This window comes from Desmodus rotundus, chromosome 10 (genome assembly GCF_022682495.2).
Source record: "Desmodus rotundus isolate HL8 chromosome 10, HLdesRot8A.1, whole genome shotgun sequence".
In the NCBI taxonomy this organism is placed as follows: Eukaryota; Metazoa; Chordata; class Mammalia; order Chiroptera; family Phyllostomidae; genus Desmodus; species Desmodus rotundus.
In genome coordinates this window covers 54,001,849-54,146,027 of record NC_071396.1, presented here as the reverse complement: position 1 = coordinate 54,146,027, position 144,179 = coordinate 54,001,849, and the positions used below count along the sequence as shown (strand labels likewise).

The 144,179-nt window shown below is 41.2% G+C and overlaps 1 protein-coding gene across 2 annotated transcripts; it reads right to left on the bottom strand.

Annotated features, from left to right (window-relative positions):
* Positions 1-31,787: 31,787 nt before the first annotated feature.
* On the bottom strand, positions 31,788-133,422 carry LOC123478169 (suppressor of cytokine signaling 2). 2 transcript variants are annotated; one of them, XM_071219502.1, is made up of 3 exons: positions 131,980-133,422; positions 116,619-116,681; positions 31,788-34,639 (listed from the first exon to the last, which is right to left on the bottom strand). In XM_071219502.1, the coding sequence occupies exon 1, from the start codon at positions 133,038-133,040 to the stop codon at positions 132,498-132,500; it is 543 nt and encodes a 180-aa protein (XP_071075603.1). In that variant the 5' UTR covers positions 133,041-133,422; the 3' UTR covers positions 31,788-34,639; positions 116,619-116,681; positions 131,980-132,497. The 2 variants fall into 2 exon arrangements, with proteins under 2 accessions (XP_071075603.1, XP_071075602.1); XM_071219501.1 differs by lacking the exon at positions 31,788-34,639 and adding an exon at positions 37,818-38,682.
* Between the last annotated feature and the right edge of the window lie 10,757 nt (positions 133,423-144,179).

Here is a 144,179-nt window from a genome sequence, read left to right as displayed (position 1 = left end):
ATATGTTAAGTGAAAGCAGCCAGAAAAAAAAAAGTGCACACTCTATTACTCCATTGATATAAACATCTGAAAAAGTGCAGGCTATGTAGTGGCAGAAAGAAAGGCCATGCTTACCTTGGGATGAGATGGAGGCAGGAAGATTTGGAGAGAGGGATCATGGTGGATCACAAGGCACTTTGGGGGATGATGGAAATATTCATTTCCTGGATTGTGGTAATAGTCTCATGGTTGTACACATATGTCAAATTTTACCCTTTAAATACAGTTTGCTTTATGTTGATTACAGCTCAGCAAAGCTATTTAAAAAATTCTGCTGCCTGACTGAGGCCTGCTCTGCCTTCAGTGAAAGGCAGATTAGTTCAGGTTAGAAAGGTGTTAAAGGCACCGCAGCAAAGGCTTTCACCTTGGTGCACAAAAGGAGATTGGCAGAGAGTTGAAAAGGGAATGACTTTGCCCTTCTGCAAGTCAGTGTTATTAAACACGCTGACCATGAGGCACTTTAAACCATCTCCCATCCCACCAGGTGGGACACAGAGCCATCCCACACTTTGGGAAACACTGAACCAGGAGAAACCTTGTAAGAGTGTTACCAGGCAATTATATTTAATAAATTTTGAATTGATACTGGAAATCTACAGCCTTGCTTAATCTTGGAGCAGCAATAACTCAACCAAGCCTACTTAAGTGAGCAACACAGGATACCCTTCCAGATTTTTCCTATGCCATTCTGAGTGATTACAGTGTCTTAGAGTTTCTTCATACCCCTGAAATTCTGCAGACTTTAACAGCCCTTTGGAATTCTGGTCTCTTCTGAACAGGGCAATGTCTGGTTTCAAGATACATTACAGTAAACAGTAAAATGTGAAAATAAGAGTTTCCAAAAGAAGTGGAGGATGAGTGAGATAGCCAAGAGAAAGGAATTACTGTGACCAGTGTTCTATCAAAATCATAAAGGCCAAGTCTTCTCCTTATCTGTTGCTGCCTTCAGATCAACTCATGGTGCAAAATCACATCATGAAGGCAATCAGTGGGCTTTGTTCCAGCCTCAGGAGCAAGTGGTCTCGCTGAGCACAGAAAGCCAGCACTCTTCAAAGGATGACTTGAAAGTGAGAATCATAACTCACTTGGGTGACCAAAGGTCAACATAAATAAGGAAATTAGCCGAGGCTCAGAAGATGCAAAATGAAGTACCACAGAAGGTTTATTGGAGCTGTGGCACTGGATTTGCTTGCCCTGGAAAGAGAGAAAATTGCAATTGTGATTGTATTGGTTTTCTATTACTGTTGTTACAATTTGCTACAAACTTAGTGGCTTAAGATAACATATATTTATTATCTTACAATTTTTAAGATCATAAGTCTAGCATGGGTTTCACTGCACTAAAATCTTGGTGTCAGCAAGGTTGCATTCCTTTCTGGAGGCTCTGGGAAAAGCCTCTATTTCCATGTCTTCTCTGGCTTCTGGATGCTGCCTGCATTCCTTGGTTCATGGCCTCCTTCTCCATCTTTGAATCTAGCAATGGTGAATTGAGTTCTCCTCACATGGCATCACTCTGACCTTCTCTTCTGTCATCACATCTCCCTTTGCCCCTCTCTTCTGCCACCTCCTTCCACTTTCAAGGATCTTTGTGATTATTTTGGGCCCACCCAGATAATCCAGAAAGACATTCCCATCTCAAAGCTCTTAACTTAATCACAAATGCAGAGTCCCCTTTGCCATGTAAGATAACATATTTCACAGGATCCTGAGCTAAGGCAGTGAACATCTTTGAGGGCTTTTATTCTGTGTGTAATAATCATTGAATCATTGGTATATGTGAAACCATTGTCTGTATGGGGAAAAGAACAACCCTATGACTTTTCAACAGGATTCTTGGGGCAGGAGGAGCAAGCAGGCCCTTTTACCGTGTCCTCTAGAAAGGGCAAGAACATCAGGCAAGTGGGAGAGGACTTCTGATGTGGAGAGGACAGATTTTCATTACAAAACCATAAAGAAAATGAGGGCTGGAACTTAGCAATAAGAAAGGAAGGCAGAAAAGTTATCCATAGTGTGCATGCTTTTTCAAAATTGTCTCCATGATTTGTAGATGAAGACAGCAAGGTTGAGCACCACCTTTTACTTGATTTAAGGATGGACTCAGGCCAGGTTTGTTCACAGATTTGTGTTGAAAACTCACCCTTTCCACAGTATCTCCACTTCCCCTAACTCATCAGTGAAATATCACAGGCACCTTATTCCTTACTTAACATTTAGGCTTTAGGTCTATGAAAATGCGTGGCCCTCTGGATGAGATGGAGCTTTGAGCTGTCATCATTGTAGAGGAAGAAGGTCTTCTCGCTCCCTGTTTGATTTCCACCAGCCTCAGACTCCAGGGAGGAGGGGTTACAGATCTCAGATTCCAGAACACCACTTGGGCCACATTTACCCCAAGCAGAGTCAACGTGATTTCAAAAGCCACACACTCAATGAACAGCCTTCCTCCTTCTATGCAGAACTTGTAATCTGAGCCAGACTCCCTTTACAGCCTTACTTCCTCAAATAAGCCTGACCACACCTTCACATTAAGTTCTTCTGCCAGGAGTCCAGTAGGAATGTAGTAAGATCCACAGATCAGGGCCAAATGTTTCATCTCAGCTTTACCAGGTAGCCATGCCCCCACCTGCAGTTTCTCATGTGCAACTCAACCCTTTCCCACCTCCTCCAAGAAACTATTCTAGGGGCCAACTCAACACACATGTGTGCGCACATGCAAGCACACACGCACACCACTAAATCCCTCTCCATGCTAAGTAGCTGTGAAACTGCACAAGAGGCAAGTTATTTAACCTTTCTGTGGTTTGGTTTCCTCACCTATAACACTAAGAGACTGTGATATGTATCTTATGGGACTGACACAAGGAATAAATCAGTTTCTACCTGAAAGATGATTAGAACAGTCTCTGACACATAGCAAGCACTCCATAAATTTGGATTTTTAAAAATATAGTAGGGACCCTTCCTTTTCTGCTTCCTCAACTCCCTTCTCTGTCATGCTGCTGACACATTTTGCTTGTCATTATTTTGGTCATTATCTGTTCAAGCACCGTTGTCTTCTACAAGGCTGTGCTTCCCTGGAAGGCAGGAACTGTGCCATGTCTATTCTTGTATCTCTAGCATCGAGAGCAGTGCCTGACACACAGGCTCACAATGAATATTGAATGAATAAGTAAGTCACTAGAGGAGAAATTTAATATCTGAACAGGCCACATATCCTTTTTGCTATAAGGGGGGAAAAAGAGTGAGATGAAGTATACCAGATTGTTAAGACTGCTTATTCCTGGTGGGTGAGATGATATGTAATGTGTTCTTTCTACTTTCCTGGTTCTCCTATAATGAGGGCAGAGCTGGTACACAGCAGTGCATACAAAGGACTGAGCCTGCTCTAACCAGAGAAGTTCAGGAATTGTATTAATGAAGATGATACTAGTTGCCCTAACAGGTGAACTTGGAAATTGGAATGTGTTAACATGATTGCAATTTATGTCTTGCTCACATGTCGAGGGGCATGTGTGTTTGTGTGTACTCCATGCAGTCACTCAGGGACCCAGCTCCATGGAGGCTCCACCATCAACACAAGGTTGCCAGTTCACCCTGGTGTGTGGACTGGATGGTGGACTGAGGAAAAGGGGGTGCATGGAGGTTCAAAAGGGAGGCTGCACATGGTGGTCCTCACTTCTGCCCACATTGCTCTGGTCCAAATTCAGTAACATTGACAGCCAGCATGGCTGGGAAGTGTATTCTAGCTGTATGTCCCAATGGAAAGGAAATTGGTTTGGGGAATAGGCAGAGAGCGAGTTAGTTTTCCTCCCCTGCATTCCCTCCAAACAGCCTGTTGACTCAACCTCCTTACTCACCTCCTGAATGGCCTCCCTTTCTCAAGTCTCTCTCACTTTTAATTTATCTTCTGCACTGCTGCCAAAGTGACTTTTCTAAAATAAATACTGGACATGTCACTTGCCTTACTTAGCTTCCTATCATCTACTAAATAAAGTTCAAAGCTCTGTAAGATAAATCTAGCAGCACATAAACTCAAGTGCCCAGGTAATATTTCTGTCTATGACTGAATTTAATATCAGTTCTGAGCTCCCATCCTGCCAGGCAGTAAAAGTTTAACCTTCACTCGGAGTTTCCTCTCCTTTATCTGTGGGTAGGGTCTAAGTTCTGGTCTCACAATAACAAAACCTTGAGGGGGCATAAGGTCCTCAGTGGTCAGCTTGCCGGGCCTTTCTGAAAGACACCGAAAGCCTCTCCTGCACTTAGAACACTCCAGGAAACCACATCTTGAGAATCTTATTCAAATAATCAATGAAAGAAAGACAACCAAGGCCAGCAGTACTGAAAACAAACAAAACTACTAAAAATGAGTTCTGAAAATGTGATGGCTCTCGGGGATTAGGGGAGGACATGGGGCAACCATTGAAAAAATAATTCATGACAGAAGTGGAAATCTCTTCTGTGCATACCTTCACAAAGTAATTAGAAAGCAACTTAAGATAAACAGCCTAATATAGTAGCCAGCTAGCTAGTATATAGTGCAAATGAATGGCAGCATGTGTTTTAATGCTTTTTATTGGTATATTAATTTATCTCTAAGTGCCATTTTTACATATTTAAACAATTCCACTCAAACCAAGTAAAACTGCACTGTAATTGTTATTGGCATGTAAAACAATTCCAACAAATGATATAGGGATATATCTGCATTAATGAATTATAGCCAGGTGTGTGAAGGAGGAAAAACAGAGAAGTGACAAAATATTACATCTGGAAGGAAGGGTCCATAGAAACAATGGTTCATCCAAGATCACACAGCCAAGTGACAAGCTAGGGCCTAGATCCAGACCCCTCACCTACCTTGGCTGGAACAAGGTAGAAGGTCAAGGAAACTGGCACACTTCACTCAGAACTTCAGCCTTGAGAGCTGCTAGGGAAATAAATGCCAACACATAAAGCAGTCAGAAAGTCAGCAGCTGAATGATACCTTGTATTCTGAGTACCTTTCCCTTCTTCTACCCAGAGTCAGAACTTACTTCTAGGGCTCTATCTCCCAAAGCTGATGTCATTTCCTGTGTACACCTACAGACCCAGGCCCATCATGCACACTCCCCTCCTCTGCCCCTCAGTTTGCCTTTGGGAACAGCCCCCACTCAGTGCATGCCATCGTGGGGGAGGGTCCTCTGCAGTGTCTGCTGTCCTTGGTTGAAAGCATTCGTATGATCCATAGGCCAATCAGATTCTCTCTCCTGGAGATTCAGATCTGGCTCAGTGTAACACAAAGATGTAAAAACAGTTGGACCCCAATTCATCCAGTGATGACGCCCTGGAGAGATTGCCCATTAGTGCCTGCCCCCGGGATGTCCAGTGCTTCCCTAGTTCCCATCTGAGAATTGCTTACATATCTTTTCCTTCCATTTGATGTGCCATCTAAGATCCTTCCAATAATCTCCTTTCATTGCCTAAGTGTATTAGAATTGGTCACCTGCAATCAAATTACCAGAATTGATGAAACATACACTAGGCAGTCCTATAGATCAACCTCCACTTACCTATTTAACCTACTGTTTATTAACCTATTGGATTAACTAGTGCCTCAGCATGCTGATCATTAATACCTAGTCTTCCAGACTTGAGTACATCAGCGCCTCGCTATACTTTGAGTTCTATACTTACCAGTATCATGTTTGTGCCCAAACCTGTTCATGCCAAATATACATACTGCAATTTCATAACATATTTAACTTTTAACTAAATCAATGAAAATGCAAAGGTATTTATCCTTTTGAAAAATAAATTCTTTGAAGTTATTTTTTTGAATCCTCACCTCACAATATGTTTATTGGTCTTAGAGAGACAGAGACAGAGAGAGAGGGAGAAAGAGAGAAAGAGAAAGAAGCATTGATGTGAGACAGAAACATCGATTGGCTGCCTCCCATACATGCCCCAACCAGGGGTCGAGCTGCAACCTAGTCACGTGCCCTGACTGGGGACTGAACCCACAACCTTTTTGGTATATGGAAAGATGCTCCAACCAACTGAGCCACCTGGCCAAGGCAAATTCTTTGCAGTCTTGATAAAAGTAAGCAAATAAATGCTATCATAAATTATGTGTGAATGAGAGGGTAATCACAAAGTGGTACAAAATTAGAAAACTTGGGAAGGATTTTTAAAATCACATTGCTTCTCAAAGGATTTTAAGTCCTAGCTTCCCTTCAAGCAAATCAAAACTGGAAATCACAGAGTTCCTAATGGGTAGCTCCAATCAGCAGTCTCGAAATCAAAGAATAAGTTTGGCCCTAGGATAAATTGGGCAATAAATGAACATTTATATTAAACATGTGTTGAGTTAAAATACTTAATGTATATATTGTTCATTATGATTTCTTTAACTATATTTTTCAGTTCAATTATATAATCAAATTCAATAGGAGGTCTTTGTATATAGAAAACCAAAGGCAAACTCTTACTTTACACATATCTACTCAAGCGTTAGTTCTCAGTGGTACTGGCCTGTCTTGAATTCAGGAACCCTTCCCATAATCCTTTGCCTCTCAAATGATTAGAGTTGCAAAATACCTGAGGGATCATCTAGTTTCCATCTTCTCTTTATTTAAGGGAAGTGACTCTGTGAGACTATGACCCAGGTCTCCTTAATGTATGAACTCATCCTGCAGCACAGAAATTTGGTCCAAAGAATTTTATCTATTTATTTATTTTTTTCTCAACACAGTTTTACTACAAAAAGGAGTTATTATAACAAGACAATGTGCCATAAATTCTCAGGTCATTTTAGAAATAGTATCCACTAAAAAAAGATATGAAGCTTATTATTCAGAAGTAAAGTAAATGGGAATGAATGACTCTGGGAATACTGAATAAATCATAGTTAACTCGTTTACAGGCATTTTAACAATGTGAACACTGTTGCCGGGCCATGCAATCCCTGGTTTGCTTTATCCTGGTCACACAGGTCCCCACACTCCCAACTCACTTTACCTAATTCAACCTTATGAATAAGGAAAGAAAGAGCTACATTTTTCAGTAATGACCAGACCAGCTAGGTCTTTTCCCTAATTATCTCAGAAATAAAGATATCCTTTTCACTAAAGTACATGTGAGCATGTCGAACAGGTGTAAAAAAAAAAGAAAGAAAAGAAAAAAATAGAGTTGCCTGGTCTACTCTTCACTGACTGATTTTTCTTTTAGAGTTGACTGGGTTTTTTGGCTAGAAGTAACCAAATGGACGATGGTTTGATGTTGGGTAGTCAAGGGCAAATACAGCTTATTACCACCTATCCTAGAAGCTATGTCAGCCTCAAGTAGGGTCAATATTCCCCTCCAATCTTCCCTTTTCTGCCCCCTCCTCTGAGGTTGTTTGCCATATTTAATTTTACTCCCTTCTCAAAGGTGAGACACTGCTGCTCAAAAACCAAAGACATGCCTGGGCCAGACTGCCGGAGTTGGGGTGGGAGGCTGTCGGCTGCTTTGCTGGGTTTTACTTCCTAGGGGTCTCCAACAATCTGGAACAGACAGGAGTTACAGAGTCAGCAACTGCAGAGGTGGACAAACCTAGCTGGGGGCTCTACATAACATTGGGAGTCCATGCCTCATTAAAGAACCAGCCCCTATCCCATTCCAGCCTCCTGGGGGAATGTGGGCCCCATCAGCCAGATCCGCTAACTTTTGAAGAGAGCTGGAAATCTAATTATTTCATGGAAAACTCCCTTGATTTTAAAAATAGTTAAAATTTTAAACACTGCTAAAGCATATGTGTGTATATACAGTCTTTATGCCAGCTATTATAGTCCATGGGCTGGCTACCAATGGGTGGCCCCTGGCTTCCCCGGCCTCCCTTGCTGGTAGGTGAGCTCCAGGCCAGCCAACTGCACATGAAAATGGTAATATTTGGGACTGGGGCCTAGAGCTTTGGAGAAAAAAGTGAAGCTTCAGTGTGCTTAGTTTTCGAGCACAGGTGGCAAACACTAGGTGCACAGGCTGAACCCAGCCCTCCACCTTGTTTTATCTGGCCCAGCACCTTGTTTCTACCCAACGGTTCAACATGAGCAGTTGGGACAAAAATCTCAGCATGATAAAAAGATGAGTTTTCCAGACTAATTTTCTTCTTCTCATTTGATGAATTTCCCTCACAGTCCTCTGGGATAGTCACATGGCAAAAATCCGTGGTTCCAGATGCCATGTCCTGGCCATCTTTCTTTCTTCTAATTATTTGTAGATAACCCTGTGATAACCTGCAAAACTTCCTTTGTGTGTGTAAGGATGAGTGGTGTAGGCAGAAGGTGAGGCTCAACATATAGTCTACAAAAATTTTCAAAGACCCCACTGTAATCCACTATTAAAGCTACAGTAAGGCTATTTAATGAAACTACTCTATTCATTTCCCACCTCTACTATTTCAGAGACCAACCATTCCTATAAATAATCAGAAGTAGGACTAATTGTTACAGAGAGGTCAATATACTTTACATTGTCTTTGCTTTAAAGATTCGTACATGTATTTAAAGAATGTCATATTTTGGCAATTAGTCTTCCTTATTATCTATTTACTTGGTTAATGTTTTTCATTGAAAATCATTTCAATGAGTGAAACTACATGTTAACTGAACCAACCAAGTAGTCTGATATTGATCATTAATAGTGTGAGAAGCCAGAGGTCTCTTGTGTAATTTATTGAGCACCTATCACGTGCAGCTCTGTATACTAATAAGAGTAAGAGAATAATTGATCCATTTCCTGTAGAAAGTACCCAGCAAACCTATTGTCAGGGAAAATCTTTGGGCTAGATCAGCTACATTTATAAAGTAAGTGCAGTCTCGTTTCTTCTGATCTTTGGACCTGTCTCCCTCATCGTGGAATGGACGGGTAAGGCAAGCTCTTCTCCCAAGCGCTTTCTCACCCTGGCTGTGTGAAGAAGGCTGGGCTCTGCACTCCAGTGCCTGGGTCTGAGTCCTTGCTCTCCCACTCACTCACTGAGTGGCCTTGGATCATCAGTTTTCTCACCTGTTAAATGGGAACAATAACATGACCAATCTCACTGTGACGGTAAGGATCAAATGAGATAACACATGTGCTTGGGACAGTGCTGGTTATGTAATAAGCACCCCCATAATGTTAACTAACAGTATTTCAACACTAAACTAAATATAGTTTCTTGAAAGGAAACCATCGGTGCACTGAGAAGCAGCCCTGGCTTTTGGTACCAGCTCTGCAGCTAACTCCAGCCCTGAGCAAGTCAATGCTACATCTAGTGAGGCCATGGGTTCTGCAGCTGTGAGGAGGAGGCTCAGCTGGCATTCTCAACCACCTTTAATTTGTAACTTCCCAGAGGAGAGATCTGAGTGCCTTTGGCAATGCTGAAGTATGTATTTCCATTTAGGTTAACTAACCCCACCCCTAGCATGTGGATTAAAATGAACACAGTGTCTAGAATGGAGCATTTTAAAGTCCATTGCAAACAATATAACACTTTTTGTATTTCTATAGAGAAAAAACATGTCCTTAGGCAGGAAAAGTGTGGGAGAAACACTTGTGACATTCTCTCCCTGCTTCCTTCCTCCTTCTGTTTCTCCTCCCTGGGCAGTTGAGTGAACTGGGGAGAAGGGACTAGGACTGGGCCTCAGCATTCTCTCAGTCAGGAGGCCTGCACTGTCCCCCTCTGCCCTGGTTGGGCCGGAAGGGGGTTTCATTCAGAGGAAAACATTATTGGCTGCAAATCCAAGCTATGTTCCAACTCAGCTTCATCAGTAAAAGCTGTCATCTGGATCCTGGGTTATCTCATTTCCAGTGACACACTTCACAATAAGGTCTGAACCTCAAGGGGAAAGTGGCTGTTTTTTATGTGGCCCCCAGAGTCTCAATAAATACCATGGGATCTATTTGAATTGCTTAGAAGAAACATGCTCAAGCCCATCATGGCCTGTGTACACTACAAAGCCGTTCCCCAGCCACGCCAGACCACAAGGATGCAGAGTGTTCAAGGACCTATAAACAGATTTTCCTGGTTAGAAGGTGGGAGCCTTCAGGCTCCAGCTGCCTGGCCACTGCTTTCCGAGCCAAACCTCCCTGGGTGACGACTTTTTCCTTGGAATGTGGCTGTCTCCACAGTTCCACACTGCCTCAGCTCAAAGGTTCTCTGTCCCAGCTCTGAAATCCTGAGGAACGATTCCTCTTGTTCTTATTTAAACATTCTAGGCCAGGATAACTTGCAGGATGAAAACGGGCTCTTAAGTCAGCTTGGCTTGGGCTGATTCACACAGTACAAGAATTTTCTATGCGCTCCTTTTCAGCCCTCCCTCTACAACACCAAGCAGGAAAATGTTCTCTTTCTTGACTTCCTACTGGCTGTTTGAACATCCCAAAATCTTCCAGCAGCTGAAGTGATTGCTCACATCGTTGCCAGAGTATTTATAACTGTGTCCTTCCACTTTTTTTTCTTAATGTTTATTGTTGACACTCATCCTTTCACTCATTCTGCTGGCCTTTGCAACTGAGTTGTGATAGATTTGAAATTTTCTCAGAAGGAAACTATCTTCAGCTGTCCAGGTAATAAAGGTAAAACCAGCATTTGTTTCCCTATAAGACAAACAAATGCCCGGCTTCCCCTTGTGTGTAATAACCACGGCTTATCATTAGTGCGATGCATTTACCTGGGTGAGGTGCTGGGTTGTGGAACTTTTGTTCCTTCTGATTCACGTGTCTGATGATAATGAAGACATATATCTCTGGAGTACCGTTGACAGGCTTTGCCAGGCATCCATTGATTCTACAGATCATTTCTTTTCCAGGTTGTAAAAGGAACTGATAAGCCGTTTCCTCTAATCACCAGGGCACTGCAGTCAGGCCTGGGATGGCTCTATCGATCCACTCTCTCTGCTTTCTGGCCTCACTCCAGCCCTAGGCAAGGCAGGAGTTTTCTTTGAAACAATTCAAAACACTCCAAGTAATTCTGGTGAGGTGCAAAGAAGTGCAGTTCTTCCCCGCAGATTTTAGTTTTTATAACACTTGGCCTCTTGCTTTTGCTATGGAAAAGGACAGTTAGTAGGTGTGGAAAGTCAGAGAAAAAGGTGTCTACCTCCAATGCCGTGTTTTAAAGTGGGGGGATCACAATCTACTTTGAGGGAATTACACTGTATGTTCCTGAGAATACCAGCAAAGTCTGCAGAGGGAACAAGTAGGAATACGGGCTGAGTACAGAAGTGTCTCGTTCGAGTTGTTTTATATTTAGATAGTATTCTAACATTTATCCCAAAATATTAAAAAAATAACAAATCACCAGAGATGAATCGCAATTCTAAAATAGTTTCTCCCGCTGAAACTGGATTGATACTGCCTTTGTAGGCTGTTGTGCACGGGTGCAGCTGAGCAGAGTGCTGCCCGAAGAGTCTTGTCTAGACCGAACCGACGTCTATCCGAGCAGCTTCCGAGGCACAGAGGGCAGAGGTGGCTCTAGCTCCTCCCTCACAGGCTCTCAAGGAATTCAGTTACAGGGGACCAGTGCTCTGGAGGGCAAATGTCTAGGATATTTTTAATGAAAAGAACAACTAATAGCTTGTGTCTGTTGCTTGTTCATTTGTTGCCTTTTGATTTATAACAAACAAACTTGTAGATACAGACAACAGTATTGACAAAACGAACACTATTTGGCAATAGTTATCCCAAGATCTTTCTTAAATTTAATCTTTATTTTATTTTTTCCATTACCATTTAGTCCCCTTATACCTCTCTCTCCCCAGCAATCACCACACTATAATCAAAAGGAAAAATGACCCAAGATCTTTTTTTATTTAAAGAAATAAACACACACCTCCTCTGTTCCTGTCCTCAGACATAATTCACCTCTCTCCAATCCCTGAAGTGACCCTCATTCTAATCCACGTCTTTAAGCTTTTCCTGTGAGCGCGTGTGTCTATAGATACCCATAAATGCTGTGTAGTATTACCACACTCACTATTTTTAATTTAAATGAATGATTTAAATCAAAATGTGATTTGCTTTTTTCCTCATTCTGTGGTGTTTTTAAGATCCACCCACACTGATACATGAAGACACCTCTTATTTGCTTTAGCTGTCACACAGCATTGCACCGTTATCAATATATCACAATTCATTAGTCCCCATTTTCTTAGAGATGCATATTTGAGTCATTTTCAATTTTTTGTTATTAAAAACAATGCAGCAAAGAACATTCTTTGGCATGTCTCCCTGTTGCACATGTATAAAAGCTTCACTAGGCTGCAAAGCCAGAAGTGGAATGGAGGGTCACAGGGCAGGGCATTTGCAACTGTACTTAGTATTACCCAATCCCTTTCCAGCATAATTGTACCAATTGGCACTCCTATCATCAGCAATCATGAGTTCTCTTTCCCCACCAGTCTTTGATATTAGCAAACTTCTTAAAATCTGCCAGTTTTATGGTTGTGAAACGTCATCTGGTTGTTTTAATTCCCTAAACCTAGTAAGGTCAAGCATCTCTTCATATACTGCATGGCCATGAGGATTTATTCTGCTATGAAATTTCTGTTTATATCTTGTACCTGTTAATCTGTACAGTTGTTGGTCTTTTTCTTATTGATTTGTAGGAGTTCCTTACACAGACTGCCTACTAATTCTTTTTTTTTTTAACATATGTTCTTCTAGAAGCTCCACTATGCCTTGACAATTCATGAAGAGTTGGAGATTCATATACTTGGTCCCTTTTTGAAGCATCAAAAGTTAATCTAAAGAATTTATTGGAGAGTGACATTAAGTAGGCTCTTGACCTGGGCATGGGGTGCTTAGGAATACCAATAGGTTACGGGGCAAAGCGAAGCACCTAGAGTTTTGACAGCAAGGCTTAGGGAGACAATTCTGTCACGATCTCAGGAGTGCATAATTATGTCTAATCAGAAGATTTTCTTATAAAATGATTAGAATGTTAGCACCGTGACCACTCCAAGCATTTCTAAGCCATGTTCTGACAATTGCTCAAGCTTTGTCAGGACATGCTGATAGTCTATTTTCAATACAGCAGGTGCCCAACTAATGCCCTTCTGTGTTGTGTTGTAGTATTGATGAGATGCTACAGGAACTTCACTCTTGTCTACATGGATTAACCTGTGACAAAATTGTTTTATATGTCATTTCACTTAAAGTTGTGGCACCTATTGACTATATTGAGTGAGGGTTTACTGAGTTGATGTTGGTAGCTTTTTCTTTAAGAGAAGAGAGGCTACCCATTGGCATGTAACAATGACTACCATAAATGATATTCCACCTGAAATTTGCTGCTGCACAATGAGAATGTTGGATTTTCTATGGTCTTTTTTTTTTTTTAAGACCAATGGTGGGAAGGCTTTTATTCTACTTAAAGTTGTAGGAAGGCAATTCAACAAAAATTAAATTTAAAAAATATTAAGAAAATAGACAGAACCCACCCACACTGCTCAATGGAGAAGGAGAGATTGGTGGCAAGGTGGGAATTCACCACTAGAAACTCCCCACCAGCCTGGATGGAAAGCTTTCCACGCAGCTTTATTTATTTATTTATTTATTTATTTATTTAGATTAAGCATAAGTGTGATGCTATTAGTGGAAAACCCAGAGTGGCTCTCATCTCCCTAATATAGTGGAACTCTTCCAAGACACTGGACCGCAGTAAAGAGACCAGACACAGACACATCAATGCAGGGGTGGAAGCTGGGCAAAACCACAAGATGGACATAGGGAGGGAGCTCCTGGTTCTACTTTCTCACCGAAATCTGCCCACAGCTCTAAGTCTTTCTCCATTCTCAAGGAGCTGGGGGAATCACTGAACTAATCATGGAAACTTATACCAGCTGACCCTCCACCTTCAACATTGCCACGAAGAGACTAACCTGGTTTAGGTATCGGATGAGGGTCCATACAGAGTCTGCCCACCTGCTTCAGGTTTACTAAGAGGACTAAATCAATCTCTCCATGTTTAAGGATGGATAGACAGCACAGAACCCATTAAAAATTCTGCAAAAGAAATGTAGATAACATTGAAATCAAGAAATAGAGAAAGAGCATCCATCTGAAAATAATACTGTATTAAAACCAAAATAAAGTTTAGATAACATCGGTGTTGTGCTCCACAATAAAGTTCCATGAAACAGCCTCTGAGACAAACAAGAAAGATTATAGTCTCAGACTAAAAAAATAAAGGGAACTAAGTAGAGAGTGAAAAATACAAAGAAAATTATTATTACTATATGTAAAATTTTAATTACATTGTAGTCAATAAGGAATAGAATTACTATTGTAGGAAACTGAATTACTGATGTAAAGGAAATGATTGAATCACTCTCCCAGATTGAAAAGACTAGTGAAAATGAGAGAAGCATGTGAAATTGAAATACAAGTTAGATACAATAGAAAAATACTTTCCTGAGCTAAAGGAAGGACCCTAGTTATAATTGAATTTCAAAAGTAAAGACAATTTCCTCCAGTCAGGCAGAGAGGATTAGGCTCTAGGGAGAAAAGGATTACTTATAACGGAAAAAAAATCTGTTTGCCCTTAGAGGTCTTTTGTACAACATTAAAAGTCAAATAATAAGTGAAATATTTAAATAATAAAATAAATTTAAATAACAATAAAACAAACCCACAAACTTATGAAGAAAAGTCTTCAGGACCAAAAAAGATGAATTAATACAAAAAGCCCAAGAATAAGTAAATTATTTAACAAAAGATTTTTAAGATTAATGCCATTTCAGTATAGAATTGCTCATGTAATTATCTTAAATATTATAAAACAGCATAAAAATTTAATAATTCTTAAAAAGAAAAATGTATAATACTAAAAAATACACAATAATAATGTTTTATGTCAAAAGCCCCAGAATATTTGAGGAATAGAAGAACGACATTGAGGTGGTTAGAGAAATGACTAGATTTTTAAAATTTACATGAGAGAATACAATACATAAGATTTCATTCATAATGTTGGCAACCACACTTATTTTTAAGGGTAACAAACAGGAAATTTTATTTTATTTCTATTTTTTTAATTAAAGTATAGTTACCATACAATATTGTTAGTTCACATTTACAACATAGTGACTCGACATTTCACCTCACTCCAGTCAAAACACTGTTTTCAAAAAGTCCACAAATAGCAGGTGCTGGCAAGGTTGTGGAGAAAAGGGAACCTGTGTGCACTGTGGGCAACTCAAACTGGTGCAGCCACTGTGGAGAACTGTATGGAGATTCCTCACAGAACTAAAAATAGAACCAGGAAAACTGAAATGAAGATGCATGCCATGCAAGTTCTGGGAAGGAAAGATGTTAAGATAAATGATGCTTTTTCCCTCCATCCTTATCATGGACCAGCCCCAAAGTCTGCAGTTACTGAGAGCATTAAGCCCCACTCCAAAGTAGTTTGTGGTTAACAACATCTCCAGGAGAGGATTTGCAACTAAGTAGCCATACTAGAATCATGCCATAGGGAGTCACTACCATTTGGTCTTGACAAGCAAATGCAATACAAGTAGGAAAATATTCCCAGTGCCCTTCCCTAAATTGAGATAGATTTAAGGCTCAGACATTTACTTGGCTTGTACTATGTTTTCAAAGAGTTTATATTCCTTCTGCAGTTAACCTGTCAAACTTCTGGCTTTGAATTTTATTTATTCAGGATTTCTGTGTTAATATAACTATCTCATTAGTGTCAAGGGCTGTAATTTCATTTAGGTCTTGAGAGTCATGATAAGTGAACTTTACACTGTCTTTCAAATAGATGTATCTCTGGTATAAGGAGACCACAATTTCATAAATAGAGAAAAAAATAAGTGAAAACCAAAGGAGTAGGTGTTTGGAAGGTTAACATTTGTATCACTGCTGAAGGTGTGACCTTGCTGGCAGTTTCAGATGAGACACTACAAAGACAGACTCTAAGGAGACATGGACAAACACCAGCACCATATATATACCTGTCTCGGGTCAGGGGCCTGGCGACCCCCAAGGCACTTCCTCCCCCATGACCTCCCCTGCTCAGGCTCCCTGCAGAGCAGCAGTCTACTTCTCACACGCGAAAACACAACCCCTCTCCCCACACAGAACACAAGATATCTTAGAAAGTTTGAAGGCGTAAGAAACTGAAAAGAGAAACTCATGTTTTTTAAGTCTATTTTGGGTTCATTTGATCCGGTCATGAATAACGAGAGAAGGCCACCTGATAATAGAGTAGCTGAAAATTGTAAGAAATGTATTTACAACAACTATACAAAGGGAATGGATTTTAATTTTAAATTAGTTTTTGATGTAATGGTTTGCTATTTCAAGAAGGAGCGTGTCTTTGACCTAAGAACTCGTTGATTGTACTAGCCGTTACTGCCTGAGTATGCCAAGCGCGTGTGACCATTCCTGGCCTTTTCTTCATTACAGCTCATAACTGCATGTCGTAGCAGCCATCAGGAAACACAGAGGCTTACTCAAGTTAATGAATAGCCATCCGTAACTTTATAACTATTGTATGAATCTGTTAATCATTAATATATTTGCTAATCATTATTTCTTATTATGGACATTAACCCAATTTAACAGGGATCTTGAGCGTCAAATTAGGGCCATTTTGCTTCTATTCTTTAGGTGGTGGGGAGAGTATAGAAGGAGGGAGTTAGAGGGTTGGAGCCAAGCCTGGCTGCTGGCACGCAGTTGAAGATAAGCACTGCTGAATGACGGGGAGTCCCGTTCGTCGAGTGGCTCCCATTTGCCAAGCGCTGCTAGTTGCTTTGCCTCGTTGTCAGATCTAATCCCCCCAGCACTTACATATATGTATCACACATGTGTAAAGGTTTGGAGGAATTATAGCTTGGCTGCATTGCTGAAATTTGAATTCACATTTGACTCTAAATCACAGCTCTTTCTACCAAACTTTTGATATCTAAACATAGGTATCATTAAAAATTGTTCACAAACTATGTGATATAGGTTTGGAAATTTCTAGCAAATTCAGTTCAATTCTGAGAACTGCTACAGTGATTTATAGTTCAGTCATTTGTTTAGAGTGAAATCATTTCTAGTGAAAAATAATGCAAGTTTATATTACATTAGAGTTGTCATCAATACTATTTTGAGAAAACTGCTAAAAGAATCATAGAAGCTAAGGATCTGGAGGGACTTCAAATTTTATCTAGCCTAATCGTAGTTGGAAATTTATGTCTGTTGCTCTATTTAAGATGCTGAACACTTAATACATCAAGCTGGAAATTTTCTAGGCATGCTCTTTGCTGAAGAAAGAGAAACCATGGGGAAAGTGAGTTGCTAGGAAATCAATGGCAAGTGAGGAAAACAAATTGAGAAACTGAGAAGTAAATTCAAGTACTTCACTTTCCTGTTATCCAGGCTTGAAGACCATTAGAAATAAATATTCAAATGGTGCTGGACTATAAGAGATTTGAGGTCCCTTTAGACCAAAAAGTTCTGTAATGATACTAAAGCCTTTGCAGAATGATGATGATGTTGTTATCAATGAAAAAACCCAGCCTGAAACCTCATGAAGCTGAGAGGGTGGGGAAGTGATGTTTAAAGACCTCACATTGGCTGTGTTAATTCAGCTAGGAAAGCAGGGGATCAGAAGCACCTAGGGTATATTTGAACCAATTGAATTTGGGTGACTAGTAGGCTGAATAGTGGCCTCCCAAATATGCCATGTCCTATTTCAGAACCTGTGAAAGTTACCTTATGTGGAAAAAGGGACTTTGCACGTATAAGTAAGGATCTTGAAACCGGCAGTTATCCTGGATTAACCTGGTGGGTACAAGGGGGGCACTGGAGGAATCGGAGTCAGAGGAGAAGGTGGTATCAGGAAGGAATCAGAGGTCGGAGTGATGAGCTTTGAAGATGGAGGAAGGGGTCACAAACCAAGGAGTACTCATGGCTGCTAGAAGCTGAAAAGGCAAGGAGCAGCTCCTCCTCTCAGAGCCTCCAGGCGCCCCAGACACCTTCGTGTTAGTCCAGTGAAGCTGATCTTGGACTTCCAGCCTCCGGAACTTTGAGAGAGTAAATTGGTGTTTGCTTGTATAGGTTTGTACCCTTCCTTTCGATCAATAACATACCATCATGACCCAGACCAAAAACATTATGTCACCTTTGGCAACTCCTCCTGGGATCCTCTCTTATCTAATTCATTAACAAGTACTTTCTGCTCCCACTGTTCTGTTCAAGTTAAGGTCCCAGAAACCTTACTGCAAAGGTATTGGTCTCCTAATGATTTTGAATTTCAGTCTCTAATGCTTGACTCTGTCTTCCCAGATAAATATTCTTAGAGAAATACCCTTTCTAATCATGCCATTCCACTGCTTTCCTTTGTCAGCAGCTGCAAGTAAAAACTCTTCACACTCTCCTCCCTCTTCCCACTGTATTTCCCCTTCCTCCCTCATTCCTCTATCCTTACTCTACCTTCCAGTCTAGAAAACTTGCTGGTCTCCAGCAAACCTTGTGTCCGTACCTGTATGTCTTTGCTCTGTATTTGTTCTCTGCTAGAAAATTCTCCTTTCTGAGTACCATCCCTGCATGCCAAAATATTGCCCGTGAAAGATAGGGTTAGAAGTTACTGTAGTTTCAAAGTATGTCCGCTGATTCTTTAATATGTCTTTCTGCAAGAGGGAGATCTAAGTCCTTTTCTCGTGAATGTGGGTTAGACAAAGTGACTTGCTTCAAATGAAGAGTATGGTGGAAGTGACACTGTGTGACTAGATCATAAAAAGCATTGCACTTCTCTCTCTCTCTCCCCCCCGCCCCTCTCTCTCCTCTCTCATTGCTTTCTCTAGGGAAGCTAGCTGCCATATTGTGAGGACACTCTATGAAGCAATTCTCTGGAGAGGCCTACAGGGCAAGGAACTTCGGCCTCCTACCATGATAGGGAGCCGTCATAAAGACGAACCTTCCAGTCCCGGCAGGCCTCCCACAGCAGTGGCCCCAGCAGACACCTTGTCTAAAACTGTATGAGAGGCCCTGAGCCAGAACCGTCCAGCCAAGCTGCTCCCGAGGTCCTAAACCACAGAGACTGTGACATAAGTGTTTGTTTTTAAAGCCACTAAGTGTTAGGATAATTTGTTATGAAGCAATGGATAATAATTACAGTAGTTGATTGTTTTCTAACATTTATTTCAACAAATAAATGTGTTGGATTCAAACCTTGGAACCAGGGATGCAGGAGTGAACTTACAAATCTGGTTTCTGCTCTTATGCTAATTACAGTTTGTCAAATAATTATCTAATTGCCATTATGTTCAGGTCCATAAAGTACAAGACAGCCGGGCTGTGACAGCATTAACGAATCTGCTCTAGCAGAGTGGAGGGGACTTCTAAACACTGCAGACCCAGCGTCCCCACGGGACAGTCCAGGCCTTTGAAGAGGACTGCGGGCAGCAGTAGAGCCTGAGGTTGGGAAGGAGGGCTGTAGATCCAGCTGCCTAGGTTTGAATATGGTCTCTGGCTCTTACTAATTTCATGACTTTGTGCAACTGTTTTACCTTTCAGACCCTCAGTTTTTCCATCTGAAAACAGTCATAATAATAGTGTATCCTCACAGGTTTCTGAATGGAATAAATGAGCTAATACACGTGCCTGGCACATTGTATATGCTCAGTTAAAATTAGCTATGTGTTTCTATTTTGAGTTTCTCTGTCTTGGTCTATTACTTTCTAAGTCAATGGAATCAGCCCATCACTTTTAAGTCCCGGCCCCACCTCTCCATGAAGGAGAAGCATGAGTCCTGCTTCATAACCCTGCGCCTTAAGCACTCACCTTCTCAAAACATAACTTTTGTGCTGAGAATTGACCTGGGACTGAGGGTTTTACAGTGATAGAAGCAGGAGGGTGCCTTTGAAGTCCTCAGAGAAACTCTGGCATCACATAAGATCAGGTACAAACCTATACAATCAAACACCACAAATGATTTGCGTCCAGACTTACACTATTAGTACAACCTCTTATCTAATACAACTCAGACATCTAATATGACAGGAGCCTTTCCTCAGTATCCAACTAAAGGCATTTTACTGTCAACGTTGCACTTGCCTCTAAATACTTGCAATATGCTTGTCATGAGGTGAAATGTAATAGGGGAAAAAGGAAAAGCAATTGGTTGCAAACACTTTGGACTTATACAAATAAACTAAGATTTTATAAAGATATATCCAGGCAAGATTAAATTCAGAAGAGCCTAGATGCACCATGCAAATAATATGATGGTAAACTGTGCATTTCTTAACCCATGAATCAAAAATGCTTGTGAAATATTCTGAACTATTAGTAGGTATATGTGGCTAAGCTACAAAATAGAATACACAACACTAGATGGTGAAAAAAATCAGCTGACATATCTTGGTGTTGTGTAGACCAAGCATTTGATTTCAGTTGAGCTTAACCCTTCTTTCCTATGCATCCCTCAGCTATGCCTACTGCACAATTCAAACGTCTTCATCAGAAAAGCATAAACTGAAGGAAAACAGAAGCTCAGCTAGTACTCGGTGCTGCTATGCAATTTCCAGATGAACCTTCATAACTTATATGACTGCAGCATGAACAACAGGCTTCTATAGGCACTTTTGGCACCAGAGAGAGTTGACAATACAGATGCTGAGGTCATTAGACACACCAAAGTGTTGGCTGCAATAAACCACACCACCAAACATGGTGTGCAAAAGGCACATGTTTTGTTAGCTCGCTCACTATATGGAGATGACATTCTCTTTAAGAAATGAGAGATTTCCTTTGACCAAGTCTATAAGGATGAAGTGGGACTAAAGGTTGTCAAGAATTCTTCTCATATTGCTGTGGCCATACTGCCTAGCTTTATGTGCACAGAACACTCAGAGAAGCCCTGAGATTAATTCCCAAATTAAAAATCGGTCTCAATGAATCCCAGTAAAATGCAAGACTTTAACCCATGCTCCCTGAGCTAACTGCAACATTTGGTGTGGACTTTTTAAATCCATGGTCATGTGGAAGTTGGTGGTCTGGTACCAAGTACACTGGACTCCGGCAAGGTGTTACTTTCCTTGTCTGATTCACCAGGCTTGTATTAGCTAAGACTTTTTTCCTCAAGGGAGAGTCTAGTGGGCTTCAATAAGAATGAAGGATTTATGTTGAGGATGTGGGTTTGACTGGCAACTCAGGTCAAGAGGCAGATATTTCTTAAAAGAACTAGAACCAGGAAGCCAGGTCCCATTCTCCTCCCAACCCAGCAGTGAGTGGTAGTGCTGGCCAATAGCAGCAGCTGGGTCCAGTATGCGGTTTTTCCAACATTTGGAGAGCCAGCATCACTTCACCCCCATCAGTGCAGCAGCCCAGCCCCAGCTGGCCAATGCCTACCCTCCTGGTCTAACACCAGCCCAGTGGAGGCTCTTGTCTGAGTTCAAAGAGGACTGAGCAGGTCTCCCTCCTCAGAAGTCTGAGTTTCAGCCCTGGGCCCCTCCTCCACGTTCCTAAATTTTAATAATTCCAACCTCTTCCTTTTGTTCTTCCAGCCATGGGGGTGATAGCTGCTTCCTACAGTTGCTACCTTCAAGTTCATTCTCTCTCTCCCACTCTCCCTCTCTCCCTCTCTCTCCCCCACCCCCAACATAGTTAACAACTTTATACCCACTTAACAATTTTTAAAATCATTTCTTTTCAAATAACTGGTGGGTTTTCTGCCTCCTCATTGGACCCTGACTAGTATTGGTGGGAATCATTGAACTACCTAATTTCTGCAGTCCTACTAGCTTTAAATTTTTCTAATATCAAAATGCACTTTGGTAAATCACAGATATGGTGAGAGTAGTTGACCATTCATGACAAATAAGCCCATGAATACAGGTTTCCTTTTGTTATTTCCTTTTACCCCTATAGTAATCCTATAAGGCACATAATGTAATTATTTCGGTTTTGTCAAGGAAGTACCTGAGTTGCAGGACATTGTATAACCTTTGCGAAGCAGAAGGCTAGTGAATGACAGAGCCGGGTATGCACGTCGGCCCTTCCCGTGGCTCCGTTCTGCCGTGTCACGGCAGTGCCCTCAGACTGTAAGCACAAACGCAGGGTTTAATTTAGCTTTCTATGTCGAATGTGGTCCCTGGTATAGAAGACCCACAAGGAATGTCTGTTGAATGGAAGTTCGAAACTTGAAGAAATTGGCTCATGTGATTTGAAAAAATCGAATGAGTCATAGAGAGAAGTCAAGTCCTAGAGCTGTTTGGGGCAGCCAGTGGAAACGGCTGGCAAGGCAGATGCAGGACTTGCCATCCAAACGGTGTGTCTGTGGGCCCAGGGAAGGGGAGTTCAGTGCAAGACGTTCTGTGTGCAGAGTCCACGTGAGTGCTCAGAGACTGCTGTCAACCGCGGACGGGTTATCTTAATCTAAATTAGGATAAAAGTCACTCCTGTGACTATACAGCTACAAGAGATCTCTGGTTCAAAAACAAAACTGTACCTGGTATTAAATCAAGGACACAAAACTTGCCTAATCAATCACATGTAATTTTTTGTCCTAAGATGTCCTCACACTTTAAAACTGTTGGTCTACTATTTTGAAAGGTTTTATTTCTTTATTTTTAGATAGAAGGGAAGGGAAGGAGAGAGAGAGAGAGAGAGAGAGAGAGAGAGAGAGAAACATCAATGTGTGGTTGCTTCTCATGCGCCCCCTGCTGGCAACCTGGCCCGCAACCCAGGCATGTGCCCTAACTGGGAATGGAGCCTGAGACCCTTTGGTTCCCAGGCCAGCACTCAGTCCACTGAGTCACACCAGCCAGGGTAGTTGGTCTACTTTTACATGGCCATACAGGGGATCCCAGTGGTTCTATCTTTATGGGGAAATAAACTCTTATTTTTGGAAAGAAATGGCAGACAGTTACCCTGACTGCAGCGACATTGGCCAGAACCCTTCTAATGAAGAATTACCTAGAAGTGTCACCCAGTTACAATGTACCATTTCCTCTTGAGAAAAATACAACAATCTTCCTATTTGGATGGCTTTACTCTTCCCACACTGGTATGTTGGTATGACAGTTAGAAATTTAAATACTTCAAATTCAAAACACCAGGATTCATTAATTTGTCCTGCTTTGCAGTGAAAATGTCCTATAATTTCAGGTGCACCAAAATGCTTATTGGCAAATAGAAAGATGAAGAATTTGTTCAAATAATTTTAGAACCTTCCATACTGAAGCACTTGGGAAATTATTTTGCCTTTCCTAATGTACCCATTTGTTTGTTATTAACAAATGTTGAAGCACTCAGCTGCTCACATGTTTTTTGCAGCTGTCTGCTAAAAAACCCTGAGAATGTTTCAGGGTTCAACTTAGTGTCAAACTGTTGGAAGTTTCCAAATTCAGTTCCTAGGCATAAAGGGCCACAATCTCTCAAGCCTTGTGTTGGGGATTATTTTTTTTTTGGGGGGGGGGATGATATTTCAATGCAAACAAGTCACTTTTTATTTTGTTTTGTTTTGTTTTGCATCACAAGATTATATTTTTCTATCCATTAAAATATGACTCTCTAAGAAGAATTGAATGGCCATGAAAATATGAATTCTTCAATTTGAATTACAACAAAAACTTTTCCTTATGAAAATATATGTTTCAATGAACTTACAAAAATTTAGATTGTAGTAAATATCCAAAATTTGTTCCAAATTTAATTAATCTGAAACCCTAAATAATCTCTCTAACAAGCTAGGCCTTGTTTTATTCATGGACATAGAGCAGGAAACATGCAATAATGAAACAAATTGTTATTTTGACAGCTGCCTCTCCAAATGCCACTTGGTAAAGTAATGGTTTTCCACAGAAGACTGAAAATTTGCATGCTGAAAATAAAAAATCAGCACATGAAAATTTATAAACATCTGAGAGCCCTCCAGCTGGCAAAATTGACTTTGGTTTACATAACACTTTAAAATTTTTTTTCAATTATGGTTTACATTCAACATTATTTTATATTAGTTTCAGCATAGTGGTTAGACAACCATATACTTTCAAAGTGTCCCCCTGAAGTTCCCAGTACCCATCAGACCATAGTTATTACAATATTATTGACTGTGTTCCCTGTCCTGTACTTTACATCCTTGTGACTATTTAAAACAACCAATCTGTACTTCTCAGTACCTTTACCTTTTCACCCAGTCTCCCAAACCCCTCAGCAACCATCAGTCTGTTCTCCATACTATGTGTCTATTTCTGTTTTCTTTGTTCATTTATATTGTTCTTTAGATTTCACATATAAGTGAAATCATATGGTATTTGTCTTTCTCTGTCTGACTTATTTCACTTAGCATAAGACCCTCTAGGTCCATCCATGTTGTTGCAAATGGTATTTCATTATTTTTTATGGCTGAGTAACATTCCACTGCATGTATGTACTACAGCTTTTTTATCTACTTGTCTATTGATGGGACTTGGGTTGCTTCCATAGCTTGGCAGTAAATAACACTGCCAGTAAATAACACTGTAAATAACACTGTAATGAACGTAGGAGTGCATATAGGGCATTCTTTTAAACTAATGCTTCAGTTTCTTCGGATATACTCATATACTCAGAAGTGGAATTGCTGGGTCATAAGGCAGTTTCATTTTTAATATTTTGAGAGACCTCCACGCTGTGGAGTTTTCCCCAGGGGCTGCACCAATCTGCATTCCCACCAATAGTACGTGACACTTTTTTAAGTAATCAAAAGAAATATGAATTTAAATATTATGATATGATCAAAAATCTTAAGTGCTCAATCTAATATTTAGAGCTTATTAGCTACCAAATAACACTCCTTTGAGTTTCAGTCAGTCCCAAACAGCATCTGTGACCTGTACCCCTAAAGTCCACAGAAATATAAAATCCACATATTATTTGTTTTACAACTGAATGTTTTAGTATTAGGCTATATTAATGAGCCCAGTTATTAAAATCATCCTAAACTGTCTGCTTAGAGAAAGAAATGCAATGTGTTAGCCAGTTCTTCCCTTTTCTGCCAATGACCTTGAACACTAGACTGTTATAAATTAGCACAGTCCCTGTCTGCAGCATGGAGTTATCTGCAGACCTCCCTAAAATAGCTACTTTATAGTAACTATCAAGTATGCTCATTCATAAAACACACGCACACACACTTTGAGGGAATTGTTGCCAATTCCAACAAATTAGAGATGGAAGCTATGAACTTGCTGAAGGCAAACAAGATAGTGTTTTCCTTTTGTTCTTGCCCTTAGCAACTAACTACAAGGGGACATTGTAAGATATCAAAAGTTAGATGCCAAAAATTTTTTAAACTATTAAATAATTTCTCTGTGAAGTATAATAAAGTACATTAGAATAGTATGTGTGTATATGTACAATGTAAGAATTTCAATATTAACAAGGGCTAGGAGAAATGATCACTTGGGAGCCTTACAATTCTAACATTCTCTGGTAATTCACTATCTTGCCATTATTTTTTCTGAACTTGTCAACTGGAAACTTGGCACAATTAGGTAAGCAAATCATTTCCCAGTAAGATGCTGGCTCCCTAAACCACTTGTTTAGGGAGAAAAAAAAACCAAATTGCCAGTTTCATAATTTGATGACCACTGGGTTTCCGTTTCACAAAGGGACAATTTGGCCCTTACATTAGGTCAAATGGCCACATGAATGTATCCCCCCCCCCAGCACACTCTCCCACACACACACATACCCACACGCTATATATAGACTTCCTCTACACTGCGGGCTAGTGTTTTATTGGATGACGTTAAGATGACTTTTAACCTGCTGCTGCTGCTTAAATGAAATGGTTTCAGTTTGGTTCTCATTAGTGGCTGGTTTAAAAAATAATTAACACAGAACAATGTAGAAGGAGAGATAGCTTTCAGTAACAATGCCAAAAAACCCCACAAAAAACCATTAATGCACTCCATTCTCTCAATTAAGAGCACAAGCCTCACATATGTGGATTATGCTTGTTCATCTTTGTCACTCCGTTTGACACAGGAATCTGCTCCAAAGTTTAATGCGTGCCTGAAATGGGTGAAGGAAGGAAAACGAACCGCTTACTGGGCACCCACTGTGAGCCAGGCCTTGCTGGTACTTTTGTATACAGTCTCAGTTAATGAACTGTCCAATAACCCCTTGCAATTGGGATTGTTATAACACAGCCCCCAATTTTGCTAACAAGGAAACTGAGACTCTGAAACTAAGTGCCTACTTGATATTCATCGTAAGTGGCCTGTCTCTGAGGGTTTTTTGTTTGTTTGTTTTGTTGTTAAGAAAAACTAAATCTGATTCCTGGGCCAGTGTTTGTTGGGAAAATACAAAATGGTGCTCAAACTAATAGGTAGGCAGTGGACATTTTGTAGCATCTTAGCAATTGGTAATTACTGCAATTGATAGTTATTGGAGTAATTATTTACTTAATATTTGCTTTCCTGTTTCCTTATAAGTTCCATGAGGAAGATATTTGTTCATCACTGTATTTCTAGTCCCTAGCACTTAATAGATGTTCAGGAAATATTTGTTGACTATTGAATGTGCTCTGTCTCTCCTGCCAGCTTTCTCCGAGACACCTTCTAAGGAGGTTTACACCTTAGTCGTCGGACAGAATGATCATTGATATTCCCATATACCTCCCTGGCAATTTTAATCCTGTGCCTAACCAATAGTCATTATATTTTAATAGCTAACTTTTAGCTAATTGCTTTCAAATCAATTAAGAGAGTTTTCCAAGTACAATAGTACAATAATATATTTAAATATTATTAAACCTATATGCCAAGTCTTTTAAGAGCTTTACATGTATCGTCTTTTTTAAAATTTTTAAAATATATTTTATTGATTATGTTATTACAGTTATCCCATTTCCTCCACCCCCCTTTATTCCCCTCCACCTTGTATCATCTTAATTAATTCTTACAGTGGATATTTTCATTCTCCCCATTTTGAAGGTAAAGAATTCATGGTTAAAAAAAAAAAGAAAAAAAGAATTCATGGTTCAGAGAGGTTAAGTTACCCTTCCTAGAAGGAAGAACCAGGAAGAATGAAGAGGTCAAAAGCAACAGAAAGACAAGCAGCTGCTCTGGGGGTGTTGGAGAGCCCAGCCCTTCCCGTCTCCCACAGCTGCCTCCAGGAGTCCGTGCTCAGAGGGAAGCCTGCTTGGGCTCCTGCACTCTGTCCTGTTTCAGCCACCAGAGCAACATTCCAGAACACCTCAAACCGTAGAAACTTCCCTTTGTTCCCCCTGCTCCACAGCCCTGCACTGGGCCCCACCCAGACATGCATAAAAAAAGCCTGTGGAGGACTCAGCCCTCTGCTACAAGGCCTATCGGGGGAAGAAGTCCCAGGTTTCCTTCCCTTCACCCCTCGGTCAGCCCATATCCAGGTACCTACACAAAGAAGGTTCTCTCCCCAGTGCTCTTTCTCACCATCAAATAAACAGGTGTCTAGAAGGCATGGACCTTGACACACTGAGGTCTCTGCAGCTCAGCAGGGCTCCTACAACATGTGGATCTGCTGTCAACACAGCTGGTTTTTACTTGTAAAGTGGAAACCATCATGTTTATTGCTGCAGAGTCAATGCCCCCAAATTTAGTGGCTTCAAACAACCACTTTATTGTTATTGCTCATGATTCTGTGGATTGACTGGGGCTTGCCACTGTGGTTTTTATGTTGCTCTTTCTTTTATTCCCTCCTACAGCTATAGTCAGATGAGAGCTGTGCTAGAACATCCCAGATGGCTTCACCCCTTCCCTTCCTTCTTCCCTTCCCCCTTCCTACAAACTTTCTACATATCCTTCAGGTCCCAGCAAGAGCGTCACTTCCTTCAAGAAGATAGCCATCCCTTCCTTACTCTAGGAATGGGTCCTTTGTCTGATACCCTGAGCTTGTCCTTCAGCATCCGTATCCCACTTGTAGAACCTAGTTTGTTGTCTGTATTCTCTATAGATTACAGGGGACACCTTCATGACCACTTCAATTCATCACTGTGTCTTCACTATCACACACAGCATCCCATCTATAATCCATGTCCAGTAAATAGTTCAAGGAATGAGCAAATGAAGGACCACTTGGAAGCCATCTTCTCATGTTCAGAAGTTGTCATGTCTTTGGATTCCCAAATATATTCTCTATTTTTCTAGGTTTTATAAAGTAGGTCTACACATAGCAAATGGAAAAAAAGAGAGTACTGCCTGAATTATCCCAACAGTAACACAAACAAAACATTCCATTTTCAATTATTTCTAAGTTTCAAATGAAATTGGTGTGTGGCCATTATAAGAATTTCTGATCATTTCCTTCAAGTAATGATTAATTCATTTGAGTATATGTATATGCAGAAAGATAAAAATTCTTACACTTGATAAAGTTGGTTTCTTTTTTTAAACCTATTTTTCTCCCCATTAGCAGAGTATTGGGGAAATAAGAAAAATTGTGGTCAAGTGTGTGTCTTTGTATGCTGGGGAAACGTTTCTCAATTCTTAAGAAAATAAAGTTTTCTAGCTCCTTGGCTTTGGCAGTTTCAGGCTTTGCCTCCAGAAATAGAAAGAAGTGTTTAATTTTAATTAGTGACACAAATGCTATAATCTGCTTTGGGAGAACTGGCTGATAGGGAAACTTGACATGTGAAACAGTTTTGCTTTGATGATCTCAGCCAACCTATTGATTCTTCTCAAGGCTTTTATTTAGAAAAAGCTCAATACAAGAGAGGAAGTCAGGCAGATCAACAGTTGTTCAAACCGCAGCGGGACCCAGGCTTGTGAGTGTCTCGGCTGGAGACGTGAGATCAGCAGACACCGTCTTCAAGTGTTGCTTGGATTGGTGCAGTCTTCTTTTCAGTCCTTACTGCCTCTTAAAACTAAGCTGCTTTTGATTTATTACTTTTTACTTGGACATTTTTACTGCTTATTTACTGCAGTGGGGATTCGCTTTAAACTCTGCCTAGAAAATGCAGTGTAACGCAGCCACAGTGCAGCACACGCTCAACTTCTCAAAGCGGTCGTTCGGCCGGTCAGTTTCGACTTCACGACATGCAGAGCCGAGGACCGGGGGCGTGGACGTCCCCCGGTGAAGTCCCAGGAATCTCTTACTACCTAGTCCAGGGAGCTGCCTGTGCTCACCTGCATCTGCATGTGTTTTACTTTCACAGTCTTTACTAGTATCCCTTTCCCTTGTTCTTTCTTTTCTTCTCTGGGCTTCTTTTCCCTGTCTCTCTAGGATGGTCACATTTTTTCCCTTCTATCCTTTGAGGAAAGGGTATAGTCTGTGATTTTATATTTAGTTTTGTGTAATATCTATTGTTATACTTCCACATATATGTACATACATGTACGCATATGTATTTATATATAGTCTGTCCAGAAGGTATCCCGCCATGTAATATGAAAAATAGAGACATTTATTGAAGTAGATACAAGATACAGGAATGTTGTACATAGGACAATGATACCTCAGTCCCCTTCAAAGTAGGCACCTTGGGACCTCACACAGTTCTCCCAGTCACAATTAGCCACCTCATTGTATTTTCCTGAATCTCATCAACAATCTGAAATCTCTTCCCTTTCAAAGGTTATTTTAGTGTTGGGAAAGCGAGAAGTCACAGGGTGCCAAATCTGGGCTGTAGAGGGGCTGAGTCACATGGGTGATTTGATGTTTCACCAAAAAACTCTGCATGAGACGTGATGTGTGAGTGGGCACATTGTTGTGATGAAGCTGCCAATCACCAGTTGTCCATTGCCGTGGCCTTCCGAATCATCCAAATGGTTTCTGCAGAGAAATGTTCAAGCTTAACACAAAATTTTATGCAGATTCGTTGCTCTACTTGCTTAGTCATTTTGAATGTGACAGCCACACAATATACATGCTCACTCAAAGGTGTCTACTGCCCCCACTAATACAGTGAAGTTGTCATTGTCCACACATGTTCATTCCAGTCCACTCACCTCGGCTGCCCGGTGACATCGATGTTGTGCAAACTGTTCTTGTTGTATTAACAATGGCTGGACTCTTTCCAGACAGGCTTCTTTCCTGACAGACACACACATACACACACACATGGATGGCATCAAATGATTATATAAATTATTGTATATTCAATTTATACTTATAGGAATTAAGGCCTTGTCTTAGTCTCCACTATATCCCCAGTAGTAGAAATAGCACTAGTACACTATCAGCTCTTAATGCATATTGCTGCATAAAGAAATGAAAAGAATACAAGTGAGCCCTGGCTGGTGTGGCTCAGTGGACTGACTGCTGGCCTGCGAACCCAAGGGTCGCTGTTCAATTCCCAATCAGGGCACATGCCTAGGTTGTGGGCCAGGTCCCCAGTAGGGTGTGTGGGAGAGGCAACCACACATTGATGTTTCTCTCCCTCTCTTTCTCCTTCCCTTCCCTGTTTCCATAAATAAATAAATAAAATCTTAAAAAAAAAAAGAATACAAGTGAAGGTTGAAATGTGAAAGCTGCCTTCTTTAACAATTTCGCAGTCATGTTGCCAAAAATTTTTGCTCTCACTGAAGTAAATGAAAACATTCCATCATTAAGTTTTGGAAATTTGTTAATGAAACAGATTGAGCTCATGGGTTCTGTTGAGAATGACACATTTAGTGTTGGACATTTAGCACTTTGTGTGAACTCTGAGGAGTCTAGATAAAAGGAATGGAAAAAGGATGAATTTCAGTTTAGAACTCACTTTGAAAGAAAAAGTTTATAAGGCCCTGGGATGGGCCCTTGAGTACCATTTCAATTTACTCCAATCCAGTCTCATTTCTAATGCAATTAGCCGAAAACAGGAATGAGGACAGGAAGAGATTTCTGGTTTCCAGAAGTGAACCTCTGGACCACGGCCAAAGCTATCACCTCAAAGGAAACATATGATTTACCACAAGAGAAGCGTTCCATCTCCTTTCCTCCCGAGGTAGGAAGAGGGGCCATCTGTGACAACTTTGTCCAGGATGCTAACGATTGCCTTCAGGTCTAACTCACAGGATGCAAACTGACGGTCTGAAGACCAAATCTGGCCCACAGATGTATTTCACATGATCCAACCTGTTTTTTTTTTTTCCATTGAATTAGTTGCCAATTTATTTATGTTTTTCAAATTTATTTCTTTATTTTAATTCAGTTACAGTTGTCTGCATTTTCTCCCCATCCCTCCACCCCACTTAGCTGCCAATTTAGAAAGTCAGGAGAATTCACATAAAAGCCTGGTCTTCTCCCTGCCCGCCCCCCCCCCTTAAAAAATAAAAACAAAGATATAGCAACACTGCCCTACAGCCACACACTGTAGCAACAGTTAGCTGGTGTTGAAATGTGCATTCCCATGGCTGCCTCTCTTCACTCTGATATTGAAAATAGTTTCAACTTGCCATTCCTCATGGCCCTGCATTGTTTCCTTTCCTACAGCCGGCCTGCCTCCTACATTTATTCTTCCTGGGTGCTGCATGTAAATTGTGTCCTAAACTGTCCCACAAATGTTGTTCAGGTTCTAGCCTTCTGGCTGAGACTGACTATGCAAGTGCTCTATGACTCAACCCTCGTCATTCCAAATCGACTGGTTGATTCCATCAGTTCCTCTGAAACCTCTGGATGCATATGGTCACTGAAAAGGTAGGGTGGGGTCAGCCCAAACTGAGTGGAAGAATCAGCCATCTCTGTGACTGTAGATATAGACAGGGATTCCTAGCTGAGCATCTCATAACAATGCATTTAACTTAGGTAAACTTAATAAGCCTTTGGTAGAAGAGAAAGACAAGTAGGGTTGTCAAGAAAGAAGACAACTAATCTGACTCTGGACAGTGCCCATCTTTATTATAGCACACATTGCATATTTATGTATACATCTGGTGATACATATACATGTAAATGTTTATAAGTAGACACAAGATTATTTCTACTGTCGTATACCCACAGGAGGGTTGTTTTTAAGTTAATTTTAGCTATGCAATTTTTCACTGATTTCCTCCATTTTTTATTTTACTTAGATTGCTTTTATTATGGTAGTACCTAAATAGTATAAACATGGAATTAATAATTAATAGCAATTGCATATAGTTTCAACACATTTTCACCCAAAATACATTGACTGTTAAATGCAAACAAAATAACACAAACAATATAGTTCAAATGATTAACACCAGTTGGACATGAAGTTGATTTTGCTTTGCTGAAATGAGCACTAACAGAATAAGCACACCTACTACACGATACAAAGTTCTCTTAAGGAAATAATACTATACACATCCACGGTACCTTATCTGAAATTCTTGGGGCAAGATGTACTATAGAATTTTCAATTTTTCATACTTTAGAAAAGGGCAAGCACCCAACAGTCAAATTGATGTTTCTGTGGCATACACTATGAATTTCATAGCAAGTGGGCTAACCGAAAACTATAAACAGACATGTCAGCGCAGACCAGGTTCTATTACCAAGTGAGTTTTTCACAAACTTACCAAAAATTGCTGAGCCATTTAACAAGTTCCACAGCCTTAGGAGAATTATTTAAATTCAGTGATCTCATCTATGAAATAATTTACTAGCCCATGACATGAAGCCAGAAAGAAAACCAGGATCTTTAGTCATGGCCACTGAAAGTTCCAGAGAAAATACTGTACTTACGATCAGTGTATTCCTTTATTAAGTACATCAACACCAAATAATTAAGGTGTGCCAAATGCTAGGTTAGAACAGAAGCCCAGAGGTAAATGAATACAATGTCTGGACTCAAGGGGCTCCCTGTTCAGTAAAGGGGACAGACCTGCAAATGAACACAGGACAATTCAGTGTGATAAGTGACAATACCTGCACAGTGAAAATGTGGACTAATTCTATAAGCGGGGGGAGATTAGGGAACATTTTCTTGGTCAGTGATACAGGTATCTAAGTGAGTTTCGGAGGATGAGTAGGATCATTAAGAGTAGGATAGTATTAAAATTGCACTAGTCTTTTGAGACAAATTAAATAATATCATAAAAGGCACTTGAGGAAAAATTGGTTCTCCTTTCATGTTTCCAGCTTAATCATTTATAGTCACTTCAAAAATACTGCCCAATCTTAACCCTTTCCTGCACTGAGCACGAAGTCTGAGCACAGATCACTCTGTGAAATCTTTGTTCTCTTAGGAAGGAAGAACATACAGTTCTCAGGCCCCTCTTCAGTCCTATTGGCTTTCTGATTTTGAAAATGCTAAGTGAGCAGGATTCTTATCTATTTATTAAGACCTTCACAGGGTTCTCTAAGACATATGGCTACTCCTCCCTCTCCCCTCCTCTCCTCAAACCAGTTCCTGTCGGTGTGGACTTGAGTATCATCAGACCTGATTTTTAAGGCTCTTCTAATGCTTGAAGTTTCACTGATTGGCCTCTCTCCAAAGGGGTAAATTAATGGGAGTAATCCCTTCAACACATGAGGCACCATTGCTTATAACTGGCTGGCACCCACGGAGGCTCCCGATCACGGTCCTGATTCCTGATGGCACCAAGACACCCTCTGTGTGGGCTCCACAGAGGGACCAATGACAAACATTTAAATGGAGAGTCAGCATTTATCAGAGAGGCAGGAAACTGCACGGAGACCAGGCAGGGTAAAAAGGCCTTGGTGGCAGCACTCCACCTGTCCACTGACATCCCAAGCCCTTAACTCTCACCCCCAAACTTGCCCTGCCACTAGGGCAAAAGTGAAGCCCTGCAGGGAAATGGGACCAAGCTGTGGAGTCCATTTGGCGATCATCTGGTGTGACTGCACATGTGCCTTGGAGCTCTACCTCTCCTCCACTCCCAAGGGGCTCGTTAGAATAACCATGCAAATATGCAGACTGGATTCCTGACTCGCTGATGGGAGTCCAGGATACTATACCCATCCTAATATTGTTGCAAGTACAGTGCCATATGGGGGGCCCTTTTAGTTGGCACCACACCAACATCCAGTCTGTACGACTCACCTGAAATTTCTCCTAAAATCCCATTAAGAGGGTTTCCAAAGAAAGCAAGAACTCCTCTAATATTTCTGTTCTGAATCAAAACAGGCTCATTCCCAAATTCTGGTGAATTCATTCTGAAAAGGAAACTGTGTAGCTGATTTGCTGATTGGATGGATACTTTACTAGGTGCTAGTGATTGAAACATGGGTGCTGATCAGCATCCCTGACTCACGGTCTAGATTTGTCACTGGGCATCGCAGTTTCACTGAACCTCCAATGTTAAAATTACAGTGGCATTGTGGTTTTTTCCCCACGTTCACTTTAAGAAGTCCAGCAGTGTGATGTGTCAAGTGTCAATTCTGCTCCAACAGTATGATGCTTTAGGAGCTCAGGTGGTTATGAAAGGCAGGGGAGGGGTTCTCCTTGGCAATGCATTCCTGTTGGAGCTAACAGAGGGGCTGTAAGGCTGTTGTGGAATCTGGAACTTAATGTAAGTCTGCAACTTAGCACCTTAATCAGTGATCATCATTCTGTTCTCTCTACAGTTTGTCGTGTGGCTCTCCTTACCACATCCACACTTGTCTGTGCAAAGGGCTTATGCAAAGCAGAGTGTGGCTTAAAATGTGTACAAACTTCATCCAGATCCTTGGAGCTTTCCCATTTGTCTTTGATCTCGAAGCCAGTCAAGGAGAAAATCCATGTCTCTTTCTAGCTGGATGTAAGCTGCAGAGAAACACATAATTGCAAACAAAGGTCAAGAAAAAAAAGGAAGATAAACTTTTTAAAAGTACTCAATCTCAAAATTTCTCCAACTTAGGGATGTTTTAAGTCCAGAGTGGTATAAATGAGGAAAGTGAGGGTAGGGTGGGGTGAAGCCTGAAGACATTGTATATGTGATGGGGGAAAATGCAAATACAGCTCAGCTCCTCTGTGTCACGTTGTTTCATGTTTGCCCTTAAGTAATGTAACAGGGAAGCAGAGTTGTTCCCCAGGGCTCTGGAGTAGTTTGGGGTGGGGATGACATGGGGTGAGGACAAGTGGGAGGAGATGTTTTTGGAGAGGTAGGTGGCAGGACCAGATAACAGAGTCTTATGAGCTTCAGCTTGAAGTTCAGTTATATCCTGAAGGTAGTGGGAAAATATTGAAGGGTTTAATTAGAAGAGTGATACTATCTTTTTTACACAGCTGTTATATATACATGCAATGATTATTCTTTGTTCAATATACCATATTTTTCGGACCATAAGATGCACCTAGGTTTTAGAGGAGGAAAATAGGAAAAAAAAATTTTGAAGCAAAAAATGTGGTTAAATATTTAATAACATAAATAACATAATATTTCACCAATGTAAGCTACATTTGTATTATAAAATACAAACCCCCATTTTCCTCCCAAATTTGGGGGGGAACGTGCATCTTATAGTCCGAAAATATGTCTCAATCATTTTCCAAATCAAAACACAATGAGTATCCTGTGTTCAATATAACATTATACCATAAGCATTTTTCAACTCAAAACAAATATAATTTTAATGATAATCCACTAAGAAAATTTACCTTAATTCCTCAACTGCTGGAAATTCTTATTTCATCATATTCTTCTAATTATCCAGTGGCTTCTGTCTACCTTTCCCCAGACTGTGGTGTCCTTTGAGACAAGGACTGAGTCTTCTTTCCACTTGACCTTTGTCATCTAGTGTAGAACTTGACATAAATAGAAACTAAATGGAGCAACTTCCCACCAATATCTTCCAAAGGTCTTGAGGATTCTTTCAAACATTTCAACATTGGGAGGCAAACTTTCCTCATTATTTCTTTACAGTTGTCAGCTGCTGCAGTATCCTCAGCCCTACACACATTCAAGCAACTAGCTCATCAGTTCAAACCAACTCCAGAATTGTTCTGACTTCAAACCATGTGATACGCATTCAGCTCAGTACTTGATTTACAGAAATGAAAAGCAACTGTCCATCCTACTCACACGTACAGCACACAAACTGTGTGGAAATGTAAGTCCTGTCTGTGATTAAATTACAGCCCGCAGTCTGGCCACTCGGTTCAGTGTTAGCTGTCTGAATGCCTCAATCCACCTTCGCCAGGGAAAGGCTCAACTTTCTTTCATTTCCTTGTGCCACCCTGGGCCTGAGGCAGAAACAGTGTCACTGTGCAAAGCAAGGTCCCTCTTCCTGAAAGGCAGGAAGTTGTCAGTGTCTTCTGTAGCTTTCTTCTTCCTTTTTCTCTGTTTAATTCACAGCACTTCCTCAACCTGGGTCATCCCCAATACTACAGAGTAACACAGTTTTGAAGGTTCAGCCCTAATCTCTCCCAGAATTCCATGAAGAGGTCCCCCAAAAAGGGGGAAAGAATCCCACATCTCTGTTTCTTTTCTGAATTGAAGGAGACTCAAGCCCAGGTGCCAAAAATATCTCTCTGAGAGGGAAAGACCACACTGGGAAGGCTACAATTTATAGGAACTGAGGAGATCATTTCTAAAATAAAACAAAAACTGTTGAAGAGGCAAATCATGTCCAGAGAAAGAAGGCATATCAATTAATTTTTGCTCTGGCTGAGGAAAAGTGAAGTTAATAGGGGGAAGAGACTTGCAGGAGGGGAAATGAAAGCCAACATACTCCTGGCTTCTTGAGGTGCCCCCTGAGTCAACTAATTACCTGAGAGGGGATTAGGAAGTGAGTTGTGAACTTCTCTTGCTTCATGGGGAAAGGGAAAAGGGGGCAGAACCACAGTGTGGCTCTATTGTGAGGGCTAAAATTAGCTTGAGGAAAGTCATCGAGAGATTAGGCATGAAAGAGAAATAAAGGACAAAACCTGTGCTACAGTAATAAGCAGGAGGACAGGCACCTACAGACCAGCCACCAAGCTGACTAATGGAATCATGGTCTGGGTCCGTGACAAGCTCGGGAATTCTTTCCTCCTTCCTGCCTCCCTCCCTTTCTCCCTTCATTTCTCTCTCTCTCTCTCTCTCTCTCTCTCTCTCTCTCTCTCTCTCTCTCCCTGTCCTTCCCCCCTTCCCCAGTGGATCAACATCTGTTACATGGTGGGTACTGTCCTAAGGCACTGGGGACATAAAATTAGACATAAAATATGACATTAATTCATTTGCAATTAGAGGGAGAAATTTTTTTTCCACCAAATTTCTCTTAGGAAAGGAGCTGTATTTGATGAAACCATTCTTGATGAGTGGGCGGGATGGAAAGTGGCACCCTCATAGCCGTATATGTGGCTGAGGACCACACCTGAATGAAGCAAAGGGAGGGATTGTCTTGAAGTGCCAGAGAGGAAGGATGGAAGGATGAAGCGATGAGGATGGTGAAAAGTTGTGCTCCACAATGCGATACTTCACCAAAATCACAAAATGCTCAATGTAGATTTCTTGTGAAAACCAGTAAGGGGACCAAGTTCTATCTGTATATGGGGTGACACAGAACACAACAGAAATAGTATGCAAGGGGCCAGCAGAGACCAGACAGGAGCCAGAGAGAAAGATGAGGATGATGCCACGGGAACATGTCGGGAAAGCTTTGTACCATTCCAGGCCATGTAACTGGAATTTGGCCTGAATTTGACCAGATTTGCAAGACTCAGGATTGTCACATTCAGGACAACAGAATGTCACATTCAGTTGGTCATAGGACTACATTTGAAAGTCCGTAAACCTATTACCTGAGGACAGAGGGAAGAATATACTGCAAAGCCCAACCCATCGGATGGTGGATGAATGACATAATATATGGAAAATACTTTATATCATGTATAATTGGGGCCTATGGGCCCCAAGTGTCTATGCATAAATAGGCTTCAAAGAAATCCATGAAATCCCTGAATTTACTTGCAAAATGTGTGAATATGTATGTACATACATATCCACATATATGTGTGTATATATACATATATCCCCAAAATAGTTAATAGTAAAATAACTAGCGATTCCTGAGTGTTTACTATGAATTATTGTACTAAAAGCTTAATGCACAATTATTTCATGCTCATAACAACTGTATAAGAAACAAACCTGAAAATCGGGGACCATGAGTAAGCCCACCAAAGTCACACCATGCGTGAGTAGCAGAGCCAACAGCATGAACTCATGTCCAAGTTATTAGCCCGCATGCTCAACTGCCTTCCACTGATGTGCCCTCTGAACTTCGCTGAATCCTGAGTCAGATTTTATTACCATGGCAAATGTTGTTTTTCCCAGAGAAAAAGATTAGAGAAATGGACTTAGGTGCCTAGTGGGACACAGATTCTATTAATATTTCTGAGGGCCTACACATCCCAGACACTTTCATGTATAATGAGCCGTTTCATCCTCTCCTTTCATTCCATTCAGTGCAGCAGGAGCAAATATTCCTGCTTGACAGTCGGCAAGCCTGACTTCGCGGCAGCATGGTGCACTTGACACCAGGGTCTCCCACTTCATCCACCCACTGCCCAGTCATGGGTCAGGCTGGTGGACTCGAGTTGAAGAGTCATACAGAAGGTCAGCTGAACCATCATCAAATCAAATTGTACTTTGAATCCTGTGAAAGAAGGGGCCTCGTTGACACGGCTTTATTGCTGAGGATAGAGGTCTGTAGAATGTGCACCGAGCATCAGGAGAGGACAAAGTCAGTGGAGACTTTTGACTCTGAGTTGCCAACTTAATCTTTCCTAGAGTATCCATCACACACTTCAGAAACTCCACAGGGTCACCCTCGTATTCCTTCAGCTTGTCGTGGAAATAGCTCTGCAGGCCACACGTGCAATTCCTTGAGAAGAACAAAAGGAACAGCAGCTGAAATATTCCCTCCTTTCACAGCAGTCTGTGCTCATGACTAAGGTGGATGTGGCTGTCCCCACTTTGAGTACACCCCAGAAATCCCAGGAGACAATGGCAGGGTTGTTAACATAAAGGCAGGGCCTACCCAGACCACAGTTGGAATTCCATCATCAGACTAAGGGAGGAAGGAGACATGAGGCCTGGATTAGTTCCTCAGCACCTGGCTAGACAGAACTAATTAGAAGGCCGTTTTGCTAACTGTCGCTTAGTTGGAGTAGAAGCACAGTGCGACAGCTCATCATTTCTAAAGCAAAGAAATAAAAGGTAAAGCAGAAGAATTCTTATGAAAGAGCCACCACAAAGGGCAATTGTTCTTTCTGCGTGAGGGGAGGGGATGACCTATTACAACTTTAAAAGTAACACCTGAAGACATTTAAGAACTGGCTTAACAGCAACTTTCATGGCTATTTGTCATGTACTTATTGGCTAAGCAACAGTCGAAGGAAAAAAGGACGCTTTTCTAAATTGTCCTGGATGAATAGGTAGGACTGCTCAAGAGAGACATAACACCAGACTTCTCAAAAAAGACCCAACAGCTAACTCTAGGCCTGTTGTTCTCCAAGCCCAGCAGCAGGAAGAGCAGCTTGGAACTTGTCAGGAAGGCAAACAAACGCTCGGGTCGGGCCCAGACCCACAGCCGCAGAAACCCCAAGCATGGGGGACTGCAGTCTGTGTTCACAGGTCCTCCAGGGTACCTGACGTGTGCTCGAGCGTGAGAAGCCCTGCTTTAGAGAGTAATAGAAAAAACTCTGACTGAGACTCAGACAAGTCCAGGTTGGAGTCCCACCATGGACACTAACTCAGGGTGAAACTTTGGGCAAGTTTCTTAAACCCTCTGAGCCAGAACTCTATTCTACTCTGTGAGGATAAGAGTGGTAGCAACAGGTCTGTGTAAAGGAAATGAAATATGAAGTGATTAGCACTTGGTCATTGCTCACCCAACCAATGGTAACATGTCTGAGGTCATTCAAAAGAACAGAATTAACCTGTGTGGCCACTTGACAAGGTTTGGGAAGCTGCTCCTGTTAAACTAGCACCATGTCTAAGCATTATTCTTCACTCTTTAAAAAGCTTTATTTCTCAGAGAATGGACCACCTGTTACAGAATCACCTGGTATGTCTGTTAAAAAATATAAATACCTAGTACTCATTTCAGACCTACCAAATCTGCACTTCGTGAACTGTGGTCTGGTATTTAGGAGTTTAACATTTTTCCCAGGAGATGCTTTGGCAGACTAAGGTGTGAGAAGCAGTGATTAAAACAAAAAGGTGAGACTCAGCTCAGCTGTGGGTCAGCCTGCACTCCCCTGCGGCTCAGGCTGAAGGAGGTGGACGTGTCTCAATGGTACACCAGTAAGTCTTGTGGAACCAAGAAGTGAGACATCCTGGACTTTGCCCACTTGTCACCACCTTTACCCTGTGGTGGCTGATGAGCTGCTGGCTGGATTTTTCTTAGCTGGCCAACCTGGAGTTGAGGCAATTTTTCTGATTTATGAGGGAAAATATTTTTGGTGGTGGCAGAAGGGAACTATGTTAGCAGGGGGCTGTGATTGTAGATGTTTACGCAAAAAAATGCTCGAGTTTTGTTTTTCCAGTGGTACCTCTTTAAGAAGTTCCAAATCTGTTAATGTAGGCACAGATCAAAAACTTGGTACCCTCTCTCCTATTCCTACCAAGATTGCCAGTCAGGTTGCTATTCTCCTGGAACCTCTGGTTTCAGAGGAGTGAATGGCCATTTTGACATCTTTGGGATGAGCTTTTTGTGGGGAAGAGAAAAGAGGTCAGTGGGGGAGAGGGGCATGGAATTCAGGTGACTCAAGCAAGTCCAATATGCCCAGCCACCAGTCTGGGATTCTATAAGTCCTCTCATACATCTAAGACAAAAGTCAAAGCATAATACCCAGAAGTGACAATAATAGCTAACATTTGTTAAGCCTCCCTATGTGCTAGGAGCTTTACATTTATCATCTTATTGAAACCTCACCAAAAATCATAGGATTAAGTGTATCCTATTCAGGGATGAGAGAATTGAGGCAAAGAGAGGTTAAGTAACTTCTCCAGACTCACAGGCAGCAGAGAGCAAAGCTGAGTTTTGAACCCAGGCAACATGCCCAACTGCCACACCAGAGCTCCGAACCCTTGCTGACTGAAGTGCAGCTCCTGGACCAGCATCTTCCAGGAGGGTGAGAGAAATACAGAACCTCAGACTCCACTCCAGACCTGCTTAATCAGACTCCGCATGTTAACAGAGATTTGTGGGCACACTAAAATTTGAGAAGCGCTGCTCTAAAGCACAAGCACATTCTCCAAGTGTACTTCATACCACCAGCACCAAAAATACCTGCAAGTACTGGTGAATCATGTAGATTTCCAGCCTACCTGAAATCCCTGCCCCAGGGGTCACACTGCTACAGTATAAACAATCCCCCAGGTGATGTGTGTGTGTAATTTTGAGAGTCACTACTTTCAGTCCTCCCACCTCTGTCCCTTGACAGATGAATGCTCTCCCTGCAATGATGACAAAAGAAACCCGGAGAACAGATCAGGCAGCCAAGTTAAGAGCCAAGGAGAAACTGTATCTCCCCTGACTATAATATGTTTTCAAACCAAGACTGTGCCATGGGCTTTTTAAGTCTGATTTCATTTTTTGTTTGTTTTTAAAGAACACCTTTGTGAAAGCCCACCCCATTTCTATCACTGACCCCAAAGCCAGTGCTCAAGTGATCTCTCTTACCCAGGACTTCTTTACCTATTTTCCTCCTCCACAAACCTAAAAATGGGAAGTGGAGCCTTAACACATTTCAAAACAGTCCAGAGAAAGGTACCATGTTGAGAAAGTTTTCAAGTTGAAGGTACTGTGTAGGTCAGGCAGCTGTGGCATGTCTGATAGACCCATGGGGATGACTATGGTATGTGGGCCATTCAGGGTGACCCAGAGAGCAAGATCGGTGACCACGCTGGTCAAGGTAATGTCTATGTTGGCACTGTGGAGACCCCAAATGTGGGGAGGCAGCAAAGCCTAAGAAAGGGGCCTGGAGCTGTGAGTTGCAATTCTTTTCCAGCACTGGTTACCCGTGTGCCTCCAGGGAAGTTGCTTAATTTCTTCAAGCCATGGTTTTCCATTTGTTCAATGAGAGGGTCTTTCAGGTGCTGCAATTTCAGCAATCTAGTGGGAGCAGACAGGTGACGTAAATGAGTGGAGTCAGCTGCTATTCAGGGGGAAGCGCGAGCTCCAGAGGACACGCCCCTCCAGAGCGCTCACAGATGCAGGTCTTCCTCAAGGGCTGTACCAGCCTAATGAAAACATCTACAGCTGAATTTGAATTTAACCCAGGATAGACTATCTCTGTGGGACCTACCAATGTGAACATAACTTTGAGAGTTTATTGGCCATTGGGGAATCAACATGCCCATTGCATGCTGGGACAGGCCAGAATCAGGAAGAGTTGAAGAGGTAGAAGTTGACCATCTCATTCCTGTTACTTAAACTGGGACAAGTGGCAAATTGCTGTGCTTCCCAAGGACTAGCTGAGGATACCATGCCAAAGAGGAACCAATGTTGTTTTCCCTAAAGGTAATGAGACTGAAAAAGATTCTAAAAAAGATGCAGGGTTATTCTGGTAAAGATTCAAAGAAACTCTTGATGCAAGTATAAGGGAGGTGTTAGGGTCACTTTTTTTGTTTATTTTGTTGATGAGAAAGAGGGAGGTTAAAATTTCTATTTAAAAAAATTTTTTTTTTAATTTTTACTCTCATTCGGCAACATGCTCATTGATTTTTTTATAGAGAGGGGAAAGGAGTGAGAGAGAAAGAGAGAGGAACAGCCATGTGAGAGAGAAACATCGATTGATTGCCTCTTGCACGTGCCCCGACTGGGGACCAAACCAGGGAGGTCAAAATTTTAAATAAATGTATCCCTAATTTTATTTTACATTGCAGCAAAAAGGGAAAGGGGATTTATGTTTAATGTTTATAGTTGTATAATTTATTTTACTTCATTTTGCTATGCTTATAAATATTTGATTTGAAAGCTATTAAATGTTTCACTTGTTTTTAAATTTTACATTGTGAACATTCTTATCAATTACTGTTAATATCAGAATTTCATTACATTAAAGTAAAACTTTCAAATATACAACAGATTTTGAGTATAGATATGACAGATACTAATATAAAAGTACAATGGTTTGGGTAACATTTCTGTCCCTTTAAAGGCAAAAATCTATTATTCTGTATTCTCAGGCATATGGAGGATCTGCAATTAGGTGTTTAATTATTAATTTAATACACTGGTTCTCAAAGTTCAGCTCCTGGACCAACAGCATCAGCCTCACCTAGGAGCTTGTTAGCAATGCCAATTCTCAGACTCCACCCCAGGTCTACTAGAAACTCAGACTGGAGTCAGCCCTGGGTTTGAATAAACACACAGGTGATTCTAGTGCCCCTAAAATGTGAGCACCGCTGATTTAAGATTCATTGTTAATGGGAGCCACTGGTTGGGCAATGGATCTGAGCAGAGTTTCAATCCTGATGTTCTTACATTACCTCCCCCATGTTTATAGGTATTAAACTAGTGCACTTTCAAGTACAATGGGCCCCACAACGAACAACTGGGACTATGGTGATCTAGGTGCCAACGTCCAGGTGCAGGTACAGTGAACTGAAACTGCCGCTGAACAGAACCCAGGTACATTCTGCAAGTAAGTGGAGGACCATTCTGGTTATTTATTTATTCATTCTTTGTCTTTATGCCTGTTGATCATCTATATTTTATTGGATAGTATCAGGTTGAATGATTCAAAAACATCCTATTTAAGCAGCGATTTGACACAGCAAGACTTACCTATATAACCCTTCATGTAATATTATCAGTCCATCATCAGGAGAGCACACTATTAAATAAGAAAGGCCTGATTACTTTTTTTATAATGTGTGTATTTCTTCTCTTTACCTTTGAGCATAGAAGGGGAGATGATTTCATCAATTTCTTTGGTGTGTAGGAGCAATCCATCTCTGTAGTACTCTGGTCTGCTAATGTCTATTATTTGGAGATAATTACTTTTTTTTGCTTGTTAACCTGCAGTTATTCTCTTGTGATCTTAAGAGTGTAACCCATTAGTAATCATTGTTCTCATACTATTCCTGAAAGAATTAACTACATCTCCTGTGCTTCTACATCAGTGTCCCTTTATGGCACAAGTAGAAGTGCTTAGAATTAGAATACAATGTGGGTGGGCCACTGCCTAGCAGTGATTGATTTGTGAGGACTTAAAAATTGGTTGCTAGGCTTTCTGGGTGACATGCAGTAGTAAGGTCCTTCAAGGGAAACTGCAAACACAGAGGAAATTTTCTTCCATTAATTCCAAAGTCCCTTGTATTAACATATGGAATTTAGGCTGCGTTTGTTCATTACAAATGTTTATGTGTCCTCTCTTTGGTCTAAAAACCACGTGAAACCAATTTTTTCTTTGTTTACACATGCAAATAGTTGTGATCGACTATGTGTGTGTGCGTAAACTGATTATTTAGAAAATTAACAAAAACTGAACAATTTTTAAGTAAATTGCTGTAAATTGTCCTTGATGTTAAAATTCTCAACCAAATGGTAAAAGCCCATCAGCATTCATGGGACCTTCTGAGTTGCCTCTTGGATTTAGCAGATGAACCATTCTGCTAGAGGTAAGAGTTAAAATCTTTGACTTTTACTCTAAACTCATTCCTTTTCTTATTGTTCATCCAATACTTTTGATGCATCCAGTTGGCAAAGGATTGCTAGGACTGTACCATGTGAGAGGTACTATATTGCACACGGGACCTTTGGCAGTGACAGGACTAAGCATACCTTGTTTTCATGGCTCTTACCATCTGTTGGTGGAGCAGAGACACTTATTGGTCACTGACTTCTGTTTCATTTTTTTCCTGGCCACGCATTTTGCATCCTTTATTGCTGCTGGTTGTGGCATGTGGCTGGGTTCTACCAATGAGTGGTACAGAATACGTCTTTCCAGGCCTGGTCCCAGACCCCCGCCGTATACTTGCCTTTAGACACACTGTCATGCTCTTCACACTCCCTAATGAGTACACTAGGGGAGAAAGACACTGAAAAGGTTATTGAAAGTGTTTTCAGTGATAAGAAGGCAAACTATTGGACATGACTTTGTATGTGGGAAACCTAGGTCTCAAGGAAGTTCCCAGAAAAAGACAAGAAAAAAATATTTTCACTCGGCTTGATCTTAACGAGTTATTAGTTTTACTTAAAAAATGGAGAGACCCCCAAAGAGATTCAGCTGGGTATAGTGGGCACAAAGCAACTAAATTAAGGGGCAATGTGAGTTTTTATAGACTCTAGAAAAGTGGTTAGTGTCTGTGCTTCATTGGCATTAACACAGAAGGAAAAGGCTAGGATGTGACAGTCTGTGCAAGTATCTTTTGCACTGTTAGGTCCACACGTGGATGCCTGCGGTTGCCTGTGTGCACAGGGTGTTTGGCTCTTTTTCCTACAGGCATTGACATTTTTCAACGATAGGGTAAAATGTGTGCTTCAGTAATGAGGATCTTGAAGGATTGCTGTGTGTTTTTTAATAGAAGTTGGTCATTTTGGAGATGCTTTTAGCAGAGCCATATACAGGATGGTGTGGGAGCTGTCTGGTAAGGGTGGCATTTAATAAGGGAATCCATTGTCTGTGTAGCATTTAAAAACAATAATGACACCACCTGAAAATTGGGCTGCTTTTTACTATTACCATGCACTAGTAATTCTAAACAATGCCAGTAATAAAATATCCTTTCTGCCAGGGCAAACTGCACACACAGTTCACTACCTTCACCCCCTAATCCAGTTTGATAAACTACTAGGCTCCTTAAGTGTCTATTAAGGACAGTTTTCAAGGGCTTTCAGTGAAACAGGAGATGTGCCATCCCAGGAAATGGAAGCACAGAGTTTGTATGCATGCATTCCCAGGAAAGTGAACCAGAGGCTATTATTTCGGGCTTCAAAAATGGAACCAATGATTCCAGGAAAGCTTCATGCAAGAGCTTGTTTTTAAGATTTTAAAAGGACCTGGGCAATATAAAATTAAGAAGAAAATCATTCCTTACATTGGATAAAGAGGATAGCAAACCCCAAAGACAGGTGGGCCAAGAGTAAGAGATGGCCTTAGGTAGAGTCTAGTAAATACCAGGTCAGCCATATTGGTATAACTAGCAGGAGACTCAGATCACAAGTATCAAAATTTTGCTGTGTTTGGAAGGAAGATATCAGGCCCTTTGACCTTTAATAACACATAGTCAAAACAATTGTTGAAATACAGGCACACCTTGAAGATATGGCGGGTTCAGTTTCAGACCACCCCAATAAAGCGAGTTGTAATCTTTTTGCTGGTGGGTGGTCTTGCCTTCCATTTGTAAAAACAAAACAAAACACAACACCTTTGAAGCATAAGAAATCAAAGCAAAATAAAACTAGGTGTTCCTGTACCACCAATCAGCTATGAATACTTAGTGCCATGATTTTGGGTGGGGGAAAATTAGAAGTCGCTCATTGTCACTCAGGGAACACACGATTGGTGTGATGGGCATGGGTTCTGTGGTCAGTGACTGCCACGCCCTTTACTCTGTGGTGTTTGGTTCTCCACTTTGCAGCTGTGGGAAGCAATCTTGACTGTGTTGACCTGGCAATAACAGGTCCGAGTCCAGGAATGATTTTGGGGGTGGGAGTGAAGCTCTAAATGCTAGATACCAAGTCTCAAACAATTTGACCTCTGCCTTTACCATTTTAATATTCCACAAGCTCTTGCAGTTTTGACCCTCTCTCTTTTCATCACTAGGCCTCATGCATATGAGATGTCTTTTAAGATCAACAACTTCTCTGTGACAGCCCAGGTCAGACATTGACAAAGAAACATGGGGCACTTGAGAGGGAATATGATTGCATGGTTCAGACACACATAAGAAAGTTTAGGAGATGAGATGAGATTGAGAAAAATGAGCATTCACCACCACTTTAAATAATGGGAACTACTTTGACATCTAAGGAAAGCTCACTTGCCATGGCATAAACCAGAGCCACCAAACTTCAGTAAGAATAGAGGAGACAGTAACTCTGCTTCTCATCCCTGAACACTGTTCATGCGTCCTCAGTGGGCTATGGTTTTTGTGCAGGCTGCAAACATGAATAAGCCATCACATCGTTATACTGGCCAATTTCAAAATGGAAGACTTCAGTGAAGAAAGGGAGCTTACTTCTTATGGGGCCCTTCCCTGCTGCAAATTCAGACTGCAGCTCTTTACAGAGTATGTACTGCATAGGAGAAAGTGAAGAGTCTACAGCTCATCTGTCATTAACTTCCTCCACTCGACACTCAGCACCGGAACTTCCTTGGCCGGAAGTTGAGAGAAATTTGCCCAATAAGAGTTCTGTGCAAATTCCCAACCCTCTGTGCCAACCAGACATTCCAAAGTTTGTCAACACCTTTTCTCTTGATTTTTTCCAAGTGATACTTCCAAAAGCAGAGGCAGAGAGGAATAACCACCCAGGAGGGGCACTTGGGGAAGTGATAACAGACAGCTTTTACCAAGGGGAAGTCAGGGTGGTAAAAGGGCCCTACATTTGAGCCAGAATCACAGTTCTATCAAGACCCCCACTGGTGGGTCCAAGGATCCCAGAGTCCAATGTTGAAGCTTTTTTATACTAAGAAATGACAAAGTTCTCACCACTCAAAGTCTCTAGGCAGCCAAACTTGTAAGTGGAATTTTAAACACACTTTTGACAAGTTTCCAAAACCCTTAATTTAAAAAAAAAAAAATCCATTAAATAAAATTCTTTCAGAAGATCAGCGTTTCTTTTAGCGTTGCTGAAATTTTTTTAATGTGCCTTTTGGAGCCACAATCAATGCAACCATTAAGTCAGGGCCTTTCTCTCTGGCAGTGATCCAAACTGGAAAGTCATCATTTAAAAAACATTCTAACTAATCAGGTCAGAGCAGGGGAATGAATAGTGTTCCTTCCAGTCCAGCCAAAGGTTTTGTTTGACTGTGAGTTTTAATTTAAGGGGGCAAAAATGGAGAAAGAAAAAAAACAAAAAATGTCAGTATTGCTTTTCCCAATGATGCTTTGATAAACCTTGCCAATAATATGATGTTTTTATTGGATTAAATACCTGGGGTGCCTTGCAATTTATTGTAGCCCCCTTTTCCTTTTGTTTTCATTTCATTACTATGTACACACATATTACATTTACAATATATGTATTACAGTTACAATTTTTTTAGACAGGAAGTTGTATAAGTCTTCAGTGCTTGAGTTTTATTTACATAAGTACTTTTTCAATTTCTGAAACTCTATTATTGCATTATAAAGCTGGCCTCCCAGTGAATGCAGTTATAGTCAAGGAATCCCCTTGGAAAGGGAGTACTCCGAAAAACCTTCTAAACTTTCTCTCAGTCAAACTAAGATCTACCTTCCATCCCAGCTCCAGGTTTCTCTGGGTGGTAGCCACAGAAGGAGAAAAGAGAGCCTTAGTAAAATTTTATAAGAGGCTAAATGAATAAAATATCATATAAACTCTACAAGCTAGAGTTTGGAGGTATATAAAGCATTTTCTCAATTACTCAGAACGGTGTATAACTGATTAGAAACCTTCAGGGGTGTCCAACCTTTTTGCATCTCTGGGCCACACTGGAAGAAGAAGAGTTGTCTTGGACCACATGTTAAATACATTACAACACATAATCACAAAAAAACCTCATCATGTTTTAAGGAAATTGACGATTCTATGTTGGGCCACATGCACAGCTGTCCTGGGCTGCATGCGGCCTGCCTGCCGGCCGCAGGTTTGCCATGCCTGCAAGTTAGACTTCTTTCATGCACATAAGTTAAGTCACAGTATTAAGTGCTCTTTTGTATTTAGGAAATGCCCGGTGGAGTCACAACTAGAATTTTTTTTTTTTTCCAAGAAAACCATAGGGTAGGAGGAAATGTATAAGAACTGCTTATAGACCAATGACCCACTGAAAGCTGAGACCAAAAATTAAACATGAGAATTTCATGTTGATTTCAAAGACATTATTGAGCCATAAAACCTTAAAACTAGTCACTTATAAAACCACTCTTCATTTCTAATTTTGAAATATCTTCAAAGCCTGGGATTTGTGTGTATGAAAGATGTTTGGGTTTGGGATCTTCCTTGCTGCCCAGGATCATCAGCTCCTGTCTCAGTTCCCCTTTAGCATTCCATGGTTGCTAGGCTAGCTGGGAGCTCTTGGAAACAGCATGGGCTCTAGTCTTTAGTCTTGTTAGTCTTTGATTCTCCATCACAGGTTGAGACGCCTTGAGACTGGTGATGATTTTCCTAGTGCAGCTTCCTATTGATGACAGGCAAGTCCTGGCAAACCAGCACCCACTTGACACTTGTGCCTTAGGGTGGCAATTTTGCCACTTAAGCTCATTAGTGATGAGGAAGAGATTAGCTCCAATGACTGACAGGAATGGAATTAGCCTGGGATCAAGGAGGGGGAGTTGCTTAGCCTTACTCTCACTCCCAGGGAGTCCTGCTCTGGAGCATGCACTGCATGTGGAACGTTACCCACTCTCTCTTTGTTCACCTAGTGTTTATGTATCCCTAGAAGCCAGGTTTTATTGGCTTAGTCACCATTCAACACTGGGTACTCCTGTTACACAGAGTACATACCAAATAATTTTAGGGGCAATTAACTTCCTTACGTGCCTAGTGTGACCATATAAGTTATTATCCAAACCAGGACACTTTTGAGAGGGAAAGGAGGTAGTATAAGTAATTATGCAAGGACAATAGCCCAGGACTGCCCTGGGAAAAGCAAAATGTCCTGTCCACCTACTTAGGACTTATGTATGGATACGTCACTTCCTATACCCATCAGCTGCGGTCAGTGGCAGGCTGGTCTTACTCAAAACTAGTTATTAATCATATAAACTTATGGAGGAAGGAATGTGTTTGGGAAATTTACAATCAAGGGGAAAACCTGGATACCACTCCTAAAATCTCCCATTATCCACCTATTATCAAGTCTTGCTGATTCTGCCTCCTGAAGATCTCTCCTATCTGTCCCTGTTTCTCTGTCCCCAATCCCTCACCTTGGTCATAGCCACTATCATTCTTCCCATCAATTCTTGCAATCGCCTCCTGAATGTTCTCACTACTCCAGTCTTGCCATCCTCCAATCAATTCTCTATCAGGGGTGTCAAAATCATTTTCACCGGGGACCACATCAGCTTCACTGTTGCTTTCAAAGGGCCAAATGTAACTTTAGGACTGTATAACTGTAACTACTCCTTAACTAGGGGCAAGGAGCTTGGCACTGCTACAGGGTAGAACCAAGGTGCCAGGTGGGATAAAACAAGGTGGAGGGCTGGATTCAGCCCACAGGCCTTGTGTTTGCCACCTGTGCCCTAAATATTAGACAAAGCACTTTTCCTGAGACCAAAACCAGGCATTGTTCTGGGTACAGGGAGTCCAAAGTGAGTGAGCAAGTCAAGGTCATGCTTCCAAAGTCCTTACCTTCTAGCAGCCAAAACAGACGACAAACAAGTAGACTAATAAATAATAATCTTGGACTCGGATAAGAGTCATCGAGGTGAGCAACAGAGTGAGGTGGCAGAGGGAGTAAGGGAGATGGGGAGGAGGCTACTTAAACCAAGGTGGTCAGGGAAGCCTCTGTGGGATGGTGATTTGGGTTCGATTTGCAGGGTGAGACAAGGGTGTTGAAAGCCGGGGAAAGGGCATCCTAGGCAATGGGAAGAAGGATATTAAACACCGAGAAACAAGATGGCTTCGGTTTCCAACACACAGCACAGGACACCTGTGTGACTAGCACACAGCGATTCGGGGGCAGAGGGTGGGCCAGGGCCGTGTCACCTGATGCCTTGACAGCCAAGGGAAGGAGTTTGCACTGTGTTTACAATAAAATTCCCAAGCCATTAAGAAGTGTTAAGCAGAGAAGCTGATGGAACAAATTGACTTTTATATTTAAGCTGACTCTTGTTCCATGTGAGGAATAGATTGTGGGTAAAAAGGACACAGAGCAGAAGCCTAAAACCTTCATGCAGGTGTGAGAGGACAGGGGCTACAGGAGGAGAAGGAAGCTCTTTAATATTTTATCCTCTTGGTGGCATCTGTGGCTACTGAGATACACTTTTACAGTTAAACATACATCTTTCAAATGTACCCCACTGTCCAGTTGTTATTCTTTTGAATGCATAATTACTGCCATAATTTTATTTCATTTACTGTTTGTTTCTTAAAGCTTTATCCTTTAAAAAAAAAGATGTTTTTATTTGTATTTTTTGTTCATGTGGTTTTGTATACATTTTTATACTAGCCAGCTCTGAGGTATTTAATTTTAGAGAATGAATATTGAAATTCTGGAAATGCCTAACCTATCTAGAATATGACTAGGAAATCTATTCCAGTGAGCCTAAACCCCAGCTCCTGAGGCTGATTTTAAATAAGAAAACTGTGAGTATTTGAACGCACTGCTCTCTAATGTGTAGAGATGTCTGGCCCCAATTGCAGGTGTAGTGGCTTTCTGATGGCCAACATAATGAAGGCTTTGTTAAATTTGGGGGTGAATAATCAAGTATTCCAAAATGAAGGAACTATACTTTTCTGCTTCTGGTGAAGTGAGGTATAATCACGTTGGATGGATGGATGGATTCATGAATGGGTGGATCAATCGCTGAAGCAATATAGATGCCTAAAATAGGGATAAAGATGTAGATATCCATATATCTGTCCGTCCATCTATGTGTAGCCTCAAATATACAAATCCATGCCATGGGGAGGGTGGTCTGTTGCTTTTAGAAGCTGTTAAAAATGTAGATTCTGGCTTACCTTCCATTCTTTATAAAGTTAACACCGCTATTCTCTGTATGTTTGCTTATTCTCTCCGAGGAGCAGTGGCAATTAATATCTGGCTGATTGAATCCTACTTTGATTGTGTTTGAGAATCAGGCATTTGTTTCTTTTGCAGGGCATCTGAGATGCTTTTCTTAAGTGTCTTGATATGTCCCTGTGTGTGAGGAAGCCACACGCAACACAGATGCGTCTGTGCCTATTTTCAGTGTGCTGTTGGAAGTCTGCAGGAGGAAATACTTTCTTAATTAAATTCTCTAACGCTGACATTTTTTGTTGTTCAGTCTGCTGAGTGATTTCACGTGTATTTTTTGCAGAGTCAGAATTCTGTAGTGATGCACAGGATAGTCATATTTTTTTGGTAGCATGAAGTTCTTTTGGCCCCTCGGGTGAGGAAGTTATTTTAATTGTGTAAATAACAGGCAATTCCGTTAGGAAGAAAGACCTGCTACCTCTTAGTCACTTAAAATACATTTTTAGATCAAATAATTATGACATGGGTTAAAGAATACACCATTTTTCAATAACTTTCAGATTTTTATGAGTGTTCTGACCCCTTGCCCATGTTTCTCCCTAAAGAACAGTTCTAAATTAGAGTTTTAAGGATTTCCACTCTCACACGCAGTAGCCCTGGGGTTCTGCCTGTTTGTGGACACAATGTATGGGCCTTACCTGCAGATCGTATCCTCAGGTTGTGTTTTCACTAGACACGCCCCCAGTGGAAAATATTGTCAGAAAAAAAAATAGTCCTATGCTGGACCCACTCAGAGTAACATAATATTAAGTGTTTTCTATATTTAACAGTGATACTGTTGTGAGAACTCACAGCCGGTTTTAGTTTAGTTAAGTTCAATGTTTTCTTTCTCTTTTTGGTTTGTAATTTCCTAGGGGCTTGCTACCTTTATGCTTAGCTTAAAATATAGCATTCTTTAAGGAGAGAATGCTATCTGGTATAGTTAAAGCAATTTAGGGTCCCTGAATAAGAAGCTCAGTGACAGACATAGCTAACAGATCACATTTTTATTAGCTATGGAAATTTTTGTGTTATTAGAGATAAAGTTATTATAAAATAAGTTATTGTGAAGTTATTTTAGAAAATGAAAACAAAAAATATCTTTCATTGTCTGGGGCCTCTATTTTGCCTCATTATTTCACTTAATTCTCTCAGAAACAGGGGGCTGCCCGTTCTTATCCCTGTGTAAGGTGTTTGTGGCTGCACTACACCTTGTGTGACCAACTAGGACTCCATTGTTTCTTAGGATATGGGGTTTTCAGTGGCAAGGCATGAGAACTGGGATAAATTGATCACCCTAGAAACCATCCACTTACTTAGTGACCTAGAACGCAAAGATTGTTTCCCATAATCCTGTGGGCTGCCTGGGTGGTGGTTCTGTTGTTCTCATGCAGGGATTCTGTATGGCTGCTTGGCTGAGGCTGGAGTGGGTAAGATGTCTGGGGCCTCAGCAGAGAGGGCCCAGCCTCTCCTTCCATGCAATGGTTCATCACAGCATGGGGGCCTCTCACTTCCACAAGGGGAGGAGCGGAAGCCATGCAGCCTCTAGAAACCACACTCAGAAGTCACACACTTCTGCCTCCACTACATTTAGTGATCAAGACACTGGGCCAGCCCAGTTCAGGCTTTACCTTTTCATGGGAGGAATTCCAGAGAATGTGGCCATTTTTAAATCACCACAATCCCCACTGTATACATTAGGATTCTGAGAATCAGTAAATTTAAATAACATTTACAAGGTCAAGTAGTTCTGAGGTGGCAAATCCAGGATTTGAACCCAAGCCTGAAAAACCCATGAGTTTTTCATGGGTTTGAGTCACCATGCCCTGATGGGCTGTCACTACCTTGTCCAATAATCCAGGGAGCTGTTCTGGGTGGGGCAGAGAAGGTGGGGGTGCAGAAGGAAGAAGAAGGAGACAGAGAAGCAATGATTTGTGGTGGCTGGATGCGAACATCACAGAAACTGGTCCCATTTGTTTTGAGAATATCATTCATACTGTCCTGCTTCTGGGCATCGGTTTTGGCTCCTGCTGTCCCTCCTGCTTGAGGACAACCTTATTCCTACAAGGAGATTCTTCAGTGGGCCTCAGCTTTACTGTATTCTCGGTCTAGATGTTCCTCTCCTGTTACGCACTGAGCTCTCTCTCTCGTTATGTGAGCACGTGGGTCACCGTCCGCAGCTGAGCCCGAGAACAGGAAAGCACCCATGCTGTGCCAGCTGTTTTTGAAGGGTGGGAGTCTTGTCCATGAGGTCAAAACTATTTTTTATAAAACTAAGTGGTGTTTACTTTTATTATCTTATTATTTGCTATTATTATTTTTATAATACTAAGTATTATTTCCCTCTCTCAATTCCCTCTTGGGTGTAAAGTAGGGTTTCCCAGAAGCTACATGTATAATATTGCAACAGATTGTCATGGAAGCAGATAGAAGAATTTCACTCTTTTCTCTTTAAGGCAGACATTAAAGAGATATTTTTTTAAAAAATATAAAGCAATAACATTCTTCTGTGTCCCTTGTTTTTAGAAAATAGTTACTTTTTTATTAAAAAGTGTTTTAGATTGGTATGTAAAAGGTTTGTAGTAATTTATAAATTAATACACAAATATTTTAATAAAATTTTCGTTAAATTTCTTGTGTTAAATACTATTAATAAAATGTACATAAACTAAAGTTATTTTGGGTCTTCAATAATTTCAGAGTCCTGAAAGCAGTAAGTTTAGAATGATTTTCATCATCATCTTTCCAGCTGATATTCTCTGAGCCTCTACCATTCCCAGGCCATTTCCTACACATTCTCTTATACTCCTCCCAGTAACCCTATCAGGAAGGTGTCCCACTAATCCCCACCCCTCAAAGGCATAGCTAGTGTTCAAAATCATTAGTCACACAGCTTGTACGCTGTAAAGCTAGAATTTGAAGCTAGTCCTACCTGACTCCAGAGTCAAACTTTGAGGAATAACCTCCTTGCATGCAATGTAACTGTTGCTTTGCTGGACAGAGAGAAGCAGAGGTCAAAGGGACTTACTATAGATGGATTATTTGAGATGGCTCAGGCAGCTAGAATAGTTCCCAAGTCATAGTAACTTGTCTTTTCAAATTGCACCTTTAGATAAAGGAATTTTTTTTAAATTCCAGTGATATTCTGAACCTAGTGAGGGTTTTTCTTTTTGTTCCCCCTTATAAGAGGCATTTCTAAGAACACATTATGCAAACCCTACTGAGTACCCAACAAGGATGAAACATTTGCCCAATTATCACATTCTAAACTGCAGAAATAAATGTTCACTGACTTGACCAAATTTTCCAATTACTTCACAGAGCAGCTTGTGAGTTTTGTGTGTTCAAGTCTTGTTTGTAATAGTGAAACAATCGCTGCTGTTTACTGAGCACTTACTCTGTGTCAGGCACCAAGAGAGAGGCTTTATGTCACTATCTCACAGAATCCTCAGAAGAATGTCCCAAGAAGGGGGTGAGGCTTACAAGGGTGCAGCTACTTGCCCATGGTCACCCAGCCAGTGAATCCGGGGTCAAACCCAGGACTAGGTGGCTCCCAGTCTGAGAGACTTTCATTTTCTTTTGCAATTACAGTTCATGTTCAGTATTATTTTGCATTCGTTTCAGGTGTACAGTGTAGTGGTCAGTCATGTACTTTACAAAGTACTCCCCCAGCACCCACTTGGCACTGCACACAGTTATTACAGTACCACTGACTGTGTTCCCTCTCCAGCCTAAGATTCTTACCCAGAACGCTCATCATGCCACTAAAATGCAGTGTCAACTTGTCTGTGCAACAGAGTGCTCCAACACAGACTCAAAGTAGCTCAGGTAAATTAGGAAAGTGACACAATCTCACATTCAGAGATTTGAAGGAAAAAGCAGAAGATGCAGCCCATTCATATGAAGAGAAAACCAACACAGTTCTTTCATTTTGTCTTTAGCTGAACCGCTCACAGTGTAAGGAGAAAGGCAAAAAGGTCCTTAGACTCTATCTGGGACTTCCTGGGGATATTCTGAGGGAGTCACCAAGGCCAACTGAATTTCAATTTTAACTGTGAGGCACATCTTCCTTCTGCCAGGAGGGGCTGTCCTTCCTTCAGCCTGAAGTCCAGTGATCGAGCAGACGATGCTAGATGGGAAAGCTGAGGCTCCACACATGTCAACAACAGATGTGTGTGTCCCTGGAAAAAGCAAGTGATAGAATTTCCCTAAGGGCTGCACTCCAGGTGCACTGGGAGGATGTGAGGACAAAAGCTGTCGTGATTGACATCGATGGCCAAGCTAACCAGGGGCTTCGGCATCAGTTCCGATGGCAAATTTAGGCTTTGACGACCTTCTGATTCCTCCTAAAGGTTCCGGCTACAGCTACTGTCTTTAAGAAGCCTCCAAGTTTGGCATGGACAGCCCATAATTTGAATAGCATCTACAAACTGTTGGAGCAATCACGCATAAGGAATTCAATATACTATGAAGACGCATCTGACCAGAGCAGCTTGTTGTTGCTTAGGAACCTAATATTAGACACATGAAATGGACAACTTTTGTCATTCTAAATCCATGCACTTAATTATCTCCACCCTAAATTAGATCCAGAAACAAAAACAAGTAACTGTGCACAAATCTAGATAATGTGGGAAGATGGTCAGAAAGTGGCCAGCTGTGTGTGGGAACGCCTTTCTGCCACCTTCTGCCCTCCAAAGGCAGTTCATTGATCGGAGCCCTCTCTGACCATTATTGCTGTCTGGCCCTCATTCCTAAAACAACAGGGCCTGTGAGTGTCTCTTTGGCACTCTGTTATTTGAGCAATTTTATTGAATCCTATCATGTTTTGTAACTTTTGTGATTCTTAAAACTGCAACCCAGATCAGAATTTGTGCCCCCTCTTAACTCCTCCTCTAGATTACAAGGTCAGAGCTGAGTTCTCTTCTCTGTCACCATAATGCCCCCGCTGTAAGTGCCTTGCGAATGGTTTATTACAGGTAACAACAGTCACAGCTGTGGGACCTTCACCACAAGTCAGGTGGTACACCGAGGGCTTGATCTGCCTCCCCTAAGAGGCAGATAACTATTAATGACCCCTATGATCCCCATTTTCCAGACTGAGGGGTACAGTCCAAGGCTGGAGTCCCACAGCTAGCAAGCAGTGGAGCCCTGGCATTTAGCCATTAGTACTCTACTGCTTCCAAATCATGTTGACTGAATGAGCACCCTGTGATTCATGTTCTCCTCTCTTCCCTGCCTCTCTTTCTGACTCTGTCTCTTCCATGAGTATCAGCTGTCTGCCTTCCTTTTTCCTCTGGATATACTGGCTTCTTTAGAACACAAATAATTATATCTTTGTTTGCCTCTGAAGTCTTCGATTACTTTCAGCTTTGTCAGCTAATGTGGAACTGTTATTTTGTGCCCAGCAGTTCATTTGAGTTCTAGAATATGTCCCCTCATCTTTTGAACAGCGCCATGTCAAAGTGCATTACACCTGGGGACGTCTCAGGCCTCTGTTCCTTTTTCTTACCTTTGTTCTTCTGTGCCTGAAGTCAAGATGAAGTGGCTTTGTTTGTACCCCTTCCCAGGTGAAAGGAGGCTGGAGAAAACCAGGCTTTGTTTTTTGTTGGTTTTTTTTTTTAGTTTAGTTTTGGTTTTGTTTTGGAGCCATGGATAACATTTTTCAAATTCTGTTTGTTAATTTCAAATCTACTTAAGTTCTTAAGTGCTGGCCAGGCAAACATTTCTCAACCCACATGACGGCTGTGGGGAGGGGCTTGGGAGAAGTCAGGTCAGGGGGTGAAGAAGCAGAGGCCAGGAACACTGGAGAGTGGGTAGTATCGCGCACACAAGAAACTGTAGACTGTGCAATATTTCAAGAAGAGCCTGGGGCTGGGCTAGTTATTCTCCACAAACAAAGAGGAAACTTCTGTCTGGATCCAAGTGCCCTGTTTGACTGCCCCATGTGCACAGATGAGCAGACACCATGAGTACAATTCAAGAAGACGTCTACCCCTAGAAACCTCATTCAGGAAGAGTATGAAAAAAAAAAAAACCCTGATAGTGACAGTCATGTGACTTGGCCACGGACTCAATCTACTGAACCTCAGTTCTGTGACCTGTAGGAAGGAAATAGTCGGAGCTCTCCCTCAGAGCTCGGTTGTGCAGATTAAATTAGAGAAGATATGCAAAGCACTTAGCACATAACCTGGCCCCAGCACACAACAAAAGGCGGGCACTGTCTTGCCCACTGGCCTGCCCTGCCATTGGGCATTCCCAGCACGAGAACACTTCTGCAGGTTTGGGCACTGGCCCTCATTATAAAATGCTCCTTCCAAGACTGTATGTAAAATACTTTTTAACACATTATTGCATATTTCTTTGTCAGCATTAGGAGATGAATACCTAAAACTCCCCAGGAACAGAAAATTATAATAGTGACTATCATTTAATGAGCATACACTATGTTCCAGGCAAGAAGTTAAACTTGCTATGGCCAGCACCTCATTAAATCTTCTCAACAGCCCTATCAGGTGCTACTGAAAAGGCCGGATAACTTAGCCAAGGTCATTGGGCTGTACGTGGTAGATTGAAATGTTGATGCCGGCGCCCTGTTACTATGCTCTTTGACCCCCATGTGCTTTAATTGGGTGGAAGAGGTCCAGAGAATGCCAAGACAGGCTGGCCCTCTTTAGCAAGCCACAGTAAAGAACACAGGGTCACTTGGCAGGGGGAAAATGTAAGAGTCCCAGCAACAGGATGGCAGTGGGGGGTACAGAAGAGAAAGCTGGGAGAACTGTTCACAAATTGCACCTTCTCCAACATCCTTGCCTTGGCTTCCAAGTTCTGCCTCCTCTCTCTTTCCCACCTCTATCTCTGTGCCTCCTGGTCCCACAGCACACCATAGTTCTCTGGGTCTTTGCATATGCTGTTCTATCTGCCCCCAGCCCTTTTTCAAACAGGACCATGTCTTTCCTGTATACCACCAATCCCCAACCCCAAGCCTGATTCCTGGCAAATAGTAGTTGACCTATACATGTGAATGGACAAATGACCAATGAATGAACAAGCGAATGAGGCTTTTTAGAACTTTATCTTGTGCTGGCTCTAACCAGCTTCTGTATTCAAGATCTGCAACTTGTGATTGCTCTTTTTCTCATGCCTTATAACCTCATTTAAACACCTACATTCAGATGTTTCTGCTGTTCAAACATCTGTTCCGACTTAGTCAACAGGACAAAGGAAAGAAGCCTAAACAGGCTCTGATGCCACCTCTCTCCCATCAGTGCAACCTGAAGAGGCAACAAGAACCAGGCCACTCCATCATGAGGCCTTCTGCCCCTCATGGCCAGCTGCCTCGGTTTCTCTGAACAGGATTCTCCACTCAATGAGAGGCATGTGAAAGGTCTTGAGGGGTCAGTGGGATCACTGCTTGGCATTCCTTGGGAGAAGGAGTGCTCTATATACAGAAAGCCCAGCCAGGTCTGGGTTCCGTGCCCCAATGGTGGAAGGTGACTCTCCCTGTCATCCCAAATGCATATTAGATGGCACTAGATCAGCCACTGAGATGTTTTATTCTAAAATAATTTCATGTAGAGAAATGCAAAAACAAGTAGAGCATACTTTCCCTGTCCAGACAGCTTCTGTTACATATTTTTTTAATCCTTACCTGAGGACGTGTTTATTGATTTGAGAGAGAGAGACAGAGACAGAGAGAAAGAGAGAGAGACATCGATGTGAGAGAGGAACATTGATCCGTTACCTCCTGTGTGTGCCCTTACCAAGGACTGAACCTGCAGTGTAGGTTTGTGCCCTGACCGGGGATCGAACCTGGAACCTTTAGGTGTACAGGATGATGTTCTAACCAATTGAGCTACCTGGCCAGGGCCTGGCCTCTGCTATTTTTAAAAATAAAATGAATATGTCAGGTCAGACATTTTTTATTCTAATTTTTGACAAACACATTTCAGAACTATGTTGTATCATACAAGAGTATAATTTTGTTTGGAGTAATTGCAATTAGTCTGACTGATTATTGTGAATCAAAGGCAGAGTAGGGCTTGAGGGGTGGAGCAGCAGATCACTTACATCCGCATTGATGAATGTTGTATGGACCAGTCTGGTTTCCCCCTGGCTTACAATTGGCTGCTAAACGTGCTGATACTGGTTCATTTTTCCCCCCAGAGCTATGGGTCATGTAATACCTAAATCAATCAAGAGTGGTATATTAGTTATACTGTGTAGCAATATTACCACCAACTTCACAACTTAAAACAATACCTAGTTACTGTCACATGGCTTCTGTGGATCAGGGATAGGACAATTAAAATAACAAAAGAGAGAAGGCCAATGCAAGAAAGCTATCTGAAGCTGGCACCTGCTTTGTTTACAAGAGGCATTTCTGAAGGAGGAAGCCACATTCCCCTTGCTTTTCTGCAGTAGCTCTACAGGAGTTAACTCTTCTCCAATTCTGGGTCGGGCACTTGTGAGTGCAGAGTGGCTTCCCATGGACACCCATGCCCCAGCACTAGGAGAGTCCTGAGGCTTAACTAGGTCCTCTGCAAGGCTGAAATCCAGGTGTCGACCAGAGCTGGGGGTTCATCAGGGGTTCATCTGGGGAAGGATCCCCAGGCTTATGTGGTTGTTGGCAGAATTCAGTTCCCTGCAGACTGTCAGAATGAGGGCCCCAGGTTCCTGCTGGCTGTCAGCTAGAGGCTTCTCTCAGTTCCTTGCCACATGGCTCTCTCCAGAGGCAGCTCAAAACATGAGTGGCTCACTTCTTCAGAGCCAGCAAGGGAGAGAATCTCCTTGCAAGGCAGTTGTTACAGCCCTGCACATTGCGGTCACTCACATTCTATAACCTTTGCCACACTTTACTGGTTAGAAGTCAGTCACGCATCCTGCCCACACTCAATGGCATGAACGTAGAGGAGGAGGGTCATGAGGGCCGCCTCACAGGCTGTCTGCCACCGTGGCTCAGGGGGCTCTTTTCTTCTCTATCTAAACTTGTTCCTTGACACTTCAGTGTTTGACTATTTAGCATAGCTTTGTTTAGAGTATTAACAAAATTATACAAATATACTTGTTAAATCAAACCATTGAATCATTAAAAAAAGAAAAATCCATGTCCTGTCCCTGGTTTTCCCCTTGAATTAGAATTAGGAGAGCCGATGTGTAGCCTACTTATTTTTAATAATGTTGTTTCTGGGAACGTGTTTATTTGACCTTCGTTATGCTTAATGTGGTGCATCTTACAGATGTGGACAATATTTCAGGATGTCTTGAAGAGACAAGGGAAGACTGTGGTTTAACAACAAAGCCTCTTGCAGTCCTGAGGCCGGGTGGTAACAGCTGGACCGCTGAAGTGTAAGATTCTCGGTTAGCCTTCAAAAGGAATGTGCTCTTGGCCGAGCTGCATGTGTCTGTGTGCACTGCAGTGTCCTTTATGGTTAGTTTCCCCAAAGGCTTATTGTACTGATTGCATCATTTATTTTTACTTGTAAGAGTATTTTGGAAGCTTCAGAACGGTTGTGGAGTCATTACCGTTTCTAGCTGTAAATGGTTATGACTGCCTGTGGAAACTGTGTTGAAGGCAAACAAAAGTAAATAAAAGTCCCTCTTCTTTACCTTCCCTCTTTATCTGCATTTCGGCTGAGCACTCCGGCTGGACAACCCAGCTCCATGGGGTTACACAGGGCCAAGCTAGTTCTGATTTACGACATTTGTCTCCCAAGAAGGGCTATGCAGGTTTTTGGATGGAGGTGAATGGCTTGCATGAAAAATTAAAGCTGGCATATTTATTTTGAAGGGCAGAGTGGAGTTAATGACCCTACAAAACTCCTGACACATAAATTTATTTTTCCCATCCTTCAAATGAGGTAACAAGGCAACTCTATATCCGGTCCTGGGGAAGTTGATGCTTCTGACCTGAAAGTCTACAAAATGGGTAAACCACCAGGGCACCAGGAAAGTAATCTATCTTAAGAAAATGGAATTAGTTTTAACTATTATTAATTATCACAAATTAACCTCTTGGGCCCAGCCAGTGAAGCACCCAAATTATTTTTCAACACACTTATGTTTCCATTCCTAATACCAAATACAGCTTGAAGGAGAGAGGTCTTATTGGGAAAAAAAAAAAAAAAAAGACCATTTTTCATAATATTCAAAAACCATTGATGCTACCTCCTCCAGTACTCTGCGTATAGTTTTGCATGTGCAGCGTGGTAAAGGTCGTAACTGTTCTATTTCTATTCCTGTTTTGTGTTGTGTTGTCATTTATAGTCGATTCAATATCAATTGAGTATAATGTGATAGAGCAGGCTCTGTGAGAAAAAAAGAGAACCCGTTTCCTCAAAGGGCTTCCAATCTAGGCAAATGCATGACTCTGGCCTTCCTGAATCCCCCAGTGGCTTCCACTGCCTTTGCAATGAAATTCACCTCCTAGCCTGAGCTCACTAATTGTAAATGATCTAGCCACCAATTGCCTTACATTAGAGTCTCCCACAGTTCAGCCAGACAGGCACTGTTATTCCCATTTGGCAGGTGCAGAAACTGAGGCTCATAGAGAAATAACTCAGTTTGCAAACTTTTCCCTGGTAGCAGATCAGGGTTAGAGCTATTATACACTAAATCTTTTATCTTCTTTCACTCTCCGAACCTGTGGTTACATGATAATATAACCAGTCAATTCAGTAAGATGAGGAACAACCACTCCAAAATGCATGTTTTATGAAACAAGGCTTATACAGCAGACTTCAGTGGAAAACACTAGACTTAAAAGAAGAAGAGCTAATTGTTGCCACTGGCTCAGTCAACAGGTAGCTATATGATCTTTGAAGAGTCACCTTACCCCATTTTTGCATTTATAAAGTGAGGAAAGTCAAATGATAATTTCTAGGCAATATTTCCCAAATGTAGTCCAAACAGTCAGGGAGTGCTGCAAGTCTTGGGTCCATTCTGGGAGATTTGCCATGCGTGTTAGCATGTTAAAGGCCCTGAGGTCCTGCATGGAGAAACCTGTAAACGTTGCACTTTTTCACCTCCTCTGAACCCAGAGCATTTAGCCATATCTCACAGGGCTCATGCTCCCCAGAAAATTATTTGGGAAGTGAGTTTCCGCATACTCTGAAGGTGCTAAAATTTAATGGTTGACACTTTAGCTTGGGTTATAAGTATGGAACATTCCTCATGTGTTCTCTTTTAATTGTGACTTTCCACCACCCCCACCCTCAGCACTGAACACAGTGGGCAACAAATAAATGCCACTGACTGGTTTATTCAGCCATTAAGTTTAATGTATTTTTAAATGGTGCTTATTTAATGTCTGGCAAAATTTAGCCTAACAGAACAGTTCTGGGGCGGGAAGCATTGTACTGTGGAAACGGGGTGAAAACCACCAACTCTCCCTCGAGCCAGCCAGAGAGATGCCAGATGACATTTCAGTACCATTTGGCTAGGAGAGTTTCATTCAAATGCAAAAACAAAAGACAAATTCTGTCTCTGGTTAGTAGGCTTCTGATCTGCCGGAGTATGGTCTGTGGGAAATCAAAGACTTTGGTGTTGGGTGTCATTGAATAGTTACTCCGATGGGACAGCCATTTTTTTCTACCCTCTCTGCAGCAGTTTACAAGATTAGTTGGCTCAGCTCTATTCTCCCAGGGAGAAAACCCTCTTTTTCATCCCTCTGATGCCACTTGGTGTCTACTTCGGCAGTAAATTACCAAATGCCACCCTCATGGTTTGAAAGAGCTTTTTCACAATGAAAGTGCCAAAGAGTTTCCCAGGAATTGACTATGTGGCCTATCTTTTTTGTGTGTGCCCAAGAAAACAAAGTAACTTTGATATTCAACATAATACACAGAAATGGAGTTTTAAAAGGGATGATTGTTTTCAATAATGTGTCTTAAAATAGCATTGCTTCTTATCCTTTGGAAAACACATGTGTCCAAGTAATAAAATATGATAATAAAACTTTTAGCAAATTACCAAAAGTATAAAAAAGCATAACACCTTAAGAGCTGTATAACTCTACATGACCCTATTAACAAGAAACATTTCTTTTATCTTTGTTTAAAAAAACACAAAGCCCTGACTGGTGTGGCTCAGTTGGTTGGGTGTCATCCTACAAAGCTAAAGGTCGCCAGTTAGATCCCTGGTCAAGGCACATGCCTGGGTTGGGGATTTGGCCCCCAACTGGGGCACATATGAGAGGCAACCAATCAATGTATCTCTCTTGTATTAATGTTTCTCTCCCTCTCTTTCTTCCTCCCTTCCTCTCTAAAAACATATAAATAAAACCTTCAACAAACCACAACAAAGATCCTGTGTAGATTGTCAAAAAAAATTTAATAGTCTAGGTTCATAACCAAGAACACTGAGAAAATGTTTTAGTTTCTTCCTATTTGTATCAGTACAAATAAATTGTGAGAAAAGGCCTTTCCTTCTGAGCATGTTGTGTGATGTCACATGCAATACAGCTCCACACAGTTGAAACACAGTTGAAAGCGGTATAGAAAAGTGGTTAAGAGTGGAGAATCAACTTCGAGGTTGATCCAGTGTGGATCATAGCTCTGCCACTTAGTAGCTATAAGCTTTTTAAAAATCTTTGAGCCTCAGTTTCCTTATATGTAAATGGCAGTTTACCTTCATTGCAGGTTGTTTCAAAAATAAAATGAGATGAAGTCCATAAAACAATTACCCAATGCCTGCCACATAATAAGCAAGCAATAAATAATTATTATTTGGTAGAAATCTATTAGTTCATTTGACAGGAGAACAGAGGTAAGGTTGGTTTGGCCAAGGAGCAGCATTTCCCTGTGATACTCCTGGCCCCATTCCCCTCTTATAGGCTTTACATGTAGAAGTTCTGGGCCTGTCATTCATCCAAAATGATTCCATCTAAAAGCTCTTGTCCAGAAACCCCTAGAGAACTTCCCTGTGCATCATTGGCCCAAGTTAGTCACTGGCCAACTTGGGACACATGGACCATGGCATTGAACCCCAGTCAATACTGTGAATTCTGGGTAATTCAATTCAACAAATATTCAGTTGAACCAAATGCCTATCAGGCATTATGTTCAGCTTTGATGTTAAAATAATGATTAAACCAGGGCTTTGACAAACTTTTTCTCCAAGAGTCAGATGGGAAACATTTCAGGCTTTGCTGGCAAGAGGTAAAATCAAAGATATTATGTAGGGACTTATTGCCCATTTGAAATGTGCTCACTTAAAATGTGAAACCATTCTTAACTTGCAGGCCATACAAAAAAAAAAAAAAAGACTTGTCCCCTGGGCCGAATCTGCCAGTCCCCAATATATACAGCTCTGGTTTCTATCCTCATGAAATTTTAATTTATGCAAAGTGTGACATGTGTCTTGGCATTTTCCCTTTCCCCTCATCCTCTTGTCATTTGAATGTAGCTGAGCCTATCGATGAAATTATTTGTCCAGTGTCACCTCCTTATTTACCAAATCTAAGAAATCATTGGGCAGGGGAATGCACCAAAGACTGGCTGTTAATGACGTTCTTGTGTTTGGTTTAAGGCCATAGCAGGAAAACACATGCACCAGGTCAGAGATTCCTAAAAACTCAGTACTAAGAGAGAAAACATTAACCAGAAAATTGTCCTATCAAATACTGTCTTTTTAAAAGATCATCAGACACTCATGGAAAAAGGGCTAAACAGTATTATCCACATATAACCTCACATCTACTTGTAAGTGAGCTCTACAAAGCGACAGCCATTTAGTCACAAAGGCCATGCATCCACACACTGTGAAATGATATTCCACAGCTGGGACCACAGCGTGAGCTTCTCCCAGACTCTCACTTCTGCCTTGAAACAAAGCAAAGGACTGGAACGTGGGAAGCAGTGTGCTAGCACTTCTCGGGGCCCACTTAAAAGATGTGCACCCCAAGTCACCAAGGACGTGGAAGTTGGCTCAGGGCTCAGTCACATCTTCTTTCCAATAATTCTGTGACTTACCCTCCAGATAAAGAGGTTAAACCATGTACTACTAAACTTTGCCCACCCTGTTTCATACACTTGTGCAGCTTTCTCCCACCCCCGCTGCCTTCGATGTTTTGGTGCTTGTTGTTGGCATTTTGTGTGTGAAGAATGTCATTTGGGGATTGAAATCTGTGGAAGAATCATTTTGCTACCATCCACCAAATCAAAGGGGAGGTGATGGCTGGACAGGCCTGCTGCTGCCAATCAGATAGATTAGCAAGCTGTAGCCCCTGTTTGAGGTAATTCATAATCATCAAACCAGATTGTTTTTCTTTTAATATTTTCTGTCCCAGGCACAGTATTCAAAGTACATGAACTGCTCCTGTTAATTCTAAGCTGACTCATTAAATTATATTCCAGAGAACTTCACATTTAAAGACAGGAAAAAAAATAGAACCCAGAATCTTGAGCCCATAATCTGCTTGGCCTATTGTCTCTTTTTCCCTGGTAATCAACAGCCAGGAGGATCCTTAAGTTCCTAGTTGCATGTGATCATCTCGGTGGGGTGAACAGCATTTGTTCATCGGTCTGTTTGTATGTTGTGTATGATAGACTCTATAAGCTCTATAAAAGGGCTGCCGAAAGCAAAATAAAATAGATGATATCTCTATCGTCAGTTAACTTCCAATGATTGGAGACATTTTTTAAAAATCCAAAATAACCTAAATATCCCAAACCCCCAATATCTCCTCATAAGTTCTCTTTTCTAATATTCTATAGCACTTAATCATTCGGGTTTTAAAAAATGGACTAGTTTGTAATTTTTTAAGTTGAGTCTTGAGTCAGTGAGTCTTGGCATCCTCCTAGAATGTGCATTTTCTCAGGGCGGAGAATTTCGTTTTCTGTGACTCTTGTGTTTGCTAGTATTTTGCTAAGTAAAGGATGGTCGTGTTCACTTATCATATACAAGGGTATATATCAAGAAGGTAGGGTAATGCTTAAGGGCTGTGAGTCAGATAACTGGGCTCAGTTTTGTCATCTGCACAATGGGGAAAATAATCATGCCTGTCTTTGTTCTAAGGACCACAGGTACGAATGCATATACCGTATGGGACGTGTTGACCCAAGTCGAGCACAGAGTAGCTGCTCAGTACATTTGCTGCTGTTTCCATTACTGTTGCTCTTCCCCACCCCATTCCCCCACCCCCTCAAAATACACTTAAAAGTTGAGTAATAATCTGAAGTTAAGATAATTTGGCATAAACAACACAGGAAAATCTAATATTCTAGAAACAAGCCTAAAGCCAGGCAGTATTTTCTCATTTTCCAAAAATCCAATAGGGGATAGTCCAGTGTGGCCTTGAGAATAAAAATTATGGATAATGTTCATTCTTCAAAGGAGTTTAGCATATGGTTCCTGAACCAGTTCATTTTCTGGGCACGAAGTCTTATCTACAGGCTACTGTGCAGGGACAGGGTCCAGCCTGAGCCAGCACTGGTGCAGATCACTGCATTGCCTTTCTCTGTGGATTGTCCTGAGGTGGGGGGTGGGGGGGCTGCCATGTGTGCGCTCCCAGTTCTGGGGCTAGAAATAGGCACACAAAAGCATGTCACTCACTGGCCTCGGGTTCAGACTTCTAATTGGTAGCAGAGTGTTTGCTACGGCTTCCTTTGTACCCTTCCCTTGAGCTGCCAAAGTGGTTTTGGACATTTTCCCAATATATTCTGCAAGATTTGGTCAGACAAGAAGTATAAACTACTGGTGGCCCAATTGAGTGCCCCTCTCCAGTTTCCACAGGACTTAAACAGGGTTTTTGAGTGCATTAGGATTCTTCTGGTTGCAAGAGATGGAAAACTAAACACAAAACCAGCTTAAGCTAAAAGGTGGGCATATTGAATCATGTAAATGAAAAATCCAGGGTTTGGAGGGCTACAGGGGCTTAATTAATGTCCCTAGGCCTGTTTTTCTTCTCTCTCCTCCTTCCACAGAATCTGTCACCTTCTCTGGTGTGTCCTGGTGCTCCCTGGAAGTTGCAGGCCTACCTACTTCTAGGATAAAGTGAGAGGATCAGAATCCTCAGCTTGACTGCTGTTGGCCTGAACTGAGTCAATGCCCCTCCCTCAACCAATCGGCAGGGAGTGGAAGGGAAGTCTCTGGGCTGGGTGTACATTCCTAGTGAACCACTTGTCATGGGGCCCACTCTACTGAAGTGCTTGAATTGAGAGTAGAGAAAGAGAGCCTCTAAAAAAAACTGGTGACACTTTCTAAAAGAACACTTAGTAGCCAAAAAATATGGTAAGGGAAACTAGTTGCGGAGGGGAGGGGAGCAAAGTCGGGGATGTCTCCCCGCTGGTGACGTCAGTCCTGGTAAGGAATGCCACTGGCTGCCAGACCTTGTGGGTCTGGAGAGCACAGAGGCGTGGGCATGTTGGCCGTGTCCTCCCACCCTTCAGTCATTTGCTTTCTTCACACCCGTTTCCCAGCATTCCTGCCAGGGCACAGCTGTGCACAGGCTAAAATTAGAGTTTTGTGATGCGCAGAGCTTTGGGGGATGGGAAGGAGGACGTTAGTGGTCAGTGTGGAGTAGGATTCTGATCTCAGTGCTTTCGAAGGTGTTTTCTGTAACTTGAGAAGAAAACTTCCAAGAAAGTTTGGCCATTTAGGAGTGAGGAAGGCAGGAGTCTGATGTATCACACCCTGAACTATCCCATGAAAATACAGATGTAACAACTCTCAAAGTTTCCACAATTAAATGTTCTGTCCAAAATACACAAACAAGATGCCACCGATCTATGATGCAGAAAACAGGTGCAGGGTTGTTTTCACAGCCATGGAGGCTGGTGGCTTTGACTCCTGCCCCTGCAAAAATGACACACGTTTTTGAGTCACACCTTCTTTGCAAAATGTGTTCTGGGCCTGTGGGTTGTTGCCTTTATTGTTTAATAGGCACAGCAGTTATAGTAATATTGTTGGCATCTACTGAGTTTATATCATGCTAAGTATTTTACATGAGTGAAATCATTTAAGTCTTCACTATCATTCTTTGAACTGGGTATTATCTACATTTTACAGAGCAGAAACCTGAGGCACAGGGAGGCTGAGTAACTTGCCCAAGGTGACAGGACATTAAATGATAGGGTTCCACTCCTGTGCACAGCCACCCTGTTATCTGGCAGTGCTATCCCGACTGTAATGCATGACAATAGTGACAAATGTTACACTAACAACATGAGAAGCGTCATCTCCTTTCACTTTCACAGTAACTGTGGGGCATGCAACCTCACAGTGACCCCACTTTACAAATGAGTAAGCTGAGGCTAGCACTCACTCAGTAACTCACTCGAAGTCACAGTTTGAATCCAGAATCGGGCACTCACACTGACATTCTTAACTTGTGAGCCTGCCTGTGCCTGCTCCAGTCTCACTGTGTTAGAGGCACCTGTCCAGTTTTCCCCACTGGACTGTGAGATCCATGAGGGCAAGGGCACTGCCTTCATTACCTGGCTTGTAACAGGTACTTAATAAGGTCCTGTTTGTTTGTTTTCTCAGTGCCAAACGTGGAGCTTGACATGTAAAGGTGTTCTTCATAAAAAAGGGATTGAATGAAAGAACAAAGGAGGGTGTGACTGGTGACTACTGAGGTCAAAAAGAAAAACCTTTCTCCATAGCCTGGAGATCTGATAGTAATCTCTTTTTGGGAGATTGAACCTATAGCTTGTGCTTTGTGAAGGTCAATTCCACCGGAGTGCCTAGTCTCAAAGTTGAAATGATTTGGCTAGGGCCTGTCCTCCACAAATATGACAGGACTCCAGTCACTTCCCTGTTGCTATAATAGCTCTTATTACAAAAAATTCAAACAAAACAAAGACTCGGGTATTATATGAATTCATCTAATACAGCAAGACTCAGTCCTCAAGAGAGTTCTTTCTGTCTATCCTTTGCTAGGTTTCGGTTCCCCTCACCTTTAACATTTCTTTCTACAAGAACTCCACAGATGTTGCAGAAAATGCCACTCACACAGCAATTAATTCAGCCTCCTGAGAACCAGACTTCAAGCTCCTCCATGGCCAGGTACTGGGCACTCTGAATATGTGGAGAAAAGACCAAAGAAGCAAATGCCCCTCTTCCCAGGAGGGGAGTTCCTTCCAAAACAAACAAAAAAATAAGCCCTGAAGCAGATGATTAAAGGAGGCTGTGGTTTCCAGCCAGCTGGAGAGGTAATGAAGGCAAATAACTTGAGATATGTTTGGGAGGGACCTGTTAGGGAACCCTAGGTGAGCCCCATATGGTATCAAGTCCCTACTTGCAAAACTCAATTGAATCAAGTCCATGTTCAAACAATTGTGGTTTCTTCGAGCTCAGGAGACAGCTGTCCAAAAAAAATGACTCACCAGAGAGGCTGAATGTATTGCAGATACTGCCTTGAGAGCAAGCCATCCACATGTGGGAATGAATTATTCAACCTCTTGTGGAAGCAAGAGATGAAATTTGCATTAAATCAAAACACTATGTAGTAGACCATATTCCACCACCACCAACCCACATCCCAAAGGGAGGATTTGCACAGTTTGTTTCTCGGGCGACTTCCACCTTTCACATTTATTCTCTGAATATCTTGGGACAGACATAAGATTGTTTTACAAAGATCCCATCTTGTGGCATTTACCATGGCTTCCCAGCTCTTGGTCTTTCCTGCCTCCCTTGCTGGCAGAAACCTGACTTCGGGCATTCATTCACCATGTACGTGTGCAACTCCAAGGTGGTTAAGTGTTAGCCTAAGCCAATCATGGTAAGTCCATTCTTCTAACAAGACATCGGTATAACACAAGCTAATCTCAGGCAATGAGGTACAAGCTGATAGAAACTATGAGCCATAAAGAATGTTCCTTCCTTTGTAAAAAGGCATGAGGGTAGAAACAGGCAACCTGTTCTGTTGCTAAATATCTTACATCTTGTCTGCATTTTTTTCCTGGAACCATCGCAACCCTCTTGCTACCATGCGGGTGAGCTCTCCCACATCCTGTGGGCAACAGAAGGATGGCAAGCACCCGGGTCCCTGATGACAACGTCATACCACTGAAACAATCCGAGTTGCTTACAGACCTCTTGCAGACTGAGATAACCTCTCGCTGTGACGAAGCAGTCCTTAGCTAGATTAATGTACTTGCTCACTGGATCCAGGCAAGCCTGACTCTTGTTTCAAGGCAAATTTTTATTTTCTTAAAAATTCCTGTGTTAGCAATCATGTCTTGTGTCTTTTGAGAAAGTGAGGGCAACATGGTAGACAGCTTTTCAACAACCCAAAATCCATTACATGTAACATGAAGAATACACAGTCTAAAGCAAGAGTCTGTAAATCTTTTCTTTAAATAGCCACATAGCCCTTTAAAGACTTTCATCTTCATAGGCCCTACAGTCTCTGCTGCCACTGCACAACTCTGCCACTGTAATACAAAAGCATCCATAGATAATACATAAGTGAACAAGCATGGCTGTGTTTCAATAAAGCTTTATTTACAAAAACAGACAGAGGGCCAGATTTAGCTGACAGGGTTTAATTTGTTAGCCTAGGGGTGTCCAACCAGCTGCCCAAGGCCCACATACTGCCCAGGATGCCTGTAAATGCAGCCCAACATAAAATCATAAACTTAAAACATTATGAGATTTTTTTTGTTTTCATTAGTGTGTGGCCCAAGACAACTCTTCTTTCAGTGTGGCCCAGAGATACCAAAAGGTTGGACACCCCTGGCAGAGTTCCCGAAGGATTCATCCCTCCACCGTGAAAGCCCCCCCGATGGCTTCCGTCTGTGACTGCAGCCCTGCCTGCCTTCCTGACTTGATCTCACATCACACTAGCAAGTCTGGTCTTAGAGCTAATCTGCCGAGCTTTCTTTCCCTCTTCTCTCTTCAGTGACCTCACATTTCATGTTCCATGTCTTTTCCAGAATGATTTTCCCCTTGCTCTTGTCATGCTAGTTTGTTTTTTCTCATCACTCACGAGCAAACACAAACATTTTTTTCCAAGAGGCCTTTCCTTAGCTCTTAGTCTAAGTGTCCCACTTTTCCCTACTCAATTCCCTGTCTGTCACCTGCTTCATTTTTTCCCTTTGTATTTACCAGAGTTTGCCTCCACTTCCCCACAGTCAACCCTGCCCCCAGGCAAGAACCTGGATTATCTCCATCACCATTCAATTCCCCGAGTCGAGAAATAAAGTAGATAGTAGATATTTATTGATTTTGGAGTAAACGAAACTATTGTGGGCTCTGGTTGGCTCAAGGAAATGTTTTAAAGATTTTCATATATTTTCTTCAGTACAGAAATAGTTCTTTTCTAATCTTACAATATACTACTCTTGTTAAATTTTAGCTATTAGTGACAAAATATGTGCTCCCTGAACATGTAACTAGACAACTAATAGAAATGTTAATAATTATTGGCCACACGACACTTTGAATGCGTCAAGAAGTTAAGGAAAATGTGTATGTGGGAAGGTGGGGGAGTAATTTTCTTATTTGTTCTACCTACCACACAATTTCCTGGAAGCACTAAAACTGCCTGTTTGTCATTAGGAGCTGTGCTCATTGGGAGCTTCCTTTCCATGAAGAGTCGAAGCAGGTAGCTCCACCCCAGACCCAGGTCAAGGCCTGGGCCCACATTCTGTCCAAAGCTGGAGCTATGTTTGGGGAGCCAGGAAATAGCTGCTTTATCGAATCATACAAATAAAAAAAAAGGCAATTCCAGTCTTGTGGAAAAGACCCTTTGGCTTTGGCTTTATAAAATCTTCAGTGTGATTTTCAACCAAGAGTCCAACCATATGAAAGGATCACTTCACTCTGCTTAGCCATGAATGACTTCAGAAAGCCCAAAATGTGCTTACAGATAAAATTCAACACCATTGGGAGGGGGAGAGAGGGGCACAGGTGGGAAGTTATTTGTTTGGGGTTGTTGCCTAGTGTGAATTAATACTGGGCTTCCCAAAGTTTTGGGTCATTTTCTCCACCCCCTTCTGTGTGTGAGTCATCCCCACCCTTGGTGATCACCTGCCTGGCTGGGGGCCACTAGCTGGCCTTTCTCAGACCAGGAAATCTGGTTAAGATACAATCTCTGGCACTCGACTGATTTTTTTTAAGTACTCTCATTAATATCTGTGACTATCCCATGAAACTCCCTCCCAAATGCTTTTTTAAAAATCACCAAGATATAGAAATGTGAACAAAAATGTCCTTAAAAAAAGAGAAGAGTCACACAGGAGGAAATGAGAACAGATCTCTCATTAATGTTTTTCTTTTCTATTGATAATAAAACTTATTCTCCCACCTGAAGATCACTCCCAAATGTTCCCAACGTCTGTGCTTTCAGGTGCCTGTAGCAGCACAAAGCACCTTCCTCACTTAGGTAGCAGACACTGAGTCAACATACACATGAACTTTGGCCACTTCCGCTGGCCCCAGCCAAGTCTCCTCTGTTTATGTGACAGGCATCTTGAGCCACAGTGAAAAAGGCTGGTGGTTTTGGTCTGGGCTTTGGCTCCAACCAAGAGAGCAAATCAAAGTTTGTACAGATGCCGTAATGAGTGTCTAGGGCCAGGTGGGAATTGCGTGCCACTGGAGGCAGCCACTACTACTCGTTCCTGCCAGATATGACCAGATAAGGGTAGGCCCAGAGTTGCCAGATATTCTGATTTAAAAAAAAAAAAAAAAAGAAACCCAGAAACATGGATAACTCTTCCAACTAAATGTTGGAACAGTTTAAGAAAAAAGGAATGGCCCAAGCCAAGTGTGTTTACAGGCCAGACTGAGCCTGTGAGTTGCCCATCCAAGGCCACTCTGCAGCAGCCTCGTAAGCCCACACACTGCTCCCAGGGAGTGGCCGAGTCCTCAGAGGGCATCAGCCCTGCCTCGGGGTTGGACCAGGGTTCATGGCACGTGAAGGTGCAAGTTCAGACCTACAGATTGTTAACACTTCGAGATCATCAGCCCTTCTCCGTCATGGTACATACTTCTGATTTTTAATCAATGAAGAATTTTTTTTACTTCTCTTTTGAAGTAGTGGTGCTTCTTTGCCTAAATTTAGACTTCAGCTTACATCCCTTGAATTTTTTTTTTTCCTTAGGCTCTAGGCAAACATGAGCTTCAAACGAATGCATGCTTTGTTGTTCCAATTTTATCCCTGGTTTCCAGAACCAGAGGCAAAAGGTAAAACAAAAAATGAAAACACAAGAATCTCTCTTGTTGGCATAGCATACACTTTCATGGAGTTAGAAGTTCATGTTTTCTTTAATTAAATTTCCTTAAAGAGCTGTGGTTTAGGTTAAAGACAAGTGAGTTTTGTGAAACTAAGGACCTATTTAAAATATTGCTGCACGTAGCATCAAACCAGAAGTGCCCCCAAGATGCTCTTCATCAGTAAGCCCCTCCAGCAGTGCCTTGTGTCCCTGCCCACTTTGTGTTGAGAGTGGAAGTGCTGTCGGGATGCAGCATTTGCCCCAGAAGGGCTCCCTGAGGAAGGTCCCCATCGGTGTGGAGGAGGCCTGAAAGCAGCAGCGAGCAGTCTTGTCACATCTGCTTGACCTCACTGCCCTTTGTCTAGCATCCAGGGAGTTTCCTCTGTCATGCCTTTTAGGATTCCTTCAGATACACCCGATAACCCCTCTCCAATGTGCAATTATTTCAAGCTGGCTAAATGTTGCTTTGCATGATCTAATGTTGCTGTTGCTTTGGACTCTGTATCCCCCTCTAGGTATATTTTGAGTTCTTAATATTTTCTCATTATTAAAAATATGGAAAACTAAGCAATGGCAAATGGATTCCCAGGTTTTAATCTACACCCAGAGGTAACCACTGTAGATATTTTCGTTTACTTCCTTAGCAGTTAAACACATTTTTTCCTTAATTTCTCTGATACCATCTGCAGTAAAACACACTGTGAATTTAATTTGTATTCCCAGAACTTAATGAAGCTGGTTCCTTCTTGTCATGACCATCTTAACTCCAATGTCACCACCTCATATACTTCTTCTTGATGACCTTTTCTAAAGTAATCGTACACCCCTCCATTCTGTTTTATTCCTAGGACTTCATACTATCTGAAATCACCTTGTACCTACCTCTACTTGTCTATGTTAATATATTAACAACCCCACTAGAACATAAGCTCAGGAGACCAGGAAACTTCTGTCTCATCCACTGCCATGCCTTCAGAGCCTAGAACAGTGCATCTGCTCTCTTCCAGACCTGCTACAATGACGGCACAAGAGGTTTTTAAGCTATTCATTTGCAAAAATAGAAAGAAGGAGAGAGAACAGTATGGTGGAGGTGGTAAGGGTTGGTGCTAGAAAATGTAAACTTAATGCCATTGTATTCCTATACCAGCCCTACAGAGTCCTGGTAAACCCATCTTCCCACGGTCTACACCCTAACTCTGATTTAATGCCTTTTTATTTGGATGGTGCCAATCTTGTCTTTGGTGTAAGAATCATGACTTAAATATATTTTCCTGCCAGTAAAAAAAGATTAAAGTATCAATTCCTATAAGCCCATCTTTTCAAAGGTAACTGTTAACCTTAGCAAACTTCTAATCTTGTTTCTATACTTTTTAAAGCATAATTATGATTGTACTAATCTACACAGATTCTGAGCTTGCTGACAAACTAATAAAATAGACTTCATGCTTTTGCCTGTTTGATCCACCAAGTAGTGTAGTTAGTAGAAAAATCAAGTCGACGATGTTAAAAGGAATGGAGAGGCCAAGTGGAAAACTAGTAGAGAAAGGTTCCTATTAATTTATGTGTTTAATAGTTCTTATCCTTCATGCCTTATTACAAATGACATTTATGTGATTGAAAACAGGTTATTTCCTAGTAGCCCATCTCTTCCTATTATATATATTTTTGCCTGGATGTATTACTTTTCAGCTTGTGAGGCAAAAGTTAGTGACTGTGGAAATGATTATAATGTCATTAAAGATTGTGGCTTTGGAGGGAAAATAACCAGCTGGGACAGAACCTAAGCCACAAGGTTCAGGCGTTGCTGAAAATCCCATTAAGATGAAAAGAAAGAGGGCAGGCTAAGGCTGTGGGAACTGACCCCGCAAACGTGAGCTCGTTTCCTCTTTTCTGTGCACAGCTCTGAAACGGCAGCCTGGGGCACCCACAGCGGGACACACTACCCCACAGTCTTTGACGTGAGTCGGGGGAAATGTTGGGAAATGTGTCAGTAGTCAGATGAATTTGTAAAAAACCAAATCCTATCAAATTAAATTATTTCTTAATAAGTTTGAGTCTGGTAATTTCAGATAGAATAGGCATCTTTAAGTAGTTGAGATATTTGTAAGTGAAGACAAAAAAAAATTAGTTGATCTTCTTTACGAGAATGGCTCAGGTTTGAAGCAATTCTTATGTGCCTTTTCAATAGCACGACTCCCTGGAGCACCCCACCTTTCCGCATTTATAATAAATAGTAGTATGCCCTCTCCTTCTGGGAATGATGGAACAAGACCTTATTGGATGACTTCCCTGTGGAAAATGCCTTCAAATCTTGACACACTACCAAAAGCTGGAGATCCTGGAGAGTGAACAGAAGAGACACGCTAATGGGGAGAACACACTTGGGGGAGGGAAGAAGGGGAGCTGCATAGAGTCCCCACGCTCACGGCTCAGGCTAAGTGCTGTGGGCACAGTGTGCTCAGGCAGCGGTGGTGCTTGTGCAACAAACACAGTCTTTCTGAGCAGGGCAACCGAGACCTGCTAGGAAAAGAGGGGTGGTCACCTAAAGGAAAGGTCTAGAGAGACCTATCGAATTCTGCCTGTCCATATCTCTGACTGACTCTCAAACTATGCAGCCTGCCACAGACTCAAAGCAACTTAGCTGAAGACAGAAAAGATGGACTGAGACAGCAGCTGTCACCCAAGAAACAGTTTGGAGTTAGGTCCCTAAGATCATCTCCAGCTACAATGAAACCACACTTGTTGGGGAAAAAAAGAATAGCATCCAGAACCTCTACTGCTTAACATTTACAATGTTCAGGATACAATCCAAAATTATTAACATACAAACAATCAAGAAAACGGGACATGCTCCCAAGGGAAAGGGAAATCCGTTGACTGTGACCCCAGAGTGAACCAGATGTTGGGACTAAATGATAAGGATATTAATGTGGTTGTTATAACTCTCCTAAATGATGCACATGATGAATGAGAAGATACCACATTTCCTCAGAGAAATGAAAACAATAAAAAAGAAATTCTAGAACCCAAAACACAATATCTGAAATAAAAAATTCACTAAACTGACTTAACAATTAAATGGAGATGTGAAAGAGACAAGTGAACTTGAAGACAGAGCAATAGAATTATCCAACACAACAGAGAAAACAGGTCAAACAAAATATAAACTCTCAGAGACCTGTTAGATAATATCTAATAGTCCAACAGATGGGTGAATGGAATTCCATAAGGAGAAGAGAAGAGAATGGAAGAAGGAAATATTTGAATTCATGACCAAAAAATTACTGAATCTGATGAAAGATAAAAATGTACAGATGCATGAAGATCAGTGAAAATCTCCTATCTTCTTATTCATTATAGTCCACTGTGGAAATCCCAAGACAAAAAGCAAACAGCAAGAGGAAAACAACACATTACATACAAGGAACCAGTGATCTGATTACTGATGGTTTCTCAGCAGAAACTGTGGAAGTCAAAAGAGGGTGGACCAAACATCTGTACAGTACTGAAAGGGAACAAAAATTGTCAAACTGGAATTCATTACTCAGAAAATATATCCTTGCCCTGGCTGGTGTGGCTCAGTGGACTGAGTGCCAGCCTGCAAAGCAAGGGCTCTCTGGTTTGATTCCCAGTCAGGGCATATGCCTGGGTTGCAGGCCAGACCCCCAGTAGGAGACATGTGAGAGGCAACCACACATTGATGTTTCTTTCCCTCTCTTTCTCCTTCCCTTCCCCTCTCTCTAAAAATAAATTTAAAAATTAAAAAGAAATAGAATATATGCTGCACACTGAAGACTGAATAATGACATTTCCACATAAGAGGAAACCAAAGAGGCACCAGCAGTCCTGAACTAACTGCAAAGTGCACAGGAAGCTCTCCTGATAGAGGAAGCTCTCCAGGAGAGAGGGAAGATGAAAATCAAAACCCCCAGGAAAGAATGCAAAGCATTGCAAATGGTTATATCTGGGTAAATACAAAAGGTTACTTTAAAATTTGTCTTTCCCACATAATTTATTTGCAAGCCTTATAATGGTTTAAAGTAAGAATCATAACATTGTCCAGTGATGTTTATAATGTCTGTAAATGTAATACAAATGATCATGTCAGCATAAAGGAAAGGAGAGGAAATATGGACTAGCAAGGATATAAGACTTCCAACACGTATGTGAAATGGTAAAATATTAACTGCACATAGACAGTAAATAGTTAAGGATGTAAATTGCAATCCCTGGGGAAGCCACACAAAAAAATAATAATGCAAAGAGATATAGCTAAAAAGCCAATAGATCTAAGATACTCCTCTTAGGAAAATATGAGAACTCTATGCTGTTCTTTTTTTTTTTTATGTCATTCTTGAGTTATGTCCTCTAGTCATTCCTTCATCCAGGATTTAGTAATAATAATTATTATTATTGATAATAAACCTCACTAGTCATTCAAGGAGCAACTAAAGAACATCACCCTCCTCCTCCCATCTTCAGTATTTTACATCGTGAAGCATTATGTGGTATACTGTGGCCTTTCCCATACCTCACAGTAAAGGCAAGTGCAGAACCCTATGCTAGAAAGGAGGAAACCGACTACACAGAGAAAACAAACTGATTATTCCTGAAGAAATATCAGGTCAAAAAACGTCACCCCAGACCCAGTCTGTGGACCTCAGACGTGGCATGGAATAGAGCCTCCTCTATTGATGACTGCACTCAGGAAGGCCTGCTGTCAGGGAAGGAATAAGTGGGGTGTAGGTGGAAGGACATCTGGAATAGTATATACCTAGAGACCACGTGTTTTTGCAGAATACTCTAAACACCTAATGCTAGTTTATTATGCTAAATTGTTTATTTTCTCAAGCCAAAATTCACAACTTTTAAAGAGAGAACTACTCTGTAATCGGGACCTGTCTCAGGAAGAATACACAACTACCTCCATCAGGACCTCTGTTCCAGAGAGACTTTTTTGCTCACATATTCAATACCATCCAATACCCATCGCTTGGAGAGGGGGAACTTTGAACAATATCAAAAGAATTTTACTGTAAAGGATCTTGTATTCGTGGCAAAGAACAAATTTCTCTTTGTTGTTGTTATTTTAAGCTCAATTACATGGAGGATATGGGGGATGTTCTGTATGTCATTTTAGCCCTTAACAGACTGAGCACTGAAATTTGTGTGACAGTTTTTATGACTCACTGTGATTTGATTGGGCAGGGTGGGAGACTGTTGCAGAGGGGAGGAGTTGATTATCATTTTCAATAGATTAAATTTCAAATATTATCATATTTTGCTGTAACTTGTAAGATAATCTGGTCACCAAAGTAGAATTAGTTACTGCTGATAAAGAGAGGAAAGCATAGGGGAACAATAAGGGCTTGAAGTTTTCCATTCACCATCTACAGAAGAGGTGTGTGTAGCCTAATGGAGCATCGGACTAGCTGACGAGGTCACTTGCAAGGCTCAGGTCAAGTCATGGAAGAGTTCCCGAGGAAAGGGGGGATGGTGGTGATTCATGCATTTTGTTTGCTCCCTTCTGTATGCTGAGCTTCCTGCGGAGACCTTTACATTTGTGATCTCATTTAACCCTCACATCAGCTCAGTCAGGGAGATGGCATTGTGCCCATGTTACAAAGTAATAAATCGAGCATTTCTAACATGGACAGCTGATGACTGGGAGACCCAAAATGTGGATCCAGACCTTTGTAACTCTAAAGCCCATTCTCCTCCCCCCAAGTCAATTTGCTCCCCTTCTCTTTTGTAATGTGCACTCCTTATTGGCCACCTGACACCCAAGATGATTTTGAGAACCTCAGCATTACATTATAACCCCATTTTAGTGATGTCATAAGAAAGGTTCACAGACCTTTACAAATTTCAGTGACAGGAAACATCATTTGATACACTGGGTGTCAAGATTGTAAAGGCCAAATGTGTGGAATATGTCCATCTCAATGCAGGTTGCCTTCCAAGAGAGGGCAGTCTATGCTTCTGGATGGTCAGGTCCCTGAGCTTTCAAATCCCAAGATAGCTAGCACACTGGTGCCGCTGAGAAGCTTCTCAAACATTGGAATGAAAATGAGCAAGGTATAGAAGGGATTCTTTGATAGGCAGTTGACTAACTTAAAGTACAATTAAGTAGAACACCTTTTCCAAACATTCTATCACATAACTTAGATTGAAAATCTCTCCCTCACTGCTCTCATCTAGTAGAGCAAGAACTCTTTTACCAGTGCAAATGGAAAATGTTTCTGTCTGAATTTCTGACAGATGTTGCTATATGTCAGTGTTTTTTGTCTCCATCAAACCCCAAATCCTCTTTTATAAAATAATAATAATAATAATAATAATAATAGCTTTTTACCAATCTGTACAGAAATTCACAGACTACATAACTCATAAAATTTAAAAGCAAATACAATATCCTATATAGTATAAAAGAGAAATAGAAGTCACCTAGAGCAACATTTCATTGGTAAAAATCTCAGGCATGACAACACTCAAAGATGTTTTTAAAAGACAGTGTCTGACCATGGACGTGGTTGTTACTAATTGACAGTGTCACCGGGAACACAGCAGCCACAACACGGGGTGCGCACATCGACTCAACACCTGGGGCATTGCTTGCTGTCAGTGATGTGATTTTTTGTCCCTGCACCCAAATGATGAAGACTTCTTGGTAAAGTTCCAAGCAATCAAAATTCAATCTCCTTTGATTTTGACAGTAGTTGCATCCCTTGGAATATTCTAAACTACGTTAAAACTGCATACAAACATTTCGTGACTGTCTGAAAGAGTTGGTCTGAGGCTCCAGGATGTCTGCCAGGACAATTCTTTGCTGTATAAGACTCTGACATAGGCCTCCCTGGGCCCTGCTCGCTAGATGCCACACTACCTCGATCACTGGGGCTAGCAAAAGGCCCTGACACGTTTCCACAACATCTGTGAGGAGGTGATATCCACATCCTTTGAAAGTGGCAGCCCATTGAGTTCCCGAAAAGCTATGTGTAAATTTAATTTTCAGACCTGAATCTGAATTTTCATGTGGTTTTTGCAAAATGAGGTGCATTTTTTAAAAACACAAACTTTTTTTTGTGGCATGAACAAAGATGTTCCTAATTCCCTATAAGTAATGTTCTTGGTTCACCCTAGGTGGTGACATAAGACACTATTCACTGATGTAACTCAAGTGAGGACGCAAAGTTAACTGACGTGCGTACAGAAGCTAATAAACAAAGAGCAGGTGGCCCGCAAGGATGATTAAGATGCATTGGCAAAGGCACAGACATCTGAATATTCAGCTGACTCGAGGACGAGGCAAAAAGCCCTTGGCTCTCTCACAGGTTGATGGAGTCAATTCAGGAAAAAGGTGAGCCCGGGGAAAGGTGATGTCAATAGTTGCTAGGAGGCTAAAAGTTTGTGAAGGATACAAAGGATGAGAGTCAGGGTACCTGTGACTGGATACATGTAAACAAAGGGTTAAGGATGATCATGACATTACAATCAGCCCAGGTAAAGGGGACCAAGGGTCTGAGAGCTGCCTGGGTGGACATTGCTTCTTGAATGACATGCTCTCACATCAGGATCTTCAGCTGTAGGGGGCTACTGGTGGGTGGCACAGAATATTTTATTCCCTGTCCAGGAGTGGTTCATGAGCTTCCTTCCCTCACTGTTCCCAAGACACTGTCTGCTACCTGCACATCTCTGGAAGGCCAGCTCACTTCAACTGTGTGAGACAGACATCTGTTCACCATATCACAGGGGCCACAGTCATGTCGGCTTTTCTTTCCCTTTGGGGGAAGGTGTGACAGGTATGACTCCACACAGAAATTGGGGCAGGCCAGTAAAGACCACCTTCCAAGTTCCCCAGGCATGCCCTTCCCTCAGGCTAACCACGCACAGTCCAGTCATGCCGTAGTTTGCGTGCCTGCCTAGATACCTATCTTCAAGAAGGCTCCAAAACTCAGGCCCAGACACTAAGGCCAGTTCATCCACACGTCACTGGGCAACATGCCTGGTGTCATTTGAGCAAGCTGTTTTGGCAGCCAAGTTTTTTTTTTAATGACATGATTGCCCAGGCTTTCAAATCCCATTATGAAACTTTTTATCCTTTACTCAGAGCTTTTTTTTTTTTTTTAAATCTACCAATTTAGTTAGGTGGACAGAGATGTTGAGGCGAAATATTTGGAAAATGGGTCTGAGGGGCCAGATGATGCAGTGAGTCATGAGAACCAAACACATTTCGGGGAGCTGTAGTTGTCCCATTGTTCCCTGTCCTGAAACTCTTAAGGACAGTCACTTGCTCTTACAGAAGCTAACCCTGGCATGGATGGAAAGAGAGTTGGGCTGATTGCCAGAGCATCTTGGAGATTCATTAGAAGAGCTGTAGGGAAGAGAGGCCCACCCAGGCCCTACCTTAGGGCCACCTCCAACATGGTGATAGAACAAGGCCCCTCTCTGTGTCCTGCCATGCATTCAGAACCCTATACAGATGCAGCCTGTCTGTTATTAGAAACAGCAGCCAACAGCAGTGTTATGCCTGCTGCTTCAGGGCTGATCATAACTTCAGATATGAGCCATTCACACCAAGGGGAATATACAGAGCATCATATCTACCCTAAGATGCAACAAGAACCTCAAAATTGACTTTGAGAGAAACAGCTCTATATTTTCATGGACATTCTCTTAAGTTTATTCAGCTGTCAGGGTGTTCTTCTCTCCTATCTGCTTACCTGGAGAAAATTGTAGGTGATGTTAGAGCAAGGTATCTACATCTCACATGGGCACACACATTGGACTTGGTGGGAAAGCGGATGCAGGATTTCTGGGGCACTTAGCCTCCTGAGAGCCAGGAAGTTACCTAGCTCCACAGCCATGGCCTGGCACCTAGTGTGGTGCTTGGCACAGAGCAGGCATGAATAAATCTGGGAGGCATAAAATGACTGAGTGGATTAGCCACACCTATCTCCTGGCCCCTCCGCCTCCTTCTCTCCCTTTCTCTCTCACCCCACTTACCTCCACTCCCATTTCTCAAAAAAAAAGCTGGGTCCAAGTCAATGTTATATCCATTCATCAAACAGAAATAGTCAATGTTATGTGATAGAGAGAAGTGGTGTCCATATTGGTTAAGAGTGTGGACTTGGGAGCCGGGAAGAGCTGAATTTAAGTGTGATCCTCTACCACTTGTTAGTTGGGTTACCTTGGACAAATTATTTAATATTGCTTAGCCTTTCTCCTAATCTATTAAGTGCGGATAATAATAGTATGTACCTCATATGTTTCTTATAAGAATTAGAGATAATGCATGTAAAATGCTTAGTACCATGCTTGGGACTTTAGTGTTCAATAAATGCTAGCTGCTCTTATTATTTTTCTCTCATACTCATTAACACTATGTGGGAGTCAGCCCAGCAAAGTGACCACAGTTAGGCCTGGGCCTCTCTGAGGAAAATTGCTAGTTTATCTATCTCTGGAGCAACTGGAATTATTTTTTGCACCGATCTGACTGGTTTGATTAGCTTGGTTGCTATGGTTACATTACTGGTTGGGCTTCAGCTTCTTCATTGTAAACAGAGATCGCTGCTCTGTCTACACAAAAATAGTCACATTTGGAAAGGGCCCTAAGGAGTAAGGATGAGTTTGGGGGTTATGCTATTGTCTAGATGCCTAACATTTTAGGATTTGGTTAGGGGAGTCGGAAGGGATATAAAAGCTGGGATTGCTGTGTAATGTACATCCAATGGTATTTATTCCAACTGCACTGACTCACACATCGATGAGTTGAAGGAGTCATGATTCATAGCCATTATGCCAACTCTTCCAGCTGTGTGTAGATCAGAAAACATGTCTTCTTTAGAAAACTAGATAAGTTACATGGCTCAGATTTTATCCCAGTGATGTTGTATGGCTTTTTTTTTTTTTAATTTAGGTTTAAACAGTTAAAAACAAAAATTCAAGGCATATTTTCCACCAGCATAAAATTATTTTATTCATGAAGAGTAAAGCCAGCCCTGACTGGTGTGGCTCAGTTGGTTGGGTGTCACCCCACAAAGTGAAAAGTCGCTGGTTTGATTCCTGGTCAGGGCATATGGCTGGCTTGTGAAGCCCAGTCCCCAGATGGTGCAAGAGGCAACCAGTCAATGTTTCCCTCATACATCGATGTCTCTCTCTCTCTCTCTCTCTCTCTCTCTCTCTCTCTATCTATCTATCTGTACCTCTCTCCCTTCTTCCCCTCTCTCTAAAAATAAAATTGTAAAAGAGTAAAGCAAAAAACTTGCAAGAATGATGACAATGAAGGAAAAGAAAATAGTGGATACAATCATTTTCATAATTATGTTAATGTTGTTTGGCATACCTTGCTAAGCACTCCCATATATTATCTCACTTAATCTCAGCCTGTAAAGGGCATACCATTACCTCCATTTTACAGAGGAAGAAATTAAGGTTTACACAGGTTAAGTGTAAGTCTTATTAAAGTCACACAGTTGTGGATTGCAGAATACTGACCTTTTTTAATGTCTGCTTTTCTTTTGTTCCCTCAAGGATGGTTGAGTGGAACTGACCACCTGGGCTCATGCCCTCTGTGTTGACAGAGCACAAGGTGGAACAACATTTAGAGCACTGGGTGACTCAGCCTGCCATTAATCTCCTCTTGAACTGGCAAAAACTCAAGAATGAGCTTGTGCTATTGACACTTAGTCTATGGAATCCCATAAATTTGCCTCCATAGCTGGAGATCTGAGTCACTCTGTAGTGACAGAAGATTCTACCCCTCTTACTTACCATCAGTCCCTTAATTCCTGAAATGATCTGTTGGGTGGCCTTTCATTGGTTAGCCTACTGTTCAGTTTTCTTCATCATCATTTATAGAACATTTCCCATCAGTTAAGCCCGTTCATACTGGGTATGTGGGGTCAAAAAAGTGAAAAAAATCATCCCTCCTCCCCGAGAGTAACTGATCTAGTGATACTGACATAAATAACTAACTATATAGGTAGGTAGACAGAGAGACAGATGAAACAGTAAATAAGAATAAAGGCCAGAATACTGTGCTAGGAATGTAAGCAGGAATGAAAGTGGGGACTAATTCCAGCTTAAGGCTGGGGATCTGCAAAGCCCTCTAAGAAGTTATAGAATTTGACCTGGGCTTTGAATCTGGGAGAAGGATGCTGGTACCAGGCAGGGAAAGACTGTCTTAACTATAAAACCCAGATATGGCCATCTTGTCCCTTGCTTTCATGAAGCCCAAGAATTGTCTGAGTCCCTTTCTCCATATATCAGCCCAATTATCACCACCAATTCAGCAGAACTGATTTACATATGGAATGAGTCCTCTTTATTATCCCTGACTTACCCCTTTAGTGACTCCAAAGGCAGGAATGTTAAGCCAAGTAGTAGGGGACAGGCTGCACCCCAACAGACCCAAGCAGATGTCCATTTGTGTTTAGAGAGGGCCTTTCAATAAAAATAAAGCACACAACACATATAAATACCTACTTATAGACATGTCCTTGGAACCTCTTATCTCATTTTCTACCATTCTCTTGTCTACACCTCTCTCATTGCTTTATTTAACAGAGACATTTGTTCCTCACCTATGTCACACAGGTCCCTTGGCTAGGTACCATACAAAAAAGTATAAGATATGACTTCTGTCTACAAAGGACCATCAACTAATGAGAGAATCCACTACCTCACTATGGGTTGAGAAAGGGACCCACACAAAAGACAACTCTTTGCTCTCAAGCCTCCACAACTTTTTCCCCCATCTGTGTGAAGCCATATTCAAATTAGATTTTTTGAGAGATATTCACAATTTGCCTTTGTATTGGGCAGCATTATATGTTATTATTCCCAATTGATCATCTTATCTGGATAATGAACCTATAAAAGTAGGAAAAAAACATAAGACCAAAATTCCCAGATATTAATGTTGGAGCTAAATGGAATAAATGACTTTTATATTGGACCCTGAATATGTAAAAGAATACAGAACCTGTATTTTCAACTAATTTAAATAAAAGATCAAATTGAAACAGAAGCCAATTACCAAATGAGTGGTTTTGATACAAAGAAAATGTAACCTACTTCATTATTGTAATGGCAAACGTCAATGGAATAGAAAATCGACCAGTCTTTTTATATTAGAGAAAAATGTAATGCTTGGATTCTAAGGAGGGTCTGCTCATATTAGCCTTGACTGCATCCTACGTAATGGATCACGGCCTATAAGGTCTCATTTGCACATCACTAATATACGTTTTTAAAGCCACATTAAATAATGTTAAATGTTGTGGTATTGTTAATGTGGTGAGAATAATTGTTAAGAGATCAAATTACCATTCTATAATTTTTAAACTAAACCCATTTGGTTTTGAAAATATTTGATACAGAATGTGAAATCACAGAGAACTATATCCAAAATTAAATAGCAAGTTTGAAAGTAAATGATATACATCAAAGGGGGAAATAGTTCTCCTTTGTACCCAAATATAGGTTTTCCAGATACACCACCTGACTGGTCCAGGCAGGGATCAAGAAGTTTGATCCTAGCATCATCAAACTGGGTTACAATTAAGACTCTTAACATATAAAATACATGTTTTAAATTATCTTCATAAATATCTTCAAAACTGTGAATACAGGTCTGTGTTCTCTCATTGTGATTTTAAGATCTTGCTGTGATCTAAAGTGTAATAGCAAAAGCAGAGAAAACAAAGTCACAACACGGGGACAAAGAGCACTCAGCAGTGAGAACAGACGTTAGTGGAACCACTCACACACGCAAGTCTATCTTTTCTAAGAAAATGGAATCTGCCACCACAGCATTCCAATCCCTTTCTAACCTAGAAATGTTCTCAGCGGTGAGCTGCAGGCATTTCAGAGCATGTCACATGGAGAATAGCCTGACGATAGTGTCCTTTTCTGTTCTCACCAAAATGTCGCAAGCAGAGCCACCTCCCCAACAGGCAGTATTAGAGGGTACAGAGGTGCACTGTAGGTAGAAAAAAGGCACTGTATGTGTGTATGTGTGTGGTAGCTCTTGAGTCATGTGTTATTGTCCTTTCTCTTCATTTGTTTCCAGCCTTGAAAGTTTTATTACCATTACTGTGTTCACTTTCTGTGCTCCTCATGCCCAGGTGTACGTTGCAGGCATAATTTTAAAAATTGAAAGAAAAAATCCATTGCACTAATAATTAGTTTAAGTTGATACAGTAGCTTGACTTATATGGTTAAAAACACCTACCTCTGAATAAACCAATTCTTTAAGAGAAACATCACACTTAAAACTCCAGCCTCAGATTGCCACTTGATTAGTCTAAAAATACAATGTTGGCACCAAGCCTGGAAGGTTGGCAAGTGCAGCTTTGATCAACCAAGACAGGCAGGGGATTCCAAAGCTGAGGGCCCCTGTCAAACATGCCCTGTCTCCAGTTGCCCACAGTCTAAATGGGGATCCATTAGCAGAGACCCACGGTGGATTTCAGCTGTCACAATCTGTGTATGCAGAGAGAGCTCAACTTTAGTTGGGATGGTGACTTAGTACCTGAGGCTTTCAACAGGTTGGGATTTTAGATAGAATTCAAGTTGAGAGGAGAAATGGAAAACTTATTTTAGTTGGAGTGGATGGGTGGAATGTGTGTGTGTGAGAGTGTGTGAATAATACAGATATAACTACAGTTATTGTGTGCTTTCTTTTATCCTAAAAGTGAGGAACTGGTTTCTCATAGATCATTGGGTCATATATACAGGGGTGGGAAAAAGAATGTTTACAGTAGTACTTAAAATAAATAACACATAATTAGTAAATAATAATATATGAATAAACTGTGTTTTGCATACTCACAACTGTGAACCATAGAAATGGAAAGGTCCATATCCCTTACCTCCCTATAACCAAGTAAGCCTGATTTTTACCAGCTAATCACGGATGATGGATGACAATAATATCATTTATTTGAGATGCACGGTCTTCACAGCCGTCTGTTTCCTATACATTATTGTCCATGTCTTTATTTGGGTAATAAGAGTAGAGTCTACTGTGATTTGTGCCCGTCTTGATCCTATGTTTTTGTCTTTTTTGTCTGCCCAGAAATCTCTTTTCATGAAAGCTGATTTGTCACATCCACAAAAAAAGCATGAGATTAAATAGAATAATATTTGTAAAAGCATGTAAATGCAACATAAATGATAATGGCTTTATGCAGATAAAGTTGGTATATTAATCTAAGAGTACAAAAATGTGTTTCACTGTTTAAGTCTGATAAATTCAAATCAGTACTAGGAGTTTCTAGTATCAAGAAACTTCAGATTTTGCATATTCTGATAACCACAGTTAAATTTAAGTCATTTCAAGGGGAAAGAAATATCCTTTTTTTCTCTTCTTCTACTGGTTCATTTTACCCTCATTTATTTTTCTGGATTAAATTTAAGTTAATTTTTAAAAAAACCCTCTAGATTCTGTTGACCATTTTTTCATAACCCCAATTACCACAGAGAGGACCTTCTTATTCATCATGGAACTTGGACCCTTGAAATTGTATCATTATCCATAAATTGGTATGAAAATACCCTTCCTGCTTTCTTTTCACAAGTAATGTGAGATTCAGTCTTTTATGCATCATGAAAAATCTTTAAAATATGCAGAGCATTATACAAATGTAAGATGATATAATGTATTGCTAATCTGTTTTTTTAATGCCTTTCAGGTGTTGAGTTTTACTAAATAAGTTATTATGTCATATTTTCTCAATGGTTTTATTTCAGTTAAAGAAAAAAAAAGCACCAGATAAAATATAACTGAATGGATTAAAACCTAATTTTGTTTCTTTAGTAGAATTTATCCATAGTAGTGCCTGCTCTCTTTCTTCTTTATAGCCTTTGGACTTAACAAAGGAAGGGACAGAAACAATAAAAAGAGGCCATAGTCAAGTTTTCTGCTTTGGGGGGTGGAGGTGGAGGGGTTTGTCAGGAGGAAACAAATCTCCAAAAATCTCCAGTGCTGTGTTTTAGTTTTGCCTAGAAACAGCTGGGAAAATGTGCAACCCTATTCTCTAAGGACAAACATTGATTTTCCAAGCTTCTGGCCTCTCCAGCAATGGAAGAGGCCACAGAAGGGAGATGAAACTGGAGAGTCATCAGGCCCAGCTGCTCTGTTGTAATCAGTAGGACTGGGTTTTTTCCATGTTGTTGATGGAGCCATAAAGTGATCATCTTTACTGAATGCTCTAAGAGCAGTTGGTCTGAACACAAAACGAGGAACTGGAGTTTAAACTCTGCAGAGCCATTTCCAAGAACACCTCCTTCTTAATGATGTCTTGCTTCATCAAGTTCACAGAGTCAACTTCAAAAGTGGCTCCCACAGACAAATGGGTGGCTGCTATTCCAAAGCCTGTTGAGAACCTGAGATGTCAAAGTGAAATGGCTTTATAAAAGACATTTGTTTTTGCTTAGCTTCTAAAACATCTAGGAGAGGAAGGAAATATTACAATTTAAATCCAGGAACTTGACTGTCTTCTTCTTGCATGCTAAGGGAATGGTAGACTTTATCTCACAGGAGATAGCAGCTTTTAATCTAGGAAAATACCTTACTAAGGCTTGAAGTGTGATACGTGAGCTCCTGTTCCCTTTCTCAGGGGTCATGTTACCAAAGAAGGAACAAAAAGGGAGCTGTATCATTGCACCTAACGTAACAAGAGTGAAACTTGTGGAGAAGGCCCTAGAAAAGACAGGGAGATCAGAAGAAAGTCCAGGAAAATAACTGAAAATAGGGGCCAGGGAGAAGAAATGAGCAGAGAGGAGCTTCCAGGGGCAGGTGGTGGAAGAACCACTGGCTGCGTGTTTTCTTCTGCCCCTCCATTATTCCCAGCAGCTTAGGAGCAACAGAGGGAATTCAGGGACAGGTGTAAGTAAAGAAAGAGTGAACCTGTGACCCCCTTGGCCTGCACCCTTGACCCCAATAAGAGCAGAACCTCAAGGCCTGAGCTCTCTCTCTCCCTCTACCGACAACCTTGCTGTGTGACTCAGGTGTGCCGTGTACCCTCCAGGACTTCTTCTAAGGAATGTGTGTTGCTGTTGCTGAGGAGACATGAACATGGGAAAAATTCTGAAAGTGGAGGCCTGGAGCTACAGGTGGTATTGCTACCCTGAAGAGATCGAGAGTGCAGTTGGACCGGCCCAGCTGATACAGAGAGATCGGGACATGAAACCCAGCCGGCCCCATTCCCAGCTCTCTTCATGTGGGAACAGACATGGTAGAAGCTGAGATTTGGTTGAAGTGCTTTTAAAAAATTTTCTCAAGTGTTACCTCAGCAAGCAACAGATGGAGAAGCAGTTATTTGATATCAGATCACTAGCAGTGTGCCCAGAACACTCCTGGAAGCACCAATGTTTATCCCCTTATCTGCAATGGCCAAAAAGTTAGAAAATGAAAACCTGGAAGAAAGCAATCAAGTTTCAAAACCTCTCCACAACGCCATATAGTGAACAGACAGAGCAGCCTCAAAGGGGGGGCGGGGGGAGGTTAATATCTGATTCCCTTACGATCTTCTCATCAGAGGGGATGCACATTGGTGCTTGAGCTCAGCACCAAAACAACTCAGAAATGTCTTTTTTTAATCTCTGAGCAATTTTTCAATTAACATGTTTCTGTGAAAAGTTTCTTTTCTTTTTCCTTGGTGTCTCTTTTGAGTTTGACATTCAACATTTGATCGTCTCTTTCATGCCTTATAAAAGTTCAAACTGATTTCCACACGTCTTCTCACCCCCTTTAAAAATGTATAATTTAAAACATTTAAGGGTCTCAGTTATCTTAATCACAATTACCCTAAACAAAACTTTTCTTTTCCCTTAAGAATTTTGAGGGGAAAAAACAACACATGGAAGCACTATGGAAGCATCAAGAACCAACCAGACCAAGCAGCCCTCCCTAGGGAGTCTGGGCTTCACCTTCTCCAGCAGGAGCAGTGGACAGAGCGCCCCCTAGAGGACACAGTACAGGCCAAGGCATAGAGGTCTGAAAGCATCTGAGCAGCTTACAGAAAAGCCAAATTGTAAGAACATCCCAAGAAATGTTTTTCTTTACTGTTAAACAATGGGGAACTAAAAAAGGAATTTGGCCAAGAAAAAGATATAATGATATTTGTGTCTTAAAAAGAGAGCTCTGATGCCTGCCTTCCAAAATTTTATTTATTCAATAAATGTTCACTGAATAAATGTTATGTGCCAAGACTGTGCTAGGTGCTGGGGATAGAGTGATGAATTAATGACTAGTTTTTGCTCTTTTGGCACTTACAGCTTTCTTGGTGTAGTTAGTCACAAAAAAACTATAATTTAACCATGAGTGTTAGAAAATGCTATATGAGAAAGTCAAGAGGTGCTTTGTTTGAGAATTACAAGGGAGACCTAATTTTGTTTGGAGGTTGGGGTAACTGAAGCCACCCAACTGAAACCTGATGGGTGAGTAGCCCTTGACCAAGCTTAGAGGGGTATAATGGCTATGTCAAGTTGGAGGGAGCCAGAGGCTTAACAATCAATTAGGAAGCTATTCTAATGGTCCAGGTAGGTTCCTGGCTCCTCATCTACAAAACTTCAGGACTCGGTCTGTGTCGATCTCCAAAACCACCTATAGCTCTGAAGTTCTACAGAAGTAAACATTGACTATGTTTGACATTGTTCTAGGTGCTGATTAGAAAGAAAATAAAAGATATGTAAGGTAAGGATCTCCAACAGAGTGACTGTCCAACAAATCAGACATTTGGTACATGTTCAGAGAGTTTACCTCTAGGTATGTATTGTTTTGCAGAGCCTTCACAGAATTCTGTAGCATAATTATTTCTCACTGAAATGCCAGGACCATCTACCACTCCCCAGAAGCTAACTTCTTTTTCTCAAGTTTCTTCTTTTGGATTGCCTCGTGTTTGGGGCTCTCTAGCTACAAAGCATGGATGATTGGTTGATTGACTGATAGTGTTAAACACTTGATAGGACTATACTGCTCATCTTTACAACGGAGATAAAGGTATTATTGATCATGTAAAGAACTGCCACAGAAAGCACTCAAAAATATTTGGGTGGATAAATGAATGTACAGGAGAAGTTTGCCTCAAAGTGTTCAGCAGAGAAGCAGAATCAGATGTCTGCCACAAACTCCCTAGGTCTCTGGTCACATCTGTGTGACAGTGGTGCTATTCCTCAGTGCTCTCACCACTGTGATGGACAGAACACAGGCTGTGTTCCCACCTCTTCCCTGCCCACTCAACCTGATTCTAGTTCTACCCACTCATTTTCTTTCCCTACTCTTGATAAACTCCAAAGAGCTTCCCTCCCTGATTTTCAGGGCTTTCATATTCAGAAGTGGGAGAAAGGTGAAAAGATGTTCAGGCTAGTGTTGAAAATTGAGTGTTTTTTTTTCTTGTTTATGAGCCATCCTTTCAATAATTTTTATACTTTTGCATTTATAGGATCACATCATAACTTTATTTTCATTGTGTACACCATGTTAAATAAATTTTGCTTGTTCATTGATTTACTTTAGCACCCCCAGGATAGTTTGTCTATTTTTCTATCTTCTTTTGGAAGAGCAAGGTACCGAGGCAGCTGCAGTGAGTGAAGGAAGAGGATGGGGAAAGGAGGAATTTTAAGCAATGTTTCTTTAATGCACGAATCCTCTTTACAGTGTCCAAGGAAAGCATGTACAAGAGATGAGCTATTGTGAAGTTTTGTCTTGGCTGCTGGGCTATTTGAATAACTAGGACACAGCTTTGAAAAGGGCTCAAGTAGGGACTACCCCATGTCTCAAGTAAGGACAGATTCCATTTGCATGAATGGAGACACTGAGGCTGAGACAGATGCAGACTTGACTAGTGGGTAGAAATTATAAGAAGGCAATATTTAAGCTCAATACATTTAAATTTTTTTCTAACTGGTGGAAATAACTCATGAAAGAGTGAATACCCTACCAAAGTGTTAACAGCATTGACGAAATAGATCTCATCTTGGGCAGGTGGTTGGGGTAAATAACATCAAAGGTTCTCTCTTTCACTAAAATGTCTCTAATTTAGACAGCCGCTAAATACACACTTCATGGAGAAATGCATAATCTCTATGTAAACTCAGGATAGAGCCCTTTCCCCTGTCCCACATCTTCAAAGCCCAGACTAAGTTGGCTATTTTTCAAGCTAATTTCTCAATAGTTCTGATGGAAAGAATGTACTTTTCAAGGTTGCAATTTTTTCCACACATACCAAAAGTACTCTTCTAACTTGTTAGCCTACAGCTACCACCAAACCCAGTGTCAAGGTTTATTTTAACTTAAAAAGAGCAGCAAAGATTTGTGCCAGTCAAGTACAATGTAAATGCACTTGGTTATGGTCAGTTTAAAGTGTTTGGAAAAGCATTCTTTCATATCTCAGAGAGGCAGAAAGTCTGACCATGACTTCTAGGTGAATGCCCACTGGTCTCCAGCACTTTAGAGCATGATGGGTAAAGGCTAAAATGCAAGATTAGATCAAGAACAACACAATCTGATGCTAATAACTGACCACTTACCATGTACCTTGCACTGTCTTGTGTCACTCACACCCTGACCCTATAGTGAATAAACAGGAGAGAGGGAGAGGGAAGGAGGAAGAAAGAGGGAAACATTTCCCAGTGAGTATACAGTGATGCAGGTAATCAAACCTCTGTTTTCAGCCACTATGCTACTCCTAAGGATAGGGATACCAAAAGAATGATATGTCACCAAGAAGTAAGGAGATCCATGCAAGCCAGCTGGAATAAACTTTGGACAGGTTCACGGGTGCACTCACCCATTTCACAGTATACTCAGGCTGCCAATTGGCAGAGTGAGTATTAGCAGGTAAAGAATGAAAGTGACTGCTGCTGCTCACAAACGGAACTGGCCTCTCCCAGAGGTGAGCTTGGCCGGGAGGCCGTGGACAGTGCTGGACTCTTTGAGCCCCTCTATCTGGAACAGAGCTGAGATAGTGGCTCTGGGGAAACGTGGCCCAGCTGGCATGCACTGCAGGGATGTCCCAGCTGCTTGTTTTCTTGTCATTTGGCCCTGCTGACAGGTCTGTTGTTTATACCAGTAGCATAAACAATAGATCAAATTTCTACTTAAACTATAATCATCATGCATTAAAGCAACAAATATGTGTGTATTCTAAGAATGCATTTACTCATTTATTGAAAGCCATGGTTAAAATAAATTTTAATTTTATCTTCTAAGGCCCTTTTAGACAATTTAGCTAATTGTGATCCTCAAAGACAGTGTTTCTGTCTTTGGAGTCCATATGCCATCTGTTAGAATCATCTAGGATGCTTCTTAAAAATGCAGATTCTGGGCCCCTACCCCAACTCTACCACATTGATTAGGTTGGGATAGCCTATGTTAACCTCAAAATCTCAGTGACATGACAAAACCAAGGTTAAATCCCCCCTCACAGAAAGTTTGCCATAGGTTTGGTGGTTCTTCACAGTACTCCTTTCCAAGTAGTGATCCCGTAGCCAATCTGCTGATTGTTTTCCTGGTTCTGTTATCACAACAAGGGAACATGGAGAATGCACATCACTCTTCTGCACTCTGGCCTGGAAGCCTGCTGTCATGACCCCAAGAACCCACCCTCCTCAAGGTGCTGGGAAACACAAACACAAGGACATAGAGTGGGCAGTAAATATCTCTGACACTTTCCATCCTTTGCCCCTTTTCCTACACAGAGAATGTATTCAGTCCTTCCTATGAAAGACAACTCCAGATCCCATCCCATAGATGGACTGAGCTCCAAATCCAGGATTTCTAGGTGCTGACCAGTAATCACTGCCTGGTCCACACGTGGCTCCTCTCGGACTAGAGAACTGTGAATCTGCCACTCCCTACAGATGATCCCAACATAATAAAATGATGGAACAGGGACATGTTAACAGCGGCTGGCACTCCCATTTGAAGAAGGGACAAATGGAAGACCCACCATAGTCACTGGTTTGTGGCAGCTCTACAATTTCCCTGGACAATGGCTGTGGTGGCCCCCTACTCCTGTGTGGGGGAGGTTCCTCCATTAGACTTTCATTCTGTTTTCCGGAAGGAGAGGGGAAGTCTATTATTCTCTGCAGCACCTGGCTCAACCCTCTGGGATGTTCTTAATAGTCCTTGGCCATATCTAAAATGGATATTGTGGCACATGCCCTCTAAGGGTATTTTTAGTTTCTTGAGTTTTAGACAAATACTTTCTCAAAGATTCAGTAGACTTACAATATATTTGCTCACAGTCAGTCCCATGTGCCAGGAACCCCATCCACACATCTTGTTGGGGACAGGGCTTTCAAAACTGCCTTCTTTCTCTATTGGTTTCTTCCCACTGAGTGGCCACACACCAAATCTGATCCTTGCCTTGAGTCATTTGGATCCTCTGGATTTGCGGACATTTGTTATCCACAGCCTTCTTGTATTTCTCACAGTTTGCAATCCAATTGCAGTGGGGTTTCCAATCTTTCAGGACATCATCACATTTCTGGGCTCTGCTGCCTTTCATTTCTGCCAGTTCTTTCTAGAGCATCTCTCCCTCTCCTTTCTCTTTTTATAACATTTTTCTGATTGCAGCCAGTAGGAACCAATACACATTATTGATGTTATGTTTTCTAGAATCTTCCTTCCACATTACCAGCTCAGTCCTCACATGATCTCCCCAGTTATCCCAGGTGAGAGTTTTAACAAACATTTTCCCACCAAATAACACAAACTCCACATTCCTAATCTCCATGATCAGTTCCTGCCTGCCTGCCACCTGACCGTTGAGCTAATGCTGTGCACTTCAGGGGTTTGTTGCCATAGCACCCCACTCATGGTGTCCAAGTCTGCATTTGCCATAAGCTAGTTTATGCTGTAGAAGCAAGTCCACCTCCAAGTGTCTGTTGCTTAGCATATGAAAGTTTTTCACTCAAAGTCTACCGTGAGTCAAGTGACTCTCTGTGACGTCTCCCTTCCAAGCAATGATTCGGGGATCCATGCTGTCTCCATCTGGCAGGTGTGCAAATGGAACACATGGTATACAGTGTCACCTAGCAAAGGTAAAAGGGAGCATGGGGGTCACAGACCAGCTCCAAAATGGTTCGTCAAAGTAGTGACACAGGTCACTCCTCCCCACCGTTGGCCTTGCCAGACAACACTGGCCCCTTCAGTGAAGAGTAAATAGTAAATGTCTCTGGCACACCTACTTAGTCAGACTCTGAGGACAGGGCTGAAATATGCATTTTAGCATATATCTGGTGTTTGAGAACATTTGCTCTAAGATAAGTGGTGGTATTCCTATGTAATAAACCTAAAGCTCAGAGGTGTTGCAATTTACCCAAGGACTCACAGACTTAAAGGCAGAGCTGTGTGTCCTAGTCAACCTAGTTCAGGTCGACTTCCAACCATTGAAGTGTAAGAACCCCATAATGGTGCAAATCACAGTCTCTATGCAAGGTCACAGACTGGGGAACCATGTGTTTTCTCCTTCTCTTCCAGGGGCCCTAAGAGTTGAAAGAAACAGTGTAGGAAAACAGTTTAAAGCAGTGTGTTAACAAAGTCAAACAAACTAAAAGGACAAAAGCAGAGGAGGGAAAACAATTTTCCCAGAGAACAGCAGATAACTTGGTCAAGTGTAATCTGTTAATGGTTCACCCCCATAAGCTTAAAACAAGCAAAACCCCCCGATTCGATCCCTCCAGCCCTTAGCTGTACAAAATGACAAGGTCAGAACGATGTGTGATGTGCCGGGGTATCCACACAGTAAACATGAGGATTCCGATAGTACTTTGCACCTCTGCAGAGCTGCTTCCCCTGTGAACTCATTCTCAAACAAACCCTATACCTGTGATAAATGTTTGCTGGGAGTAAAAATATAACTCTGTCAAGGTGAAGGAGTAAGTTCCCAAATTCTCTTTGGAATTTGCAAATTTTATCTTTTGATCATACCCAGCAAGGAAAAAATAAATGTGGGGTGAGGAAGAGGGAGATTCTTCCTTGCTAAGAAGACTGAAGTAACTAGAGCTAATTATATGTATTAACCTAAAAAAGTAAGTGAAAATTAATGAGAAATCAGAAGAATTTTAACTCTGGAAATAGCCTCCCTTCTGTGCTGTTGAAGCCCTATACCCTTTGGTAGAATAAGCTGGGGTCAGGAGCTAACCCGCCAAAATTAAATTCTAGAAATAGGGAATGTTTCAGGAGTCTTGGGTCAAGCTAAGTATCTTGCACTATTTTCCCAAAGTTCTGGGTTCAGTAAAATATGATTCAAATTTTGCCTCAAGCCTTTACTTTGGGGAAAGCACATGTATTTTTAAACAAACTCAGGACGTTTCTTATTTTCTTGCCTTTTAAGTCATTAAACTGTTATTTTGTAGGAGTCATTTGTTTGGGAAGCTATCTGATTCTTTGTGGAAAATCTTGAAAGCCTTTGTTGCTGGGATAAGAAGCAAAATGTTACCTGTTCTTGAGTGTATACATTCACAGTGAACTGGGAAATTACAGAAATTATCTGAATCAGCAATATCACCTGGATACAGGGCCCCCATTAGGAGAGCCTCATACTTACTTTAATGCTGTCACTATCTTTAAATTCCTAACAATTTTATCTCTGAAGGTAAAGTCCAGTGGAGCAATGGAGCAGTGCAGCGTTAGTCTGAGCAGAGGAGAAACGCCAGTGCTTGCTGGCCCAGCCACAGATAGCGTTCCCAAAGCCCCCTGAGCACAGCAGCCCGGTGAGCCCACAGGTGTGGGAGTTCAGGACGATTCAAAGCACAGGTGAGGTAAATGCATCACGTCCACAACCGAATAAACAGGGGAAGGAGAAGGAGAAGGAGGGGACATTGATGGCCCAGAGAGGTCTCCCTTTCTGTCTGAACCCAGAACAAAGGCAATGGTGGCCTTCTAAGGAACACAGAACACCAAGGACCCCTGTGGTATCCTTTCTTCCTTGTCAATTAGCCAACTGCTTAGACTCAAAGAAGGGAAGGGAAAGATAGGGCCACCCGTGGTTCCTTATCCTCTCTGTACTTCCTTACTCTTTGGTAATTCACAAGCAGATAAAGTTGATAGAATGCATGCATATCAAGAAGGGAAATAAATACAACTCAGTTTTGTGAAGCAATTCTACTCTTCTGGTAAGAATGAAATATGTACACGTATGAGTTACAAAAGACAAGAAATGTATAATTTCAGTGATGCCATAGATGAGTGAAATGCTATTTAAGATTTATGTAACTTACAGATGGATGGTAAAATTTATGCTAAGAACTTACCTTATATTTTCTTTACTTAGAACATTAAATAGCAAATTAAAAACACCATGACTAGCTGAGAGGGACCACAGAAGAAAGGCAACAGTTTTGTCTTTTAGCACCTTATTTAATATTACTTTTTTTCTGCTCTTTGAACAAGGGGACCTTTATCTTCATTTTGCTCTGAGTCCTATTAATTAGGTAGCCTTTCCTGGGAAATTATTAGAAATGCAAATTCTCAGGCCTAGGGCCAGGCCAACAGAATGAGCAACTGGCTGGGAGGGGATTGGGAGAGGACAGCAACATGTGTTTTAGCAAGCCCTCCAGGTGCTTCTGAACCGCGGTCAAATTTGAGAACCACTGGTTTGCATCCTATAAACTAGCAAACTCCATGGTTACATTTATCCAGAAGTTTCAGGTCTGTCTGCTGTATTTCGTCTACGCTAAGAGGCAGTAGGAAGCACCTCCACCTTCACCACTGGCCTCTAAATGTCCACTACATAGCAGCTGTGAGCCTCTGCTGTGGAGTGAGGCACACCTGTGTTCACACTGAGGCAGCCATGCAACTCTGGGCAGGGCTCTCAGCCTCTCTGCTCTTCAGTGTTCTCAGCTGCAAAACGGGCCTATTAATACCTGCCTTGCAGTGTGTTTAGAGGAATTAAATAAACTAATACATGTGAATTATTTAGCACTGGTGCATGATAGGCACTCAGGAAAAGAGATTGCAACTAAATTATTATTAATAACAATTATTATTATCCATAGTTCCTATTGCTGGTACAATTAGCCTCGTCCTAGACAAAACTCTCAGGCATCCCCCTTGCTTCACTCTCTCTGGGTGGTCCCCTCTGCTTCAGGCTGAGGTGTAATCCACAAAAGAAACATAATAGAACCTTCCTTTTTACTAGTAGAGAGAGGGAATGAGAAACAGACTAGACCGTTTCCCATTTTTGATTAGGCATTTTCTTGCCTAAAAAGGTTCTGCCTCCTTAAATAATTTTGCCTCATAGTTCTAATGCATACAAGGAAGCACCTGTCCCCCCTGACTGAATATTGTGTAGGGAAAGAGATTTTGTAATAGCCAAGAGCCTGGACTTTGGAGCTGGGCCCACCTGTGTCCTGACTATGCTGCTTGCTGATTGGGTGATCACAGGCCACTTGCAGATGGTCTGTTTCTCCAAACGCAAAAAAAGTACCAATTTTGTAATGTGTTAGGGAATAGTAAATGAAAGGATGTAAAGTGCACAGCCTTGTGTCTGGCTATAGGGCAGGGGTGTCAAACTCATTTTCACAGGGGGCCACATCATCCTTGCAGTTGCCTTCAAAGGGCCGAATGTAATTTTAGGACTGCATAAATGTAACTAGTCCTTATCTAGGGGCAAGGAGCTCGGCACTGCCACTGGGTAGTAACAAGGTGCTGGGCCACATAAAGCAAGGTGGAGGGCTGCATTTGGCCCGCGGGCCTTGTGTTTGCCACCTGTGCTATAGGGCCTCCAAATATGTGTGTGAGTGTGGTGGCCAATCAGGAACCAGAGTTTAGAGCAGCACCTTGTCATCATATGTGTTGGTAGATAACTTCCCTGCTCTCCCCTTCCCCACAGTACAGTTGCCATAGTAATAAAAATCTCTCCTGCCCACCTCTATCCGAAGGACTAGCCAGAGCTCTTTGTAAATTACAGAAGCTTCAAAGAACACAAGGAAGCTTCATTATTGGTATGGCTGTCTTCTGAGCAGAGATGGTGAGACCCTGAGAAGGGGTACAGTGAACTCAAGTTTCTGCTTTTTGTGAATTCCCAGAGATGCTGGGGGAACCAAGTCCTATTTATTGCTGTGTAATTATTGCAACAGGAAAAAATGGGTATTAGCACCAACCTAAAAAGTGATCTATAAAAAGGCTGGTGTTGAGTGTTAAATATTCTCCTGCTCTTGCTGAGATCTTTAGAAGGAGGAAGTGCTCACAGCAGATGCGCAGTGAACATCATTAGAACACACACTTTCGAATCCAGGACTGCCTGGGGTTTTCACAGGGACGAGTGTGACTCGGATCTGCACTGAGCATGGCTCTCACATGTTCTGTGGGAGGAATCACCTGCCTTCTGCTGTACTCACACCTGGATTCCAACATGGGTCCTGTGTTTTTTCAGGATCAAGTTCGCCTTAAGTGTTCAGCTTTGCAGCGGTTGCTCTCAAACATTAATGTTCATGTAAATTACCCAGAAATCTTAACTATGTGGATTATCATTCAGGAGGTCTGCTTGGGGCTAGAGATTCTGCATTCCTAACAAGCTCCCAGGTGATGCCGTCCCACCGATGCACAGACCACACACAGTCTGTGCAGTAAGGGTTTACAGCTCAGGCCCCACTGGGTGTTCACAGAGCCCACAGGTGAGGGCTCCGTGTTTAAGGAAGAGCACTGAGCAAGATGAAATCTGGGGATGGGTGCATGGCTGGGCAGTCCCTGTAAGCAGCTAGGGGTGAGAGCATTCAGTTCCCCAGTACTGCTGGGGACACAGGAGTGTCTGACAGCCCTTTTCTTCCTGAGCATGGTAGAGAGACGTTTTGGAGAAAGTAGAAAATGCTCATTGGTTTGGCAGCAGCTACTGTATCATCTGAACTCGTCACTAAATCTTCCCCAGGGGAACAAAAAAAATAAATAGAAATAAATAAGGGCTTCCATGTGAAAACAATGAAAGAACATTTGCCATGAAGCCTCCAGGTAAACTACCTGAAGCCTCTTTTCTGCTACTCAGCTGCCCTACTAGATATGGCTCAGAGAGAGCTTTCTGCCTCATTCAGATGTTCAGGCCAAGGATTCATTGTTAGACTACAGGGTCCTTTGCTTCTGTTTCTCGACCTTGGCACTGAGTTTGGCTCAGAGGACATATTCAGCATATGCCATTAATAGATTAGTTAATCCATCTCCTGGCGCTGGTCTTCTCTGCTCAGCAAAACTAATGGAAGTTGCGTTGGAGTCCTTCCCCTAAGCTGAGGAATACGGGGTGGGGTGGGGCACGGTATGGGTAACAGGGAGGAAATGAAACTAATTTATTCCACAGACACTGCCGGGTAATGTCATCAGTGCCTGGAGAATGGCAACCAGGATGACACTACAGCTATGAGCTCCAGCTGGAGGCGGGCAGACCTAGAGTTAACATCTCTGTGCCTGTTTCCTCACCTGCAAAATGGAAATGATAGTAGCACTCACCTCATAGAGTTGTTGATGACTAAATAAGATCATGCCTAGGAAGTGCTGAGTATAGTGCTCAGCTTATGGTAACAATGTGACCATGACATCGGGGTCCTGCCCACAGAGCCGATGTCAGCAAACTTTTCATAAAGGGCTGGACGGTGAGTATCATGTGCTTTGCAGGCTACACATGGTCTCTGTCCCAACAGCTCTGTTCTGCCATTGTAGCATGAGAGTAATCATGGATGATACCTAACTAAATCTTGTATCATTTTAACATGCCATGAAATACTAATCTTCTTTTGGTTTTTTCCTAACCATTTGAAAATATAAACTCCATTCTTATTTCAGGCTGCACAGAAGCAGGCAAAGGGCCAGATGTGGCCCACGAGCTGTAGTTTGCTGACCCCTAGTCGAGACGGGAAATAGACAAATACACAAACTGTTTCAAAACAACATGTTTGTTCAATGTGCTGTGAAGGGAGGGATTTATGGCAGCAAGAAGAGGAAGATAGAGAATGGCTCCAGACAGGAGAAGACATGGAAACTGGGCTTTTGAGTGTGAGTAAGGGTTCATTCACCAGATGGGACAGAAAAGAGAAGGAAACAACTAGAAAAAAGGAGCAAAGAGGAAACAGCGTTCCAAGGGAATTGACTTCTGTACAGTCAAAGTCACATGGAAAGTAGAGAGAAAGGACTCCAGTGGTTTAGCTGTTTGTTTTTTCTCACTAATTTGATAATTTTCTGAGGCCAGTGTTTGATTTGGGATGATATTACAAAGACCCCCAGAGAGACCTTGCATTTCTGTCCAGTTATCACATCGTTCCTCCATCCCCGGCCACTATCACCCTGTTCTGAGCAACACTAGTAGGCTCCTGAAGATTCTCCCCGAAATGCCCTAAAGAAACAGCTGTTGACAGAGGACACAGCCTTTCCTTTTGGACAATTTTGTCAGTCAAGCCCAAGAAAATGTGAACATCTTGAAATAATAAGATTACTGCTCTTTATTAAGTTAATCAGTTGCCTCTCCATTGAGTTTATTGAAAACACGTTTTTATTGAGGTATAATTGACATAGAACATTTTATTAGTTTTAGGCGCACAACACAATGGTTCAATATTTGTCTCTATTGTGAAATGGTCACCCCTGTGAGTCCAGTTAATAGCCTTCACCACACACAGTCACAGAGGGTTTTTTCTTGTGATGAGAGCATTTAAGATCTACTCTTAGCAACTTTGAAATATGCAATACAGTATTATTAACTATAGTTTAAAATGCATTTTAAATAGATATTCTTAATTATGGTTCTTTGATATCCATGGCAATCTCACTATGAAAAGTGGCCAAGTCTTTTTTCTACAAAATTATATCCCTTACATTTTAAGAATCAGATACAGAATGGATTGGCTTAAAGAAAATGGAGATTATTTGTAAATGTGTTGAAATCCTGCTTCCTGGAATCCAATTTTTTTTTTGTTTTAAGTATTTTTAACATAGGAAAATTAGAATTTGTCCAGTGATACCATATTGAACAGCTTTAAAAAGTATGAGAGCAATAAAAACATTCTACTTTAGAGCCATTTTGATTTTTCAACACTTTTAGCATCTGAAGTTCAGAAGACTACAGAAAGTAAATTATTCATATTTGTTTTTTCCTTTATTCAAGCATTCAGTACCTACTAGGCACCGGGCGCTTCATAAGACACTGAGTGTTCACAGAGCCCAGGGTGCCTCTCTGCCCTCACAGTGATGCCAGGAACACTGGGGCCTGTGTGGGAGGTAGGAGTTGTACAAGAAGGGAGACAATCTACCAAAGTCACTAGGAGGTCATTATAGGGACTTCATATGTCCAGCCAGAGGTACTTCTCCTATACTCTCTATTCCATCCAAATGAATAATGGCAATTTATAGTGGTAATAAAATAACCAACAATTATTGAGTGCCTACTGTGTGTCAGACACTGTGCTAGCAGCTTCACTACACTACAGTACTGAATCTTCACAAGATCTCTAGAGGTGAGTACTCTTATATGCCCCTTGATATACCCAAAGTCACAGCTACTGAGCACTAAAACCCTCACCTGACCTGGTCGACCTTATTCCAAAGCCCAGAGGGTTCCCAACACTCTATACCAGTGACATTTTCTCTGGTATGTGCATTAGAGGTCAAATCATTTTCTGTATAGGAGCCTGCAAATCAGCTCTAAAGTTTCGAGGCTTAAGAACATGTCTGGTTGATTTTATCCAGGGGGATTCATTAGCAAGTAGCTAACTAGTTATCTCTAGGTGCGCCAATCACCTGAAAAAACAGGCAGTGCCAAGGTATGCACAAATGCACGCACACATACAACCACATCAAAACACCAAGGGAAGGGAGGAGGCAGGGAGGGCTCCAGGAGGGCTATCTCAGTGCTCACCCTCCAGTGTTGCTTCTGAAACAATTCCAAAGCAATTAGATTTCTTGAAAAAACAAGAAACCCTTACCTTATCATGCCTGAAAGTGTCAGGATGCAGCTCACTCCTAACTGCTAACTGGTTTCCTTAGACCAAATAGCCATCCAAGACAAGTAGAGGTTTGCAGGGCATTGGAGAGCAATACTCCAAGGCAAGAGAAAGGTCACTGGAAAAGGAAGAGGCCCACAAGCTGAAAGTGCAGAGTGGAAGAGAAGAGGGAAGCTGAGTAGGCAAGTAGGTTATCTGTGCTTTCAGATGCGTGGATACGCAACAGAGTTCCCACACAGAGAACACTTTCATGACCCAGCTATCGGGGAACCAGACCAAGTGTTGGCTCTTGCTCATTCTCCAAATTAAGCCAGAATTAGAACCAAGAGGCAAGGATGTGAACTGAGAGCCGGTTTTCTCTGGAACATGTCCCATCTCATGCCTTTCACTTAGGGATTTTTGGCTGTCCCTGTAAGCCACTCAAGAGTCACCCTTACCCATCGCAGACACAACAGTGAATTTCTGTGACTAAATTTGTTTGCTGGTAAGTCAGCTGAGTATCCATAAGAAAATAAAAGAAGATTCATTCCCTTTATTATCTCTGAGAAGTTTTATTACCAGGAATTTGAACAAGCAATACTAAGTGCAAATAATGATCAAACCCAAAGCAGGCCCGTTTGTCACAGCGACATATCTGATCCCAGGGCCTGGCCAGGAAGACAAATAACTCAGAGAAAGGGAGGCTTGCGAGGCTCTGAGATCTTAAGAAACTACATTTTATAAAAGAAGCATTCTTCATCTGAATTAACACTTAGAGGAAACTGATGAATAATATTATTTTCTTTTTGAGGATATTTGAAGAGAAGTGAATGAATATTTATTACAAGATCCAAATACATCTGCAAGGCAACTTCCCTAAACCTGACTCACCATCAGCTCTGCCCAGACTTTGGTAATGGCCTTCTGTCTCCCCACTGCCCCCACGCCTCCCCCTGCAAAATGCCACCCCTGGTTCTTTTCATAGCTGGCTCAGTCTCACCTGTCAGGGCTCCAATTAATGCCACTTCCTCAGAGATACCTTTGCTAACAACCACACCCACCACTTTCTGTTTATCTCATTTCACTTGTTTCCCAATTGCTTTTATACCAGCCTTCTGAATCTGGCCACTTTGCTCGAGGACCCTGTCTGCCTCACTTACTCCTGTGTCTGCAGCACCTAGCACGGGGTCTGACATATAATAGGTACTCATGCATAAATGTGATAAATAAAATACTGATAGTGATAGATAAATGAATGATACAAGGGTCAAGCATGAGGCTTAATGATTTACACATATTTCCTTATTCGATCTTATAAAAATCCTCTGATGAAGGAGCTACTCTCCTTGCTTAATGAATGAGGAAATGAAGGCCTAGATAAGGTCTCACAGCCTGTAGGGAGAAAGTGGGGATTTCCTCTAAGGTCTGTCTGACTGCAAAGTCACTTTTGTTTCTGCCAAATTAGATTGCCTTTCAAATAGGAAATTTTTCTCATAAAAGAGAAGGTTTTTGAACTTTTTAAGTATCTAAAGACTTTGGACCCCAGCCTACAGAGCCTCATGATCTTAGAGCAAAGTTTGTATAATGGTGTCTTTACACACACACACACACACACACACACAGGAACAATGGGCTTTCCATTGCTTGTTAAGTGGATTCAACATTTCAAACCACTCTCTCCACACATGCCAGCCCTAAACTGTCAGGTGGAATCTTCATGCTAGTTAATCAATTCGCAGTGTTCAGCCAGATAATGGCTATGATTGACACTCCACTTTAAATTGCTCGTGAATTGGCTTCTTGTGCATAAATCAGGACTGTAGCCTACGCACGAGCGTGGTTTACACAGGACCGTTTTCGTTTAGGCACACTTAATCTTCAGGAAGCCCATGCACAGGATAAGCACCCCCAATATAAATAATAATACCTACACAAATACACATGTGTTTGTGTATGTATGTATGTGTGTGTGTATATATATATATACATGTATATGCTCACAAATATGTATACACACTATATTTTAAGCATAGCTTAAACTATATTGCACTGGAAATTTAATATGATCAAAATTTATTACCAAGAAAAACAATTAGCTCATTTATTCATTAAGTTCCCTTTATGTTTTCTGATCTAGAGGTCTAGTTATTTGAACTAAGCTATTTTTTTTAACTTTCATGCCTAATGTTAATAGTGTGTTGGGCAAAGTATGACTGAGGTCTACTCCATGTACTATGATCTACTTTCATTTTGTAACAGAGACCCAGAGCCATAACATCTTCCTTTATCTGAAGCCACATTGCATGACGTTAAATAAAGTATTACTTCAAGTGGAGCACCCACGCCACTCCCGGCACACAAGGCGGCCTAGGAGATGCGCTTCGTGAGGTGGCCAGACGAGGGGAGGGCCCACTCTGCTCCATCCGTGTGGGACCAGTGTAAAGTGCAGAGGCTAAAATTTCACTGTAGCATTTACTTATGTGATTACCTTGTATTTATGCAAATGATATTAGTTTTTCACTTATGACTATGAAATTTAGTTTCCTTCTTGGGTTAATATGCTTAAAGGAATATATGTCAGTTTAAAAACATCACATAAATAATTGTACAAGGGGTATGCAGGGTGGCACAATTATGCAAGTCACACTCAAAGAACTGGGGAAAAAAACTAGTGAAGGCCACAGAGGTCTGGGAGTCAGAGTTCATCACTTCATATCTGAGCAAACTTGAGTAGGTTACTTAACCTCACTTAAAAATAGCAGCAGTAACCTCAGAGCTTTTGTCTGTTCAAATGGAAAATATGTCAAGTGGAACATAGCAGTTGTATGATAACTGCTTTTATTACTACTATCACTAAAGAAATGGTGCCTGTGAAGCACCTAACACAGAACCTAGTATATACCCAGTAACTGTGAATTAGCTCTCCCTCATCAAGGCTGCTTCCTTCCCAATAGACCCGTAAAAACAGTTGTATGATTGGTATGGCAGGCAGAATTCTAAATAAACAGGTAGCCAACACTCTACTCTATCAGCAATGCCTAGGAGAAGTGGACACCACAAAAACAAAAGGTTCTGTGGGGAGAGAGTGGCTTTCTGTAATGTGTAGCCCATTCTCTTCCTATTTCTACTTGAGAAAACGTGTGAAATACTCATCTGTCAGCTTGGGGTTGTAAGCTTAAAGGTTAAAACTGTATCTTTAAAGAATTTCTTAAGTCCCGTTGTAGAAAGAATTATATATCAGGAAATTCAACCACAAATCCCACACAAATTGAACAAGCTTCTCAGGAAGAAAAATAAAATGGGCAACCTGGCAGGACAGAAAGTGGACACAGCTGTCACGTTGTCCAGGCGAGTGGGAAAATGGTTATGTTTACACAAGCCCACCTCTAGACCCCCGTGAAGATAACAAGGGAGATAAAGGAAATTTAAAAAATTGTGATTTAAAGGAAAATGGGTGAATCAAGAAAATGGGAACTTAGCAAGACAGAGATTATTCCTTAGAGAAAACACAGTGAGAAACCAAGAGAAAGTACTAGGAGTGTGTGACACTTGGCCGAATACAGACACAGTAGCAAATCTTCCTCTGAAATTATATACTTTTAAAATGGTTTATTGTGGAAATTTTCAAGCACACACAGAAAGGGGAGAATGAGTTAATAATCTTCATACATCCACCACCCACCTGTAACAATGATTAACTTGTTTCTGCCAATCTTGTTTTATCTAGCCTCACATGATGAGAGAGAAAGGCTTAGGGAGTGGGGCTGGAGCTTTTAAGGTAAATCTTAGGCATGGTGTCAACCCTGATAACATAAATACATCAGTATGTAATTCAAAGTAAGGAATAGTTTGCGTAGTTACTGTGTTATCACTTTTACAAAATTCACAGATTCCTTAATACCATCTAATATCTAATTTCCCCAAATTGTTTCAAAAATTATTCTGTAAAAGGTTGGTCTAAATCAGGATTAAAACATGGTCCACAACAATGCATTTGGTTGTTTTGTCTCCTAAGTCTCTTCTGGAACAGTCCTATAGAGCGTTACAGATTCTAGCCGTGTCTACGTCACTATTATGTCATTTAATGTGTTCCTCTGTCATCCGTATTTCTGACAAATGACACTTAGATCTAGAGGCTTGGTTAGATTCCAGTTCATGTTTTTAGGCAAGTAATGCTTTAGAGGTGGTGGTGCACACTTTCTGTTGTACCACATCCTGAGGCACATAATGTCTGTCCCACTTTTAAGGACTGAGTGATGGGTTTATATGTTTCAGCCTGATCACTCATTTTTAAACTTTTCTTACCAACTTTTCACATAATTTTAGCATTGCTTAGTTCATTATTTTATTAAGGTTGCAAAATGGTGGTTATATCTATCATTCCTTATTAGCTGGAATTCTTCTATGAAGAACTTTCTCTCATCAGCCATTGGGTTACCCCAAAATACAATCTATACAAGAAGAGCAAGATAAATCCTTGATTCTTTTCCTTATCAGTTTGCAGAGTAATAAATTAGCGCCATAGAAACAAGGTTGTTTTGTTTAATAACACTGTGTATTTGATGGATTTAAATCCATCATAATCATTATTCTTTTTTATATGCAAATTATCCTATTTTAGCCCAGTAGGAACACCTTGTAACTGGCTTATGTCTTTTGACCTTATCCTTCTTAGTCTGTGATGGCTGTTTTGCTTCCTGACCCAACAAGATTTCCCAGGCTTATCTCATTCATTTCCTGCTCCAGACCTAGAACCAGCCTATTCTAAGAACTCTGGTTCCTTTTAGAGAGACATTAGCATTTAGAAACCACAACCTACGTAATAGGATTGTTCCTTTTCAATAGCAAAGCCAGGACAAAAGAAAATATTTGAGAGTAAAAACATCATGAGTTTTGACTAGTATTTATTTCTAAATGATATTTCAGATCAAAGGTTTTTTTACTTTTTTGATTTTTATACTTGTATGTATTTTCTTTTATGTTGGAAATCTAGGTTCTTACCATTAATGTAATTACTCATTTTATTTTACAACACACCTATAATAATTTCCAAGTAAGATTACAATATCACCACTGACAGTAAGACTCCTAAATACAAAAATTTTGTCTTGATTTGTTTTGTTTTGTTTTATTTTAGAGAAAAGGCAACAATAGTAACATGCATGGATTAATTTTGAAAGCTATCCAGGCTCTGAATTTGCCATGTCACATTTACATGAAGCATATTAGTCTCAAGATTTGGGTACTTGAGTATTTGAAGTTAGAATTTAATGGCCAACTTAACTTATCCTAAGTGATTAGGACTCACTCCACTGTACTCTAGCCCCACCTGGTTATACTGCAACATACACTTCACAAAGGTAGGACCAGGTCTTTTATTCACCAATATATTGTGGAGCACCTAGCACAGAACTCGTAGTATGTATGCATGTGTACACGAGTCGATCATTCTACAGGCTTTAGGGGAAGTCACAGAAAGAGAAAGTTTCTCTCCAAATCTGCTAAAACAGTCATAACTGACAACAGTGACCACCTATTTCTTCAGATTCTCTACCATTCTTTTCCAGACAAAGGTCACTGAAGGTGTTATTTATGAACTAAGAGCTAAACAGGCTTAAGAAGCCTAATTCAATCTCTTGATATCTCAAATGAGAAACTGAGTTAGTCAGAGACTCAGTAGTTTACCCCAGATCACTCAGCTCATTCCTGGCAGAGCTAGAATTGGGACCCAGAGCCCTTCTTTCCTGGTGTGGGATGCTTTCCTAAAGTCATACAACTAAGATTCTAGCTCATGGTGGCCTGCCTTCTCACCCTCCCTAGCATCCTCTCAGGACTCACACTGATAAACAAAGCAGATGAAAGTTAAACAGTTTAATACTAACAGGCAAAAACTACAAGTGTTTCCCTTAAGGCCTGGAACAAGACAGGGATGTCTGCTTTCACCTCTCTTATTCAGCATAGTGCTGGAAGTCCTAGCCACAGCAATCAGATAAGAAGAAATAAAAGGCATCCAAATTAGAAAGGAAAAAGTAAAACTCATTATTTGCAGATGACATGATACTGTATATAGAGAACCCTAAAGATTCACACACAGACACACACACAAAGTACTAGGACTGAAAAATGAATTCACTAAAGTAGCAGGATACAAAATAAATATCCAGAAATCAGTCATACTTTTATACGCCAATAATGAACTATCAGAAAGGAAAACTAAGAAAATAATCCCATTCACAATTGCTTCAAAAAGAATAAAATACATAGGAATAATTTAATCAAGGTTATAAAAGACCTGTACTCAGAAAACTATAAGACACTGAAGAAGGTACAAATAAGTGGAAGCACATACTGTGTTCATGGAGAGGAAGAATTAACATCATTAAAATGTCTATACTATCTGAAGCAATTCCTATCAAGATACCAATGGTATGTTTCACAAAACTAGAACAAATATTCCGAAAATTTATATGGAAACCACAAAAGACCCTGAATAGCCACAGCAATCTTGAGAAAGAACAAAGTTGGAGGAATCACACTACCTGATATCAAACTATACTACAAGGCCACAGTAATCAAAACAGCATGGTACAGGCATAAAAACAACACAAAGATCAATGGAACAGAACAGACAGCCCAGAAATAAACCGATGTTTCTGTGGTCAATTAATATTTGACAAGGGAGGTGAAAACATACAATGGGGTACAGACAGTCTGGTCAATATGTGGTGTGGGGGAAATGGGACAGACATGTGCCAAAATAATGAAACTTTTTATACCACAGACAAGAATAAACTCAAAATGGATTAAAGATTTAAATGTTAGACTTGAAACCATAAATATCCTAGAAGAAAACATAAGCAGTAAAATCTTTGACATTTCTCATAGTGATATTTTTTCTGATATATCTTCTTGGGCAAGGGGAACAAAAGAAAAAATAAACAAGTGGGACATCAAACCAAAAAGTTTTTGTACAGCAAGGAAAACCATCAACAAAATGAAAAGACAAACCACTGAATGGGAGAACATATTTGCCAATGATATATCTGATAAGGGATTAATATCCAAAATGTATAAAGAACATATAAAACTCAATACCAAGAAGATAAACAATCCAATTAAATACTGTGCAAAGGAGCTAAATAGACACTTTCCAAAAAGAATACACAAATGGCCAAAAGACATGTGAAAAGATGCTCAATGTCACTAATCATCAGAGAAATGCAAACTAAAACCACAATGATATATCACCTCACACCTGTCAGAATGGCTATCATCAATAAATCAACAAAGAAGTATTGGTAAGGATATGGAGGAAAGGGAGCCCTCATGCACTGTTGGTAGGAATGCAGACTGGTACAGCCACTGTGGAAAAGAGTATGGAGTTACCTCAAAAAATTAAAAATGGAACTGCCTTATGACTCAGAAGTTCCACTTCTGGGAATAGATCTAAAGAAATCCAAAACACCAGTGTATGCCCCCTGATGTTCACTGTAGCATTATTTACAAGACCCAAGGTTTGGAAGCAGCCCAAGTGTCCATAAATAAATGGATCAAGGTGGGGATAAAAAAGTTGGTTCATTTACACAGTGGAATACTACTTGGCTGCAAAAAAATCTTACCCTTTGTGACAGCCTGGATGAACTTGGAGAGCCGAGAAAGACAAATACCATATGATATGTGGGATCTAATGAACAAAATAAACTAGTGAACAAGAGAGAAACAGAGGCGTGGATACATGGAACAGACTGATAGCTATCAGAGGGGAAGGGGATTGTGGGGCTGGGTGGAAAAGGTGGAGGGATTAAGCAAAAACAACAACAACAAAAAAAAACACCCTACCTTGTAGACACAGACAACAGTATGGTGATTACCAGAGGGAAAGGGGTGGGAGGAGGTAGAAGAGGGCAGAAGGGGATAAGTGGTGATAGAAGGGGGATAAATGGAGATAGAAGGAGACTTGATTTTGACTGGTGAACACATAATACAATATACAGATGATGAATTATAGAATTGTACACCTGAAACTATTTAATTGTACTAAGCAATGTCACCCCAATAAATTCCAGAAAAAAAGTTTTTTTTTTTTAAAGTTAAACAGTTTTGTTTAATCTCTTTTAGAAGTTTCAGATACATCTCTCTTATTAGGCCTAGGTTGTGGAAAATTTAACCTAAACCGTCATTGTCTTGTTCTAGCTGAAGACCTAACAAGCTGTCACAGACACCGTTTTGTCCATTTCTGAGTTCAGTTTGCATCAGAATGCAAATCCAATGTTGTAGAAACAGTAATAAGTGATTACTATGTCTACCCCAGAAAAAATTCAATCAATTAAAAAACTATTTGACCAGCATCTACATGTTTCATATTTGATTAAGTCCCTAATTTTATACTTTAGGTAAAAATTGAAGTTTGCTTATTAATCTTCATTCTTGATTATCAGTTGTCATCTGCTTTTACAGCATAATAGAGGACTGGCTGTTCTCCCTCTTCATTCATTAAGTCCAAGCTGAAATATCTGATCATTATGAGGAGGCCGTGCAAGCATAATGACTCCATGGCAGTTCAGTACCCAGGGAAAGCTCAAAAACCCTCTTAAATCTTAAGATTTTGAGCAAGGTGGTGACTGCATTTTGGCACTGTACTTAATAATTTTTAAATTGTTTTCCTAGGACTTTGCAGAAAAAACACAAAATTTTAATCCACTTTTAAACCAAGATTACAGCATAATTATATGCCAATTAGGTGTACTATCATTTGAATGGTAATGAAAATGGCCCTGGTGTAAAAAAAAAAAAAGGGGGGGGGAGGAAAAAAAAGGACTATTTTTTAAAAATCAAATCCCATCTGTAATATGTTATAGTCAGGTGCTTATTTTTATTTCAGCACCTGATAAAGTCTGAAACATTTCAACCATTTCTAGGTAATCTATTGTAATGGAAATGTTATCACCTTCAGGTTATCATTCCAGCACTACCTTTATTACTTTAAATATTTACTGTTTTTAAATTACAGACATTGTATTTTTAATTAAAACATACACATGTATAATAGGTTTGTCAGTGATACTGCTTAGAGAATAATCACTTACCTTGGGGAATAAAACTATATTTCAAAATTTATCCAGTTGTAGGTTCTTGAAGTGAATGTTTTTGTAAAGAGATTACTTCAGACTTTAAAACTCGCTTATCACTTAAATATATTTCACAAAGATTGGAGTTTTTGTTCAAATAAGTGAGGGTTTACATGGCAAATTTAGTATTTTGAGAAGTCAGCCTTTATCCATAGCAGTACTGCTACATACGCAATCCTTGTTTAGAAGTACAATGCAGCAAAGTAGGAAAATCTTTTCTTTATATGAGAAATCCAATAAGTATGTGTGGCAAGAAATATTTAAAGCCAAATAACATACATACAAAGATATGAATTGAAAGATAAAAAGCTTCTTTTTATAACTCCCCAATCTCTGGCCCCAGTTGTCAGAGATTATCATTGTTAATATTTTCTTACATGCTTCCACGGAAGTGGTCTGTACCCACGCAAGTGTGTATCTGGTATCTTAATTTTTTACCACTAGGATAATACCAGTTTATTTTTGCTTTTTAAACATAATATACCTTGGACATCTTCCTGTGTTAGTACATCTAAAGTGGTGGGCATATATATTAAGATTTCTATTAATGAATATTTAGGTAGTTTTTACCTGTAATGTTGCAGTGAAGTTTATATATTAGATAGAGATATAGATTACTCTTCACATAAGAGAACGAGTATATTGATAGAATAAATTTCTAGCAATCTAATTGCTGGGTCAAGGAATATATACATGGAAAATTTGACACATATTCCCAAGCTGGACCTTGAAGAGTATTTAGCCCTGCCAACAGGTTAAAAGACAGCCTGTTTCTTCACGCTTTTGACCACATTCTGTATTACTTACAGTTACATCTTTGCCAATCTGATAGGTGAGAAATGGTATCTCATTCTTTTAATTGCCTTTCCTTTGAGTAAATTAAATGTGTTTTCATATTTATAATCCATTTGTTTATTTTATAAACTGAAAGTTTGTAATTTTCTCCATTTCCATTTTTCCATTGTGCTTTGTCTTCTTGATTTATGAGTTCTTTTAATAAGAAGAAAATTAGCTACCTTTTTCTATGTGTATTGGAAATATTTTCCCTAGTTTTTTCTAGTTTCTGCCATATAAAAGTTTTAAATTTTTACAGATTTACTTTATCCCTGTCTGTCTTTGGTGTTTAGTAGCTTAATTACAAAGGACTTCACCATTTTAGGATTTTCTTTTTTTGTTTGTTTTCTTTTAGCACTTTTGTCAGTTTTATTTTTAAAAAAATATATATTTGAATCTTTGAGCTATCTAATGGAAGTGATACAGCCTTGTTTTTTCCCAAAATGTTAGTCTGTTATTTTAGAACCATTTATTTGAATACTGTGTTTTTCTCTCTGGTTTGAAAAGTCTTCTTTTATCATATACTAAACACCCATGTGAGTCCAGTTGGATATAAGCTTATTTCTAGACTCTGTCATTTATTGTTTTTTTCTGTCTATGCCAGAATAAAACTGTTTAGTTGCTATAGCTTTAAATTTTAATTTCTGTATGAGGTAGTCCAGTCATTAGAACTCTTATTTTTCAGGATTTTCAGAGGTTGGCCTTTTAAATTTAATTTTTATTTTATTTATTTTATTTTCCATATAGATTTTCAAACCAGCTGGTCAAGTTCTGAAGAAGAAAGTGAAAGAGAGAACAAGAGAGTGAAGTGCAGTGAGGGAGCTAGGGAGGGTGAGAGAGATTGAGGGGGAACATTATTGTGATTAGATCGCTTCTAACTGATGGGTCAACTGAGGGTGAATTAATATCTCTACAATACTAAATACCCACGCTGTATTTAATAGCAATAATAGTAAATAGTAAATCCTATTTACTTACTCAGGTTTCCTTTTCAGAAGTAGACTTTTAAGGTTTTCTTTATATATCTTATACATGTATATATACGATATATATCATATATATTTTGGTAAGCTTATTTCAGATATTTTATATTTTTATTACTTTTATAAATAGGGTATATCTGATACTGAAATTACAGTACTATAAAATTATTTTTCTTGTGGCAAGTCGCATTGACCAGTAACAATTTTTATTGGATACTGAAGTCTATCAAATGGATTTTTGGGATCAGGACAAAAACAGTCAAGTGGCTTCTCTCCTTTGACCTATGATTATGGTTAATGATATTAATACACTTGCTATTATTAAACCATCCTTGCATTACCTAAGTATGTCCTATTCTATTAGGACATCTTCTGCTGTGCATGTCCTGCCTGATTCTGTTTGCCAGTGTTTGGGTTGTGAGCCATCCCAAGTTCCAGAACAAGCAAGAGTCGTATCTGTTTTATTCACTGCTTCACATGCAGCACATAATACTTGGCCCTGTTTCTGAAGCAGAGAAAATTCTCAATAAAAGTTTGTGAAAATAAGGGTGGTTCCATGAGTCATTTGATTTGGTTCTCTCTTAACTCTCCCAGTCTGTTCTAGAAAGAGAATCCATAACTAAGAATAGCAAAAGTGTCCACGAGTGGGTCATGCGAGGATGGATTGAGTCCTTTGAAAAATTCTTTGTGTGTTCACATGACCTTCTCGATGACTCATAACCGTTTGGGGTCCTTTCTCCCCTGTTTTGACTAGACGTGCTTTTCTCTCTGAGCAATTTCCAGACTTCAGCAAAGACATCTCTGACATGAGCAAGACCAATTTTCAGAACAAGCTGTTCTGAGGTCCTGCTAGGTTGTCTGTCCAGACCCACAAGGAGCAGAGGGGACAGCTAGAGCCTGACCTGGCAGATGCCTCTATGGTCCCGGGGTCCCAGTTTAATGGCATCGCTACATTACCTGGCCAGGGAGTCTGGCAGCAGCTCGGAAGCCCCACCACTGTAATTCCTGTAGGTGCCTTTCTCTCACCCTCACAGCTAGCTTAGAGCAACGGCAAATGGAATCTGTCCATGAACATCTCCATTAACATCTCTGAAGAGCGCAGTGGCCTGGGTGTGCAGCCCAGTTCCCTAACTCAAGTCACATGTGAAAACCAGGAGGGTAGAAGAAAGATATCACCAAAGGTTAGTCTGTGGCAAAACAGCTGTGAGGACTGAGGCTATGAGTGAGCAGTGACTGATTATGACCAGTCAGCTCTTCCACAATTATTCACATACTCCTTCAGTTTCTTTTTTTTTTAAGTATCGGTTATGTTTATCCATTAGGATAAGAGGAATGTTTCTCCCCACTGTATCCTGTACTATTGTAGTACTGTGATTTATTTGTATGTATGTATTTGGTCATTCAGACAACTGAAATATATGCCTCAGATATATTTGGTTTTCAGCTACAGTTGCCTCCCTCAGTGTCTCGTATACTCCTATGTTTGTTTTCCCAGCCTCCCCCCTGGTCTCTGTCTAAGGTCACAAAATGAACTCAGCATCTTCAAACACTTTCACACCTCTCCTTTTCCCTTTTCCCAGTGTCCCGTGTTTCTATCTCATTAGCCTCTTTTGATGTTCCTTCTGGCCAGTTACCCCTGCTCTCTCATTTCAGTCAACTCTCATGGGGTCTTGTACTGAGATGCATAATACTTTAATTATGTAGACTGTCCAGTTGAGAATTCTATTTCCAATTAAAGCTAATCTGTTTGTTATCTCTGATTTAATAAATAGGAACATATTTAAGGAAATCTTATCAAAACACTAGCTTACTGACTTTCACATCAACTCTCTTACGGCTAGTAAAAGGGCAATTAATACTGCTGACTAAATGAACAGGTTGGGAGTCCAACGCAATGTTAACTTCTTTCCTAGGTAGAGGACCACATAAATTCTAAGGCAGGTACCTTTGTGCTGTAGAATTCTCCGAAGCGTTGCGGTGTTGACGTCTGGCTGGGGACTCCAACTCTCTGTAAATACAGTGAAACGCATTACTGAGCTGGTTAGAGGGTAATTACAGCTACACATGACTGTTGCAAGGAATGTTCTGGTAAACTGGTGAATTCAGAGCCAGAGTTATTTAGTCTTTAAAAGTACGCTTTTGAACAAGAATTATCTATGTACTTTGGGTCACATTAGCTGAAATATTCCTAAAGCTTTGCTGCACCTTGCAGTGCAGACTTGGCATGGGACTGCTGAGCCTGCTTCCCCAACATCTTCAATTTCAGCAGGAACCACAACCAGCAGATGATCCCTATTGATTCACTCCTTCTTCAAAGACGAAGCCTTGCCATGCAGTGCCAACTCTCACTTTTTCCACATTACATAATGCTCTTTGTTCCCCAGCATTTCCATGTGGCCATCTTGTAAGTGGAACCAGGAGTGTGGTTTGCTTAATGCTTCACATTGGTATTGATGGGCTACGGAATAGCAGATCCCTTACTCCTAGCAACTACGCAAAGTTCCTCAGGCTACTGACCTCAGTGGGTACCATTTGTACAAAAAAAGCCCCATCATTGAATGGATTATTGTTGTGCTGTTTCTGTCATGACATTTAGGGCCTTTAGCCCACTCTGATGAGGCTTCTGATTGACTGTGATTACTGTGCTGCTTTTCCCCTCATAGTCTGAGTGCAATCATAAAACAAGTACCATAAACTAATGCAAATGTTCTTATTTACTAACTGTTGTCATTGGGTCTGAGACCAGACAGCTTGGTCTAGAATCACTGAAGGAGAATGAGAGACCATTTGTTCATCATGCTAAATAGAGGCATTAAAATTTACTTGGGACAGTGTTTTGGGTTTTTTTTTTTTCCTTTGCTATCAATTTTCTTTCATAATTTTCATTAAAGTTAATCTTGCACAACGACAAGAACAATTAACTTGCGTACTTTGTGCTGAGCATTTAACATATATTATCCTTTCAGTCATCATAACACCACTATGAGGGAGTTACTTATATTAGCCCCTCTTTCAGATGGGAAAGCTGAAATCGAGTGACATTTTGCTGTTGAGACAAAACCACAAATGCAGTTAGGTAACAGAGCTCTGGCTCAAATGCAGATTTACTTGATTCTAAAGCATATCGGGCCTAGCCAGGTAGCTCAGTTGGTTGGCATGTCAACCTGATATGACAAAGTTGCGGGTTTGATCCTGGGTCAGGGCACATACAAAAATCAACCAATGAGTGCATAAATAAGTGGAACAAATTGGTGTTTCTCTCTCTCTCTCCCTCCTCTCTCTTTCTCTCTTAAAAAACTCAATAAATAAAAAATTAAAAAATAAGTAAATATTAGCATATCAGAAAGTAAGGAGCCAGTAACAAAAATTGTATTTCTAAAAGCTCAAATCAAAACTCAAATCCTGTTTCCCAAATCAAAATAATTAGCATTACCAGTGTCTAGAGTTCTCAACTAGCAATGACAGCTTCCAATGACAAGCATGGGAACATACCAGGTCCCTGAGGAAACTAGAAGCAAGTGAGGGAACCCTGTGAGTATATTGTTCAAGAGTAAGTCAGAACTAACTAATGGGAATTCAAATTCATTTAATAATAGTTATCAGTTATATTACTATTATCATCAGATCCAGCCTCCTCTGACATAGTTGCTTTGTTATCCACAGTTACAGTGAATTAGCTGGGATTTTACTTGGAGAAAGCAGAGACTCAGCAACTCTTCCTAAGTTACACTGTTAACAAGCAGTAAAATGGCTATTTAAGCCCAGGGTTGTCAAACCCAAAGATGAGAAAATAAAAATTACTGGCAGAACTCATGGGTGTTGTTCGAAGAGGGAACATTCTTAACACTTGAGTTACCTGTGTAGCTACAGGATGTTGCTAATTACCATAACAATTATAATAATAATACCCATGGGGGTTAATATTTGCCCAGCACTCTACTGCCTGGATACCTGACCACTTTGTGCTGAGCACTTTGCACATAACATCTCACTGGGGCGACACAGCCACCCTGGGCTGTGGGGTCCCATTCTATAGCTGAAGGAAATGAAATTGTCCAGGCCACAGGGTAGCAAGCATGGAGTCAGGGTCAGCACCCAGATCAGTCAAGCCCAAACCCAGCTTTCAACCTTGACCCTCACCAGGGAATCCCCTAGGTCTCTCTAAGAAAGTACGAGAATGTTTTTGGCTCTTTCTACTATTTAAAAGCCACTTGTCTCTCAAGAACACTTTCGCCTGTTGAATCCACGTCAGCACTGGACACAAGATTAGAAGAGAGAGTGCGCCTCTGTGGGTAGGAAACAGCCAGAGAGAGGCAGCCCACACTTGTGTGCATTAACCAAAGAGGGGCAAGTTCGCGCTGGGCAGTCCCATAACTTTCCCTGAAGCACAGATGAGTGAGACTGAGAGCCAGAGAGCATGAGGGAGATATACACTGTCTGCCCAACCCATCTGCAAACCACAAGTTGGCAGGCCCTTCCCCACCCAGTTTATTACGGTCGAAGACAATATCCGAGCTGCACAGCAACACCAAGTGAACATACTTGCCGCTCTTGCAAACCATTACACTTGAAAGTGGAATGAAAATTGTCCTGGGAACACTGGCTCTGTAACTGCAAAATTATCTGTGCTTGACTCACAGAAGGAGGCTCACAGGTTTCAGAGCTACATGACCAAAATTTATGGTCCAATCTTTCTGTCCCTGCTGACTGGAGGTGAGAGAGTTGAGAAACAAAAGGTGACATTATTTCCCAGGGGCCACAGAATGCCCTCTGTTACTTTGTTGGCTGGGGCTAGGATGGCCAAATAACCAAGCTTATTAAAATTGTTTGATACAAAACCAGAAATGGTTTCTGAATGAGACCTAAGGAACTCCCTTATTAGTTAAGTGCACAAAGTTCACTGTGTGAACATGGTGACATCTGTTTTGTTGCGCTATTTTATGCTTCTTTAAGACCAGTGGTTTCAAATGCATTCCTCAGTGCCTAAGAGCTCCCGAGAGATGCTGAAAGGGTCTCTCCGGGGTCAGGAGTACAGGAATGGGGCTCCAGGCAGGCCCCCGCTACACCCAAAGTAGCAAGCACCTCCTTTTCTAAAACCCATTTTATTAAATGGGGTTCTGTTGGGGCACCTATTGTTTCACTACCTTTCTTCTGGCATCAGGCCTGATTTTCTTCCAGACATGTACCACCCCCTGCCTGTGCACGTGGATTCCTCTGCCAGATGCAGGAGTGGGTGCAAATTCAGACTTAACCACCATTTCATCTCAAAGGTGGGCCAGTGGGCACTGGGCTTGCCCAGGTTCCACTCTAGGCCCATCCCATTCCAGCAGCCTGGTACGGCTGGAGCCTCAGTTTCCCTATCTGTAAACTAGGGGTGATGCTACTTATGCTTAGATGGCTCCTGGTGAGTAGGACACGTTTTACAAAGAATGAGCTATTATTTATAAACCTGTGAGGACAAGTCATTGCTCAATGTTTTTAGATTCTTCTTAATTTGCCATTTAACAATTACCCAAAATGCCCTTTATAATGACCTCTCTCAAAGAAAAATCACAGCATCCCCACATTTTCAGAAGCCAACTGTGTCTCTACCCACTCAAACCCTAAGTGATTCACTTTCATTTCTTGTCTCTTCTAATCCTTCTCATTCCTGTTTTGCATGCTGTGTGAATCAGGGACCTAGAGAAAGTTTGCTGGACATTCAGTGCTCATAATACCTCACTGGCCAATGTCATGGTTCTTCATCTTTTCACTTACCTCCCCCCTCCGGCTGACATGTTTCACTTGTTCCGTCTTCTTGAGGGTATAACCACAGTTATAGGCAACGCCCACTTCCCTGGCTGCGATTCCACCTGTTCCCAGTGTTATCTCAGACCCAATTCAGTTTACTACAGATTTGCCCTCTGCCTGCTTTCTGAGGCCCTTCCTTCATCCTTAGTATGTCCTTGGCTTAGAGAGCAGAAGCAAATAGAAGTCCTTTGAAGACAAGGTCTCTTACTGTCTTGTAAAAATTGAAACTCTGAAGACATGATGCTAGATATCCTGAGGGAGGAAGAGGGGACAGACAGAGGAATGACTTTGAGCACGAGGTAAGAAAAAGGAGACTTATCAAGTCTGGGAAGGGGAACAGTCAGATGGCTATTAAGACCAGCCTTCAGTGCCAACCCCGGAGGTGGGAGGACTTGGAGAGGGAGGGCTGTCTGGTACAGCAGAGGAGGCTGGCCCTGAGCAAGGGCTGCCCAGCCTTGGCAAAGCTCCCATGTCACGGGTGGGACACAAAAGGAGAGAAACTGCAGGACTTTAACAGAACTCCAGGCCCAGACAATGATGATATCAAGAGCAACAAGGATGAATTGGTGGCTGGGCATGGCTTTAGCCTCCAAGGGAGGGTAGGGTCTCAACAGTGACTGAGGTTAGATTTCCCACTACGCTGGGGGGTTGGGAAGACACTGAGAGTCAGACTCAAGTCAGAATAAAGCACAGTGAACAGATGAGGCCTGCACACAGCTCGCGCACTGAGGCAGGCCCTGAAATCCATGCCCACTCATCAGCGCGCACAGCTCACTGTAAGGTGCCAGTGTGTGTGCACATTCCTGTAAGGGGCCATGTCAGAGAAGGCACCCACCCGGAATGTAGATGCCCAGTGCCTCTCTCAGGTCACACGTCCTCATCTGAGGCCCCAGGATTTGTTCTCAATGTGGGTAAGAGTGCCAACAGCCAAAATACCACCTTAGAAGAAAATCCACTTCCTAACCCCCAGGAAAGTCGTCCAACGTCGTCCATCTGGAATTTTCTGAAGCCAAACCCACTAATCAATGTCAAAACCAGAACAAGAGGAAACTTTCTGAAGAAATGCCCTCCCATCCTCTCATGTCATAGGAGAAAAATGGCCAGCTTTTTCTTTGCTTGTGAGGGAAAAAAATCAAGGCAGGTCACGATGCTTAGTCTCAAATCCCCTCATTTAACGATGCCTTTTTGGTTCCCAAGTTGTCCCATCAAACTCACTTACAACCCTGTTAAGATGCCACAGTCAGCACTTTTTTGTCTAATCCCCTAATACTCCAATTGCTGCCTATCAGCAGACATGTCAGGACACTCCCCACCCCAGAGGATTTGGTTTGGGTTTATCCTGAGCAGAGAAAGAAAGGAAAAGAAGAGAGGCTCCGGAACAACACAAGGGCTGGCAGTGCGGACTCACGAGCCTTATTCACTAGGCATCTCTCAGGCTGGCGACCCTTCAGGTTGCTGACACTGCAGGTGGGCAGGCCCTGTGAAGTGCCATTGGAGGACAGATATGACCAGACTGAAGGAGAGTGCATTAGCCCCCAGTGGAGGAACTGACACCTGTTAACCTCAGGGGCCCCTCACAGGGGCCAGGGGGAAGGTGGCCCCAGGATGACTCAACTCAGCAGATACTGCCCAAGGACAGTTATGGAATGCAAATATTTATAAATCCTGTGGTTGTTTAATGTTCTTTAGAGCACTAAACACACACGTGGTATTCTGAAAACAAGATACAGGAATCCTGCTTCTGAACTTCCCTGACCTAAAAAGATAATCAGAAAGAAATGGTCAGACAGGATCTTTTTTCTCCCATTTTGTGCTTATGAATCTCTGTCCCACATGCACCGTGTCCTGGTGCTGGGTGTCTTCCTAGTGGAGGCAGAGGGCTCTGTCTGGGGGTTACCTGTGTTCCAGTGACTGTCTCCATGGTTTTCCTTGGGAAGGATCAGGAAGAAGGAGGCAAAAGAATTAGAAATTTCCAAAGAATTAGAAATTCCCACTCATTCTCTGCATAACTCTCTAAGGATGTGCTTCTGTGCCTTTGTATCTCCAGAAGAGTCCCTAGCCCTCTGACTGATGATGTGACCTGAGTGACAAAGGGCACCTGGTGGGTTAGAATAGAGGCCAGGTGGCCGTGCTCTGTGGGAAAAGCAGCTGCCTCCTTGAGGTCCCTGGCTTTCCTCTGAGTGCTGCCATGATTTTTCTAAAGAAAATACAGAATATTACAATTCTGAATAACTAAGGGTTTACCAAAGGGACAAGTAAGATTCTCATATGTGGCTAAAAACTAAGAGCCAGCTGGCACTCTGGCATTACTGGGAAATTTCTGGCCAAAGTAAAGTGTGGAATGAATTGAAAGATCACCTGGAGTCTTGAGTAAGAAGCTTGAATGTGCACCAGGGCCTTACCTGTTATGTTGGTGAGTGGGGAAGAGACAAAATGGAAGTGGTAGGAAAGAGCCAGAGCACCTGGCCACACAAACAGAAAACACAACAAACCTGTGGCTGGAGAAGTGGTGGCGCCTGCCAAAAGTTACAAATAAAAAAAATTAAATGCTGAAACCAAAAGAAATCCATTCAGGAGCTCAGTGACAAGGTTCAGAATGCGGGACTGTCATCTGCTGTAATTGTAATAATTGCTATGGCAATTACGCCTCCACATCCTGCCCACCCCACCTCCCGTAAGTGTCCAACAGCAATCCCTCTTTCTAGCCTAATCTCTAACTTGGTGAGCCTGTTGATGTGCTGTCTCAGATGCCGTGGCCATTATGAACCACACACAATCACAAAATGCGAGAGGCTGGGATAATTGCGAATCAGGGTGCACGTAAAGCTATGTGACTGAGTCACACTGTTTTAAAAAAAAAAAGTCAGGCTTGGCAGGCAAGCAGTTAGCTGGCATGATGGGATGGAAGTACAAGGTTTGACTAAAGCAGTAGCCCTGGACCATCACCTGGGAAATTGTTAGACCTGCAAATTATCAAGTCCCACTACCCGGGCCCCTGCTGAATCAAAATCTTGGGGGTGGAGCCCAGAATTCTATGCATTTCCGAGCCCTGCGTGTGATTCTGATGCAGCCAAGAGTTTGAAAGCCAATGGACTGAGTTGAAGCTGATTATTTAAGGAACATAGCACAACTTCATATCTCAGAGTGTGTGGCCTTCTAAGTTTCCCATGAGCACTTGCTCCTCAATGCTTCATTCTTTAAGTAGATTAATTCTTCCCTTTCAAAAGTGTCTTAAAAGACTGGGTAGGACCAGAGTTGATCTTGTTTGTATGTTCATTTATTTCCCTTTTTTGGATGGCTCTTTACAAAAGCCAAATCACACAGCTTAATTACCAGACTCATCTCTAAATGTCTTTTGTCAGATTTTCAAACTCAAAATCACCCTCAGAGGGCAAAGGTTCCTCCTGCGCTGAGGGTGTTCCAAAGAATGTGCTTCAGGTGCTTATCTCAGACGTGTTTATCGTGACTTGGAGCTTCTTGTTCCTTGGTCTTTTCTTGGTATTTTTTAAATACAGCACCTTCCTGGAACAGCCTGAGTACGTGGCTCTTCCAGGTAGAATGGGGCCCAATACTAAATAGCAAAGGATGACCTGGTATATTCCAGCAGACACCAAACTGTGGGTCAGAGGCCAACTATGCTGAGGAATGGGTGCATGAAGTACCCAGGCTTCTCAACGTGCATGGTTTGGATTCTGAGGGTAGTTTTGACATTACCAGGCCCTGAAACAGCTGCCAAGTTCTGACAGAGATATAGAAACACAATGGGAGCAAAATACCACTGAGAGTTTATAGGGCAGTCTGGGGAGCAAGACGTCACACAGGCTAATACAGCAAAACTCCGCTCCATTTACTGTGACTCTCAACACCCAGTTTTCCTACTTGGGAACATCACAGTGTTTCCCAGGGAAATGTAGCCCATGTCAGATGAACATATCGGACATACTGAGAGACTCTAATGACACAAAGCGTCCTCATGCCACAGGGATCAGGCAGTATGCTGGCTTTAAATGTAAGTCAGAGAGAGGTGTGTTCACAAAGCCCCCATTAAGGCAGGCATAATTCCCATACAGTTAAACTTCCTCCTGTGGCTGTCCCTCCTGTTTTGGTGACAGCCACTTCAGGAGGGTCAGGGGAGAGGTTTCTGTTCTGATACTGACCAGAGGCCTTAACTGGTTTTTTTGATGGTTCAAAATGGACACATTTGCCAAAATTTCAAGTACTGAAAATTTTATTTGCCCCCTGTTCCTGTTTCTTATTGGGGGAATATTGGGAGTAAATATTCTTAATCAATTTTGTAGGGAAGTAGACTTTATTTAAAAAAAAAAAAGGAAGCAAAAAGTGATGAACCTCAGCCAGGACTAGTAAAGAGAACAAATTCAAATCTGATTTGCCTCTCTGATTGATTAGACACTGTATTGGTCAGAAATGCATTCAGCTCAATTAACAGCAAACTAATTGGCAGTTATTTAAACCCAGGATAGAGCTACACCTATGGAGAAGAGCTGTTTGACACCCATGGATGGAGGACTAGCCTGAAACTCGATTCACTTTTTCTGTGACCTTGAGCCAGTTCCCCTGCAGAAGAAAACATGCACCACCCTATGAACCACTCCCCAAAGCCAGTGGGCTCATAACACTGATTCTGGCCCAGTGCACAGGGATCAGTGCCGTTCTCCCTCCTCCTCAGAGACCTCTTCACAGGTCCTCATTTCCCTGCATGCTCCTCTCTCTAGAAAGCATGCTGATAACCAGACTCCCAGTGCTTCCCCGGAGCATTGCCACCCTGTGAAATCAAAACAGAGAGGAGAAAAGACAAACCTGGATGCATCAAGTTTCTCTGAAACCCATCATCCAATTCTCTGTATGGAAGAATTTTTAGAAAAAATTCAGTGTTTATTTTCATGATTACACTAAAGACCTCTGGAAATACCATAGATAACCACAACACTAATAACTATTTAATTTATTACATTTACACATGCAGATGGAAAGAAACCAGTCTTGGCATAAAGACAGCTATAAACAAATGTAAATTACAAATCAAGCAGAATTTGGAAATTAAGTAGAAAAGATGCAAAATGAACCTAATGTTTTCCCATTCCCACGTAGCATTGGGTTATCAAATTCTTTTACTTTTTATTTCTACTAATCTGAAGTCCCTCTTCAGTTAATGAGATTTTCTTTCTTTTTTCATTCAATTAAAAAAAAATCAGGTAGGGAGCCAGGCACTGGAAATGCAAATACAGCCCTGCCCCTGGTCAAATCATGGCTTAATCCCATGGTTTATGGAAAGTCTAAGTGTAAAATAATTTTAATGGACTGGTAAATGGATTGTTTTTTTGATTTTTTAAATTTAAATCTTTTTTTTTTTTTCCCACTTACAGGTGACATGCAGTATTGTTAGTTACGGGTATACAGCCAGGTGATTAGCCATTATATAACTATGTGATCTTCCTACTAAATCTTGTACCCATCTGATACCACACATAGTTATTGGAGGATTATATTCCCTATCCTGTACTTTACATCCCCGTGACTGTTCTGGAGCAACCGATTTGTACTTGTTAATTCCTTCACCCTTTTCACCCACCCATTCATCTCCCCTCTCATCTGGTGACCATCAAAATGTTCTCTGTACTATGAGTCTGTTTCTGTTCTCCTTTGTTTATTTTGTTTTTTAGATACAATTGTTGATAGATAGGTATTTATTACCATTTTATTGCTCATATTTTTTATTTTTTGTGTAATATTTATTATGTTTTTTCATTATCATTTAGTCCTCTAAAAAACCCCTCCCCAGCAATCACCTCACTGTTGTCCGTGTCCATGAGACCTTTTTCCTTTTTACCCTCCACCCTCTAACATCCCTCAACCTCACTAGCTGTCATCTGTTCTCCATCTATGAGTCTGTCTCTGTTTCTGTTTTGTGGGGTTTTTTTCTTCTTAAAGAAGACCCTTTAACATTTCGTGTAATACTGGTTTGGTGGTGATGAACTTTCTTTCACTTTTTCTTGTCTGGGAAGCACTTTATATGTCCTTCAATTCTAAATATATGCTTTGCTGGGTAGAGTAATCTTGGTTATAGGTCCTTGCTTTTCATCACTTTGAATATTTCTTGCCATTCCCCTTCTAGCCTGCAATGTTTCTGTTAAGAAATCAGTTGACAGTCTTATGGGAACTCCCTTATAGATAACTAACTGCTTATCTCTTGCTGCTTTTATGATTCTCTCTTTGTCTTTAACTTTTGCATTTTAATTATGATGTAGCTTGGTGAGGGCCTCTTTGCATTGTATAGGACTCTCTGTGCTGCCTGAACTTGTATGTCTATTTCCTTTTCCAAGTTAGAGAGGTCTTCTGTCATTTTTTCAAATAAGTTTTCAATTTCTTACTCTCTCTCTTCTCCTTCTGGCACTACCATGATGCTAACATTATCCCAGGGGTTCCTTACACTATCCTCATTTATTGGATTTTTTTTTTTTTTTTTTTTTTTTTTTTTGCTTTTCTGATTGACTATTTTTGGCTTCCTTATAGTCCAAAACTCTGATTTGATTCTTAGCTTCATCTACTCTACTGTTGATTCCCTGTAAATTCTTCATTTTGGTTATTTTATTCATTATTTCTGACCGGTCCTTTTTTATGGTTTCCATGTTCTTTTTTTATGCTGTTGAAGTTCTCCCTAAGTTTATTGAACATCCTTTTAATCAATGTTTTGAATTCTGCATTTACTTGATTGCTTGTCTCCATTTTGTTTCATTCTATTTTTGGACTTTTATTCTGTTCTTTCATTTGGGACATGGTTCTTTGTCTCCTCATTGTGGCAGCCTCCCTGTGTTCTCCTGTATTAGGTAGAGCTTGGTAGAGTGGGCTTATGTAGTAGGTTTTCTGTGGGGTCCAGTGGTACAGCCTCCCTCACTCACTCTGGGTACTCCAGGTGTACCCTGCCCCTGTGTACACCCTCGTGTTATAGTTGAGCCTTGATCACTTTGGCATGTCAATGGGAGGGATTTACCCCCAGGCTGATCAACTGCAAGGAAAGGCTGCAACCACCACAGAGGATCAGCTGAGCAGTGGCCCACCCTACAGAGCAGGACTTACTCCAGCTGGGCTCTGATGCCCACTGAGTCCACCCCTTTATTATGTCATTTGTGGAGGTAGATAGGTGGCATTTTGACATGGTCTGAAACTGTCTACCAGTGTGCTGACTCTGGGCCCTCCCAGGAGGTGCAGGCCAAGGTCAGCTGCCACCTGTGCTCTGCCCAGGGGCCTCCCAGCATGAGCTAAAAGCAATCTGCATATGGCTGGTACTTGTGCTGAACTTGGAGGTGCCCAGGCACGGCAAGCTACAAACCCAGGTCAGCTGCTGCTGGTGCCGGACCTGAGGCCACTTAGTGAGAAGTATGGGGAATGCTGAGGCCACATGCTGCTTGTTTGAGAGATTTTAGGAAAGTCTGAAGCATGAGCCAAGAGAGGCCATTGGTATGGAAAAGCCACTGGAAACGAGGGCAGAAGCAATGGAAAAAACTCCTCACCAGTTCGGAAATTCACCTGTTCCTCCTACTGAGGCATGACTTACACAAGCTTGTTATCTGGAGAGGGAAACAGACAGAAAACAAATAAACTGCAATACCAGCAAAAGCCAACGGTGTGGTATGAGAGGTCATGTAGAAGACTAAGTTCAAACTTTGGTACCATGTCTTATTAGCTGGATGAAATGGAGCAATTTCTTAACCTCCTCAGTCAATTGGAATAATACCTATCTCATCAGGCTGTTGCAAGTTTTAAATGAAGGAATTTATGTAATATGGTTAACTCAGTGCCTGTGGGCATACAATAAATGGTAGACATGATGATGATAAACAAAAAGATCATAAAGATGTACATAAAATGCTATGGGAAACCCTATCAGGGTACAGGTAATTCTGCTTAAGAAGGAGTTCAATGAAAAAGAGACCTTTGAGCTAAACCTTGAGGGACAGAAGGAAGCCAGGATGGAGACTAAGAATTTGACATTTCAGAGAAAAAAAAAACATCATGAACTAAAAATATAAGGTAGATTTAAGGCTTAAGAGTTTATAGAAGAAATAAATGAGAAACTAGCTTAAATCAGGGGCTCAGCTATGGGTAACAGAGAAGAATCCGAACGAAATCTTGGAGATCTTCCTGAGTATGGGTTTCAGAATGATGACATAAAATGTGTTAAAGTCGTTCATGTACACAGTGTATGCAATTAACAGATTGCACTTCATGAAACAGGGCTATTACTAAAGGCTCACCATCTTCTTTTATGAGCTCTGTAAGTGTTTTTTACAATCATGTTTATCAGCTACTTTGGTTGTTGAAAATTCCTTTTGCCATTTTTTTTTTAAATCAAAGTGTGCATTTTCAGGATCAGACTAGAATTTCAAAGATAGACTATGATTTCTCTCTTTACTCAGAGGCTATATTGTTCATCTGGGCCTAGGAAGGAAAGTTCCTCCAAGCTCTTCCAGAAAATGTTTTTGGTGATTAAGTTCAAATAGAGCATTCTCCCAAAAGCTTGCCTTTTTGCATCAATGTCTGTCTCTGTCTCCCCCTGACTCCCAACTCTGGCCCTTCGTACTGTCTTTGTCAGTTCAAGTTCTTTCATCATTGACACTCTCACAAGTGTCAAAATACCAGCAATTTGGTATTTTGCTTATGTTTGTTTTTAAGCCTCACATAGCCTATAAATCACCCAGTACTTTCTATGCCATTGCTACCAAGCCGACACTTGTGAAACAGTTTGCAATTTTATTTTCCTTTCCCATTACTCATCTAGCCCCTCCATCCACATTTTTCTTACACATGAACTTGGTACTAAAAATACTCATCAGTTGAAGGTTCTGCCAAAACACTTTGTAAAAGAGTAATTCAACTTGCCCAAAACCAAAAGAAGTGTGGGGGTCCTAAAATAAATCCCTTTGAAATGAATGAATCAATTTGTATGGCACCTAACTTCATTAAGACACTAACATTAAGTACATAACTGTGGGACATGAAGTCACTGGGTCAACCTGGCACACACTCGGTGTGCACTTCATGTCATACTTCAGGACTTCACATCTTTCCCCACGTGCCAGAAGTCCAGCCAGGGTTCTCATGCATGGCATCAGCACACTGTAGCCCATTTTCTTTTTTAAATTTCTTGATAGCTCTAATCTTTATATAAAAGCATCCTGTTTATTTGTTTACTTATTTATTGTCTATGTTTTCCCTCTGGATTGTATCTCTATGAAGGAAAAAGGGACTTAACTGTACTGTTGCCCACTGCGTCCCCACCATTAAATCAGTGCCATGCACAGGACAAGTGCTCAAGTTTGTTGAATCGATTTTTGAAGCCAAAGTCCAATAAAGCCAAACTAATGCCTAACTTCTTTTTTTTTTCTTGCATTTCTCCTAAGAATAAAATAATACTGATGGTTATAATTTATGAGTGCCTGCTACATGGCTTGTACTGTGCAAACACACTAATACAGACACTGAATCATCCTGTGTAATCCCCAAAGCTCCCCTATGTGATCTATATTTTATTGCCTTTGCAAATGAAGCTATTGGAGCTCGGAGAGGTTAACTAACTCATCCAAGGCCATAGAGCTGGGAAGCAGAAGGCTGCAGGCTTGAACCTAGGACTGCCTTACCACAGCTTCTCAGTTTATCACACTGCTGCTATTCCTTACCATCAAGTATGACAACTCTTAAAATTATCAGGTCTTAACCCATTTGGCATTAATTCAAGTTTGACGCTAAAGAAGGGAATTATCAGTTTTAGTGGTGTGCTGCTCTTTTTTCTCAGAAATTGGTTATAGGGATGGTTGGTTACAGGGATCCCTGTAACTCTGGTTATAGGGACAATTACTCATTCTCCTGCTTCTTATCCCTTCTGGCTACTTCAGTCTTCCACATTCTTTTGGAAGAGCAAAATAAAACCTGTCCCTTTTCCAAAACTCATCCATCTTTTGCAGTTCCATTTCTAAGCAAACCTGGAGGGACACAAGCCTCACGGTAAAGTCTTAGCACCAGATGTGTCCAGCAGCTCTCCCTGCTCCTGAAGGATTTTACACGCCACCTGAAGTGTCTGAAAAGCTACATCAAGAGTGGCAAATTTTCTATCCAAACAAGGTAGACTGCTCCTTTACTTATTTGCTTTAAAAAAATTGGAGGGTCCCTTTAGTTCATGTACACAGTTTATATGTGTCTTATCCCATTAGATCACCATTGTGTTAGTCTTGCGTTTACTGGATGGCATAAATTTTGAGAGACTTTAAAAATCACTAAATTTCCCCACATTGATATTTTACTCCTCTGCAATACAAACACCAATTATTCTAGACCCAGTAAAATGTAACTTCATACGGTATTTCCTGATTTTCAAAACAGAATTAATATCTCCATAAAAGTGTGCACAAACTCTACGATTGCAATTACCATGCAAAATAATTATCTTTGTACCTATTGTTTATACATCATAGACTTTCATTAAATACTCTGTGATCAGCAATCACATATTAATCTTTATCCAGCTGATCATGTGGCATTTAGTAGATCCTCAATAAATGCTGAATGAATTCTGTATACACACAGGTTATTCATCCTCCTTTGAAACACTATATATATACATATATATAAATATGTATATATAATTTTATCCTCATTCAAGAACATTTTTTCATTGCTTTTTTAGAGACAGAAGAAGGGGGAAGAGAAAGAAAGAGGAACATATGTGTGGGAGAAAAACATCGAGTGGTTGCCTCTGGTAAGCTACCTGGCCAGGGGTCAAACCCACAACCTAGGTATATGTCCTGACTGGGAATCCAACCCAAAATCCTTCAGTATACAGGACAACACTCCAACCAACTGCCTAGGGCCTCCTGAAACACTTTAAATGACAGCTCACTATATCAAGATCAGACCCTTTTATTGTTGTGCAGATATAATTATTATAAGGTCAAATATCTCTTTTTTTGTTTCTTTTTTTTTTCAAGTCTGTTTTTTTTGTTTTTGTTTTTTTTTTACTTAATACATTCTAAATTAAATAGTACCAGCAATAAATAAACACTTTGAAAAACAGGCAGGTTTTCCCCTAGATCTGGAAGAAAATTAAGTCAAAGGTCTTAGAACTGAGACAACTGCTGATGTTCATAGTTAGACATTCAAGGACAACTTGGAAATTTTTAAGCCATTTCCAAAAAAATCTATGGCAACGGGTTGGGACACAGCTACTTCAAAGGGTAAAATGTCTATATTTACATGGTGTTATTTAACAGGAACTAGATTGCACCTGTATAGCATGACATTGTTATCTTTAGTCTTAAAGGAAAAGATAATCTTTTTCATTTGCACCAGTTTGAAATATTTCTGAAGTTGGCCTTAAAATGGATTACTATAGCACTCATTCACATGAGAGAGTTCATACATGTAATAAAAAGATAAATACGGGATTTCATGGTCACTTTTTTGATTGATTTGGTTAATTGCATAAAATGAGGGTAAATACTCACAAGGACATCTGATCATCAAAACTCCTAGGGACATCAGAATACAAAATATAACACGACCAGGTAAACTCGGAACACCAGACATGTGACATTGAAGTACAGCCTGTGTCAATTTTCTTTCCCTTGTTCAGTACTCCTCCATGGAGTCCTTTACTGCTGGAGCTTGGACCTTCAATCAAAACCAAAAAAAAAAAAAAGAAAGAAAGAAAGAAAAAAGAAAAAAAAAAAGAACCTCCAAAAGGCCAGACATTCCGATAAAAACGTCACTTCAGCCCTTCAGCCTTCCTTGAGACGTTTAATTTTTAACTTCAAAGGACCAGCTGTTCATACTTTTAGGAACAGAAGCCTTAGGTGAAATACCTTGGGCGCTTTATCTAGCTACCTCCGTCACACATTTGCGTTAGACTGACTCAGGTGTTCTTGGAATGCAGCGTTGTTATCCAGGACAGGTTTTGGCTCTCTTTCACACAGCTGCCTTTGGAGATAGTCTACATGAGGCGTGTTTAGAAAAAGAGAAACACTTATATGTGGAATTTGTATTCTTCCAAATAACCTTTCAACCTCTTCGGTAAAGGCAGTTCCCACACGGCGCGGGTGCATTTGTTAATGGCGAGTCTGCAGAGATGCTGCAGAGGTGGCGCTGATATGTACAGCGGTGTGGTCAGGTACAGGTGAAGGCTGCCGCTCTGGTGGGCTTCTCGGTTCGTCCACTTCTCCCGGCACATATGAACATAGTAGTCGATCAGATGAACCACACTGTCAAACTGTTGAAGCTGGGACTTGACACACACGATAGAGTCCAGTCTGAATTTCCCATTTTGATACTCGATCCGTAGATTAGTTGGTCCAGCTGATGTTTTCACAGATATTGTCAGTAGGAAGTCCGAATGTGAACTATCTCTAATCAAAAAAGTTCCCTCGGGTGCCTCCTTTAATTTCTCCTTGGCTTCATTAACAGTCATACTTCCCCAGTACCAACCTGTCTGGCCGAGCTCCTCCCAGGCCTTCGCCAGACGCGCAGCCGCTGGGGACAGCTCCCGTGGGGACAGCTCCTCCGCGGACATCGCGCTGCCCCGCCGGCTCCGCGTCCCTTCCGCGGCATTCTCAGGGGGCTCCAGGCTCCGCGGGGTCACAGGCAAAGGTCACCGCGGCAAACACAGGTTGCCGCCTAGTCGGCGGTTAGCCGCGTCCGTCCTAGAAGTCGGTGGGACCCCCAAGCGCGTCCCTGCGGAGTATCCAAAATGGTGGTGGAGGGGCCGGGGGTCGGGAGCTTCGGGTTCTCCTCCCCAGGTCCTGGTGGACGGGTGGCGAAGTCCCCCGCAGACGCCGTCACGCACAGTTCGCCCGGTTTCACACCTCAGGGCTCCTCAGGTCTCCTGGGGCCGGGGCCACCTGCCCCGCTCAGGAGCCAGCAGCCGACTGCGCGGAGGCGCGCGAGTTTCTGAGTTGCCGAGTTGCCGAGTTGCCGCGTCCCGGGCCGGAGGCGGTCCCCGTCCCACTCCCGCCCCCGCTCCGGGCAGGGGTCCGGGGCGCCGCCTGGCGCCGCGGTGGCCACGCCCTCTCACTCCTTTCCGCATTGAGCGGAGCTCTGTGTCCCGGACGCTCCACCTTTGAACCCAGTTTGACCTTCTGCCGGCGCTCAGAGGAAGTGGGCTTCTCTTCAAGTATTTTAAGACAGCTAACGTGACCCCCGCCCCTTGACGGAACACCTTCCCATCTCTGCCGAGGGCTTTCAAGGGACAGCCTCTAAACTCCAGCCGTCCTGGTTCCTCTTCCCGGGACCACCTCTAACGACCAGGGTCCCTCTGGGAGAGGGGTGCCGTGCCCTGCCGCAGACGTGGTGGCGGTGCTCAGTATCACGGGATTCTACTGAACTGGACACTGTATGTTTGAAAATAGTCTTAATAACATTATATTTTCAATATTCTACCCATTTCCTCTCAGGTCTCTTTTTCTTTTAACTGTAAGGAAGTTAGATTTCTAGTTGATCCTGCTACAATTAATTTTATAATATTAAAAGCAAAACTTTATGTTGGTCATTGTTTAAAGATATCTTGTTTATTTGGGATTTTAAGGTGCTTAGGTCTAGAAGCCTGAACTCTGAGTACAAACATGCGTTTTGCAGTTAACTGATACCCTCTCTACTCAATAAGCCTATGAGTGACTGGGTTTTAAACAGTCACATTCGGAGTACATTTCTACATATGTGTTGGCCTCATTGATTCGTTACTCTAGGTGGGTGCCCCTCAGTAGCAAAACAGCAATAGCAACATCGGCAGCCGGTAGGCTTTTGTGCACGGAACACCAGGCTCTGTGCTAAGCAGTTTCCATTCTTGTCAGCTAGGACAGATAGAGTTTGCCTGATGCTAAACAACCTCAAATTCATGATGGTTTAAAACAACATTTTTTTTTTATCTTACTACACATTCAACGTGAGAAAGAAGGGGTAGGATTTTGTTCAACCCGGTCACTGGAGAGGCAGGTGAATGGAAGGAAGTTCTTTCTCAACATCTAATTATTCAGCGTCATGACAGAGGAAAGGAAGCATGACAAATCCCGGACTGGTTTTTAGACTTCCTCCCCAGAAGTAACACATGCCATTTCTGCTCACATTTCATCGAGCAAAACCAGGTACATAACCATATCTAACTTCATTTTAAAATTTTTGTCTACATCTCTTAGTACAGTGCCTGACCCCATACAGAGTCGCCACCAGGGAAGTAGGTATTGAATGATTGAATGATTGAATGATTGAATGAATGAATGAATTGAATCTTTAGTTAGGATGCTTCTTGCCCAAGAAACCCAAACTCAAAGTGGCTTAAGACATGAGTAAACTGAGTACTTCCAAAGTGGGCAGCTCCAGAGATGAGTGATTCTGAGGCTTGGGGAAGTCATTAAGGGTCTAGATCCTTTCAACTGTGCTCTGCCATCCCCCAAGTGTTCCTTGGTCTGGTAGGCCTGCAATCTCATCTCCTGTTCTCCGTGGTCACAAGATGGTCACAGCAGTTCCATTGTCATACACCATGACAAAAGCACCAGAAGAAGAAGAAACCAACTCTTCTGTGGAATCCTCTCTAAGAGAAAGGAAAGCTTTGCCTGAGCTACCCCAGCACACTTCCCCTATTGTCTCTGTGGCCAGAATTGTGTCACATCCTCACGCCTAAACCAGTCATTGGCAAGTGGCATTAGGCTCTGTGACTGACTTAGTCCATTCAGATCCATCCCCAGGCTAGGGGTGGGGTCACTCGCCTCTGAAGTCCATGCCTGTGAAGAGGAGAGTGGACCCCTGAATACAACTGAAGCTTTGTTAACAAGGAAAAAAGAAGGAATGGACATTGGGTAGAACACATCAGAGTCCCCAAATCTCTTCCCAATAACTGAACCTCACCTTCATAGCTTTGATCCCTCAAACCTGCTGGGCCTGTAAATGATGTTCTGAGCTTTTCCTTCCTTTATTTCATCCCCATCCCCACTGGCTTCAATTAAATCAGAAGATGGTTGTGATTGGCTTGGTTGACTGGAAGGGCCAGGTTCATTTCGTATAGACTAACTTGGTATTAGCTGTATAAAGTAAACCACTGAACATAGACAAGGCATAAGTCAAATACAATTTCTTCCCAGAATCTATGTAGACCACCAGCCTATCAGTATACCCATCACCTTAGTTACCAGCTGGGCAGGGAGAAATTAGTGACATGATGAACAGTGTTAGAAACCAAGACTGGCATGGATTCTCCACTACATTGATCCAGAACTCCTGGCCATGCCTCGTCATGCCAAGATGAGATTGCAGGTCGACCAGACTGTGTTTTGGCTTACAGTGTCTCTCCCTAGAACCTGCTCCTCTGTCTCATCACCCATTTCTCATTCCACTCTCCTGTCTGACTCCTAATTATGTTTTGGGTCATCATTTAAATATGGGTGACTCCTATGGGCACAGTAAGGACCCTGCTGTGTTCTCTCAGACTGGCAGAAAAGAAGCTAACATAGTTCTTTCGCACTGTTAATGCTCATCTTGTTGTCAGTCTCTACTCTTTAGACCATAAATAAGCTTATGAACCCCAGAAACCACATCTATGTGATTCCCATTACACCCACAGTGACTGATAATTTTTTTACTTAATGACTGAATAAATGAATAGCATCTGTCAACATTACAGTGCCACGTTCTCTTATATCATCTGCCAGACTTACTGTTTTTAACTGGACACCATACAGTGTAACTATTCATTGCCTTGCCATGATCCATGGGCTAGGATCTAAAAAAGAGGCCCATCTGATTCCTGCAGAGAGATGGCTCCCCACCATGGTTTATACCCCAGTGTTGGCAGCTGCAGTGACTTTAACTTGTACAACTCCTTTATTAGTTTTGTGTTCATTTCTATGGTGAGCTTCTGTTTATGGCAAATAATATTTACTTTATATTTTAAGTAGTAATTTACTTCCTTTTTGTTTCCCTTTTTTACAAAAATCTTTTAATTAAATTTTGTAATAACCAAAAATGGGAAACTATCCAAATGTCTATCAACAGGTGAGTGGATAAACAATTAATGGTATATCCCTATATTGAAATATTATGTAAATGATAATTTAACAAAAAGCAGGGAAAGGGAACACACTATTGATATATGCAACAGCACAGATGAATTTCAAAGTCACTACGCCCTGTCCAACGAGGCAGGAAAGAAGTACACATATCTATATAAAATTCTGGAAATTGTAAATTAATACATAGTGACAGCAAGCAAATCAGTGGTTGCTTGAGCATGAATGTGAAAGGAGATACAGATTCCAAAAGGGGCATAACAGAAATTTAAGGATGGATATGTTCGTTATTCATTAATTAAAGTGGTATATTTTAAATATGTGCAGGTTGTTGTACATTAATATTTCCTCAAAGTTGTTAGGAAAAAAAGCCAGATTGTTAGGATGGTGGGGGCCATTGGCACAAAATTTAAATTGAATTCTAAATACAATGGAGAAGCTACTAAGGTTCTAAACAAAGGATCGGCATGATTAGATTAAATATTTCATGTAACACAAGCACTTAGAGCATGTTTTTCAAAAATCTTATCTGATACAGCCTCATAAATCTCAAAATTTTTCCCCAAATATGGCAGGTACACAACACTAATACTTGCCTGTACTGATGGCTAATACTTAGTATTGTTCAGAGCATTTTTCCTCCTAAATGGATAGGAAGGTCAAAGTTGGACTGGGGAGACCACATTGATTTCAATGTGCATTGAGTAAGCAATGAGCAGAAAATGCTGGCCCATGCATATATCTCTCTTCCCACAGTTGATTGAGGAGGAAATCACCAAAGAGGCAGGGCTTAGCCACTAGGTACTTCCTGTGTAAAGTCCACAATGTAACATCTGTTCTTTCCAACAGCTCTTTAAAAAGAGTTGAGATACCCAGGAGATTTGAGGAAGCAAACATATGTTGTAGTCCTTTCATATAGGATGAGGAAGGAGCCAGGAAATTTTAGACCAGGAAGTTTGACTTTGATAGCAAGTGAGGATCCCAAGAGGCAGATGAGGAGTGAGAACCACCCCCATCTGTTTCAGCTTGCCTTTACCATGCAAGAGAGCACAGCCTGTCTGGGACCCTCAACGGCCATTCTCTTAGGAAATAAAGCACAAAAAGAAGTGATCCAACATCAAAGATCATTGATAACTGGGATTTAAAAACTCCTAAAACCTGTTTAGTCCTGGAATTGAACTGTTAATGACTAAGGATTAAGAAAAAAGGAGGAACTGACTCTTCGTCAACTGTAACTTGTTTCTAAGGCACTTGAAAGCACTTGAAGAAGCACTTTTGAAATATCTCAAGGTCATTAAGTTGTCACTAACAGAACCCTCCCCTTAACAGCTGGCAGCCAGGATACTGTTCTTGTTGAGGGAGGAATTTCGTGCATTATTTTATCGCTCCCTTCATCGGCATGCTGTGTAAACAACCTGACCAAACCAAATAGGTCCTCAGTGCCAGGAAGGGCCTCTTACCTCCCGCTCTGACAGGAAGTCACCACTGTTGGTTTAGCTAATAGAATTCCTTAAAAGTTCCTTTGGCACACAATGCTGGAAGTTGGGCTTTTGTTCTCCCTGTCTTTTAAGGAGTGAGATTCACATTTGAAATGATCTCATTCAGGTACAATTATGAAGTGCTTACTGTGCACTGGATCAGAAGCACACAGGAGGGTGAGCTGTCTGGCTAGAGTGGTAAGCGTGTCCATGGTACTGGCAGTATCTGTTGGTGGGTGACAGTTGACTAACTGCAGGATTCATGAAGTCACGTGTCCATCCATGTCTGAATGACAAAGGCAAAAGAGGTACCTTTAAATGGAGTCTCGCTTTAGGTTAAATACAAATCTAATAGAGAGAGTGGGCTTTTCAAGGACCTACTTCAAAAAAAAAAAAAGAAAAGAAAAATTAAAGCATAGTTGCCTCTGAAATTTTCAGACCTGGGAATGGCGACTGATGGTAGTGCTGCCTCTCTAAGTTCACAGATTCCTAAACCTAAAGGGAGGTGTCCAAGCTGTTCTTTGGTCAGTGCCCCAAAGACATTTTATTCCTGGGACAACAAAGACATAGACCCAATGCAAAAAAGAAGCCAAAGACTTCCCTTAAGCTGGCTTCTAATACTCTCTCCACCGCTCCTCTTCTCTCCCTCACTGAAGGATTTAGATGCAACGGAAGTTAATTAAAATATATTTTTTTCTACCTTCTGTATAAATATAGTCAGAGGAGGAGAAACTAACTTGTGAGATTCTGGGTCATTCTCCAGTGTGAAATCATGAAAACGTGAGTTCTGCAATAGCAGGGACCTTCATGGTGTTCCCTACTGTATCCCCAGTGCCTGGCACCTGGTAGATGCTTAATACATTTTTTTTAATGCATTTAAGGAAATATATGTTGCTGCCTGTATAAAAACAAACAGAAAACATGAATTTCTGGAGGTATATGTAAGAAATATATGCACCCCTATGCTCATAGCAGCGCTATTTACAATAGCCAAGTGTTGGAAACAGCCTAAGTGTGAATCAGTAAATGAGTGGATAAAAAAACGGGTACATTTACACAATGGAATGCTATGCAGCAGAAAGAAAGGAGGAACCCCTACCCTTCACAACAGCATTCGTGGAACTGGAGAATATTCCCATATTGGGAATATTCCCATATTGGTAGGGTGGGTGGAAGAGGGCAAAGGGGGAAAAATTGGGATTACTGTAATAGAATAACAATAAAAACTGATTTAAAAAAAGAAACAAGTACTTACCTCTGGGAATGGATGAAAGGGAAGGACTCTATTTTATTTCTTTTTTTTCATGGTTAAATTTTTTTCCTAACCCTATCACTTTTCCAATTCACTCCTTTCTGTGAATTTTTAACATTTTACTACATTTTTTACTGTGAAGTGTAACACAACTAGAGAAGATATTTAAAGCATAAATGGACAGTTTAATGTGTGTTGTAAAATAAAGACACGTGTATCCATTACCTAGGAAAAGAAACAGACATAAAGAGCACTTCAGAATCACCCACCTCCTCACCCTGCTACCTTCCTAACTTAATCCTTTCTCTCTCCCATAGGAAACCACTGTCCTGAGTTTTATAGAATTCATTTCCTTGATTTTCTTCATAATTTTACTGTTTAGGCATGTATTCCAAAGTACTGTAGTTTTGGTATTTTTTAGTAGAACAGTGTTGTGGAGATATAGTTCACACATTGTGCTGATTATTTAAAATGAACAATTCAATGGTATCATTTAATAGATGTTCCCCACTTCAGTGTAGTCAAATTTTCATCTTCTATTGAAAGTGTTTATGTAGAATTAAAAATGGTTTTCCTGAAATGCTCTTTTGAAAATATATAATCTTTATTATATTTTTTCCATTGCCATTTAGACCCCTTATGCCCCTCTCCCCCAGCAATCACCAAACTGTTGTCCATGTCCATGAGTCCTTTTTCCTTTTTTAGGGGATGAAGATACTCAATTCCTTCACCCCCTAACCTCCCCCTGCCACTAGCTGTCATTTGTTCAAGAAGTGATAGGAGGGAAGAATTTTACTTTATATCTTTTTCCATGTTTAAATTTTTGAATTACCTTTTTAATTAGGGTTAAAGACTAGTTTAAAATAAATCACTGTTGGATTCACTTAAAGAAATAGTTTTACAGCTATGGTACATTTACACAATGGAATACTACTCAGTCTTAAAAAAGAAAATTTTAGAGGGTCGGAAGATGGCGGCAACATAGGTGGGAGCGGAATCCACTTCCCCGCAACGCCAGGGAAATACCTAGCTGATCTGAGGAGCAGAGCGAACAGCCAACAGTATTCCAGCATATACGAAGATCAGAGACCAAAGATAGAGGACATTGAAAGATCTGACGGTGCGACAACAAAACCTGGAGTGCTGAAAAGACTAGAGTTAGACCGTGTTAAACACATAAACGTCAGCTCAAGACCAGTGAGCACAGGAGAGTAAGGAGACAGCACCACCGAATCCCATTGGCATTCTACCATAGAAGTTCATATCATAAACCCAGGGATTCAGAACAAAGCAATTTAAGAAGCAGAGGCCAACAAGAAGAGCCTCACAAACAATGGGAAGACAAAGAAACAATTCCCAAATGAAAGGAAAGGAGGAAGTCTCAGAAAGAATACTAACCGAAAAAGAGGCAAGTCAACTATCAGATACTGAGTTCAAAGCAATGGTCATCAGGAAGCTCACTGAGCTCTCTGAGCTCAAAGAGAACTACCAGAAACTACAAGGAAACTACAATGAACTCACTGCAAACTATATCAACATGAAAAAGGAAATAGAAAATATCAACAAGAGCCAAGAGGAAATGAAGAATACAATTTCTGAATTGAAGAACACAGTAGAAGGAATTAAAAGCAGACTTGATGAAGCAGAGGATCGGATCAGCGAGCTGGAGGATAAAGCAGAAAAAAACACCCAGAAGGAGCAAGAAAAGGAAAAGAGGCTCAGAAAGAATGAAGAGGCAATAAGGGAAATGCAGGACAACATGAAACGTAACAATATCCGTATAATAGGAATACCAGAAGGAGAAGAAGAAGAGCAAGGGATAGAAAACCTGTTTGAAAAAGTAATGATGGAAAATTTCCCTAATCTGAGGAGAGAAAAAGTCACCCAAATCCAGGAATCACAGAGAGTCCCAAACAAGAGGAACCCAAAGAGACCCACTGCAAGACACATCATAATTAAAATGGCAAATTTCCAAGACAAAGAGAGGATCTTAAAGGCAGCAAGGGAGAAAAAGGAAGTAACATACAAGGGAGCCCCAATAAGGTTAGCAACTGACTTCTCAATGGAAACGCTCCAAGCCAGAAGAGAATGGCAAAAAATATTCCAAGTAATGAGAACCAGAGGCCTCCAACCAAGACTACTTTACCCAGCAAGGCTCTCAATCAAGATAGAAGACCAAATAAAGAGCTTCCCAGACAAAAGAAGTCTAAAAGAATACAGCTCCACCAAACCAGCTCTGCAAGAGATGCTAAAGGGACTGCTTTAAGGAAAGGAAGGAAAAGAGAAAGACAGAGGAACACAGGTAGGAAATAATGGCAATGAATAACTACCTATCGATAATAACCTTAAATGTAAATGGATTAAATGCTCCAATCAAAAGACATAGAACAGCTGAATGGATAAGAAAACATGACCCACACATATGCTGCCTACAAGAAACCCATCTCAGGACAAAAGACTTACACAGACTGAAAGTGAAGGGCTGGAAACAAATTTTCCAAGCAAACGGACAGGAAAAAAAAAAGCAGGGGTAGCAATACTCATATCAGACAAAATAGACTTCCAAAGAAGGGCCATAAAGAGAGACCCAGAAGGTCACTTCATAATACTGAAAGGAAGAATCCACCAAGAAGACATAAACATTATAAATATATATGCACCCAACATAGGAGCACCCAAATACATAAAGAAAATCTTGGAGGATTTCAAGAAAGATATTGACAGCAACACAATTATAGTAGGGGATTTTAACACCCCACTATCAAAAATGGACAGGTCTTCCAAACAAAAGATTAACAAAGATATTGTGTCACTTAACAATACCCTAGAGGAAATGGACTTAACTGATATATACAGAGCTTTTCATCCCAAAGAAGCAAAATACACATTCTTTTCAAGTGTCCATGGAACTTTTTCAAAGATAGACCACATGATAGGACACAAAGCAACCCTCAACAAATTCAAGAAAATTGAAATCATATCAAGCATCTTCTCTGACCACAAGGGTCTGAAACTAGAAACCAACCCCAAGGGTAAAAACCCAAAACACTCAAAATCATGGAGACTGAATAGCATGCTATTAAACAATGAATGGGTCAAGAACAAGATTAGGGAAGAAATCAAAAACTTCCTGGAAACAAATGAAAACGAACTCACATCAACCCAAAACCTATGGGACACAGCAGTCCTGAGAGGGAAGTTCATAGCAATACAGGCCTACCTTAAAAAGATAGAAACAGTTCACACAAACAACCTAACCCTGCGCCTACAAGAAATGGAGGAACAACAACAAAGACAGCCCAGAGCAAGCAGAAGGAAGGAAATAACCAAGATCAGAGCAGAACTAAATGACATAGAGACTAAAAGCACAATTGTAAGGATCAATGAATCCAGAAGCTGGTTCTTTGAAAAGATAAACAAAATCGACAAGCCTTTAAGTAGGCTTATCAAGAAGAAAAGAGAGAGGATCCAAATAAACAGAATTAGAAATGAAAGTGGAGAGATTACAACTGATACCACAGAAATACAAAGGATCGTAAGAAATTACTATGAAGACCTATATGCTAAGAAATTTGAAAACCTAGATGAAATGGACACATTTCTAGAAAAATATAATCTTCCAAAACTGACTGAAGAAGAAGCAGAAAACCTGAACAGACCAATATCAGCAAAGGAAATTGAAGCAGTCATCAAGAAACTCCCATCACACAAAAGCCCTGGACCAGAGGGTTTCACAGGAGACTTCTACAAAGCATTTAAGGAAGAACTAACCCCTATCCTTCACAGACTATTCGAAAAAATCCAAACTGATGGAAGACTCCCAAACTCTTTTTATGAAGCCAACATCATCCTAATCCCAAAACCAGATAAAGACACAACGAAGAAAGAAAATTTCAGGCCAATATCGCTGATGAACATAGACGCTAAAATTCTCAACAAAATATTAGCAAACCGCATCCAGCAATATATTAAAAAGATCATCCAGCATGACCAAGTGGGATTCATCCCAGGGATGCAAGGATGGTACAATATTCGCAAATCAATAAACATAATACATCACATCAACAACAGCAAAGACAAAAATCACATGATCATATCAATAGATGCGGAAAAAGCGTTCGATAAGATACAGCACCCATTTCTGATAAAAACACTCAGCAAAGTGGGAATAAAGGGAGCAGTCCTCAACATAATTAAGGCCATATATGAGAGACCTACAGCCAACATCACATTCAATGGACAAAAACTTAGAGCTTTCCCACTAATATCAGGAACAAGACAAGGATGCCCTCTTTCACCACTCCTATTCAACATAGTATTGGAAGTCCTAGCCACAGCAATCAGACAAGAAAAAGAAATCAAAGGCATCCAAATTGGAAAGGAGGAAATGAAACTGTCACTGTTTGCAGACGACATGATAGTGTACATGGAAAACCCTATAGACTCCACTCAAAAACTACTTGACCTAATAAATGAATTTGGCAAAATAGCTGGATACAGAGTCAATACCCAGAAATCAAAGGCATTCCTGTACACCAACAGCGAAACTGCAGAAACACAAATCAGGAAAAAAATCCCATTCGATATAGCAACAAGAAAAATAAAGTACCTAGGAATAAACCTAACCAAGGAGGTAAAAGACCTGTACTCAGAAAACTACACAACACTGAAGAAAGAAATTAAGGAAGATACAAACAAATGGAAGCATGTACCATGTTCATGGATTGGAAGAATTAACATCATCAAAATGGCCATACTACCCAAAGCAATTTATAGATTCAATGCAATCCCTATTAGAGTACCCATGACATATTTCACAGATATAGAACAAACATTGCAGAAATTCATATGGAACCATAAACGACCTCGAATAGCAGCAGCAATTTTGAGAAAGAAGGACAAAGCAGGAGGTATCACAATACCTG

Bases quoted from the DNA above. Each gene is read 5' to 3' on its own strand.
- LOC123478169 (XM_071219502.1), bottom strand. From the start codon at position 133,040: ATGTCCGCGGAGGAGCTGTCCCCACGGGAGCTGTCCCCAGCGGCTGCG.